The 144,179-nt window shown below is 42.7% G+C and overlaps 5 protein-coding genes across 6 annotated transcripts; 2 read left to right on the top strand and 3 right to left on the bottom strand.

Moving 5' to 3' along the window:
• Window positions 1-6,742: 6,742 nt before the first annotated feature.
• LOC308298131 (cerebellin-1-like) lies at window positions 6,743-12,321 on the top strand (the record flags this gene model as incomplete). The annotated part of the gene is made up of 3 exons (XM_080741688.1): window positions 6,743-7,069; window positions 9,150-9,269; window positions 12,124-12,321. 3 exons carry the CDS (start codon window positions 6,743-6,745, stop codon window positions 12,319-12,321), a joined length of 645 nt encoding a protein of 214 aa, XP_080597814.1.
• Window positions 12,322-26,595: 14,274 nt separating this feature from the next.
• ripk3 (receptor-interacting serine-threonine kinase 3) lies at window positions 26,596-50,113 on the bottom strand (the record flags this gene model as incomplete). The annotated part of the gene is made up of 13 exons (XM_080741687.1): window positions 50,043-50,113; window positions 49,278-49,455; window positions 47,939-48,113; window positions 46,303-46,458; window positions 41,629-41,777; window positions 40,739-40,788; window positions 39,799-39,957; window positions 38,385-38,467; window positions 37,951-38,014; window positions 37,661-37,719; window positions 36,079-36,130; window positions 33,710-33,888; window positions 26,596-26,814 (listed from the first exon to the last, which is right to left on the bottom strand). Exons 2-13 carry the CDS (start codon window positions 49,445-49,447, stop codon window positions 26,596-26,598), a joined length of 1,515 nt encoding a protein of 504 aa, XP_080597813.1. The 5' UTR covers window positions 49,448-49,455; window positions 50,043-50,113.
• Window positions 50,114-53,110: 2,997 nt separating this feature from the next.
• On the bottom strand, window positions 53,111-108,862 carry LOC308298129 (uncharacterized protein). Its single transcript, XM_080741686.1, has 27 exons — window positions 108,705-108,862; window positions 105,573-105,680; window positions 103,274-103,381; window positions 102,802-102,957; window positions 102,199-102,346; window positions 100,971-101,143; window positions 100,108-100,236; window positions 99,018-99,206; window positions 98,142-98,386; window positions 97,073-97,215; window positions 96,268-96,356; window positions 94,745-94,838; window positions 93,957-94,096; window positions 74,879-74,950; window positions 74,433-74,512; window positions 69,337-69,466; window positions 68,430-68,537; window positions 67,943-68,098; window positions 67,533-67,680; window positions 66,676-66,848; window positions 65,846-65,974; window positions 64,050-64,238; window positions 63,124-63,368; window positions 62,703-62,845; window positions 62,217-62,308; window positions 54,021-54,153; window positions 53,111-53,431 (listed from the first exon to the last, which is right to left on the bottom strand). The coding sequence occupies exons 1-27, from the start codon at window positions 108,792-108,794 to the stop codon at window positions 53,229-53,231; spliced, it is 3,813 nt and encodes a 1,270-aa protein (XP_080597812.1). The 5' UTR covers window positions 108,795-108,862; the 3' UTR covers window positions 53,111-53,228.
• Window positions 73,243-79,118, bottom strand: LOC308298750 (striatin-interacting protein 1 homolog). The gene is made up of 6 exons (XM_080742411.1): window positions 78,824-79,118; window positions 78,644-78,718; window positions 78,411-78,545; window positions 77,926-78,117; window positions 74,879-75,005; window positions 73,243-74,512 (listed from the first exon to the last, which is right to left on the bottom strand). Exons 1-5 carry the CDS (start codon window positions 78,927-78,929, stop codon window positions 74,983-74,985), a joined length of 531 nt encoding a protein of 176 aa, XP_080598537.1. The 5' UTR covers window positions 78,930-79,118; the 3' UTR covers window positions 73,243-74,512; window positions 74,879-74,982.
• A 3,612-nt stretch (window positions 108,863-112,474) lies between the features above and the next one.
• On the top strand, window positions 112,475-137,967 carry khnyn (KH and NYN domain containing). Of its 2 annotated transcripts, none has more exons than XM_080741845.1 (9): window positions 112,475-112,701; window positions 114,114-114,437; window positions 115,663-115,797; window positions 118,062-120,127; window positions 121,710-121,810; window positions 129,740-129,836; window positions 131,984-132,091; window positions 132,709-132,810; window positions 134,646-137,967. In XM_080741845.1, exons 2-9 carry the CDS (start codon window positions 114,129-114,131, stop codon window positions 135,112-135,114), a joined length of 3,387 nt encoding a protein of 1,128 aa, XP_080597971.1. In that variant the 5' UTR covers window positions 112,475-112,701; window positions 114,114-114,128; the 3' UTR covers window positions 135,115-137,967. The 2 variants fall into 2 exon arrangements, with proteins under 2 accessions (XP_080597971.1, XP_080597970.1); XM_080741844.1 differs by having other exon boundaries at window positions 121,680-121,810.
• Window positions 137,968-144,179: the final 6,212 nt, after the last annotated feature.

Below are 144,179 nucleotides of genomic sequence, written 5' to 3'. Positions count from 1 at the left end.
TTGGAAATGTGTTTTTGGGATGAAGTGCAGCTGGGATCTCAATGCATTATATTAGCCTATTCATTATTGCCGCCCGCACCCGTTTTTAACCATTAAAAAAATCCTAATTATTTACAGTAAAAAAAAAGAAAGAAAGAAAAAAATCTCTGTTCTGTTCTCGCCACTGGTTAGGAATATAATAATATAGGTTTTATAGGCATAATTTTACTGTGGTAAACGCCATGTTGTAGGGTCAATCTTTTTTATTTTAATGCTTGGGGAGGGTCACTGATTTTTTCCCCAATTGAGAGGGAGGGTCATGGCATTTTATAAAAGGGCTTATACATTTTCTCCAGTAACACCCCTCAATAAAAAACGACCCCTCCCTTACCAGATATAAATTATAATATTACAAAACACACATTAAGCACTTTATAGATCTGTTATTTTCAAACATTCTGTAGGCCTACAGTAATTTTACTTTTGGTACTCTAAGCACACTTTGATACCCATACTGTCACGCGTTTACTCAAGTACATTTTGAATTCCAGACTTTTACTTGTAACAGAGTATTTCCTACATTGCGGTATTTGTACTTTTTACTTACTGTAAGCAAGACATTTGAGTACTTTTCCCACCGTTGGGTGTACAGGGCAGGAGGGAGGGAAAGGGAAGGGAGGAAAAGTGAGCGAGGGAGCAGGGACGTGCAGAGAATGTTAGAGAGGCAGGGGCTGACATTTCTAAAAGGGCTCTTTTGGTGAAAATATCGAAAATAGCAGACCTCTAAGCTCACAACGCGTCGCGGCGCGTTGTGAGCTTGGAGGTCGTCTATTTTCGGTGTGTGATATCACACTGAACTAAGGATTATCAAGTCAAGTCAATACGGGAGATGTGGCATACAAACGGCATGCATGGTTTTCTACACAGAGAGGGCAATTATTTCAACATAAGATGTGCATTCAAGTTCAGGAGAGTTAAACAAAGCGATTCTCTTGAATGCTGCCTTCAGGTATGGCATGGAAAGAGGGCATTTGCATTTCTTTCACCATAAGTAAAAACTGCATTCATGGTCTGCAGAGGGCATTTATTACAGACAAAGAAAAGGGCAGGGGCTGAAGCCCCCTTTGATGTCTATGTGTGCACATGCCTGCGAGGGAGTGATGATGGGAGAGGGACAGCAGGAGAGGAGGACAACAAGACAGATAGAGAGAAAAACTGGCACGGGGAGAGAGAGAGAGAGAGAGAGAGAGAGAGAGAGAGAGAGAGAGAGAAAGGAAAGGAGCAATAACGATGAGGCGTTAGCGGAAAGGGAACTTGGATTTTTTGGGATGCGTTTACTATCACCGAGGCCAGCTAAACACTGATGTCAGCGAGCTTATATACACACCTACTGTTAGGTAAGATTTATTTCACTTGTCTGTAGCATACTGTATTTCTAGAATATAGTATATTTTGTGTGAAATTAATTTTTTATTGTGTTGCAAGTTTAGTTATATAATTAGACTCCACAATGTGCCATAATGAGGATGTTAATCAACAGTGTAAAGTGCTTTGAAATATTTTGCACCTTTCATTAGTTCCAGAGTGTCTTCAGTGCTGTAAAGTGACATATTTGACATAATTGCCAGCTGTGTGTTTTTTCTTTTTTCATCTGAAATCACCTAGAAACTTTTGTATGTTAAAATGTGACCATTGTTGAATGAAGATCCACCCCTTTATAATGAGAGAGAGAGAGAGAGTTGGTTTATTGATTGATTGATTGAGTGATTAATTGATTGACTGACTGACTGACTGACTGACTGACTGACTGACTGATTTAAGATTTTATTGATAGAAAAAGCATATACATGACCATATATTCTACATACAGTATCTCGCAAAAAAGATAAAACACAAAAAAATGCTTATGGAGCTTATTGTCTCCACCAGCCGAAGGCTGAGGGGAGAGTATGTTTTCCCCTCCGTCCGTGTGTCCGTGCGTCCGTCCGTCCGTCCGTGCGTCCGTCCGTGCGTCCTCGCAGTTTGTGAGCGCCTAATCTCAGTCGCCGTTGGCCCGGATGCTGCCAAAGTGAGCACACACACTCCCTGGATGCCAATCTAGAACCTCTGCCCTAAATTTTTCAAATGGGCCTTTTCTAGCGCCACCTAGTGGCCGATGTTTCGCGTTCGTGCGTCCTTGCAGTTTGTGAGCAGCTAATCTCAGTCGCCGTTGGCCCGGTCGCTGCCAAAGTGAGCACACACATTCCCTGGATGCCAATCTAGAACCTCTGCCCTAAATTTTTCAAATGAGCCTTTTCTAGCGCCACCTAGTGGCCGATGTTTGCAAAACACATTTCTGTGCCCTATTCTTACAGATTTTGTCCAAAAATCCTACAAATCGGTAGGCAGTATCTCGACAGTCATGTAATCGACACGGATCTGTCCGATTTTGCATATTCCATCCTGATTGGCTAAGATTGGCTTCCAAAGTTTGTAGGATTGCGTGCGTCCTCGCAGTTTGTGAGCAGCTAATCTCAGTCGCCGTTGGCCCGGTCGCTGCCAAAGTGAGCACACACATTCCCTGGATGCCAATCTAGAACCTCTGCCCTAAATTTTTCAAATGGGCCTTTTCTAGCGCCACCTAGTGGCCGATGTTTGCAAAACACATTTCTGTGCACTATTCTTACAGATTTTGTCCAAAAATCCTACAAATCGGTAGGCAGTATCTCGACAGTCATGTGATCGACACGGATCTGTCCGATTTGGCATATTCCATCCTGATTGGCTAAGATTGGCTTCCAAAGTTTGTAGGATTGAGCCGTTTTGAACAAAATGCCTCAAATCACAAACGCAAAGTGCAATTATCATGAAATCGCGCACACACGTTCCCACTAGGCCGAGGAAGAAATGCCACGTATTTTTTTTTTAAATCAGCCTCATGGTGGCGCTATAACAGGCTGATTTGTGGTTTTACCTATAACTCCACCGATCAGTTCACCAGGACGCACGGTCTGGTGGAGACCTGTGCTCGGAAGAGCACTGCTTCTAGTTTCCATTGTGGTCCTTTGAGAGAGAGAGAGAGAGAGAGAGAGAGAGAGAGAGAGCATTCAAATGTTTGTAATCCATGTGAATGTCTGCTTTTGCATGCATGCATCAAATCGTGCAAAATGTGAAGGCATGTAAAATCAGGCAGTCACCTTCATGCGCATGGCAATACTGTGTGCGTGCATGTGTGTGTGTGTGTGTGTGTGTGCGTGCGTGCGTGCGTGCGTGTGTGCGTGCGTGCCTGCGTGCGTGTGTGTGTGTGTGTGCGTGTGAAGGAATGCTAGCCTAGCAGGGACTCAGGTATAAGCCTGGAAAGGAGAGGAGGGGGAGGGTGGGGGAGTGTTGGGAGAGTGTTTACCCACAGATGGTGTCTCAGTGGTGGGACCGCCACAGTCCTCTGTCCCCCTCCTGAGTCCAGCTGGCAGCCTCTTCCTGGCCAAGGCATTAGCTCACACCGTTCCTTCATCGCCATCATCATCATCATCTTCATCTTCTACTTCTTTGTCTTTGAACTCGTAACCAGCGGCGTCAGTTGAGCAAAAGATAAGGTATGGCAACATGACTGGTGTCTTGCGCGCGCGCCTTCGCGCGCGTGCAAGACACCAGTCATGTTGCCATACCTTAGCAACAGGCATGATGAATTTATTTTTAAGAAGTACATTTTATTAGGTATGGCAGCTGCCATACCTTACCATACCCAATTGACGTCTCTGCTCGTCACTACCTCCTCTTCGTCATTCATTTATGCTCAAGCATCGTGATTATTTCAAACTCTTGCCTCGATTACGATTAGTGAAACTAGCAGATCTATACAGGCTCACAACCCATCTCAATGTGACGTGTTTGTAAATTTGGTTTAGATTCATATTTGGGTAATTGCCCAGCCCAGTCGCCTGGTCATTTTTGTTCTCTTTTTTTTTCTTTTTTTTCGTTTCTTTTTTGTTTCATCTTCTGTCCAAATCCCATCTTGGCGTTCTCCTTCCGCTTTCTCCTTTTGTTCCCTTTACTTCCTCTCTATATTCTGTGTCTTCTCCGTGTGTGCGTGTGTGCGTGCGTGCGTGCGTGCGTGCGTGTTGTCCATTTTTGGAGGGCACAAAGGCCAAATGCCAGGGCAGGAAGGCCATCAAATAAAACAAGGTTTTAGTCCATTAAAATAATGTGTTGAATTTAAGGGTTAGGGATTATAATCTGCAGTGAAATAGATAAATGATGGTATTTACAATCTGATCCATGCTCAGCCCTGCACCAATCAAAGTCACTGGATTGGTTTACTCGGGGGGTTAAGATTTCAGAATCTCAACAAAAGACACTGGCGTCTACATGACAAGAAAGAGACACTGCTGTCTACTGTCTACATATTGACAAGAAAGAGACAGAGGAGAAAGTGATACAGTCAGCTGGGGCATTAAGGCCACTGTGGCCTCAGGTCATGCCATTGGTTTGAGGCGCACAAGGCCAAACTAAGGGGCAACGGCGGCCATGGCCTTCATGGCCTCCCTGAAATTCCTACCCTGGTGATATGCATCAGGCCACATGCCTCAGTGTTAATTTAACTCTGAGAGAGTACAAATGGTTCCATTCTCTATGCTCTCAGAGTTACTGACCTGTAATGGTCCCCTAGTGTTTATGTCTGTTGCTCTGTTATGGACACAAAAACACTATTACAGTGTATGTGTGTTAATGAATGAATGAATGAATGAATGAATGAATGAATGAATGAATGAATGAATGAGTGAGTGAGTGAGTGAGTGAGTGAGTGAGTGAGTGAATACATGAACAAACAAATAAACAAACAAACCAACACACTATTGTCCAAAATGACGTTCAATCCTCAATGACCATATATAAGTGCCTTTACATGTACACCTCCCTCATTGGCTGCTCTGCTCCTGTCTGTCTCCACATGTGTTGATACAGGTCAGGAGTCTTTGCCAAAGGTGTAGGCGAGACAGCTCTTAAGCCTTTGCCACGGCGCAGTGAGACGGCTCTGGCTCGGTGCCGGAACCGCTGCATCCTGATGGGATAGCGTGGACCGCTGCCCCCTGCTGGTCTGAAGAATTGGACGGCCTCTCCAAACCCCCAAGGTGTCCACATAAGAACTCCATATAAGGACGGCCTTCGTGTGTCCTCATAGATAGACGTTTCGCCCCGTGTCCACTTGAGGACGTCCTGTCGGTGTAATCTATGGCCGGCGGCCATCTTGCTGCAATCCCCTTCCAGGACAACACGTTGTCAACCCTGCGTCTTGGCACGATCGACACCCAAGGATTACTGACGTCATTTCCTGTCTTCAATTAGCGTGAGTTACTCACCATCATCGTCACCCAAGGAGATTATTGATATAGTTTCTCCCGCGGGGAGGACTTGAGGAGGCCATACAGTCACTGCAGGGTTTCTCGTCGTCAAGCGCTGCACGTTTTCTGCTCGAGGAATCAAGTCAAGTTTTACCTGAGTCCAGTGGTGTAAAGTAACATCTACTTAAGTACTGTACTTAAGTATAATTTTGAGGTATTTGTGCTTTACTTGAGTATTTCCAATTTCCAGTACTTTAACTTCTGCTCCACTACATCTCGGATCCAAATATTGTACTTTTACTCCACTACATTTATTTGAAAGCTTTAGTTACTAGTTACTGTACTTTTGTATTATTATAAAACATACATTGATCTACTTTAGCCATATTGCATACCATGGCTATTTGAAAATAGCCGATCTACAAGCTCACAGCGCGTCACAGCGTGGCACTTTGTGAGCTTGTATCTGCTATTTTCAAACATTTTGTACTTTTACTTTTGGTACTTAAAACACCTTGCAAGCCACGGCAGAACCCTCTGAACAGAGGTAGCGCCGAAGAAATAAGCCATTTATTTACAAACATGTTTTAAAAAAACAAAGCCCACATGATAACAACACGTAATGGAGTGCTCGATACAGCGTACATATTCATCCTGCAGAGGTCGGCGATCTTACTTTGGCGAGGCGGAGGGGAGATCAATTCCATTTGTTTACGTGCGGCGAAGCAGGGAAAGGAGCGATAGAGAAGCGGCGCCCGAACATGATTGAGACCGCGATCCACGAACAGAGACAAAGAGCAGCCATGTTGTGTGCCCTTCTTGTCGAGTTTCAACAACGTGGAGAGTAGGAGGCCACTCCTAGCCACCCATCCATCCAGAATGTGAGTCAACGGCGCGGCCTGCTGGATACTACGAGCATCACACCCAGTCCCAGAAAATGACTGAGAGAGGATATTAACCGTTTCAGATGGCTCCAAAATGACACAGAGAAGAATGGCCGATGTTTTTTTTTTGGATTATTATCATTTATATCAAAAGTCCGGGAATAGACGTGTGGCTGATTGGACCAAGTAGGAAGTCCGAGGGAGTACGACCAGGCTTAGAAGGTGTTAAAGGGGAAGACCACCCATTTTCAATATTGAACTATGTCATTAATATACCTTATAGGAGTTGTGTGTAAATGAATAAAAAGTCCCTCCCCCCCCCCCCCCCCCCTTCTGTGTTGCCTAACTAGATAATTGATTTTGGGTTTGTATTGTAAATCACATATTGAATTCCAGACTTATTCCAGAAGTATTTCTACATTGCAGTATTGCTGCTTTTACGTAGTAAAACATATGTGAGTACTTTTTTTCCACCACTGCCCTAATCCCTCTATCTTTCGTCTTCCACCAAAAGTGCATCTGGGAGAGAAGGCACCAGCTGACGCCGCACACTAATAAACCATGTCGTTAAGAAGAAGTACGTCCACCTGCCGTCCGCCCTGCCCGGGCCTCGGCTCCGGCCTGCTCCTGGGAACACTCCTCCTCTTCCTCCTCCATTCGGGGCCCAAATCGGGGGTCCGGGGCCAGAACAACGAGACGGAGCCCATCGTGCTGGAGGGCAAGTGTCTGGTGGTGTGCGACTCCACGCCCTCGGCCGAGCCCTCGGGCAACGCCCTGGGTATGTCGGTGAGGTCGGGCACGGGCCGCGTGGCCTTCTCCGCCGTCCGCAACACCAACCACGAGCCGTCGGAGATGAGCAACCGCACCATGACCATCTACTTTGACCAGGTCAGTCTTGTTCATGGGCACGTGCACACAGGGGCGTCACAAGGGGGGGACTGAGTTACTAGGGCCCAAGGTGGAGGAGGCCTTAAGCCCTTATCAGAGTCTGCGTTGAAGAGCCTATCACCGCTAATTTTAGGTGTAAAGCTATCCACCTAAAGTGAGAAAACAAGTGGAGGCCATCATAGTCAGTCACGGTGAAGTCCTGTCACTGTGACTGACTGGTCTAGATCGACCAATCAGTGAACGGGGTGATGGGCCGATCTGTCTGAAAGTAAAAACAGAGAGATGTGTCGGGGTTCGCGGTGGATAGCTCTTCACCGTGAGTAATGACGTAATGTTGTAGTTGTATGTCTTAAAAAGACTTAAAAAGACTACACCGCGGTGGATAGCTTACCACCACGGTGCCACTTTAGCTGTTGAAAAATAGCAGATATACAAGCTCACAGCGCGGCACCGAGGTGCCGTTTTTTCCAAAAAACCTTTAGAAGGATTTGATATATTCAAAGAATTGCATTTTCATATATCATATATATTTTCAGATATATTCAAAGAATAACATTTTCAAGATGTTTTCAAAAATAGCAGATCTACAAGCTCGCAGCATGGCACTCGGTGCTGCGCTGTGAGCTTGTATCTGCTATTTTTCAATAGTTAAAGCACAAAATAATTGTGCGGAGGCCCGCAGTGAATCCTTGTACCCAGAGCTGAGAATTTTGGTGCGACACCCCTGGACGCGCACACTATAGCCCCTTTTCCACTAAGAGGCGGAACCAGAACTTTCCAGAACCTGAACCAATTTTTTTGGTTCTGGTTTTGTTTCCATAGCGCACGGCCTGGTTTCAGACAAAGTTCTAGGAACCTCCTTTAGGCCCTGCTCTTGATGTAGTACTAAACTTGATGTAGTACTAAACTTGATGTAGTACTAAACTTGATGTAGTACTAAACTTGGGTTCTGGGAACCTATGGGCGGGGCCAGCAGCGCTGCTGCTCTTTTTTGGGACCTTCCTGGTTAGTTCTGCAGGTTATATGGAAACGTAAGCAGAACTTGGTCCCGGAACTTCACAGGTTCTTGAAAGTTCTTGGTTCTGGAAAGTTCTGGTTCTAGTTCTGGTTCGGCCCTGTTTTGGAAAGGGGGCTATAGACATCAAAAGGGGCTTGAGCCCCTGCCCTTTTATCCGTCTGTAAAAAGTGCCCTCTCCAGACCATGAGTGCAGTTTTTACTATGGTGAAAGAAATGCAAATGCCCCCCTTTCCATGCCATATGCGTGAAGGCAGCATTCAAGAGAATTAATTGCCTTGTCCAAACTCTCCTGAACTTGACTGCAGCATCTTATGTTGAAAGAATTATGCCCTCTCTGTGTAGAAATCAAGCATTGAAAATAGCCGAGCTCCAAGCTCACAACGCGATGCAGCGAGATGCGTTGTGACCTTGGAGGTTGGCTATTTTTTATATTTTCACCAAAAGGCCCTTTTAGAAATTTCAGCTAACATTCTCTGCCTGCAAATCAAGGCAGGGACGTGCTGGCCATTAGGAAAAGCGGGACAACTCCCGAACGGCCGGTTCATTCCTGGCCGGTCCAGGCTGGCCGGTCCAGGCTGGCCATTAGGAAAAAATTAAAAATAAAATGTCGGCCTTCGTTCCATTTTGGGGGCTGGGCAGCCAACAAATTAAATCATCACTGTCGGGCAGAAACCTTGTATCTCCAAGTTTCAAATTTGTAATTTTTTTTGCAAAGCAAAGCCCTGCTTCATCATACAAGGCCGCCGCACAAAAGTAGTGAAAACAGCAGATCTACAAGCACACAACGCCTTGCGGTTTTGAGCAGCAGCGCTATAGAGAGAGATCTCTCTCTCTCGCAATGAGGGCCTCTCCAACTCATTTTCCCGGGCTGAATCAGGGGCCCAGCATGTCCCTGTTTGCAGGAATGCAGCATCAGTGTTCACTTAACTCCAAAGGCCACAGGTCCATTTGGTGCCATTTCTACAGTCTTTCGAGAGCTAAACAAACACTAAGGAATGACTTTGTTTTCTAATACTCTCACTCACCCTATGCACCTGTCTCATTCTCTCCCTTTGCCATTAGATTCTAGTAAATGTTGGTGGCCATTTTGACCCAGCCAGAAGCATCTTTGTGGCTCCAAGAAAAGGGGTGTACAGTTTCAGCTTCCATGTGGTCAAAGTTTACAACAGGCAAACAATACAGGTAAGATAACCTAGTAAGTACCAGTAAAACTCCCTAATCGGGAGATAAGCGACCGTCAGGTCGCATACACAAACTTTAGAAGGCAATGGTAGGCAATCAGGAGGGAATATGGGAAATGGGACAGATCCATGTTGATGTGATTTCGGGGCAAAATCTGTAGGAGCAGTGTCCAAAAATGTGTTTCGCAAGAATCGGCCTCATGGTGGCGCTAGAAGAGGCCATGTGAGAAATGAGGGGTGGAGGTTGTGGTTTGGCATGGATACGGGCAACGGTGGCGGAGATATGAGTGGGGCAAAAGTTTGACGTGTGACTGACAGACTGACAGCCGGTGGAGGTTTTGATAGTAACTGCGACCTGATGGTCGCAATTAAATGGGTAACACATTTTATGAAGCACATGGCTAATGCATTATTGCAACCGTACGTCGCAGTTTAGTGTGCGAACGGTCACATCTTGTCCGTATCTCTGTCTATAACCGCTGACACTGTGGTACCCCTGACACATCACTGTGACATCATCATGCTCTGACATCACTGTGATGTCAGCGGAACGGAATGGGGTTTCTGCTCTGACATCACGCTCTGGATTCACTGTGATGTCACACTAACAGAATCCCTTTTATGCCCAGTTCCCTGATGTCATCAACATTAAGCCCACATATCTAACAGGACTTCATATGGGAATGCCCATATATGGAGGCCACATCGGCCACATACCACATCTCCATGTATCGGCATAAAAGGGTATGATGTCAGATGTCATAGACATCATAGGACTTCATATATCGAATAACTGAGTAAGCTCTTGGGCTCTTACAGCTTATCTCCATATAAGTACATGGATCTGGGTACCAGGGGTCTCCATATATGGGTAACTGGTCCGACATAGATCACTGGCCAGATGGCCAAGAATTGGCGTGACCTGTCGCATGTCGCCCTGAGGCGTCTTACTAGTAAGCTTAGTTATAATGCATTATAATCTGCTAATAACACACTTATAAGCACTCATGAATATTTATAATGCTTTATAACAATAATTGCGTCCGTCAGGGAGCATTTAGTTTCGAAACGTCCAACTCATGTCCGTCAGTGCGTCCGTCAGTGAGTCACGCTAACATCACAACATTTTGAGCGACGCGTTGAGAACTTGTAGATCAACTATTTTCACTATTTGTGTGGTGGGGCGAAAAGAGAAAACGTTTGAAAGTGTTCACCTATAATGATGACATTCCCCAAATAGGGATGCCCCGTTGAAAACGGTAAATAAATTAATGGTAAAAAATAACAAAACTCTTATCTAAATTGTGACACGTGTCACATGTAGATGGACGGGCATAGATTGCGATGAAATCAGATTGACGAGTTTTGTGTTTTGATACTGGATGGCGCTCTTTGATAGCCTATGGCTCACCAAATCATTTCCAATTCTACTAGACGTCACCTGACCGGAACAAAAAAAAAGGTTTCCCTTTTTTAGGAATTAAAAGGAAAAAAATGCCATAATGAATGGGCAGGGCCCAAGGTTGACACGGAAGCCTACAGTATATCTTTGGATATGGATCGGCGCGAGTGGATAGGGATTATTTTCTGATTCTAGAAGACCCATGGCCATGGGCGTCTTTTGAATGCTCCTGTGCGCAAGCGATTTTTCAAAGATACGTGAAAAGGCCGTAAAAGGTCTTATTTGGGATGTTCCTTTTAGGCAGGACTATACTTGAACTGTACTACATTTTTGTCTAAATAATATAAAATAATCAATCAATCATTCAATCAAAGTAGTTCACCCCCAAAATGATCTTTTTTCTATTGATTAGTCACACCATGGAGACTTGTGTTCAATAATATGTTTTGTATTTGTCGCATTCCTAAGACAAAAATCACACCCGTGTGAACTGAGCGGTGGTCGTGGAGGCTGCGCAACAGCAAAACAAATATATATATATTGTGTGTGTGTGTGTGTGTGTGTGTGTGTGTGTGTGTGTGTGTGTGTGGGTGGGTGGGTGTCTGGCCTGGCCTGGCCTGAACAACAGCGCCCCTCCCTTAACATGTGTGGTCACAAAAGGTACTACATACAGGCTACATACACCATACAGACAGACACGCATACAGACAGACAGACAGACAGACAGACCCACACACACGGCCACGTATAGGAGCGTTGTGACCACCGCTCAAAAATGTATTATAGTAAATTTCCCCCCATTGATTCTGGATGGGGACCCAAATGCATTTGTGTGAGAATCAATGGGGGTACATTTACTTGACTCTTGACCCTAAATTTACCCCCATTGATTCTGACCCAAATTTATTTGGGTCCCCATCCAGGCCCATGCATTTGGGTCCCCATCCAGAATCAATGGGGGTAAATTTACTATGATCATTTATTTATTTTTTTGTCTTAGGAATGCGACAAATACAAAAATAATAATAATATTATTTAACTCAAGTCTCCATGGTGTGGCTAATCAATAGAAGATTTTGGGTGTGAACTACCCCTTTAAAGGGGGCATGTCACCTAAAGGGTTACTGTCACTTTAGGAATCATCTTAAAAAACAAGTTAATATTTTTATGATGTCATTGTGGGGATGCGCAATTATAAGCCAATCAAATTAATTGTCTGTATAGCCTGACTGTATGACTACTTACTGTACCGGTCAGCTGTTGTTGGGCAGATTACACTGAGACAGTTTCAGACTGTTTGAGGATCCACACGGGAGAGAGACCACATGACCTACTGTATCATACTATTATAATTTCGGGGCGTCACAGCGGGCCTTTAAGGTTAAATGTGAACACTAAAATTGCCACCCCTTAGTGTTGCCCCAAATAACTCCCCTGTGTCATCCACCGCCAGGTGAGCTTGGTCCTTAACGGCTGGCCGGTGATCTCGGCCTTCGCCGGGGACCAGGACGTGACCCGCGAGGCGGCCACCAACGCCGGGCTGATCAGCATGGAGCGGGGCGACAAGGCCTACCTCAAGCTGGAGAGAGGCAACCTGATGGGGGGCTGGAAGTACTCCACCTTCTCTGGCTTCTTGGTGTTCCCCTTGTAAAGGGCGGAGGCAGGGGCGTCACAAGGGGGGGAAAAGTGGGACTGAGTTACTAGGGCCCAAGGTGGAGGGGCAGATCTACAAGCAGATCTACAAGCTCAGATCTACAAGCTCGCTGCGCGGCACTCGGAGCTTGTATATCTGCTATTTTTCAAGAGTTAAAGCACAAAATAATGTGTTCCCAGTCTAAATGGGTTAAACCCCCTCCCCCTATGAAGAACATCCATGGGGGGCCCGCAGTGAATCCTTGTACCCAGGGCCCAGAATGTGGTGCGACGCCCCAGGGTGGAGGGTTCAGGTTAATGACCAAAGTGGTGGTGGGCTGGGGGGAGGCTATTGAAATAGCCTCGCGTATTATAGCCAGACAACTGTTCCACGATTTCTGAATGCTGTAGAGCAGTGGTCCCCAAACTTTTCAGGTCGAGGCGCGAAAGAGAGATTTATTAGACGTTTGGTCCCGGGACCCAAACTAGTGAAAATAGCAGCACGCAACGCAATGGGCCGCTTCGCGCCGCGTTGCTAGCTTGTAGTTGGCTATTTTCACTACTTCTTAATTATTATAATTTTTTTATGTATGGCATTTCTTAGATTTTTTTTGTTTTTTTTTGTTTTTAAATGTATACAATTATTTAAAAGAACAATTATATATAAAAGAAATGAAATGTATACGTAATATTTCTTTAAATGTAGGAAAAGAAAATGTGATTTTTACTCGAGGTGGCCCATAAAAATGTGTCCGTAACCCACAAATGTGTCCCGACCCATTGTTTGGGAAACAGTGCTGTATAGAGTCTGGAATGACACGTTCCCGAAAGCCGAGAACGGAAGCTGTCATCTGTCGCTCCGTTCCCGAAAATATGATATTAAATGTCTTCAAAACATCTTTTTGAATTCCCATTTCTGCTAAGCAGCAAGCCATATATATATATATATATATATATATATATGGGGTGCATTGGGCAACATATCGAACCGAATATCGAAAATCTAATCGAACCGAGAAATATTGAACCGAATGACCCTGTACCGAACAATACAATACAATACCACTCCACATCCACATTCCCCTGGAACCCCCTCAAGGACCCCTAGGGGTCCGCAGAGCCCACTTAGAGAACCACTACCCTATAGGTTGGGTACTGTATTGTTCAAAGTTAAAACTTAAAAAAGACATAGTTATAAAAATACATTTATAAATCAAGGACATTTCTGTTTATTTTTTGTATCGAAAAAGTATCGAACCGTGACACCAAAATATCGAACCGAACCGAGATATATATATATATATATATATATATATATATATATATATATATTGACTAATTTGATTTATAGTAAAACAATTGTACGTAGACAAAAGACTATATGATGGAAGCATTCCAAAATCCTGGGAGGAAACATTCTGGCTCGCGAGGCTAGACTCTCGAAATGGAGGTCGATGGGGATTGAAGGATGAGACTGAGGGATGGGCGTGGGCATTCAAGTACAGTACTTCACCCTTCGTGGATTTCGAGTCTTCCAGGTGTGGCACGTTGAGGGTGTTTGGGATGGTGTTAGGGTGGGGGTGCAAGTCGGCGAGATGAGGTATGGAGGGACAGGAGAAGTCATAGCAGGAAAGAAAGTAAGTGAAAATCTGTCCGGGAGAGGATATTGCATAAATACATTTCCTCTTGGTTCATTGTTTTCTCTCCGTATAATGAAGGGGACGGACAGATGGAGATGCATTTTTTTTTAAAGATGGGGTGCCATGATTTATTTTTCCCCTATAAAGATGATTATCAGCTATTATGATTATACTTGGAGGAAGATTTCTTCCAAAAAAAGTGTACAGAAGAGTTAAAATTGGGTTTTTATGTGGGCACACCCACCAGTTCATTATTATGCCTGGTTGTCATGGTGGGTGGTGACCCAGCTGAAGTTATCCACACCCACAGTGTTGGGTGAATGGTAATTAATTGATTCTATGATGTAATTGTATCTGTGTTTTTGGACCGGCACTTTTGCAGCCTCCAGGTAGAAACCTCAAATACAGAGAGAATACATAATTGCTCATAACAACCACACCAGGGGGTCTAATGAAGTACTGTCAACCTCATAGACACATGAAAAAGTACAAAACTATGGCACTGCCTCTTTAAGAGAAATAAAAGATGGAATGGAAGGGAAAGGAAAAATTAAGTGATGAGGGAGCAATAGAATGGAACATCGTGGTTGTCTGTAGGTTTCTGAATGATAAAGGTCTTTCACACGACTTGGGGACAAAGAGAACAATTCTAATGTCGGTTACAACGAAGCCTACTCATTTCGACACAAAGAGTACAAGGGACAACCGGGACGCTTGACCCCAAAACACACTCGGCCCCATTCTTTTCACGGGACTCGTATTTGTTTAACCGAGGTTAGGAATACGTTTAGTGTTAGGCATTTTTTACGGGGGTTACGTTAAGGAATACCTGTAATGTTTGGGGCGAGCGTTCTTGGATTCAAGGGACATGGTGCAGAGCATTGGTGAACCACACACAAGAAATATGACTGTCTTTGTATGTATATCCGATAGATGGGTAGGGATGGTACGATATGAAAATGTCATATCACGATTATTGTGAGAAAAGAAATTGCGATTTACGATATTAGATCTACAAGCTCACAACGCGTCGCGTTGCTACGTGTTGTGAGCTTGTAGATCGGCTATTTTTTGGCAAAGACATTTGATAGAGAGTGAAAAAAAGACTATTAAGTACATATAAGTACCTTTTACCAATTATAGAGGGTATAAATGGTACAGGATATGCAGCTCGGCAAATAAACGGTGAATTGATCCCAGTAAATGACGGAGGATGATGATATCACGATAAATTAAATGTCCACAATATGATTATCGATTATCGCTTTTATCACGATAAACGATGATATCACTTATCATCCCATCCCTATAGATAGGTGACTTTAAAATGTTTATTTACAACCAATAATCTTGAATGTATTTCCGGAAGCACTTTAGTTCATAAAGTCCTCAACCACTTACACCCTACATTATAGGCCTATTTAGTTGAGCTTGTAGATTGGCTTATTTGGTTAATTCAGCGATTATGTTGTGTAATAACTTTTGGAAATTGCAAGCGCATAATAATAGTAGCTTTTAAGCACATCCCTATTCTCAGGCAAAATCCTGTGAAAATAGCCGATCTACATGCTTACACCTCGTCGCAATGTGACGTGTTGTGAGATTACAGATCGGTTATTTTCGGTAATGAGATAGGTGAAAAAGGAGCTGGCTTAGTACAAAGCCTTGAGGGACTCCGGTCACCTACGTACAATCGCACATAGGGTTTAAGTGGTTAATAGTAGCTACATAATGGTTATCTCCCTAAAGGGCCTTTTCCACCGGCAAAGAACCGGTTCCAGAACCAGTGCCGGTTCAACTTCCTTGGAATCTTGGTTCGTTCTTGTGAACCGGCTTGCGTTTCCACCAGATTGAACCATGATTGAACCAGAGGAACCAAGGATTTGGTTCCCGGTGGAAAAGCTCACCTCTGGTTCATCCCATAGCTGGGAGAAAGAACCAGAACCGGTTCTTTGCCGGTGGAAAAGGCCCTGAGTATTTAAGAGTCTAAAGCAGGGTTCCCCAATAGGCGGCCCGCAGAGGATTCTGTCCGGCCCCCACCAACCCCAGTGAAGGTGTGTGTGTCTGTGTCCAGCTGATGCCAGCAAGTAGTTGACGGCCCCTCGTTAATGGATCAAAGGAAGACAATTATGTCTGCACCGTCAACTAGCTGCTGTCATACAGATGCATACTTTTCAAGCAGACTGGTTAATTGGTTCTTAACTTATTTTGTTTCAACTTTAAGGAGTGCATTTCTCATAATAATTAATAATAATGGTGGTATAAAAGCAGCCAGACATTAGTATATCTGAACTGTCACTGGAGAAGCGGGAACACCGCCGTTGCCCCCCGCAATGTTGTGGCCCTGGCTTGGTACCCTAGACATAATTCGGCCCTTGGGGAAAACTAATTGGGGAACCCTGGTCTAAAGTATGAAATGTAAATTCAAAGTGAGCATTAATTACATTATGGAGAAGTACTAAGTCATTTGAATACTTGCATGGTGGTTGTATGCATCCACCATGGATTATAATAAGGCTTAAGTGTTAGCATTTCAACTGCACTTTTATGGCCCACTGTCTATGACTCCAAGTAGACTGTAATGTGTTTTGTGTGCTTGCTTGCACCATGTGTTGGTCTGTCCAACGTGTATGTTTTATTTTTCTTGTTTTGATGCATGAACCGCTAAATAGGAAATTATATTATATCATGGAAATAAAGAGTATGATGTCTATCACCCAGCTGACTCTTGATATGCCAAGAAGGGCTCCACGAATCAGGAATGAAGCAGCTCTTCTAAACAGGCTAGAGTAGGCCTATACATGATCCTGTTATTGCACATTTGTAATTGATGCCTAATAGACAGTGCGGTTTATTTGCCATTTAAAACCATTAAGACCTGGAATTATTTTATGCTCAAGCTCACAGTGCTGCACTGAGTGCCCGCGCTGCGAGCTTGTAGATCTGCTATTTGAATATATATATTTTTTAAAGCGAACATTTGTAGCTCAAATATTTGCTTTTGGGGGTCCCTGATAACATTATTTCGAGATGGGGGTCGGCGGCCAATTACATATAATTCTAGAAGTCCTTGACATGAAAATGTTTGAGAATCACTGACATAAAAACTTGTTTTTCTAAGACCTTTAGAAGATCTTCAAGGTTGAATATCTGCTATTTTTTAAGGGTTAACGCAAACCACATTCTGGGCTCTATTTTGATTGTCTTAAGTACCAGCTCTTATGCCTTAAAGGGGTTATGCCACCTTAAGGGTTACTGTCACCTTAAGAAATTATATTAAAAACAAGTTAATATTAGTTTGATGTCATTGTGGGAATGCACGATAAGCCAATCAAATTAATTAATTGACTGTTACTTACTGTATGTCTGCACAATGTACATTTTCTTCCCATCGCCCGCAGGCTCGCTCTCACAGTCACAGCCCTCACAACTTCTCTGCTCCCACAGGGCTAGCTAGCTGGGCTAGCACTAAAGCTAACCAGCTAAAGACACACATTTATATATGAATCTGTGGCTATACAAATTATATTTCCGGTGGTTACTGGTTGTTACTTCCCCATTGTTCATGGGAATATGCTTGTTTATGTTTATTCATTGAAATGGAAAACACGATGTTTTCTCTGAGTTGGGCAGCTGCGCTCGAACTCATCCTCGAACTGCGTGCGGCTGGCCAGTATAGATGTGACGTTCGCGAACGAATCAAGTCTTTTGAACGGCTCTTTGAAATGAACGATATGATTCGGTTCACAGTAGGGAGCCGTTCCTTTCTAATGAACAGTGGTGGGAAAAGTACTCAATTTCAGAGATCCAGCTCACTTCAAATAGCCATAAATCCCATATCTGCTGGCCAGGCTGTCTGTCTGTCTCTCTACTCCTCCGAGTGGAGGGGGCTGCGCTACGGGGGATGGGATCATTTGATTCAGAGATTTCAGACCGTTTTAAAAAAGACCACGTGACCTACTGTATCCTACTGTATCATACTATTATAATTTCGGGGCGTGGCAGGACCCCTTTAACTTAAAGTCCTGTCCATACACCAAACTTTTCGTCTGAAAGGTCCGGTTCAACTACAAAATGACCTCACTCAAATCTTCCGAAAAGCATTACCCCGAATTAGAGTTCGGAAAGCACGTCGGAAAGTCGGAACTCTCTGACGAAATGTTTGGTGGTCGGAGACAGTATGGACTAGTGATGCGCGGATAGGCTTTTGAAGTCATCCGAATCCATCCGCGCAAATTAATTATCCGCCCATTATCCAACCGCATTAATTATATCATCCAATTTATAAATCCGCATCCATCCTCATCCGCAACTTAAAAAGTATTATTATTATTATTACCCTTATTATTAGGCTAATATTATTTTCTGGTAGGCTATTCCCTGTTAGTTTTCTTAGTTGTGCGATCACAGAAATGCATTGATCTAGCCTACGGAATGTCTCCGTTCGTCTTTTTTCTTTCTGCGTCGATGCAGACAGACATGCAGGCAGACAGAGTCAGACACACGAGAGAGAGAGAGAGTGAGGGAGAGAGCGAAAGAGAGAGGAACAAATACAACTTAGTGGGAAGTTTAACTTACCTACTGTACAGTACTTTACAATATGGACTTGGAGCTGAGAGAGATTCACTTTTTAGCGCAGCGCGACCAGAGGTAATGAGTGCGACGATGCATGCCGTGATGCCGTTGCCTTTAAGTGGACACAGCTGTTTAGTTTTATCGTGGACTGCACATTGCCTCATGAAAAATGATGGTTACTTTACAAATTATACAAAATAACACACACTAACACAGACACAAGCATACCTAGATTTAGCTTTTTATTGATAGATATATTAGGCCATAATTTATTTCCTGCATTATTTCATCCGCGGATATCCGAAATTAATTAATAATTATATTTGATTGATCCAAATCCGACTGCACCGCGGATCACCGCGGTCCACCGCGGCTAAAACCGCTATCCGCGCATCTCTAGTATGGACAGTCCTTTAAGTTAAGGCATAAGAGCTGGTACTTAAGAAAATCAAAATACAGCCCTCTAACTGTCTTTCAGACTGACAAATAGACACACGCCAGAGGAAAGTATAAATAGGAACAACAGCACGACCCATATTGAAAATGCCAGCCCACTGGTGTTTGCCAGCCACGCTTCCTGGAGCCGGTTCATTGAGGCAGATGCTCTGGGAAACTGGGGGTCAAATCTGTGACCTTCTGGTTTTCCAGGAGGACTGTCCCTTTTTACCTGACGACGCCACCTTGCCTCCTACCCCGCTGCTTTACTTGTGGGCACCGTGCCCGGGCCATTGCTTCTGATAAGTGACCATTGGAGAGGAGCATACGCCGCTAGGCACGGGTCCCAGAGAGCTAGCGCACGCCCTCGCGTCATGCTGGCATTTAATGTGGCCTCCAAACCACCTCTACTACGGCGTACTATATATAAACCTGGGAGAGCGGCCTAACGTCGACGTCAGTCCCCGCCCCGCTCTTTGAGGACAGCTGTTTGTTCTGTAATATTGTGGAGGGAAACCCTGCGGTGCGTCCCCGCGGAGTTGCTTTATGAAGAATCGTGGCCGTGCATTTTCATTTAGCCTCACCATACGCTCACACAGACACAGACACAAGTTGCATTTCCATAAAGCTTATTCGGAAATAGGAAGCGAATTATCAGAAATTCGCAAAAAGACAAAGCAAATTTAGCCTGTTTCCATCCGCGGGTGTCATTTGAATTAGTGTAGTTAGTTTGTCTAGAAAAGCAGTAGGTGGCGCACCATTTCAGCCCTATGACATTATATAATTGCAGAAGAAGAACGTGCAATTAAGTGAGGAAAAAACTGGAGGAATTTACATACAGAGTTCATAGGCGGTTTGTTTTGTGGGCTAACACTAATACAATGGACGTTAGGGGAAAGTGTTAACTTAGAGGACAATGGACAAGAACATCATCATTTCTTCGCTTTTATTGGCTGACCCGTTTCCATTGCACTGATGCGCATGCATTTAGTTTTTTCGATAAAGCCTCAAAATCCACCTCCTCCAAGCGCATAAATGTTTTTGCGAATAATGAGAGTTTATTCGAATTTTGAAGTGTTTCCATTAAAAGATTTATGCGCAAAAGCCTTAATGCGCAAAAAACGGCTTAATGGAAATGCAACAACAGACACACACACACACACACACACACACACACACACACACACACACACACACACACACACACACACACACACACAGGCCTACTGTACATACACACACATTTAGGAAATCAGAAATCATTCTCCATCCAAACCCAAAGTTTGAATGCTTTTTGTGTCCTGCTATCTCTCCCATGCCAATGTCAGTATGTTGTGAATGTGAATAAACAAGAAAGGTCCAGTGCTTTTTATGAGATTAGCCACACAGACAGCCATCTACTAGATCAGTGGTTCTCAGTTTAGTTGGCCTATGCATCAATAACTCTGAGTGTACAGCAGGAACGTGCAGAGAATTTTAGAGAGGTAGGGGATTTCTAAAATGGCCTTTTGGTGAAAACATTGAAAATAGCAGACCTCAGCTCACCAGAGCTTGGAGGTCTGCTATTTTCAGTGCTTGATACCACACTGAACTAAGCATAAACAAGTCAATACTGGAGATGTGGCGTAACGGCATTTCAACATTTCAACATTGGCAATTATTTCAAAATAAAATGCTGCATTCAAGTTCACAAGAGTTTGGACAAGGCAATTCTCTTGAATGCTGCCTTCAGGTATGGCATAGAAAGAGGGCATCTGCAGTGAAAACTGCATTCATGGTCTGGAGAGGGCACTTTTTACAGACAGATTAAAGGGCAGGGGCTCAAGCCCCCTTTGATGTCTATGTGTGCACGTGCCTGGTGTACAGATGGAACCAAATGAGCCCTTACCGGTCCATTTGGTTCCATCTGTTCAGGTTTGTCTCAAAACATTTGGATATTTGATCTATCATCCTAAATCATCACTGACAGGGGAAATTTCACACTGGACCTCAAGCAACTCAGAAGGTCTATTAGGCCTTGTTTTGAGTGTAATATTGTAACATTTAGAGATATGGATTTTAGATTTTCCTGAGTAGGCCATAAACATCTAAATTAAAACAAAAAAAGTCTTGAATATTTCACTGCATGCGCAATGTATGTAGGATATATGAAAGTAAAGAAAATATATATGGAAAATCATCTTTTTTTAAGACAAACCTATACACTCTCACAGACAAGGATCTGTAAGGGCCCATTTGGCTCCTACTGTAACTACCAGTTTGTGCTAGTATTCAATTCATCAACACAGCATACAAAAAATAAAGTAGCCAGTAACTCAGCTGGGGACCCCCTGGTACCCCCTTCGAGGACTCCTGGTGTCCCCGCGGTCCCTGCCATCTTTGAGAACCACCGTTCTAGACGGCTCTATCGCGCCACCAGGCTGTAATTCAGTCAACAAAGCACAGAGTCACATGAAGTGTCCCCCCCCCCTAAAGTGTACCTCGGGTGACGCGAACCAGCGTTGAGTCTCTGGGCGCCGCGGTGGATTCCGGTGACAGATGGAGGCGTTGGCGACGGCAGCGGGGGACCCGGTGCCAGGACCCCGCCGCGATCACACCGGACTGTCACATCCGATTAGTCTCAACGGCCCAGTGCACAGCAGAGGACCGTGTTAGCACTTTGTAGAGACTTCATAAACAAGAGGTAGGGGGGAGGGGGAAAAAAACAGTCAACCTGTTTCATTCTAAAATGTTAGGTATCGGGGTGGTGACCTGTTGTTTTAGCTATGGCGTCATGCCTTAATTAGTACGGACGAACAGGGGAATATCGTGGCACACTCGCGTTCAAACAAAGGTGCCTCTTACATGGATTTGTCTCCTTTTTGTGGCTCGAGAGCATGAAAAACCTACATTTTCTGTCTTTATTGAGCGGTCCTCAGAGGGACTATTTATCCATGTTACTTTGTAGCCTGAGCAGCAATACCGCTGGTGATCATGTGGCAATGTTGAGTCACACACACACGCACACGCATGCGTGCACAGAGCACTGCTGTACAGTATGTGAGTCTCAAACAATAAGGTGAGGGACATCAGGTAAACCCAAATCAAAGAGATATCCAAAATATTTCAAAATTAAAGCAATTGGCATGCTTTGGAAAATGGTCAGGAATGTAAAGTGTCCCCGAGTTATGTGTACCAGACTAAACTTGTAAACACATCAGTATGATATGATAGTGATGGTTACAAAAAGTTAACAAAGCTCAGAATGTAGTTTTGGGTTTATTTATTTATTTATTTCTAAACAACAAAAGTCCTGTGCAGTATTCATAGTGCAGGCCTAGGCAAAATTCATACTGGCAGGTTAATACAAAAAATTAAATAAAAAATCACATCCAGTGTGAAGTGAGTGGTGCTATTTAGCATCCCGCTGTGAAGCTTGGCAAAGACAAACAGACAAAGCCGGATGAAGGAGCGGCTAGCACCGCTCAAAAACAAAATTGAAGGCTTGACAAAATGTATAACTGCAGACAAAAAGACAACTCAACAACAAAACAACTTCTAACTAAGGCCCTGCAGCTCTCTCCCTGGCTGGTGTCTGTTGCCAGCCGAACACCAACTAAACTTGGCACTTCCCAAACCTGCCCTTTATACCAGGTGGATCCTACCAAGACAATGACCTGTAATTGGTATATCAGTGAACTCAAACAGAGCTACATTATGGCTCACGAGTTACAGCTAGTCAAATACATTTCTCAGGTGCCCATCAATTCACAAACTTAAATCAGAGACTACAGTGGTTCTCAACCTGTGGGTCAGGCCCCCCAGGTTGATAAACCTAAAGTGCACCTTTTAGGCTAAGTGTGTAGAGGGTATATGGCTATAGGCCTATAGTATGCAAATTTCTAAAGTGACAATTTAAGGACTTTTTAATACCTCTAAAAGGACAAATTAAACATTAGCCAAATTGTCAAATATTAGAGACAGAAATTGTGCGAGGCGTTGTGAGCATGTAGATTGGCTATTTTCACAATAGAACCATGTTATACAAAATGTAATGCCTCAACTCTTAGTGCTCGTAGGGTGTCAGTTAAAATATGATTATTTTGGGGGTCGCGGCCTGAAAAGGTTGAGAACCACTGCTCTATAGGGCATAGGTCGCCCTGTAACAACGATCCTGTATTTACTTAAATTGTATATAATGACTTTGATCGGTGTCTCTCTGGGCCAATTTACAAGCCCAATGTGTTGCGTCGCGACACGTTGAGCTTGCAGATTGGCTCATTTTAGCTGAATGTTGGTCTGTTATGGAAGGCCCAGAATAGGGATCCTATGTGGTCATGCCCAAAGTGCACAAAAGGTCACATGCACACCTTCAGCTAGCCTTGAAAAACATCAAACTCATTTTGAATTTATTGGAAGCTTTTTTCTCATGATGACAATAAAACAATAAGTTGCAAAAAAGAAAAAACACCAAACTACACATCATGCCAAGGCACATTTATTGATTGATTTATATCTAAATAAATGTATATTAATTAGATTTTCACAAGTTATGTATAAAAATAAAATAAAAAAATCAAACCTCTGTTCGAAGTGGAGCTGTGTGTGTGTGTGTGTGTGTGTGTGTGTGTGTGTGTGTGTGTATTGCAGTTGATGCTCAGGGCAGGCTAGACTCAACAGCACCTCTCTGGTCACCCAGGATCATGTGTACCGATTTTTGTGACATTTGAAGAAAATATGTAGGAAAAGGAGCAAAAAGTGTGTTTTGGAGAAAATTCAAGATGGCGGAAAATCTATCCTGGCGCAAATGGGCGTGGCCTATATGGGGAGATGCGTCTTGACCCAAGGAATCCAGGGAAAAAAGAATTTTAATTTTCCGATCTACGGTTCAAGAGTTACGGGGCAAAACGTAAAGTGGGCCGTTATAGCGCCACCATGAGGCCGAGTGATGTAATTATTTTTCGATTCATTCTTAAAATCATTATGAATCTCCTCTCCGAGGTTTGAAACTGTAGCTCCTATGGTTTACGAGAGAAAAATACTTGAAAGTGATTTCTTGCATTGTCCCATTATAAGTCAATGGGGACAATTAAGCGTCGTTTTTTGCCGATTACGTCGGCATGGTAAGGCGGATCGGAACGAAAGGTAATAGAACACCATTCCCGGCCGAGCCGCACATTTTGATGTAAATTTTGCACGAGTGGCGTAAATGGTGCGGCACTAGTTACGCGCCGAAGTTTAGGCTACATACAGACACGGACGGAGACAGACAGAGAGACAGACAGACCCACACACACGGCCACGTATAGGGAGCTTGTGTTCCACACAGCTCCAAAAACACTCTCCCTTTCAAAACAACTAGCCTACATATATTTAGGCATATTCTTGCTAAGCACTGTTGGCAACAATTATATTTAGAATACAATTTGGCCACTTAAAACAATATTTCCTCCAACTGTTATGTCTCCATGAACCTTTTCACATCAACCGTTGTTTTATTCAGACAGGATAGTGAGGGACTTCCCAAACCTTTCCTTGGCAAGGACCCAATGCGACCCGACGCGATGGGACACATTGTGAGCTTGTAGATCTGTTATTTTCAAACATTTTGTACCTTTACTTTTGGTACTTAAAGTACATCTTGGTGCCAATACTTTAGTACTTTTACTCAAGTACATTTTGAATTCCAGATTTCCGCAGACCGTGCGCTCATGCTCGAAGAGGATGCTTTTCCCACTCTGTCCAATCGGGAGAGTCGAAGGCAGACCATCCCAAGACTCAGGAAGTAGCAAATGGTTGCAGCTGTGTGTTGTTGGTATGATATACATTATTGTGTGATTAACACGCTGACATGCATGGTCCTGTTGGTGCTATATGCATAATCACTAGAGGGCGATGCAAGCAAAGGCATCTGAGTTGTGTAACTTGGTTACAGACCAACACACACATGCTCCCATGAGGAGGGTCCTGATAGAGAGTGACAGGTCCCACTGCTTATTGGGACAGAATGCACTCTCTGCGTCTTTAGTCAGCTGCTCACAAAAAGAGTTTATCAGCTGGCAGCATTACTTTGGAGTGACTGTACCCTAACACAGTGGTTATCAACCTTTTCAGGCCGCGACCCCCAAAATAATCATATTTTTTAACTGGGACCCCCCACCCTGCAGATCAGCTATTCTCATAATTTCTCCAATATTTGACAATTTGGCCAATATGTTTAATTTGTCACTTTAGAGGTATTAAAAAGTACCTAAATTGTCACTTTAGAAATGTGCAGATACCCTCCATACACTTAAACTTTATGTTGGCTACGGTTTTACTGTTGAGTGAGAAAACAATGTTGCACATTAAGTTAATCATGTGGGGGCCCCCCGAAAATAATTTGGGGACCTCTTTTGGGGTCCCCAAATTGGTTGAGACACAGGTTGAGAACCACTGCCCTAACAGACTCAGAGTATTTCTATATTGCAGACAGTATTGATACTTTTACTACATTTGGGTGCTTTTTTCCACCACTGTGGCATTCAACCAGTTGCAAACTTCACAACAGTGTCATTCATTCGGTTTCCTGTGGTTATGAGTTCTGGTATGTCTACTCGTGTGTTCTGCTCTCGCCTTTGCATAAAGGGCTCGAGGTTTCTCACCAAATATCATGTTAGGACATGCCCAGAATAGGGATGCTAGAGCTCATGTGGATAATCCTCGAATTAGCATTATTTGTGGCCAAATATGAGCTGGCACTACGGCTTTGAATGTGTTTCAACCGCAGATGGTGAAGAGGGAAAAAACCTACACGGCAACATTGGTGTCATGCCAGAGTGAAACAGAAACTGACTTTATGTTGCAAGGCTTGGGCAATGCCAAATGCAATGCGTTATTGAATTAACCCATGTTTATAGGTGAAACGCATTATTACTTTAACTTAACTATTATTTTATATAAAAAATAGCATATAGCATATATATATGACACTGAGGAAGACTAAACGTTGAAACGTCAGTCACCCTGTCGCTCTACAATAAATGAACGTGCAGACCAGTTGAGTGCTCCATCTTTTATTTGGGTAGTCATTTTTGAAGTGCCCAGGTAATATGTCTTTTTGATATAGTTTGTCCTTGTTGAACACCAACGAGTCCTTCTACCAATAACTGCTGGCTGAAGCGCGTAGACATCTCCTACTAGCATATATACAAGCTCAGCTTTGAATAAGTATTTGAATATTTTTGACACGATTCTATAAAGGTTTTCGAAAAACGCATGTTTTTATGTCAATGGTTCTCAAACTTTTTCATGTCAAGGACCCCTAGAATTATATGTATTTGACCACACAGACCCCCATCTCAAAAATATATTGTTCCAGGGACCCCCAGAAGCAGAGATTTGAGTTGCAAATGTTTGCTTTGAAAAATATATATTCAAAGATTTGCACAAATGTTCATGATTTTTCTAAAATAGCAGATCTACAAGCTCATATTTAGCTATGAGCTTGAAACAGATACAAAAATAAGATGGTTGAGGAAAATTAAAATAATGCCATAAAAAAGATTATGCCAACATCTGGCAAATCATGACTTCATGAAAAAGAGGAACACGGTCAAAGAAAAAAACAATCATGAGAAACATGGCAAGTCTCTGTGAATCGTTCACACACGCGTCCTGATTTCTTAAGTCTTTTTAGGTTTAGGTTTTTGCGTGGGACTTGCTGGCTGCGGCGGCGTTGGGACGTTGGCGCTAGGTGGCGCTGTGGGGTGCCGCCGCCTCTCGCTGACGTACATGTGGTTGTTGTTGCCGATCTGCAGGCCCATCACGCTGCTCATCACGATGGACATTCCACCGGCGGAGTGGGAGCGATGGCCGGACGTCTCCGGGTTCGAGAACTGACGCTGCAATTTAGGAGCACAGCGGATCATGAGACTTTTAACGCATTAGACTTTAATCGCTTTAACCATATGCTTTAGCTATTGAAAAATAGCAAAGCTCACAGCGCTGCGAGCGTGTAGATCTGCTATTTTAGAAAAATCGTGGAAGTTTGTGCAAGTCTTTGAATACTTCTGACCTGATTCTATAATGTCTTCCTTCTTCTAAATCCGTGGTACTCAAACGTTTTCATGTCAAGCAGCCCCGGAATTACATGTAATTGGCCGCGGGCCCCCATCTAAAAATAGCTTGTTCCAGGGACCACCTGGAGATTTGAGTATGCTTTGAAAAATATACATTCAAAGATTTGCACAAACTTTCAAAACTTTAAAAAAATAGCAGATCTATAAGCTCGCAGCCTGACACTCCGCACTGTGTATTATATGCTATTTTTGAATATCTAAAGTATATAATAATTCCATGTTTTAATGGGTTAAGAATGGCCCTGACAGCACGACATGTTGTGAGCTTATCTCTCTGCTATTTTCACTGTTCTCTTATTTTTCCCTTTATTTTTGAAAAAATGGAAAAGATATTGAAAATGAAAGTCCCAAAACAGGGAGATGCCTAACAATATAAGTATTTTATTTGAATTGTATGGTATGGTATGGTATGGTATGGTATGGTATGGTATGGTATGGTATGGTATGGGTTTATTGCTTAGTCCCCGAAGGGAAACATGTTTTGCCACCAGAGCGAATACAAATACACAAAATCAATGACAACATATAACAAACATACAAATACACAACAAGTAACAATAACAGACTCTACAAATGACATGACACCCTCTCAAAAAAAAATTGGTCCTCATTCGCTTGGCTATAGTGATATCCAAAGTATCCTGAGGGAGGCCAATCACTGAGCCAGCCTTTTTAATCAATTTATTGATTCGGTTTTTATCATCAGCCGTGATGCTGCCCCCCCAGCAGAGCACAGCATAAAAGAGGACACTAGCAAGGATACCTTGGTAGAATACATGAAGGAGTGGCCTACTGATCTCAAAGGATCTGAGCTTTCTCAAGTGGAAAGGTCTAGACTGAGCTTTCTTGAACACAGAATCTGTGTTCATCTTCCAGTCCAGCTTCCTGTCCAAGTGGACACCAAGATACTTGTAGGACTGAACTATTTCTACCTCCTGCCCTTTGATGATGACTGTGAGATAGGTACCTTCTTTTTACAAAAGTTAACAACAAGCTCTTTGGTCTTTTCTACATTAAGCAGTAGAAAGTTATCATCGCACCAGCGAACAAATAGGTCGATTTCCTTTTTATAGGCCCGATCGTCATCCTTGTTGATGAGACCGATTAGAACAGTGTCATCAGAGAATTTCTGCATGTGACACTTTGCCTCACTATGCCTACAATCTGCAGTATAGAGGACAAATAAAAAAGGAGCTAAAACGGTTCCCTGAGGGACTCCAGTTTTGGTCCAGATGACATCTGATACAGCATCATCTAGCTTAACAAACTGAGGTCAAGGCACTAGATATTTCATGCACCAGGTAATGGTTGAATTATGCCGTTTATACTGCCTCAATTTATTAGCTAGGATATGTGGCTGTATAGTGTTGAAGGCACTAGAAAAATCAAAAAACATGACCCTAACAGAACTGGCAGTTGATTGAAGGTGAGTGTACATGTAAGTAAGTAAGTAAGTAAGTAAATGTTATTTATATAGCACCTTTTACAGAGAGATCTCACAAAGTGCTGTACAGGCATTGAGAGAAAAAACACAATAAAAAACAAAATAAAAACAAGGCAAGTAGGAAACAGGCTATACAGTTAGTTACTAAGACATATACATTAGAATCAAATCCCATTTACAAATGCCTGTTCAAATAATAATGTTTTGAGGTTCTTTTTAAAAATATCGACAGAGGCTGCAAATCTCAAGGCTTGTGGAAGAGCGTTCCAAAGTTTGGGGGCAACAGCTTGAAAAGCCTTATCACCTTTTGTTTTTAAATGAGTCCTTGGAATTATTAATAGACCCTGCTCAGCAGACCTTAGGGCCCTTTCAGGCTCATAGCGATTGACCAGATCTTTTAGGTAGCTCGGAGCCTGATCATGCAGAGCTCTGTAAGCGAGCACTAGGACTTTGAACTGGACCCTGAAATTAATGGGGAGCCAGTGCAGGGAGGCCAGGACAGGGGTGATGTGGCACCTTCTACTGGACCTGGTGAGAAGTCTGGCGGCAGTATTTTGGATTAGTTGTAGGCGGTCCATGGAGGCTTTGCTGAGGCAGGTGAAAAGTGAGTTACAGTAGTCAAGCCGAGATGAAACAAAAGCATGAATGATCATTTCCAGTTCGGGGTACGTGACAATTGATCTAAGTTTAGCAATGTTCCTAAGGTGGAAAAAACATGACCGGGTTATTGAACAGATATGGGTATCGAGGTGCATGGATTGATTAAAATTGACACCAAGGTTTCTGAGGTTAGGGCGGACATTGTCTTTTAGGGGGCCGATACAGTCAATTACCTTTGGAATAATGCTTTCTGGAGCAACAATAAGCACCTCTGTCTTGGCCTCATTTAACTGGAGGAAGTTTTCCGATAACCAGGCCTTTATGGCTGACAAGCATTCATGTAAGATATTAAAATTAAAATCATCCGGGCTCTTAGAATTAAAAGAATAATAAAGTTGTATGTCGTCTGCATAAAAGTGATAAGACATTCCGTTAAAAGTGCTGATAAGGTGACCTAGCGGTAACATATAAAGTGCAAATAGGGTTGGGCCTAGGACTGAGCCCTGGGGGACCCCAAATGAAAGGGGAGAGGAGGTTGACACATGTGTGCCTACAGCCACTGAAAAACTCCTATCTTCGAGATAAGAAGAAAACCAATCTAGGGCCCTCCCTGTGATTCCCACCTGGTTTCTAAGCCTATTTATTAAAACATTGTGGTCCAGCGTGTCAAAAGCGGCACTCATATCCAGAAGCACCAGAATTGTGCCTTTACCTACATCCGAGGCCATCATTAAATCACTAGATACTCTTAAAAGGGCTGTCTCAGTTGAGTGCATTTGTCTAAAACCTGACTGGAATTTATCTAAAATGCTGTGGTCATTTAAAACTGTTAAAAGTTGATTGGCAACGATTTTCTCTAAAATTTTTGAAATAAAAGGGAGCTTAGAAATCGGCCGATAATTGCTGGGAGATTCAGGATCTAAGCCAGGTTTTTTTAAAAGTGGATGTACAGTGGCGGTTTTAAAATAGGAGGGGACCTGTCCAGAGACTAAAGAGAGGTTTAAAATGTTGAGCAGAGATGGGCCTATGGTGGTAAAAACATCCTTTAAAAAAGTCTTTGGAATGACATCTAGTGGACTAGAGGAGGTTTTCATGCTAGTCACAAGCTCTGTTAATTGACTGATTGAAACCGGAACAAAGGAGTCCAGAATGGACTGATGGTCAGGAACTAGATGAGGAGTGGGAGGGGAGGGGATGATGCTTGCCCTGATGCTGACAACTTTGTTCACAAAGAACATGAGAAAGTTATTACAATCATTTACTGAAAAAACAGGGGGGTCAGGTGTTTGTGGACATACAATGTTATTGATTGTGTCAAATAGTACTTTAGGGTTTCGCCTGCTGGAGGTGATTAATTTGGCGAAATAAGCAGCTCTAGCCTCCTTGACCATGGAGTTAAAATCATTAAAAAGAGTTTTGAGATGTAAACGGTGGACCTCAAGATTAGAGGACTTCCACCGGCGCTCAACGCTTCTACACTTCCTGCGTAGACAGCGAATGTCGTCATTTAACCACGGAGCTTTATTTAAAGTGCGGACAGTGCAAGATTTAAAAGGAGCGACTACATCTAAAATATCTAAGCAGTGGGAGTTAAAACTATGGACTAAAATATCAATATCTCTGTTGTCGTTGGGAGGCAGTGTCAGACTGTTAAAAGCAGCTGAGAATTTTTGGGCTGACCGTTCATTTATCAGGCGTGAGTTTTTAACTCGCGTCCCGGCCATACAGTCCGGATTAAAAGATATATTAAAAACTAGGGATTTATGGTCAGTCGTGGTCATGTCGTTTGCAACAATGTTGTCCACATCTAAACCAAAGCTAAAAACAAGATCCAGAGTGTTGCCCTTATTGTGTGTGGGACCTGAGACATGTTGTACAAGATTAAAAGATTCTGTAAGACTGATAAAATTCACTGCAGCGATATCTGTGCTCTTATTAATATGAAAATTAAAATCACCAAGTAAAATAAATCTCTCAAACTTAATAATGGTGGTTAAAAGGTCGCTAAAATCAGATAAAAAAGAGCTGCTAAAACCAGGGGGCCGGTAAATTAAAATACAATAAAATGGATTTTTGCGCCCTACCTTAGTGATTAAAAGTTCAAAGGAGCTATAAGAACCAGCATTTACCAACCTAGAAGGGAAACAGTCTCTGTATACAAGTGCCAGGCCGCCCCCTGTATTTGACCCGGCTGGCCTGGAGACACAAGTGAAAGAACATTTCGGTGGGCATAATTCTATTAGTGACATGTATTCGTCTGACATTTGCCATGTTTCAGTGATACAGAATATGTCCAGGTTATTAGCAGTAAAAAAGTCATTTAGGAGGAATGTTGATTGGGTGATAGAGCGTGCATTTAACAAGGCCATTTTGATGGTTTTGGGACTCAGGGGGTCTGGGAGAGAGTGTGGCTGGTGGGATGGATTGAGCGGAGTGATATTTCCAAGATTTGCTCTTCTGGTGTTGGGCGGGGGTCCAGTAGTGGCTGATGGTCTATGAGAAATGAGTACAGGAATTTGTGAGTAATCTTGGTAACTAGCTAAAGGGGGATTACGTATTGGCTGGCGTCATTCCGTTGCAAGATAGTGGGAAATGTTGCTTGCCAGGACTTTTTTGCCACTCTGGTTGGGGTGTACTAGGTCACGGTAGAGTGATGGAGTTTTCCAAAAATTGTCAAAATTGCTAATATAACCATAGCCGCAGGCTTGGCAGAAAATTTGCAGCCAGTTGTCAGCGCAATAAATGCGACTGAAAATTTCAGGGCCACGGTGGAGGGAGGGGATTAGGCCCAGAAAAATAACAGATTTATTTAAATTTTCAATTGTATTTGCCAGGACCTCATAGTCTGACCTCATTTTTGATGCTTGTTTGCACCTAATGTCATTGAAGCCTACATTTAAAATCATTGTGTGGGCAGAGGGGTGACTTTGGAGAATGATTGGAATGTGGGGAATTAGGTCAACAATTTTGGCACCAGAAAATGAATAGGTGATACTGTTAGGAATTGTAACTTCGCGGATTATAGAATCTCCTAAAATGATGTAATCTGGTGAAGAAGTGAAGGGGAGGTCCGTGTTGATTGAGATCGATGCAGCCGATCTCGTGTGGAGTGACAGGGTGTTGGACACAGCTGGAACTGATGAGGGAGGGGGAGGGTCAGCCCGACCAGGAGCAGTGGACACAATACCTGGCGTTGTTGGGTGGATGACCGAGAGGGAGACGTTTGGCGTGGGCAGACTTGGTGGGAGAAGACGGGGCCGTTTTCCTTCGCGGCCGCCGCGTCCAGGTATGGGGGTCGTTGTGAGGGAGCGAGTTGAGGAGCCAGAAGAGGAGTCGGGACCGGAACGTTTCCCTGGACGGGACAGCAAGCTGGGGTGCGTTGGTGGATTCCCTGGAGAGTTGGCCGTAGCCGCTGAATCCTGGAGCGGAGCGTAGAAATTCGAGCACGGGAATATATCGGCCATGCTGCAAGCCTCTGATCCAGACGGATCGAAGAAGGACAACCTCCGATGCTGACTCTTTACCACAGAGACCCAGGAGGCAGCACGTACGGGCCCCGGTTTGAGCTTGCCGGTACCCGAGGCACTACCTCCCGGCCTGTGGACAGCCGCGGCGGGCACCCGGTGTACAGCGCTGGCACTCGGGGCTTCTAGAGTCTTAAGGCGGTCCTGGAGGAGCGATTTTCGGGTGAGTAGGTCTGTGACCAGGCTCGTGATGGAACGGAGCTCATTTCTGATGTCACCCATTTCCTTCGTCCTTGGAGGCATGTTGAAGATGTAGTAGCTAGCTTCTAGGCTAAAAACAAACCACAGCTAGCACGCCCCTAGCTAAACTGGCGTCTAGGCTAAAAACGAGCCACAGCCAGCCAGCCAGGGTGGGTACAGTCCATAGATAAAATAAAATCTATAGTCCTGATCACTGAGATCGCATAGGAGGTAGGAGAGAATATTCCACCAAGTTAGGATCCAGGAGTTGGTAAAAAGGCTGATAGCATAAAACTGGTTTAAATGCTGTTAAAATGTTACTGTTAGACGGAGCGTCTGGCGAAGCGACCGTCTGTCTTTGGCACAGATTTTGTGTGATGTAACATAACAATCAGTGCATCATCAACACCTACCCGCTTCCTGTATGCAAATTGCAAGGGATCTAAATAAGGAGCCACCTGCTCTCTAAGGTGGCCCAACACAACCCTTTCAAAACACTTCATGATGTGGCATGTTATAGCAATAGGTCTCATGTTAGTGAGGCTATTACGTACATTGTTCTTTTTAGGAATAGGAACAAGACATGGCGTTAACCACATAGCAGGAAGAGCTGGTAAAGACAGTGAACAGTGAATGAAAAGACCTGACACAACTGATCAGCACAGACCTTAAAGGTACGAGGGTCGATACCATCAGGCCCAGGTCCCTTGTTCACCTTAATGCTCTTAAACACCTTGCGAACTTCATCGATAGTTATAACAATAGGGGGACAGCTGTCCTCAGAACTAGGCTGAGCTAGGGAGGAGAGGATATTCGCCTGCTCAGAAGAGAAATCAAATGTATCAAACCCTCCATTCCAACTGACCTCATGGCCCCCACAATCACTGGCCTTCCAATAGAATGCACCCACCTGGTAGTGTCCAGAAGCGGGGCTTGGCCTAAGCCGGAACGGTGGATGAGGAGTCCTGTTCTCGGCCACGGGAGAAGATGCTGACCTCTGCTTTTGATCGGCGGTGGTCACTTTGGGATTGGGCGATGAGTGTGCGGGAACGGCATGAAGGCCTCTGATTGGCTGACATGAGGTCTGGCCTGCCAACGACAAAAGCAGAACCATTTGATCTCTAGGCGCCGTACAGACATTTGCGTGAAACATCTTCTCAGTATCGTCTGAGAATGGCCACTGGGGGCGCCGTACTAATGCATTGTCTATATATGCCTTAATGGTCCACGTCACATTGATATAAACCAGTATGCGCACGCCGGTCGGCACCAAATGAACCCCACCGTTCATAGGATGCAATGGATGGCACTCGTGTTTAAAAATGCATTCCATCAAACTTTCAGATGCCGTTTTTCTCCCAGTGTGGAGGAAGAATGCTTAGGATTTTTACTGTAAATTCTCACTCTTGAAATATATAATCCTTAGTTTCTGTTGATTGTAAACAATAATAGCGATTCAAAACAGTTGTCCTTCAAACCCCACCTCTATTCACCGTCATCAGAACAGAGGGAGCGCTCCTCTTGATCACCCACCCGATCCACTGGATCACCAGAGCGTCTACTGCTCGCCCAGCTGCAGTCCATGAAGCCTAATTATGCTCCGTCCTGCGACGGTGTCGCGCGCAGAGCCGCAGACCTCCAAGCTCAGAAGGGTTGCATTGGTGACGCTATGTGAGTTTGTATATCAGCTACTCGGTTGACGTGGAACACTGTTGCACAATGAAGTATGTCTCGATAAGGGCGCACCCATGGGAGCACCTCACTAGCACACAAGAGGAGGTTGAATAACCAGTGCTCCCCAAAACAACAGGTCTGGGGATCTGTTGGGAATTGATTACATGATACAGTCAGCTGTGCATTCAGTCTCAATGTTTGTAAACAAATAATTGGCCTATGGAAGGTTGTTTGGTGTTTTGTCGTTGCCGTGTCTCTTGGCCAAAAGACAGGCTGTGGTTGAGCTAGAGACAAAAAACCAAACAACCTTCCATTGACAATGCATTAGTACGGCGCCCCCAGTGGCCATTCTCAGACGATACGGAGAAGATGTTTCACGCATATGTGTAAGTCCAGCCTGAAAAGTCAATGGACGACATCATCTAAAACCAGAACCAAACACCAAAATATCGTCGTTGTCGGGTGGAAACCTTGTATGTCCAAAACCGTTTGTTTTGTATTTATCATTTTAAAAATGATTTGAACTAGTGAAAACAGACGATCTACAAGCACATTGTGTGCTTGTAGATCTGCCGTTTTCACTACTTTTGTGCGACGGCCTTGTATGGTGAAGCAGGGCTTTACTTTGCGAAAAAATGCACAAATTTGAAACTTGGAGATACGAGGTTTCGGCCCGACAGTGACGATATACATTGTAACAACCTCACTACCTTTTAATGGGTGAAATGGATGAAACGTGTCGTCTCTGTCGGGTGGAAACCACCAAAACTGTCCAAAACTGTTCAGGATTCATCAAAAACATGAAAAGTAGCCGATCGACAAATCGCACCGCATTTCGAGCTTGCAGATGTGTTGCTTTTAATGCGTTTGTGTGACGCTGTGCATGGGGTGTCCAAACTATTTTCAAAGGGGGCCACATTAGAAAATATTAAAAACACCGACTACAAGTACCGACTACATCTCCTGACATAATTACGTTGGGACCATTACAAAGTCACAACATATGCATCGCATTTGAACACTTTTATTTAACAATCATCATCAATATTTAATATCAATGGTCTTTTGTCAGGTGTGTGCTTTGAACAAAACACAAACAACTTAGCAAGGTTACATTTGACAAGGTAAAAATACAATAAAATAGCCTTTCAGAATGAGACAACAGGGAACAGGGAATCCTGACAAATTATACTCCGGGAAAATATTCTTGTTTGACAGAGCTGACGGGCCATTTCTAATCCAATTTAGGAATTAATCCGCGGGCCCTATAAAACACCCCTGCTGTAGTACGATCAAGTGAGGTATTAATTTACGAAAAAAACAAAACAATAACAAAACATAAGATAAGAGGTTTTTGCCCGACAGCAAAGATATGAGACAAGGGTGACAACATTTCTCATACACTTTAATTTGGTCCAAGAATCTTGAAATTGGGATATTTATTTAACGATTTAACAGTATTTCAACACTCAGTACAAAATTGAGTGTGAACGAATAGTGTTTTTCTTGCAGAGTATGAGAACTTTCCCCTTTCTACCGTAGAATTTGGTGGTTTCGACTCGTGGTTTGACAGTAAAGCAAGCCCTACTTCGACTTCCTTTTCACCTTTTATGATGTGTTTGTCTCGTTGAGTCACGGTCGAACCAGCAGCCGTTTCCTGCAACGAAAAAGGAAGTGGAGATGTAACGTTGCATGGCAACGCCTTTTGAGTGCATTTTGCACAGTGCTTTTGTCATAATGTGCTCTATTGTGTATTGTCACATTGTGGTCAGAGGCGTCAATTGGGTATGGCAGGGGTATGCAGCTGCCATACCCTGGGTCCAGGGGGGGAAAATAAAAGCTTTGAATGCATTTTACAGAGGGTCACTACTACGATTGTTGGTCATTAGTAGTTAATACATGCATCAATTTACAATATGTATAGCACACCGACATGTATGTAGTACTAGTTACATCAATATATCTTAAAAAGAAATGCAACATTTGCTCATATTTAAGTGTGAACAACTAATGTTGTATTGTGTCCTATACACTGTATATTTAACATTTTAAGCCAAAGTTACTGTGCTATCTTTATTAAGGTAACACTTAATTATTTAAATGTTTCGCCTTTTAAAAGTGCACCACGTGATCTGTTCTACTGTCTGCAACATAGTGCTATTTTTAGCACTAACTTAGGGGAACTGAAAATAAGCAACATGATTCAGAAATTGAGTGGTCAGTGTCACAGTCACCACTCTCTCTGTACTGGTGTAAAGAGAAGAGAGTGGCACCTATGGGTGTTCCTGTGAACCTGTACTGCAGGGACGTGCAGAGAATGTTAGAGAGGCAGAGGCTGAAATTCCTAAAATGGCCTTTTGGTGAAAATACAGAAAATAGCAGACCTCCGGCTCCAAGCTCACAACGCGTCGCGGGAGAGTGTTTTTTGCAGGTTGTTCAGTCCGAGTGTATCAAAAAGGCAACTGGGTTAAGGCAGACCGAAGCTTGTGATTGGCTGCGCAGAGGTGACGAAAGTCTGGGGGACGGAGATACACCTAAACCTAACCTTAACCCTAACCGTAACCTCAGTAAAACTAACGCTGGTGAATGCTAACCTGGTGAAATGCTAACCTGCCAACGCTGGTAAATGCTAACCTGGTGAAATGCTAACCTGCCAACGCTGGTAAATGCTAACCTGGTGAAATGCTAACCTGCCGACGCTGGTGAATGCTAATCTGGTGAATGTTATACTGGTCGGACCAACAGGTGCTTAACCCAGTTGCTTTTTTGATACACTCAGACTCAAAGACCTGCAAAAACACTCTCCCAACGTGTCGCACTGCGACGCGTTGTGAGCTTGGAGGTCGGCTATTTTCGGAATTATTACCACACTGAACTAAGCATAATGAATCAAGTCAATGCTGGAGATGTGTTGTAATGTCATGAATTTCTACACAGAGAGGACAATTCTGTCAACATAAGATGCTGCATTCAAGTTAAGTTGAGTTTACTTTTGACTAGGGCATTTGCATTACTTCCACCACAGTAAAAACTGCATTCAAGGTCTGGAAAGGGCACTTTTTACAGACAGATAAAAGGGCAGGGGCTCAAGCCCCCTTTCATGTCTATGTGTGCACGTGCCTGCTGTAGTGTGTACCTCTCCGACCACACCAGACTGGGATGTTCCACTGTGGAAAATAACTCTTACCTGCTTTGGTGGAGGTCCTGTCAACACATGGTTGGACATGTTCATGCCATTGGGACTCGCTAAAAAGATGAAGTATAAGAAAAGGCAAATTAATGTAAGTATGAAGACAGGACAAACGCAACAATTAAATGAGAAATGGGAGAATAAATAAACCTATACTGTGACAACAAAACAATCAATAGGTTAAGCATTCCTACTGTACCTAAACCATAGATATTCAGGGAGAGCGGAATAGAATTTAGAAGGGACATCACGTTACTTCTAGAAAGTATTTTCAAAGACGCACAAACCTAATGCTTGAGTGGTGTGACTTGTTGTAGTGCGCTCTGTAATTCTTTCTTCCCGCTTTTGGTCCTGGGAAAGAAAGAAAGAAAGAAAGAAAGAAAGAAAGAAAGAAATAACGTTTTTGTACGGTGTGGTATGTATGGTGTACGTGCACTCAGTGGTGTAAAGTAACTAAGTACATTTACTTTAAGTACACTTTTGAAGTATTTTGTACTTTTCCAATTTCCAATACTTTAACTTATACGTCTCGGATCCAAATATTGTACTTTTACTCCACTATAATTATTTGAAAACTTTAGTTACTAGTTACTTTGCAGACATAAATTATAGTAATATAAAACATACATAAACCACTTTATAGCCCTATTTCATATAGGCTGTAACAACATCAATTTAAAAGTGAACAAGGGAGTGTTGTCAGTGTGTACTTATGTATTACCAGTTTCACCAGCACTTGGTGTACGGCGTCGTTAATCGCAGGCCTGTGCCTCTCATACAGGCCTTCTGTCGCAGCAGTGCATTCTGGGAACAACATATAGACAGAAGGTTGATACAGCTCGTCAGACAGACTGAGACTGCAGTCGATTCCTCAGACCAGTGTTTCCCAAATGTTTTATGGGTCGCGATTCAATACCCCTTCATTTTCCCCACAATTTGTTTTTAATTATCATTTCAAAAGATGTTCAAATAAATCCACAAAAAATCACCATTTTGTCATAATTCCGTAAAAATCGAAATCCATTATATAGAGGGAATAACATTGTAGATTGGCTATTTTCACTAGTTTGGGCCCTGGGGGAGACATAGAATTTCTCGTTTCGAGCTCTGCTATACCTAAATTATTCTATTCTATTCTAATCTCTCAAGACAGATTCTCTGACGCTACGGAATAAAATAGAGAGGGCGCTGTTCTTCATTTGACGATGGGTTCCCAGATTGATTCTACCGTAACATTCTATAGTGCAGTGCTTCTTAACTTGTGGGTCGGGATCCCCAGGGGGGTCCCCAAATTATTTTGGAGGGTCCCCAGATGATTTACTTAATGTACAATATTGTTTTCTCACTCAACAGTAAAGAAACCAACATAAAGTGTATAGAGGGTATCTGCACATTTCTAAAGGTCTTTTTAATACCTCTAAAATGACAAATTAAACATAGTCAAATACTAGAGGCATTTGTGAAAATAGACGATCTACATGCTCACAACACCTCGCAAGGCGAACCGTGTTATACAAAATGTAATGGCTCAACTCTTATTGCTCGTCAGGGTGGGGGTCCCCAGTTAAAATATGATTTTTTTGGGGGGTCGCGGCCGGAAAAGGTTGAGAACCACTGCTATAGCCTACTGTTTAGTGCTATTTCCCACTTTATAGGTCAGAGGTCTATAACTATGAATGAAAGGACAAACTCAACAATTAAATGAGAAATGGAAGAATAAATAAACCTATACTGCGACAACAAAACAATCAATAGGAGGACTTTGCCACTTTTCAACCCATCTTCATATAATAGGTCCTCACTAATGTTCATAATAAAATAGCAAAAAAAAATCTACTCTGTCCAAGTCTCTTAGGAGAGCTGTGGGAAGTTCAGAAATCCATCGATTTTTATTATCGCGAGAACAATGGCTTCCACTTTAACATTGCAACTTTTCTGGAGTAGAAAGCCTGCATTTTCTATTAGCTTGGATTCCCAATCGATGATGTCACAAGACGATCGGTTTCTGACCTGCCCACAACCATCAAATGAGGGAAAAAAAAGAAAGAAAAGAAAAGCTATTTTTTAGTGAGGACCAAGTATATGAAGATAGGTTGAAAAGTGGTTGGGTGGCTCTTGCAGGGTGGAATTCTCACCTCCGAACGGGGGTCTCTGGGCGGGTTCAGGGAGCCAGCACCTCTCCATGAGTTTCACCAGGTCCTCCATTCCTGCATGGGCCTGCGCTCGGTTGATCTCTATCGGGGAAGGCCTGTCTCCCTTGGGGATACGTAGCCTTACGATGCTGGGGATGGCATCTGAGAGAGGGGAGGGGAAAGGTTGTTGATAGGGCTGTCACGATTATGACGATTACAAATTGTCACTCAAACAATTGCGATTAACGATTTAATTGTGTTTTTGTTGTTGACAATTACATTTCTGTTTGGCTTGTAGGCTTTGAAGTTGCACATGGCAGACATGACACATAACCTAAATATACCAAGAAATGACACGTTTGACAACTTTATACTTAGAAAATAGCATTGATAGTGGAAATAGCCGATAAACAAGCTCACAATGCGTCGCATTGTGATGCATTGTGATCTTGTAGTCTGCTATTTCACTGTTTTTGAAAACGGAAACAATTATGATGATTATGACAAAACAATTGCCGTTATGTCAAATAATTGTCATTAGACGATTATGTAATAATTGTGACAGGCCTAGTTGTTGTCGAGAGAAGAGAAGAGAAGAGAAGAGAAGAGAAGAGGAGAGGAGAGGAGAGAAGAGGAGAGGAGAGGAGAGGAGAGGAGAGGAGAGAAGAGAAGAGAAGAGAAGAGAAGAGAAGAGAAGAGAAGAGAAACATTAGTAGCGGAAAACGTACTTGCAAATAATGCTGTTTCTATTTTATTTATAGGTAACATTAGTCACATAATAGTGGCACCTGTGAGGCTGAGACAGTTATGATGATTTGAGGAGGGGGAGATGGGAGGAGAGAGTACATTAAGACAAGAAATGAGAGAGCATGAAAAAAGAAAGGAGACATAGACGGACGGACGGACGGACGGACGGACGGACGGATGTGAGAGAATCACTCACTGGCGTATGGTTGTTCCCCCGTCGCGATGGACCACAAAAGAATGCCATAACTAACGTGAAAAAAGAGAGACATCCAACAATTACCTTACATACAAACAAAACCCTGTCATCGTCACACACTTTCTGTGGGTGGTGGGTGGTGCATAATTATTTATGTCAACAGGAACGCAATAAGAACACACAAGCAGGGGTGTCACAAGGGGGGGGGGGGGGGAGTGGGACTGGGTTACTAGGGCCCAAGGTGGAGGGGCCTTCATTATTTTATACTTTAGCTATTGAACTAGACCAGGTCAACCTGGTTGTGCCAGACCCCCTGTCTGTCATCATCATTTATGACATCATGCCTTTTATAGGTATGTCATCATCATGTCATCATCATATATACCCTTTATATAGAAAACCCGGACAGACATTTGCTTATGTAGGCCTACCCATTTCATGGGTCTGGCAAAAATAGCAGATATACAAGCTCACAGCGCAGCACTCGGTGCCGCGCTGCAAGCTTGTAGATCTGCTATTTTTGAAAAGTCATGAAAATGTGTGCATGCAAATCTTTGAATATATGTCTTTTTTAAGTGAACATTTGTAACTCAAATTTTGCTTCTGGGAGGTCCCTGGAACTAAATATTTTGAGAAGGTGGTCCGTGGCCAAATACATATCATTTTGGGGGTCCTTCACATGAAAAAGTTTGAGCACCACTCACATAGAAACATGGGTTTTTCAAAGATCTTTTCACGATTTTCAAAAAATAGCAGATCTACAAGCTTGCAGCGCGGCACTTGTCTATCTGCTATTTTTCAATAGTTAAAGCACAAAATGTGAGTGAATCCTTGTACCCGGGGCCCAGAATTTGATGCGACGCCCCTGCACACAAGGAATATGTGAATACCTATAGACGTCAGAGGCGCGGGTGGGTCTGTATGATAAGTCGAAGGCCTCCGGAGGCATGTAGTTGATGGTCCCCCCCTCCTCACCACCATCCCTATTGGACGCCCGCGTCACGCTGCTGTAAAACTTGGCCAGGCCAAAGTCTGTGAGCTGGAGGAATAAAGAGAGGGGAATAGAGAGATAATAATAAATAATAATAATAAAAAGAAAGAGAGTAAAAGCCAATATCGTCACTGCATGACAGAAACCTTGTTTCTACCACTTTTTGTGGTCACATGTTTAGATACTGGATTCTGATTGGCTTAAAACAGTGGTAAATCAGTCAACAATCTTGTGTTGGCTCATGTACCCCGCCCACTGTTGTATTGCAGCTGATTGTAACTAAATAACCTTGCAAGTTACAACTGTGTTTTCTTTCATTTATATGGTAGAAGTGGTAGAAAAGCAATATACCATTTGAGGGTCGTGGGTTGTTGGCTGATTTACCACTGTTTCAGGGAAATCAGCCAACAACCCACTCCCTCTCATGGTAAATTGCTTTTCTACCACTTACATCTCCAAGTTTCAAATGTGTACTTTTTTTTTCGTAAAGTAACTCCCTGCTTCATCATTCAAGACCGTCGCACAAAACTAGTGAAAATAGACGATCTACAAGCACACAACGCTTGTAGATCAGCTATTTTCACTGTCGTTTTTAGAATAATAACGAAAAAGGAAGGTTTTGGAAATTGAATGCCACTGTTTTAGGAGTCGATAGGTGTCATTCATGCGTGTTGCTGTTTTCACAAGTTCAGGTAACAACAACTCAAAAGGCATATATAGGTAGGTGACCTATATAGCTGCTTAGCAGCAGATGGAAATTCAAAAATATATTTGAACAATGTCCAAAAGTACATTTTCATGAACGGAAAGGACGAACAGGTGACAGATTCCTGTGTGGGGCCTGTAATGATAGCCAGTCAGCAGGCATGTGCACACATAGACATCAAATGGGGCTTGAGCCCTTGCCCTTTACCTGTCTGTAAAAAGTGCCCTCTCCAGACCATGAATGCAGTTTTTACTATGGTGAAATAAATGCAAATGCCCTCTTTCCAAGCCATACCTGAAAGAAGCATTCGAGAGAATTGCCTTGCCTTGTCAAAACTCTCCAGAATTTAAATACAGCATCTTATGTTGAAATAATTGCCCTCACTGTGTCTCCAGTATTGCATTTTTTATCCTTAGTTTAGTGTGGTATCAAGTACGGAAAATAGCCGACCTCCAACCTCCAACGCGTCGCGCTATTTTCAATATATTCACCAAAAGGCCCTTTTAGAAATGTCAACCCCTGCCTCTCTAAAATTCTCTGCACACCCCTGCCAGTCAGACACGGATTGGGAAGAAGTTGCCAGGCTTGAGAGACCTGAGCAGCTGGCATCGCATCACAGGTCTAGCAAGTCCCTGATTAGATGGCTTGGATTGACAGCATGAGGGGAATCAGCTAGGTGGCCTCGTGCCTGCTTCAGTGAAAGGGTGGAGAGACCAGGGGCGTCAATTGGGTATGGCAGGGGTATGCAGCTGCCATACCCTGGGTCCAGGGGGGAACATAAAAGTTACTTTTAAATATAAATCCATGAATGTCTCTTTGTCTATCTGTTCTGGTTATTATGTTGTTAAATTACAGTAAAATAACTACTTAATGCAACATTTTACTAAATGGTCACTTTAACAAGGTATTATAATGATATTCTCCACACTTGTATTCTCCCCATCTTGACAAAATGGTACAGGGTACAGGTGCAATTCGTTATTGTTAATTGTGGCACGTTTACTATAGCCTATGCTATGCCAAGTTTAGCTGCACTTGAACAACCGTTCCAGGCTGCCATATTCAGCCCAAGAAACCGTAGAAACGGGGGGAAAAAATGTAATGTATTCTTAAAATAAATGTATCATGCCTGTTGCTACGGTGTGGCAACATGACTGGTGTCTTGCACGCGCGCGAAGGCACCAGTCATGTTGCCACACCTTAGCTTTTTCTGAACTGACGCCACTGGGAGAGACACCAATTCCAGGCCAGCAGGTGTGCAGGTAGATGAGGCTTCAGAGCATCTTAACCACATGAATCCTAGGGGGTCTTTATACCAGGACGATTGGAAACGCTGCCGGTCTCGTTTTGGATTTATTACCCAAAAAACGTCGCGTTTACACCTTGTTGTTGGTTCGTTTTTCTGTGTTTATAGACTACTACAAGTTGACAACGCATGAATTCAAGCAAAATGTGTCATGTTCCCAGCCTACATAGGCCTATACTGTGTATTTACCCTTCAACTATAAAATATATATTGTTTTTAATGAGACATGCTTTGTAATTAGGCTATGCTCCCAAATCCATATTATTATCGTCTGTTCGCATATTCAATGAGTCCCGCAAAAGGAGGTTTTTAGCGAGGTGAAGTGAAACACCAACAAAAGTCACCTGGAAGATGAAGGTCGGAACATTTATAGCCTATGGAGCATATTTCTGGACATTATCTATGGGGATGGGCTATATTAAGTGAGTTCTGTCTTCTATCTGCAACAAAGTATAACGCACCAGCTAACGGAGTAGCCTACAGAGGCACATATGGGTATGGTAGTCTACCATACCTTGATTACAAGGGAAAATAATAAAATGTACTTCTTAAAATAAATTCATCATGCCTGTTGCTAAGTATTGGCAACATGACTGTCTTGCATGCGTGCCTTGCACGTGCAAGACCAGACAACAGTCATGTTGCCATACCTTAGCTCTTACTGAACTGACGCACTGCACTGGGATGCGGCGCAATGGAGGATGATGTGCCGTCTCCGTCGCAAAATAAACTAACGGAATAAATTAATGAACTGACGCCATACGCCACTGGCAGTCTGTTATTTCACTGGAAGTCACAATCATAGCCTTCCGTTATGGCTTTAAGTAAATTGCCTACTTTGGAAGCAACATGCGTGCCTTAAGAGGAGGCTAGAAGCACTGGAGAGAAAAAGCGACATGATTTCTTTGACTGGAGGAGAGGGAGCGAGGATATGGAGGAAGTTTTTGTGATGGTCTCTGACTGACTGGACAGTTATGTTTATTCTGTCTGTCTGTCTGTCTGTCTGTCTGTCTGTCTGTCTGTCTGTCTGTCTGTCTGTCTGTCTGTCTGCAAGACTCAGCATATTACAATAACTCACTAATTACCTGAAGTCCGCTGCGTCTGTGATGTGGCGCGGTGCATGAAGAATTAATCCAGTATTTTTTGGTGAGAAGTTGAAAAAGGGGAACGCAAAATAGTCATTAATCATTGGTTTGCTTTGCTTAGAATGGAATACCATAGCCTAATGGTTTAATTTAACTTTGCGGAGAGGAGAGCTGTTGCAACTCCGACAGGCCAGCTAGGGTACCAGCCCAGGTGCGACGACTTGTGCGTAATTAGAAATTTTTAAAAGGCTTTCATATAGACTACTCCTGACATTTTTCAAATGAGGTTTGTGCTTATAGATCACTGGGCTATTTTCTGGGTTTTAATTAGGCCTAGAACAACACAAATAATAATAATACATTTTCGGTTAGTCTGACAGACTGACACTTATATGCAGCAGGGGAAGGGGAGCAGAGGAGGGGGTGCTATGACATCATCGCACTCTCCCTCACGGCCGAATTCCGATATTACACCGTTGCGAAACTGATGCGAAACCGCAGAAATGCACTTTCAGAGCCGAATTCCGAAAAGTATCGGTTAGGGTCATGAAACCGCGTCTCCGTGTGTCAAAATGGCCGAATCAATAGTAAAAACTATCGTCTACAAAAAAATCGACCTCATGTAATGACCCCCCTAGTGTCACTATTTTGGGGGCCAACATTCAGCAAAAAATAGCACATCCAGGGACGGACTGGTACTACAATTTTAATACCACAACTTTTTACAGACAACATAAAGGATAACTACACAACTATCCATAAATTGTTAGCGTACAGTTTTCACCACCAACAAGCGGAGTATGAACATGATTAGTGCCAAAATGTGTCAGAACTTTGGCTAATTCTGACCGATATTTTTTTACAGATATTTTTACAGTTTTTTTATTCTATTTTTTTTGGGACACCAGCCCCCCCGGCCCCCTAGCCTAGCGGCCCACCGGGCAAATGCCCTGTATGCCAGAAGGCCAGCCCCCCACTGAGCACATCTACAAGCTCCACCAAGCTACACGCACAATGAGCTTGTAGATTGGCTATTTTTGCCCAATCGTTTTGGGAATTTCAGGCCACGTTTACTCGACAACGGTCTGTAGAGAAAATGGTAACATTTTGTTGCGTTCCCACATTTTATCCTGCGTTTAGGCGGACACGCAACAATGATTAAAACGATGTAGTGTGCATGCCATGTTGCTAGGTGGCAAAATGTCACTATTTTACTCCAATGGACTCCAATGCATGAGGGACGAGAGTAGCTGATATACAAGCTCACGTCACGGTCGCGGATGCAACCGATATGTGAGCTTGGAGGTCTGCTATTCTTGGCCGTTCTCTGTGCGCGACACCGTCATGGGACGGAGCATAAATTAGGCTTCATGGACTGCAGCTGAGCGAGCAATATAGCAGCACCTTGATCATGAGCAATGCTCCCTCTATTCTCATGACAGCGAATGGAGGTGGGGTTGAGTGACTGGGTCTCACCTTGACATTGATGTATGTGTCCAGCAGCACGTTGCTGGGCTTCAGGTCCAGGTGGAGGATGGGAGGGGTGAGGCTGTGGAGGTAGTTCATGCCCATGGCCACTTGGTGAGCCAGTCGAAACACCAGGGCACATGGCAGGGGGCTGTGTAGAGTGTCCTGGCGAGGGAGAGGGCACAACGGGATTTTTTAAGGCCTGTCCACACTGTGTCCGACCACCAAACTTGTCCGGTCCGGTTCAACTACAACATGACGTCACTTGCAACTTCTGAAAAACGTTTGGAAAACTGCACTTCGGAAAGTCGGAACTTTTTCAGACGAAAGGTTCGTAGCCGGGGAGCCACTGTGCCAAAATGAGAGAAGACCTGTGATGTCATGACATACTCCAAATTTTAGTTTTTCCTATTAATTTGGTCAATAAGGTGCATAGAATGAGAGGCCTGCTCTGCCGGAAACATTGCGAAAAAAAAGTTTCCCATTGACTTCACTATACTGGAAAAAACACACCAAAAAATATGCTTGAAGTAGCATGTGAGGGGTCAAACTAAGGGTTCTTCATGATTCTGAATCCATTGCAAGCATTTGTTTTGCATGAAAAACATTCCTTGGGCTAGATTTCAGCCTCTCAAACCTGTGAAAAGTGATGAGTCATCACTTTTCACCGTTATTTTGGTCCGTTTTCTAGCCCAAGGAATGTTTTTCATGCAAAACAAATGCTTGCAATGGATTCAGAATCATCAAGAACCCCTAGTTTGACCCCTCACATGCTACTTAAAGCATATTTATGTTGGTGTGTTTCTTTCCTGTATAGTGAAGTCGATGGGACAGTGATACAAATGGACATAACTTTTTTTTCGCAATGTTTCCGACAGAGCAGGCCTCTCATTCTGTGTACCTTAATGACCAAATTAATAGAAAAAACAAAAATAAAAAGTATGTCATGACGTCACAGGTAAAACCCTATTCTTTGAGCTTTTGGGCCTGTGGCTCCCCGTCTATCGGTGGTCGGAGACAGTATGGACAGGCCTTAAGTCAAGTCAATTTAAACTCAATTTAAAGAAGCCCATGCATGGCCAAAAGCTTTCTTGTGGTGTTTATCCTTTTGACCTTGTACCAGTGAACTGCACTGTCCTGTACCTATGCAAACTTCTAAATAAAGTCTTCTTCTTCATTTTCAATCAGTCACTACTCAACTCACTGTACTGCATGTGTGATGTCCACATAAAAATGAATGAATAACAATGAAATAATGGAGGGACAAAATGACCTGCAAGTAGTCACAATTATTACATAATAACCATCTAATCGCAATTATTTGACATAATCTCAATTATTTTGTCATAATCGTCATAATCATTTACATGTTGGAAAATGTTCATATATTTTCAAACATTTTCAAAAATAGTGGAAATAACAGATCTACAAGCTCACAGTGCATTGCGATGCGCAGATCTGCGATTTCCACTATCTTCTTTTTAAGTATAAAGTTGTCAATTATGTCAGTCATTTCTTTGTATATTCAGGTTATGTGTCATATCTGCCATGTGCAACTTCAAAGCTTACAATCCAAACATAAACGCAATTATTTGAGTGACAATTAATCGTCATGTAAAATGCTATAATGGTGACAGCCCTCTACCTGCAAGGAGGAGAGGGATCCTCTCTCCATGAACTCCATGACCAGGCCCAGCTGGATGGAGGAGACGGAGAAGGGCAGGCGGCCGCGGAACACCCCCAGCACCCGGATGACGTAGGGGCTCCCTCCCTGCCGCATCAGTTCAGCCTCATGGAGCAGGAGCTGGTCTGACCTGCATCTGAATGGCAGAAAGGCAAAATATCTCCTTCAGGACATGTGTGTGTGTGTGTGCGTGTGTGCGTGCGTGCGTGCGTGCGTGCGTGCGTGCATGTGCATGTGCATGTGCAGTAGGCTACATGTGGAGGAAATAAAGGCATATATTTTGTGCAGCTAAAATATAGAAACAAACTAGAACTGCACACTGTCGAGGTGCCAACTTGCGCCTTGTGCACAGCTGGTCCCTGATTGGCTACGGGCTTAAACACACACAGTTACCTACCTACACAGCCGAACGCAGTACTTGCACGCTCTGCTGGTGCAAGTAATAATGCATTGTGGAATCAAAACATTTATGAAAGAATCAAGATTCAAGAATCAATATGTTTCATTTTCAGTTAACTTATACAAGTAAGAAGCAATGTTTTGGGACTAATTCCACAAATAAAAATGAAGTGAATTGTGAAGTGAAGCTCACTTCACACTAGAACATACTTTTCCTGAAACAGTGTGGGTTCAAGGGGATGTTTCTAAGTGGGGGTATTTCTGAATGGAGGTCTGCCCCCAGGTGGGAGAGTGTTTTCAGTGTTTCAGTCTGAGTGTATCAAAGGGTGCGTTCAGAAATGCGCACCGGGTGTGGTTAGGGTTAGGGGTTTGGGTTAGGTTTAGGCATAGTTTTACTGAGGTTAAGGTTAGGGTTAGGGTTGAGTTTAGGCATAGTTTTACTGAGGTTAGGGTTAGGATTAGGGTTGGGTTTAGGCACTCACTACACTGAGCACACACCCGGTGCGCATTTCCGAACGCACCGTTTGATACACTCGGACTGAAACACCAGCAGAAAACACTCTCCCGCCCCCAGGTAGCACGCAACAGTACAATACAGTATGATGATGATGTATAGACACATGATGTCACAGGGGGCATATTGTCCAATCAGAAAAGGGACATATGGGTTGGGACATACAACCATACACACAAAGTCATGTATTGGAGCTGCTAGCACGGCTCAGAAACATTGAAACGGTCCAAATATAAGTCAGGTATTTCACTTTTCACTACAGACACTCAAATGAGCATTAACACACAATTGTTATGAGTGTGTGTATGTGCAAGAAGTGTCCAAGAACAAAGGCAGTGATATGATTTGAAGTACATGTGTCCTTTTAAATCCTCATCATGGACTTACCCGTCATCATGGTGTAATAATTTAATGGCCACGTCCCATCCCCACTGAAGATGTCTGGCCTTAAAGATTTGACCAAATCCGCCCGAGCCGATCACCCTCCAGTTCTGCAGACTGGACTCACCAATCAGCCCTGGATCTGCTGGGGAGCTGGACAGCAACGACATTGCCATATTGATCACTGAAGAGAGTGGAAAGAGATACAATCAATCAATCAATCAATCAATCAATCAATCAATCATTCAATACTGTGGACTGTGCTTTAATTTCCAATTGCATATTAATTCCATATTGTGGAGATAAATAATTATAGGCTTATAATCATAACACTGATTATAATGTTGATTTTTAATAGAATGTGAAAATGTGCCTTTGGCTTCACTGTGGGGCGAATTATAAAAAGACAGGATATCCTACCATAAATAGTAGCCTACACAATCCAGGCCTACATCATCAGACACACAGACAGATCCAGTAGGCCTACTACTAGGCTAGACTGTTTATTTATTTATTTGTTCATTTATATATTGTAATTTTTGTAGGGGGTTATAGGCCTACATGCACATGGTGATTTGTTATAGGCCTACGTATCCTACAGTGAATAAAAACACACACGCACTTTGTCATTTCATCATCTCTGATTACATGTTGTCTTTCCCCATAACTTATTCCAAATGTCCACATGTGATCAGGCCTAAATCTTATTTCTCAACCACAGACAGGCTACTGGGTGAAATACATACACTTATAGTGCAAAAGATTACTCACCCGCAGAAATATATGCATCGTCTTCCTCAAGAACATTATAAGAAAATCCCGTCAGCTCATCTTTTCAGAAGTTTCCACACAGAATAGGACAGAAAATCCATTCCAATAAAGTTCAGATAAGGAAGCAGAAGTGAAATTGATGGATCCGTTTTTGTTGTGTTAGGAGCCTGTACCAGCCTACTTCTGCTTCTCTCCTCTGCAAGCGACACGGAAATAAAATGTCCCTGTCAGATTTACTACACCAAGTACCACCCATGTCTTCAACAGGGAGTCCCCTTTCTATCAAAACTTCTACTTGACAGAACAGTGATTCAACTCAAGAGCATGCCAAAAAACATGACCACAAGGGAAGTAGGCCTAGAATGTAAATTCCCACCGCAATGAGGTGTCATTCACTGCCAGTTTTTCAAATTTTTCCCTTGAATTCGTTGATGACATGTATTATTGTGTTTTTATGTTGTTGATTAATATAGGACCACCAAGTCCCCAGGACTTTTTGTTATCCTTTTTGCCTAAATGTCTGACTGTAACACATGCTGTTTACATTTCTGACTAATACATTATTGAAACAATCAATACATCAATCAATCAAAATTGCAGCTTTTAAAGCAAACTCTTGTGTACAGTACAGGCTGATCATAGTATTTGAACCTTGAACAAGGCATTCTAGACTAGTAAATTGATCCACAGTACCCTCTGGTGGACAAATCAGGGAGCGACATATACATACATTCAGTTGTCACTCTACTAGAGTATAGGCAATCAAGTTTTTGATTTAATGACCATTGAAATATTAAATGTGTAGAATAATAATCACCCAGACCTCTTTTTACTTGTACCGTTGACTCAACGCACCCCAAACTGTGTTGTAAACAACAGCTGTAAACAAAATCTAAATAATAATACTAGGCCTACTAATTGTCGTCTATTAGTCAGGGATTATTATCAGAATAATGTCAAATCTGGGAATACATTCCTTACCAATACATTTCTTCACCAATGTGTTTGTAAAGGGCTAATACATCTCACAATGATTGAAATTCAGTTTTCCAAGGGGTATCATTAACTTTACTAGGCCTACAGGAAAAGAAGAATGTGCTTTGGCATGTTAGGGGTCAAACTAGGTATTTTTCATGATCCATTGCAAACATTTGTTTTGCTCGAAAATACTCCTTGAGCTAAAAACGGACTACAAAAAATGGTTTGTGATGACATGGAAAAGTGGCTATGGCGTTTTTAGCCCAAGGAATTTTCTTTTTCTTTTTACCCCAACTTTCAGCAGCTGTCACAGATTTCTCTGTAGGGAAACTAAATTTCAATTTTCGTGAGATGTGCTTCCAGACACACACACACACACACACACACACACACACACACACACACACACACACACACACACACACACACACACACACACACACACACACACACACACACACACACACAATGGGCCTGGTGTACAAGATACACTACTCCACTATGATACCCATGTACCTGTCAAAATACTTTATAAACGTATAAGGACGTCTACAATTACAACACCAGAGGCTATATTGCCACAGATCACGTTTAACCCAGAGTCAACTCAAACAAAGGGTCAAACTTGTTCTTCTGCTATACCACCAAAATGTGGAACGCCTTACCGAAGGCCTTAAAGGAGTATGGTTCCCTAGCATCCTTTAAAATCGCCCTTAAAAAACACTTACAGGCAGCAGCCGTTTGCAACTGGCAATAACAAAACCTAGCCCAGCCTTACCCTCCTGACCCTTCTTTGTATTTACCTACTGTATATATTTTTTGCACAGTTTTTTTTTTTTTGGTCTCTTGTTTACTTTATTTTCTCCTGACTATATCTACTGCATAGTACTGTGTTCTATCCGTCTACGGTCTGTTATATGAGATACTTCAGTGGTTTCCTGTGTAAATAAGCCAAGTGCTTTTCTAGGATCTCCTTTTAGTTGACCTTGTACCAGTGAACTGTGCCATCATGAAACTGTACTTTTTTCTATGCAAACTTATAATAAAGTCTTCAATCAATCAATCACACACACACACACACACACACACATTACTACGATTTTACGACCATTTTTTTATACCGTAAGCCTAAAACTGAAAAAAAAGCTCACTATACATTTTGTCCTCATCCCCTACTACTGTCATCATATGCATCATTGAGATCTGTATACTAGTAACAACTTCCGTGTAGGCCACCAAAGATAATGATAATGATAATGATAATGATAATGATAAATCCCGCGGGGGAAATTCAGATATCGCAGCCCAACCCAGCTGCTTTTTTTTAGAGCTGTGAGAGCTGTGCGAGACATTGCGGGACACTTCCGGTTAACAGCAGACATACAAGCTCACGTCGCGTCGCAGATGCAACCGTTGTGAGCTTGTAGATCACTCTCGGCTGCGGCGCCGGAAGCTGCCTGCACATTCTGCGCAATGCACGATGGGATGTTGGAAAGTTGTGGATAGTGCAGTGCGATATGTGGGAACAAAAAAACATTTGTTCGTAAACCTTTTTGTCACTCAGTTAGTCCACATTAGTCCTTAGGTTTTTAGTATGGCTTCTCCCACTTGCCTGGTTGAATAAGTGAATTTGAATTAGAACGAAGATCTGGTCTGGATCTATGGATCCAGATACAGATCTGAAACTAGTTGAATCAACAGGAAGTCGAACAGGAAATGTTATACATAGGAAGAATCTGTTTGCGTTTGTGTATGTGCTAAAAGAGCAACTTGGATTGATTACTGATTACTAGTATTGATTACAAAGTGAGAGTACATACTTTCATGGGAATCATCAAATGGATTGAATTTGTGATGGCACACTTTGGATTCAGAAACTTTTGTGCTGTGTGTTTGATAATGTACATTTGTATGAATTTTCTCTTTATCTCCTTTGTGTAAAATGTAATCCTTAATAAACGCTGAGTCATAAAAAATGGACATTTGTATGCATGATACCGGTGCCACTTTAAAGATTTCAGGGTCATCTAGTCCAGTGCTTCTCAAATGGGGGTATGTGTACCCAGAGGTACTACAGGGGGTGCTTGAAAGAAAATGGAAAATGGAAACATTTATTTTACGGTTATGTTTAATGATAAAACATTGACAAATGTATGTGATCGTGCTGCTCGGTAAAGCTTTAAACCAAATTAAGCAAGAACTTTACTGTTACTGAATACATATTGACGTAAAAACAGACTTTTGACAGCGCCATTGTTGGCGTTGGCACTCCACATCAACCCCTGTGCAGTCGCACACAGTAGCCTGCAGGGTGCTGTCCTGCATCTTGCCCTCGGTGTCTGAAACGGTCAGCACCACACTATATTCTCCTGGGCTCAGCTCCTGGGCTAGCGTGAGGATGATGCCTGTCTCTGAAGGAGGGAGAAGGAAGAGGAGACCACTCACTTATTAGATACATCTTTTACATAAAATGGTTATGAGTGTGATTTTGTGGGGGTTTAACTTAAATCACAAAAGGTAACCAATATATTTTTTTCAGAGACAGAAGACGTAGGACTTAAATAATCATTGCTATAGTAGTCTCCCCCATCATCTCTCCAGCTCTTAATAAACAGAAAATGTTCAGATTGCGATAACAATTTTATGAAATCAGAAGAGAACCCCCGAAGATTATTTATCAAAAGTGTTCCAATTTTGTCTTGTAATTTTTGTTTCACCACATTTAATTTCACTTCATTCTTAATATCTTTATCCTGTTTGGATAAGAATTGATATCCTACCTGAACATATATTTAATATATACCAAACGAGCTGGTGAGACAGAGAGACCCTGTTACTGAACAAGCACTGTGTAACCATGATTATTATTGGAATTGTATTATTTTTTATAAGTTAATAGCATTTAGACCACCTTTTCCAGCACCTTGGCAAAAGCCAGGTAGCCTCTTTCCATCAAAATCCATCAAAAACTAAAAAAACAAACATTTAGATAGAACATACTGGTGTCATTCATCCGTGCAGTCCAGTATAGTCTGGACAGTCCTATCAGTGCAACACTGAATGGTGCAGCATGACCCTCTCCATCTTTGTCCGTCACTGACAGCATTTGGGGAACTGACTCTCTGTTGCACATCTGAAGAAACACAGTTGTTTTTTGATAAAAATCTAAGAAATACCATCATTTCTAAAACAAATGTTTAAACAAGAATTGACACAGTCAATATAAAATCTGTGTGCTCGTTTTAGTGTTAAAAAAGTTTGAAAAAAAATGTTTTTGAAAAAAAAAAAAGTTTGAAAAAAAAAATTTAGAAAAAAAAAGTTTAGGTCCAAAAATGTGTTAAAAAATCGACCTGATGGTGGCGCTATATGGGACAGATCCATGTCGATGAGATAAGTGTAGACATACTGTGTAGCGATTTGTGTGATTTTAGGGCAAAAACTGCAGGAGCAGTATTCAAAAATGTGTTTTAAAAAATTTGGCGGGGGTCCCTGGAGCTACGGGGGTCCCTGGAAGGGTGGAGGTTGTGGATTGGCAGACAAGGATTGTGTGTGGAAAATTTCACATGGATAGGGGCAAAAAAGTGTGATGTGACGTGACAGACAGACTGACGGACAGACAGGCGGTGGAGGTTTGCATAGTAACTGCGACCTGACGGTCGCAATTATAATCATTAGTATTGTTTATTTTAATTATTATTATTAAGGGTTAGGGTTAGGGTTAGGGTTAGGGTTATCTAGAAATCTCAGTTGGAACTGTTACCCCAGTGACCCGATGCTGGATAAGCGGTTGAAGATGGATGGATGGATGGATGGATTATTTTAGAGTAAGCTACTTTATTTACCATTATTGTGTACTCCGCCACATGGGGAGCAATCTTCAATTCAATCTTCAATTCAAAGAAGCTTTATTGGCATGAGAACACAAACGTTTACACAGTGGTGGAAAAAGTACCTACATTTTTATAATTAAGTAAAAGTATCAATTCTGCAATGTAGAATCACTCTGTTACAAGTAAAAGTCCAGAATTACAAATGTACTTGAGTAAAAGTACAAAAGTATTGGTATCCAAATGTACTTAAAGTACCAAAAGTAAAAGTACAAAATGTTTGAAAATAGCAGATCTACAAGCTCACAACGTGTCGCACTGCAATGCGTTGTGAGCTTGTAGATCGGCTATTTTCAAATAGCCTTGGTATAATTTGGGTCCCCATTTTATTTATTTTTTGCATTGTGAGCTTTTAGATTGGCTATTTATAAAATGTTTGCCTCTATCTTATATTATTTTACAATTAGGCTAATGTTTGGACATTTTCGATAGTATAGTTTTAGCTTTTTGATTACTTTGGTGCAATAATGGTATTTTTTTTTTCTTTTCTTGGGGTAATAAAAAGGTAATTTTCTCAAGTACTGTACTTATAAGTACAATTTAAGGTACTTTTACTTTACTGGAGTATTTCCAATTTTCATTACTTTTACTTCTACTCCACTACATCTCAGAGGCAAATATTGTACTTATTCCACTACAATTATTTGAAAACTTTACTAGTTACTTTGAAAAGTATAGCCTACATAACCACTTCAGCCATGGCTATTTTCAAAGGATATTATTTGGTAACATGTGATACAGAATAATTGTGCATAATGAGTACTTTTACTTTTAGTCCTAAGTGTAGCCTATACTTTTACTCAAGTACATTTTGAATTCCGGACTTTTACTTGCAGTATAGATACTTTTACTTAAGTAAAACATTTGAGTATACTTTTCTCACCACTGTGTAATGTGTATGGAGAGACCACTCTGTGGGAGAGACGTAATACTATGAGAACGTGGAGCGCTCGGGAAAACGGCTGTTGTAAATCACAGATAATTAGTTTCTCCGCTTTGAAAATCAGACGTCTTTTTATGACTTAATGAGTTTATGACCCTCTGCCAGCCTCACTCTGCCTCAGAAGAGCAGCCAGAAACGGCAGTAGCTTTAGCATGTAGCTAAACGTAGCAGCTGCAGTGTAAAGACGTCACTATTCTGCGCCTGTGGGGGAACACGTTCTGTGGGGGAACCCTTTTTGGTGTATCACCTGACACGCTGTGCCACTATGGTCAGAGAGCGGCCCGGTGCTACGCTAAAACTCAGGCACCCATTGAATTCTGTGACCATGTACGGTCGCACAAAATGGATTCAAAACACACACTGTTAGTTCTATCGTCTGTTTTAAGACTTTCTACGCGGATTTCATTTGTGTTAACGCAGGGTAAAGTAGCATGCCTTCACCCATGAACAATGGTGGCGTCTGTGGACTTTTTAAAATATATATTTTTTCGAGACGTGGTAAATTATTTTAACGTGGACTCCAGGACAATGACGTGAATGCGTCTCTAGGCCAGGCCCGGATTGACAGTAGGGAGTAGGGGGACGATTCCCCCTGGCCTGGTGCCTCCTGAAAAAAATAAAAAGATCCCCTTTGCGCAGGCCACATATCCAGCAGCAGCAGGGCTTCATACAGCAGCCCTGCCTGTGTAACTTGACACCACAGCTGGCCTGTGCTGACAGCTACTCGCCCCCTCCCCTCTCTAAACAGAAGAGCAACGTGTGTTTTCTCCCCAAGGGATTGGTCAAAAAGGACAGCAATCAACTTTTTTTTTGGAAGAATCAATGCGTGATTGGTTAGTTTGGCTTTCTGGCCAGGCCCTACCACAAGCGTGCTCACAGACAGACCGACCGGCTAAGGAAGGCAGCACACAAACACACGTCTGACTGAGGATAGTGGCCAGACAGCAGAGAGAAGAAGGCGACAAAATAAATAAATAAATGGTTAAATTATGGACCCCAACCCCAGCCGCATAGCCCCACAAAGAAAAAGAGAAAACATGGCGCTGAAGGGTGAGAAGGATGGGGGGAAATGTTATACTGACTGAAATGTTCAAAGCTTCAGCATGCAGTCTTCTAGTAAGAATGATGCAGCAACAAGTAAGTTGTTTCAATATAAACACTGATTCTTCTCAAGTTTCTCAACATGCATGTGGATCCCTAGGGGAGCATTAGGCCAGATAAATTCATTGACGTTATTAGGATTATTAAGAACACAATTTGTTCCATTTTGTACCCTAACAAAGTTAGACCATTTTAATAGCATGAACACAAATTGCTGTCTGTAATGACTCTCAAGTTACACTTGAGGGTTTGGAGGAAACATTTGGTGGATACTAGTATGCACAACTCTAAAATAACTGGTGCAATTTTGTGTTGGAGCGCCTCTGTGCGGCTGCAGAGTTAAGGTGCTATCTATCCCTGAGACCATAGCTGGGCAGGTAAATGCATTTTTGCACTAAAATACTTCACAAGTGGAAAGAAACCTAAAACTTTTCACAAGTACTCCTTAGGGGTTGTTCCTATGATAAAACACGTTAGACACTGAAAAATCAAAATGGCTGCCATGTTTCCAAGATGGCTGCCTCTGAACAGTACGCCAGCCAGTTAATGTCCGATTTTCATAATATTAGAGTTGTTTTGTAGGTTTTAAAACATCGTGAGTTCATTTATTACTCTTTTAAAGCAGCCAGAATAACTTTTCTGACTTTTGGTTGGGGTCTTTCCTCACCTGGGACCCCCCAAACAGACCCCTGAGCTTATCTGAGTAGTCGCTTTGCTCCTGCTCCAGAGCAATGTTAAATTAGATCATAACTGAAGCATTAAAATTGTTGTAACTGGGCTCTGAAAGCAAAAATGAGTAGTAGCAAATACCCAGGGGTCTTCCACAGGGGTCCCGGACCCCTAGGGGGTCCTCAGAGTTACTACAGGAGGCCTGCCGAATCTTGATGGGGAAGTTCCTTTTTTTTATATGTATATATATTTTTACATTTGAAACTGTTTTTATTAGTATTCTCAGTATTATTTATAACATGTGTGTGTTAGACAGACAGGTTCACAGGTATTGCAAGAATTAAGGTATTGCAACTTCTCACTTTGGGCGCACAGTCTAACATGTCCATTTATTGCATTGCACTAACACTGACAACACAACACACACACCTCTTTGTTATCGTCACCCCAAAACCCGCACCCTATCCTCTTAAAGAGCTCACGGTCAATTGTACCCAAAGAAATTCACTACTATACATGTCCTCCCTAATAATGTTGACAGTTTCCACTATATCATTTGCAGGGAGGAGAGTGCAAGGCAGGTTATTGTTTGAGCAGCTGCACCGTCCCTTGTAACCTGCTTTGCAAACACATTTGATGAGCTTTGCCTTTGCAGCAGGGATGGCAAGAAACCTGACTGGAACATACCCTCCACTCTCTGAATTCCATCTATTTTTTCAATTGATGGAAGCTCAGGGCAATTTGTCAGGTATGACGAAGTAGGCATCATAATACGATACCTTCATCAAGGGACATGATTTTGAGGAAGTGCAAACACATGAAGAGGCTGATACCCCGATTCCTTATCAAGTCCTTGCCTCCGGTACAAAAAAAGGAAATTGATATATTCGAGTGAGTTCAAGTTGATGTTACAAATGTCAAGGGTTCCTTTGCGTTTTTCAGGTGTTGACTGGGGAAGAACATTTGTTGGAATCACCAAAAAGACATGGGTCAATGCCTACTTGATGATGATGATGATGATGATGACCAAGCCACTAACCGCTTCAAGGACCTTGGCAAGGTCATTGGCCATTCCTCCTGAGCTTATAAATTGTGAGCTTCCATCAACATTGCAGTCCGAACATTTTGCATGCCATGTTTACAGTTCAAAAGGTCCAACAACCCTGGGATTACTCAGATGGGAACTATTTCTGTCAAATAACTTGGAGGGTGAGATGCTACCTCCAACTCGTGCTGCACTGCTACCACATTACCTCCGTGCCAACTCCGTCACAATGCAGGATAAATCATACCTGACAAATTTCCCTGTGCTTCCACCAATCGAAGAAAATAGATGGAATTCAGAGAGTGGAGGGTATATTCCAGGTTTCAGTTTTCTTGCTCTCCCTGCTCCAAAGGCAGTACTTGAGCCCATCAAATGTGTCTGCAAAGCAGGTTGTAAGGGACGGTGCAGCTGCTCAAATAACCTGCCTTTCACTCTATGCTATGGTGGAGACTGTGTCAACACTATTAGGTTGGACATTGAAGATGATGATGATGATGAAGACGAATATATCCTGCATGTCTGAAATTACTGTAGTGTAGTGAATCTCTTTGGGCGTAATTAACCATGGGCTCTATAAGAGGATAAGGTGAGGGTTTTGGGGTGACAATAACAAAGAGGTGTGTGTGTGTGTGTGTGTGTGTGTGTGTGTGTGTGTGTGTGTGTGTGTGTGTGTGTGTGTGTGTGTGTGTGTGTGTGTGTGTGTGTGTGTGTGTACAAACATTCCCGTGTCATTCCATCCATGTTTCATCTCTGTGATAACTTGGAAATGTTTGCATCTTTGACAGCTAATACACCAGATGTTGTTGTGGTTGATGAAGAGTCCAGGGAAGTGTCTGTATTGGAGATGGCCTGCACCTTTGACCCTAGCCTAGAGGAAGCTTTCATGACCAAGGTCATTAAATACCAACCTCTCCTAAATACGATCTCAGAGCTGGGGTACAGGTGCAGACTATTTGTTTTCATATTTGGCAGCCTAGGACATACCCACAGGCTGGTTGTTAGAGGGTTTCAACAACTTGGAGTGCCTAAAAAAGAGGCAAAAAGGCTGGCAAAGTATTGTTCCGTCTCCGCTATAATCGGCAGCCGCCACATATGGCGGAGACGCTGTTACTTATACCCGTAGAGTACCAAGTGCCTTGCTATTGTATCATGAAGACATAATGCCATGATTTTGTAAATGTTACTCTACTGCACCTATACTATTTGTGTCCTTGTATGCATCTCCTTTGTGTGGACATAAATAAATGGTTAAAATGTGTGTGTGTGTGTGTGTGTGTGTGTGTGTGTGTGTGTGTGTGTGTGTGTGTGTGTGTGTGTGTGTGTGTGTGTGTGTGTGTGTATGTGTGTATGTGTTGTCAGTGTGAGTGCAGTGCAATAAATGGAAATGTTGTTCTGCACCCAAAGTGAAAAGTTGCAATACCTTCATTATTGCAATCCCTGCAGTAACAGCTGTCAACCATAACTGTTTTAACACAAAAAACATTATAAATAATACTGAGAATACTAATAAACCATCAAAGTACAATACATAAAACCAGGATACATAAAAACATTCAAAGTTTCAAATGTAAAAAAAAAAAGAAAAAAAAAAGATCTCATCGAGATTTGGCAGGCCCCCTGTAATAGCTCTGAGGACCCCCCCAGGGGTCCCGGACCCCCCGTGGAAGACCTCTGTTATTTGCTACTAGTCATTTTTTATTTCAGAGCATATTTCAGATCTAATTTAACATTGTTCTGGTGCAGGAGCAGAGCGATTACTGAAATAGGCTCAGGGGTCTGTCTGGGGGGTCCCAGGTGAGGAAAGACCCCAACCAAAAGTCAGAAAGGTTATTCTGGCTGCTTTAAAAGTGTAATAAATGAACTCAGGATGTTTTAAAACCTACAAAACAACTCTAATATTATGAAAATTCGATATTAACTGGCTGGCGTACTGTAAAACATATCCGAAAAGGCGGCCATCTTTAAAACTGGCGGACATTTTGAAAATTAAGTGTCTAATGTGATTTTTCTAAAGAATGACCCAAGAGGTACACTCTGTAAAATTGTGGTGCTTCTTTCCAGAACTGAAGTATTGTTCTCCTTAACAGCCCCGCTACACTACTAAGTGATTATGCTAATGTATGGACAGAAGTTAAGAAATGGGAAACATTGTACTGAGTTGGAGTTTCATACACCATCTTCAGGCATATTCTACACTATTGTTGTCATTTTATATATAATTTGAGCTTGACTGTGATACATGTGGCTACCTGATTGATTGATGTTTTTGTGGGATAGAGAAACATGTGAAGCTGCTGTGCTGTTGAAACAGACAATCTGTAAGCTAGCTATGTGGTATGTTGTTTGTAGGGTGGAGGCCAGTGCTTGTTAGTTCCAGTAATTATTCCACAATGTCTTCCTAACTGAATAGGAGGTTCCATAGCACTACTAGCAGAATGGAACTACTAGCAGGTAGTGATGATTCTAACTGAATATAAGATTATTCCGGGGGAGAGGTGCATGCAGAGCTCTACTCAGTGATAATACAGTACAGTACTAGATTGTACAGTTTTACATTGAACATTGGCGTTTGCATATAATATTGATATAGTAAGCTGACATCTAAATGCTTTGCTGACAAAATAATACTATATTTTTATTTAATTGCATACCATATAAATAATATGGACTGGATATAGAACACTTTCTAGTGTGACTGTTGGTATATATGGAATAATGATTTTCAGTGATTACTTAGCCCATGTGGAAAGGAAAAATACTGTAACTGTTGTCTTCATATGATTGCTCCTATGACATACTGCACTGTCTGCACAGAAGCGAGTGTTGTAGTGACTACTTCTGTAGGCCTATACAGTGGGTGGTATGTATTAGTATATTAGTTTTTTAAGTGTTTTGTTTTACAAGAAACATCTCAGCCAAACAGAACTGAAACTGTAAGGCTGTCACATGTGTGTGAGTGCGGGTGGCAGGCGCGTTCATGTATTTTCATGTTGCCTAGTGTTTGGGTAGAGTGGCCTGGAAGGGTGTATGGGTCCCTATGGCCCAGACAGGCCCACTCCGGCCCTGCTCTAGGCAACGTGAACGCGTCTAAGACGTGGGATGCGCACGTAATGACGTCACTGACCATGTGACACCGAGACAGCCAATGGGCAAAAAGTCGTGTAAAGGTAGTGCACTCACACACAGGAAAGTAAGTAATCTGTTTCACAGATTTAAAAATAGTGAAAATAGACAATGTACAAGCTCACAACGTGGCACGAAGCGATGCATTGTGAGCTTGTAGATCTGCAGTTTTCACTAGTTTGGGTCGAGGGCAAACGTCTAATTTATCTTTTGGGTCTCGAGTTAAAAGGTTCGGGAACCACTGTTGTATACCATGTGGGTACAACTAAAAGTACAGATTCAATCAGATCAAATTTACACGTCAAGCATGGCAACCTCAACAAGAATCTGTCTTGAAATGTTTGCAGGATTGCCGAATGAGTCGTTCTCTGTCCATCAGGTAAAACACAATGGGTAATGTACAGTAATGGATTTAATTCTTCACCCACCGTGATGAAACGTTCATCGATGGTGGGGTAGTTGTCATTGATATCTTGTAGCTGAATGATCAGGGTGCCAGTTCCTGTGGCTGGGATCTCATCTGGAACACACACACACACACACACACACACACACACACACACACACACACACACACACACACACACACACACACACACACACACACACACACACAGGCCGTGTTTCCACACAGTAATGAATGATTCAGTCATACTCCGATTGTGCAATATGCTGACTGATAATAAAAATCTTTTTTAATGTATACACAGCTCATTTTAACACCTACCATCTTCACTAACAAGATCAGCGTATGTAACACCTAACGTCGTCATATGTTTTAATAAAATCTGTGTATGTAACACCTTACGCCATCGTGTTCTAATGAGATGTGTGTATGTGTAAGGCATGTTTATTTAAATAGCACACTTAAGAACAACAGACCCAAAGTGCTTTCCAATCACTGCAACACCTACCATCATCATATGCACCAATGAGAGCTGTGTATTTGTCACCCTTGACGAAACTGGACTCCCTGTCCATTTCAGACTTCACTGTGATCCTACCTGACTGTTTGTTTACATTCAACCAGCCAGCCCTGTCCTGCAGTTTTCTATACCTGCACACAGAAACACAGACATTTAAAACTATTTTGCTTTTCCTTTATAAACCACAACTTAAGTAGGCTAATTTGTGACAGTTGTCTTGAATTATTATTATTTAAGTTAAGGGAGAATAAAAGCACACATAACTGGGGAAGATACAGTTTCAATGGAGGCAACCATTTGTTAGCCCACTACTACTGGATGAAAAGTGCTTTGTTGTGGAAATACTATACGTATCGTATAAAGTTGAGGGACATTCCTTTTTTAAACAACTAATGAAAGGTGAACTTACTTGACTTTCTGTTTCTTTGCAGTGTCAGGGTCAGTAGCAGTGTACGCCACAACTACCGAGCCAACGGCCAAGTCCTCTCGCTTCACCACCAACTTCTTCACTGGGTTGAAGAAGGGAGCCTCGTTGACGTCCCCCACATTCACTGTCACCGTGGCAGTGGCCGTTGGCAGCCTTGTGGTGAAGGGTACCTCATTCTCAACAGCAACCATCAGTGTGTACTTGCCATTCAACTCAAAGTCCAAGGCCTTAATGGATATGTGGAGAAAAGCACAACAATGCCACAGACATGTTTATTACCAGCAACCAAACGCTAACCCACTGGTTAACACCCTAGATATTATCTAGGAGTTCAAATCCACTGTGGTGCATCCGGTTTGCCTAACCCTAACCCTAACCCTTTGGCTGAATCTATTTTATACGAACACAACTGTGTGTTCGTGGGAACAAAAGCCGATATTTGTCGCTGCGCATATTCCATTGATCCATTATGGTAAAACAGCAGTCACAACAATGAAATGTGTGGGGAGGCATTTAATAGGCATAATGACAAAATTGGGGAGAAATAAAAAATTGTGTAAAAAATAATTGGCAACTCTAAATTAAAGAAAATAAATTACAGAAATGCGAGTTAAGGCTTTAACCAAATTATCCCTGCAGTCTTGATCATAACAAAAGGACATAGGCTACCACAAAACTGAAATGTCTGTAGTGTACCATCAATGTTATGCCAAAAATAACGCTGCAAACATCACAAGCCGAGTTTCGTTCAGTTCCTCGCGGCCACAGTGAGAGATAGGAATATGTGCTACAGTATAAATGTGCATGAATGTTAATTAACTCTTTATTCAGGTAGGCCTAAGTGTTGAATTTTTTTAACAACTAGGACTTCAAAGTAAAACATCTGAACTAAGTGGTTAGCTTTCTACCTTAGCCGTCCTAATGATTCCTTCTTGTTTATTAACGGGGGATGTTTCCACAGAGAACAGTCCAGTGGGGTCACCGTCAACAATCGTGAACTTTGCGTTCCCGGCTGGGGTATGGGGCTCGTCGGCATCTGTCACAGTCATATTAACAACCACAGCTCCCACTTGGTTTTCTGGGACAGTCGCCTCATACTAGGAGAGAACACAGGCACATGTCGAGTGAGAGTGTGAGTGAGTGTACATACAAATAGTCATCACTTCCATACAGTAGGCAATACACATGTCAAGCAATGTTATCAAACAGTTGCTATTTCATCAACCACTTTTCTGTTGATAGTGTGCTTGTGTGTTGCTGAATGGTGTTCCTAGACAGATTGAAATGACATCAGGTATCTTCTCATGTCAGCCTATCTTGTCCATTTGCGGCATTTCATATTTGATGTCCTTATTACACACCAAGTAAATGTTGTGTTTGGTTTGAGAATAAAGTGAAGTTGTACAGATTTAGCTAGAAAACGTCCAACAGCAAGTATACATGTACAGTTACCTTTACCACATGGGTTAGGGTATGTAACTTTGTAACAGATCGTCGTGGACTCACTCTTGTGCACAAACACAAAACTGGAGCAGGGGTGGAGTGTCATAGGCGTGCGTCTGGAGGTTTAGTGGTGTCTAAGTGCTGGGCGATGCCTACCTTCCTACAGAGGAGGTGACTGTTTGTCTGTGTTAGTATACAGTATACATGCTTTCTTTTATTTCTGTGCATCTGGGGTGGCGGGGGGAGGGGGGGTGGGAGGGAGGTGAGGGGGGGTTGGGTTGGGGGGTTTGGAGGGGAGGGGGTAAGGGTGAGGTGAGGGGGGTTGGAGGGTGGAGGGGTGGAAGGGGTTAGGGGGTGATTGTGTATTTGTGTTTGTACACATGATTCCTTGCATTTCTGTGCATCAGGGGGGGGGGGTTTAAGTGTGGGGAGGGGGGGGTGCGGAAGGGGGGGAGGGTACGGAATGGGGCTTCGGAAGGGCGGTGTTAGAAGTGGGGGTGACTGTGTGTCTGTGTTTTGGCATAATACTGTGTATTTCTGTGCATCTGTGCTTCTGGGTCAAAATGACCCGAACAGCACTTAAGGTTCAAAAAATATGAGGGGGGTGTAGCATGGGTGTAGTGCAAAAATATTTTTTTTTGCATGTTCATCTCAGAAAAATCTTTAAGGCCAGTGAGTTTCAGGTGGAAACGATTTAAACTTCTACCTTTTTTTTCCAAATGAAAATGTAAAACGGGTCAAAATGACCCGAACAGCACTTAAGGGTTAATCAGGATAATGTGGCTCCCTACAGAAATCCTATACCTCAAAGCATGTACAGCAGGGGTCTTCAACGTTTTGAGGCCAGGGACCCCCAAACTGATGGGGAGATGGAGCAGGGACCCCCTACCTTGTAGGGTGGGGGTGGGGCTACAACATATAGTGTATCTTTATGCATACAATTGTGTTTCATATGTATAAACAATAGATTAATATATTCATGCTTTTATGTACAAGTGGCCTGCCACTGCCATTTACAAACACACCTTATTAACTGAGAACCAATATCAATACTATCAATCTATTACTAACAATCTGTCAATTGCACAATAATCATGTATACAAGATATTCAAAAGAGACAGAATCATGTATGTTTTTATTTTCGGGGACCCCCTGCAGTATCCCTGCAGACCCCATAGGGGTCGCGGACCCCCTGTTGAAGACCCCTGATGTACAGTATTTATGCCTCCTTTACATCAACCATATTTGCATTATACTTACTGTTGCTTTCTGAAAAGCGGGAGCATTGTTGTTGCTGTCTGTGACTGTAAGGATAACTTTCGTGTTTCCGCTCAACCCATGTCCCCTCAAATCTGCTGCTCGTATGTCCAGAGTGTACTTTGGGAATTGCTGTTGGCGCACGCACGCACGCACGCACACACACACACACACACACACACACACGCACACGCACACGCACACGCACACGCACACACACACACACACACACACACACACACACACACACACACACACATCTAGACATTTTGCAGAAGTAGGCCTACACATTTCTTCTTGAAACATATGTATATACACAGTTCAAGAGTTGAAGGTATTATTACAACACACAACTGTGACGGCTCTCCCCCTATGCCTGTTCGCCAATCTCTTCCCTCACCTATTGATTGAGAGGAAGTCTTCAGGAAGTCTCACACACTCAGTCTCTGACTAACCTGATTTCATACTCTCTCTACTGCTCAACAGAGTAGAGGGTCTCAGGGTTCCTACCTTTACATTTTATTTATGCATTCACTCAATCAACCACACACTCCACTTCAGTCATCCATACACTGCTGACATGACTGATACCTACATTTATAGGGTACATCTGATTGTTCTTTTGGTTCACTGGTTTATTTTGTGCTGTGTACATTTTAATACATTTACTTATTTACTTAGAGAAATGGACAATAGGCATCCATTTTTCATCTCGCCTGCTTACCAATTTTAATATTAAGAGATGGAGAAAACTATCAATATTGTTTGGGGCATTTATTTAACTGAAGGACTGATGGCCCAAATGTTCAATCAATGGAATCATGGCTTATTACCTCCTGGTCCAAACCACCTGCATTGACTATGATGGCTCCACTGTATGGGTTGATCGCAAACAGGTTATCAGCAGGAGCCTTTGGCTCCTGATTCAGAATGCTGTAGCGGACATCTGAATTGTCATTGCCTGGCGCATCTGCATCTGTAGCATTGACTGTACATACCACAGTGCCTGAAGAAATAGACAAGGAGAGACAGATTTTACAATGACCCTCACACTACAGCGTCAGCGTGACAGACACACTAATGAAGCAAAGAGCTTACTAGTAAGACGCCTCAGGGCGCCTCAGGGCGACTGAATTGGCCATCTGGCCAGTGATGTATATCGGACCAGTTACCCATATATGGAGACCCCTGGTACCCATATATGGAGATCCATATGGAGATATGCTGTGAGAGCCCACACATGATTACTTATTCATTATGTGAAAGTCGCATGATGTCTATGACATCTGACATCACACCCTTTTATGCCCATACATGGAGATCCCTGTCTTGTAGAACCAGCTAGCTGTCAGTGTGGTATGTGGCCGATGTGGCCTCCATATATGGGCATTCCCTTATGAAGTCCTGTTAGATATGGGCTTAATATTGATGACATCAGGGAACTCCACATAAGGGCATGAAAGGGATTCTGTTAGTGTGACATCACAGTGAAGCCAGAGCATGATGTCAGAGCGGCAAACACATTCAGTGGTTCCCCTGACATCATAGTGACGTCAGAGCATGATGTCAGAGCGACAAACCCATAGAACCACAGTGTCAGGCGATATAGACAGACAGAGATACGGAAGGATGTGCTGGTTTTCATAGTTAACTGCGACCTACGGTCGCAATGAATTGCATTTGATCTTACCAAGAGGTGAGGCCTCAGGGACCTCTCCCAGATAGGTGTCTTGGGTGAAAAGTGGTTTGTTATCATTCTGGTCGATGACAATCACATTGATGTCCATTGGTTCCTCACTAAGCTTTCCTGATTGTGCATACACCGCATGAACTTGGAGCTGTATAAACAAACATATTTGGAATATTAAGACTTAAGTTAACTTATAAATATATTATATCCTAATTGTAATCAGACAGCAAAGTGGGAAATTAACCTTTATCATGAACCCTTATCGCTCTAAGAAATAAGTTAGACCATAATGATGCATGTAGTCCATGTACACACAAATCCAAATTGGCACAGCATTTAAAAACACTTAATCCCATGATGAGATTAGAGAGTGTGTGATCCTCATCAGTCATCATGCACACAGTGCCTACCGTGTAAAAGGGCTTTTTCTCTCTGTCCAAGGACTGAGTAACAAACAACCAGCCAGTATTTCTATCTATAGTGAAAAGGCCAACAGGGGGCATGTCTGCTCCTGGTCCAGTAATGCTGTACAACACTGGCATCTCGTCACCCAAATCTGAACGAATCTGCAAAGAACAAAATAGAATATAAACTTTAACATGTACCAGTACACACAGGCTATTTTGTTTAATGGATGAACATTCCATGCTTATGTTATGTCCAGGTTTGCACCATCTGATTTCATTTCACAGTATTTTACAGCTGTATGGCACCGTGCCTCAGCTATGTGAGCTCAACAGTGGAAGAATTGACAGGGATGTCATCTTCATCCCTGATTGACTGAGTGAATGATTGACTGAAATAGCAAATAACCATGTTCATCCAGTAATTACAAAGGAAACAATGTAGTTCTTACAATTTACAAGTTTAGGCATTTACACTAAGTCCTCACTCAACCTGGATCATAGGTTTGGGGAAGGGTCCACGGTCGTTCTCAGGATAATTGATAGTAGGGATAACCCAAGCTCTTTTCTGTCTCCTCAACCCTCTAGTGGACTTTGGAGCCTGGGGAAATGACAGTGTAAAGTGCTGCTGTTTTAGAGGCATATCGTTCTTAAAAAAAAGCAACTCTCATCCGTTGTCAATCTGGTCACAAAATTAATAAATAACTAATAATTAACGAATAATTACAGTTCATAGTGATAAATAATATTGACAAATTCGGCTTTTAATGTTTATAAACGTAATTAATGTGGGGACTGAGCATTGGTTAGTCCTTCCGTTGGTCTGACCAGCAGGCACACATAGACATCAAAGGGGGCTTGAGCCCCTGCCCTTTTATCTGTCTGTAAAAAGTGCCCTCTCCAGTCCAGGAATGTAGTTTTTACAATGGGTAAAGAAATGGAAATGCCCTCTTTCCATGCCGTACCTGAAGGCAGCATTCAAGAGAATTGCCTTGTCCAAACTCTCCTGAACTTGAATGCGGTGTCTTATGTTGAAAGAATTGTCCTCTCTCTTGATTATGCTTATAGTTCATCAGTGTGGTATCACACACCGAAAATAGCCGACCTCCAAGCTCACAACGCGTGTTGCGACGTGTTGTGAGCTTGGAGGTCTGCTATTTTCGATATTTCCACCAAAAGGCCCTTTTAGAAATGTCAGCCCCTGCCTCTCTAACATCCTCTGCACGTCCCTGTCGACCAGGTTAACATTCACCAGGTTAGCATTCACCACCGTTGGCTAATTGGAAAAAGGCGCTCTGTTGAACTCATGTCTCTGCCAGCTGCATGGGTTGTCTAGCCAGGGTTGGTGTGCCCCAGCTGCCAGAACGGGAGTGGGGCCTATAGCTCTTCTTTCTACTCACACTCACCCTGTTGTCATAGTCATCATTTTCCAGGTTGCCGTGGGCCCATCCTGTTAACGTGCACACACACAAGCACAGCAGTAATAGCACCCTCATCTTCCACTGTTGAACGATAATCCTCTTTTCACAAACGTATCAATGCTCCCTCAGTTGGATCACAGAACAGAGAGATGTTATTTATGGCTGTAATAGGATCCTCCCTCTCTGGGGTTTCTTCTATGTGGCAATTAAAGATCAATAGGTTTGTTGGTGTAAACCGCATTACATTTCGTAATCCCTGAATTTAGTTTTTTTGTATCTGTGGACTTTGTATCTATGGACTTTTTGTATATCTGTGTGTGTGTGTGTGTGTGTGTGTGTGTGTGTGTGTGTGTGTGTGTGTGTGTGTGTGTGTGTGTGTGTGTGTGTGTGTGTGTGTGTGTGTGTGTGTGTGTCAGGGTGCCAACCTTCCTGGATCCAGCTGGCAGTCTCCTGGATTTCTCCTTACCTGGACTTATCAAACTCTAAAGATTCACCAGGACACAGACAACTAGAAAGAATGCAATTCTGGGGAAATTGCAAGTGTGGTTGCCTATTTATTGTCTGGATAGCCAAATTGTCATGTGACGCTTGACCAACCAATCCTCAGGCCAGCGCCACTCCCCCATTGAACTCAATGGGGGAAGTTTATCTAGAAATAAATAAATACATAAATAAAGTAGCACTATTACTATAGTGTTGCCCTGGTGGGCAACCGCACTAATTACATCTACTGTGTTAACATTTTTGGGGGACCCCACTAGGGGAGTTCCAGCCAACTCTATTTTAACCCTGATAGATTCATCATTAACACCCATTATTTTTTCTGGTGACTCATAATACACTCCTAATATATGAGCAGGCCGTGTTCTTTTGATAACTTTTTTCATTCTTTTTTTATAATTCTTTGTGGAAATGGAAAGCATTAATAAAATAAATGATTATTAAAAATAAATGAAAAGCACAGCCTGCTCACATATTAGGAGGGTATTATGAGTCACCAGAAAAAATAATGGATGTTTTTTGATGAATTTATCATGGTTAAATAAAAAGTTACAATGGGTGTGTATGGGGAAGCGTCCTGCAGGAGGAGGGCCTGATAACATTTACTGTATTTCATCAAATATCTAAATATTTAATCAATCAAATTAAAATCTGTCCAGGGTGTTCTTAAAAGCCTGATTAGATGATAAAACAATTTTTTGAAAGTGAAATATTCCCTTTAAGTACATTTGGAAAACTGCTACTTGCTATATACTTCCTTATAGGTCCTTACCAGCTCAGTGGCCTTGTGGTTAGAGTGTCCGCCCTGAGACTGGGAGGTCGGGGGTTCGATTCCCCGGCCGGGTCATACCAAAGACTGTAAAAATGGGACCCAATGCCTACCTGCTTGGCACTCAGCATCAAGGGTTGGATTGGGGCGGCTGATCACCATTACTGATTCCCGAGCGTGGCACGGCTGCAGCTCACCGCTCCAAGAGATGGGTCAAAGGCGGAGAACAAATTTCAAAATCACAGCATGTGTCTGACTAATAAATACATTATTATATTTCATTATTACCCGTTCCTTGCGGTCCTTTCCCGGTCCTTACTCGTGCAACCCACTCATCCATCCTTCCCCCTATAGTGTGGGGGCCAAAGCTGATATTGAGACATAATTATGCAGCTATCTCTGGGTAGAAGCTGCCAACCAGTACTAATCTTTAACCCCTCGTCATGTTTTCTATCCTGGATGGCATTTCTGAAAATGATTTTAGGTATTTTTATCACTCTATAGGCCTACTTAAAAATTGTAAAATCGTATTTTGCTGCTATAATGTTGAGCAAATTTCCAAATTACTGCTAATGTGGTAATGTAATGAACATGCAAGTAGCAAAGCTAATATTTCCATATTGTTATTTTAACTAGCCTATTTCCATTAATATATTGTAACGCGGGAACAAAATGCCAGCCTATTACCTGTCCCTGTATTACAACAGCCTATTGTGTGGGGGGTTACTCAGAGTAATGCGTCCTCATTGGCTCTCAGGTAGAGCGGGCTGTATTGTGTGTGTGTTCTCCCTCCATGAGTTCAGTTGTCTTCCGGATCCCAAAGTGTATGGACGTTTGAGTGAGTCTTCCTCCGTTTGTGCCAGGGACCACGGACTGACAGCCACCAAGTGCCTACAGACAGTTTGTGCGTTGTTGAAAGCCTACCTGCAAGCTGTATGTTATTGCTGCCTGTGTTATTGCCGCCTGTTGAACTGTAATCCTGACGTTGTTGCAAGTAAACAGAGTTCTTCACTTCCTTGTTGTGGCATCATTGACCCGCCGTGCCTCCACCATAAACACTACAGAACGTAAGTCCACGAAGTCCACAACATATATCATACAAAAAATATGCATTTAAAAGTAAAGAATTAAGCAAATGCATGATGTTTAATTGGATTATTTGACTATATGGGCATTCAAATATTGAAGGGCTTCTAAAAGTCACCAGGAAATACATTCAAAATGCCAACCACCTTAAAACTTCTTAGAGGTAAAAACAAAAAAAAGGGAAAAAAAGAAGAAAAAAAAAGTTGTGAAACATAGCCGCAATTCTGCAAAAGTCATTTCTGAAGCACTTTTCAGTTTTGGCCCCCTAATCTCCAATAGGAACGAGGGTATAAATAAGTCATTTATACGTTTTTTGAAATATCCCCTATTTGGGGATAGGCTACTCAAAATGTGCACAGTCACACAACCATGTGACAGTCTGTACAGTCACAACAATAAAACATTTCGTGGTGTGACTCTTTGGCAGTGGTGTTGGTGGTAACGGCTCATGACGTCATTGGAATTCCCCTTATCGTAGTGTTTGCTCTCAGTTGAACCAGCGGTGTTTTTAGACTGTTATACAGAGGCGTCAATTGGGTATGGCAAGCTATGGCAGCTGCCATACCTTAAGCTACAGGGGGAAATAATAAAATGTACTTTTCATCGTGCCTGTTGCTAAGGTATGGTAACATGACTGGTGTCTTGCCCGCGCGCGCGCGCGTGCAAGACACCAGTCATGTTGCCATACCTTAGCTTTTTCTGAACTGACGCCACTGCTGTTATAGGTTTATAACCCGGGTTATAACCCTGTCCATAGGGGCTGTTAGACCATATAGGTATATTATAGCGGGGTTTGTCCCATAGCTCTGCCTGTCGCAGGTAGGCAGTGGTGTAAAGTAAATAAGTACATTTACTCAAGTATAGGCTACTGTACACCCCAGACAGCACAGCGACGTTGCGCCTATTTAGCTTCGAGGCACAATTCGTTCTAGCGCGATTTGAACGCAATGGACCTCGCGACGTCCGCGATCTAACCGCGGTGCAGCATTGAGAGCGTTTGCACATTGGGAAGATGCATTTGCGACGTCGTTGGCGATGCGGCGCCGACATATCTACGCTCTCTGCGCGATATTAATCCCTACGGTTCGACGCTTATTCTCCCTCCCCCTCTCTTCTCCCTCCCGTCACCCCTTCTCCCCTCCCCTCACACTCCCCTCATCCTCTTCTCACCCCATCCATTCTACACTTGCAAATGATGTTACTATGGTTTGTATTCTTACCTGCTAACTGCTGTCCTTACTGGCTGCTGCACCTGGTAATGGAAGACTTTCCTATGTTCAGTTAAAACGCAACCATAAAAACCCTAATAAAAAGGGGCATTGTTGTGTTTGTGAAAAATCAGACCATCACGTACTTCCTAATAAACTTTACTTAACTCCAAGTGCAGAGCAGCACCAACAACAGCAGTGTGAAAACGTACATCAATCAATCCCAGAGCATCACAACAGGGCAGGCAAAGCTAGTCAACAGATGCACACATCGAACTGAGGATCTAAACATAACAGTGAGACATGATGCAGTATTAAATATTTCATATTTATTTAACTGTTATTGTATATGCAGCAATAAACCTTCAAGCAATTAATAGAAAACACATAGGCCTACATTTAAAATTGCCCTATTAAAGTTCCTATCACACAAAAATTTGAAGGACCCCCGGTAGTAAATCTGAGGACCCCCTGTTGAAGACCCCTGATACAAATTAAAAACTCAGTATTCAAACATTTATGTACCAGAACAAATGTAGGCTAGGCCTATATACCATAATTATATATAATGCACTTGACCATTTACAACCAAATTTGAATGGACCAAGAACTCTTCACTGAGAGTAAAAACATTCACTGAAAAAGTAGGCCTTATGTTGGTGAAATGATCAGGCCATCACAGTTTCCCAATGAACTTTACTTAGCAAGCAGCAGCAACATGAGAACGATATGACTGACTAATCGATCCCCCAAAAAACCCACAGAGCAGAATAGAACATCAGTCAGTAAGACATAACAGGCCTAGTAGTTGTAACATTATTAAATTAACTGAAAAATTATGCATATATTGTGTAGCAGTAGCTCATTAGGTGTTTAAAATGTTTGTTTAAACAGTTCCTCATTTTGCTGTGGGCCGCTTGACAACCCCTCCAGGACCACTGCATGTCACCGGACCACCAGCCACATTTTGAGAACCACCTCCTTACGATATTCACACAAAGAATACAGCCTGTTCTAAATGAAATGATCAAATATATATAATGTCTATAATAGACACACAAATTACCTTCGGTATTCTGTCCTCCCTTATTTAAATTATTTATTTACCCAAGCACTGCCTGGGTTCAGTTGCTGGTTAATTACAACATATAGCCTTCTGTGAGCCCATCATTATGAGGGTCAATTCTTGACTGTCATTTGTGGATTTAAATAATGTTCCTGGGTCAGTAGCTACGATGGTGGGGCCATCAGAGATCTTGAAAAGGCACCAGCCTTAATGTCTACCCCTGATGTATTATCCTCATATCTCCATATTTCAAGAAAATATTTCAGTAAAAGAATGACCTGCTAAATCATATACAACTATATACGGTATACACAAAGCCAGCACAGTCTGTGTCTCCGGTCATACACAGCTTGAGCTCGGCCCTGGAAGACTGCAGGGGGGCTTGCAGCACTGCATGCTGCGGTAGTCGTCCATGTGTTGATGGGGCGCACAAGCTGGATCTTACCGAGAACGCGAGCCGTCACAGAACCAGGGGCTGAGGGCCAGCTGCACACGTGTGCAGACCGTGTGCAGGCTGATGAAGGTCTGGGGGAACGCACACGCCACACACGCACACACACACACTCACTCACCCACAGATGCACACACACAGAGAGAACAGCGATATTTAATTATCTGGATAAAATAAAGAGTTAAATGGCTCTATATTGTGATAGTGATAGGCATTAATACAGAGAGCATTGATGGTCTTAGCAGCATGTATTGATCATTACTCCAAAGGACAAAGAGATAGAGATGGAGTATTTCTTTAAGGTTTGTAGCACAGTATTCAAGATCAAGTGTGTGTGTGTGTGTGTGTGTGTGTGTGTGTGTGTGTGTGTGTGTGTGTGTGTGTGTGTGTGTGTGTGTGTGTGTGTGTGTGTGTGTGTGTGTGTGTGTGTGTGTGTGTACCTGATAGATGTGGTTGAGTTTGAAGTATTTGAGAAGCAGCAGCAGGATGGCAGAGATGGCCTTCACGATGATCTCTTTGTGGCGATTGACATCAACACAGAGTTTCATGCTCTGCAACATTGTGGTTCTGCAGCCACAAATACATGTTCCCATAAGTTCTACAGTTTCACTGGGATTGTGAGTGCATCACATTATCAACAGACACATTAACAACCATTTAGGCTTGAGGCTGATTCTAAAACACCTTCTAAAGCCTGACCTAAGTTCAAATAGTATTAAAAATTACAAAAACAAATGTTGGTACATACTGGACAGTACATGTACTACACAACAATGTGTTGCCATCCATGGGTTAAATCCATAAAAGACTGTGTCACCACTTTAACCATTATTTTTTGGCTACTGGTATTCAAAAATAGCAGATCTACAAGCTCATATCTGGGGGTCCCTGGAACAACATATTTTGAGATGGGGGTCAGCGGCAAAATACATATAATTTTGGGGATCCTTGACATGAAAAGGTTAAAACTACATTAGGCATTTAGCAGAAATTAAAAGAACGGTCCAGCCAAGTTTGTGTTTACATATTCAGATCTTTGAGCAATGGAGGATTTAAGTTATAACAATAATTTGTTGAATTACTACTAACCCTAGGATGCATGAGTGGGGTCAAAAACGACCCCAGGGGTTGTTATTCTTCAATATCTTTAAAATTAAAAGTTTAAATATTTTCATATTCCAGGTATTCCTCATAAAACATGTTTGTGACATGAGGCCATTTGCATTTTTATTATTCCTTTCATTAATTTTAAGAAATTGCAGTTTTTGTATCACTACCCCACTCTTCCATGAGTGGGGTCAAAAATGACCCCAATTAAAATCAATGCATTTTTGCAATAAACGACTTTGCTCTCACACATAACTCTGCCATACTTTTGCCTAGCAACGTGATTTCAACTTTAAAACGCTCACACGACTTGGGTCTTTTATCCGTCAAAAGGGAGGAGCTGTAATTGCTGAAGCCCCGCCCCCTCTGTCTACTAAACGTGTGCAGCAGCTGTCACACTTTGCTCTCACACTTAACTCTGGCATACTTTTGCGTAGCAACATGATTTCAACTTTAAAACGCTCGCATGACTTGGCACTTTTTCCGGCCAATAGGGACGAGCTGTAATTGTTGAAGCCCCGCCCCCTGTCTTCCTATTGGCTGGGCTTTAAATATCCATAACTCCAGTTCGCAGCATGGTACCTTCTCGAAATTTGGTGTCTGGACTTAGACCGCCATAGGGATGAGTTGCAATTGTTGAAGCCACACCCCCTCTTCCCTCCTATTGGCTGGGCTTTAAACAGCCATAACTCCAGTTTGCAGCATTGTACAGTCTCGGAACTTGGTGTCTGGACTTAGACGGCCAATATGGACGAGTAGTAATTGTTGAAGCCCCGCCCCTCTTACAAGTCTGTTGTTTCCACCCGCCCTGACGGTCGCTTCTCGCCCTTAGGGTGTCTTACTGTTAATAGTAGTAGTAATAGTAGTAATACAAGTAGTAATAGTAGTAGTAATAGTGTAATAGTAGTAGTAATAGTAGTAATAATAGTTGCGACCGTAGATCGCAAGTTTAGTACTGTATGTGAACGGTCACAGCTTGTATGTATGTATGTATGTATGTATGTATCTCTGTCACACCTGACACTGTGGGTCTATGGGTTTGTCGCTCTGACATCATGCTCTGATGTCACTGTGATGTCAGGGGAACCACGAACAGAATGGGTTTGCCGCTCTGGCTTCACGCTCTGGCTTCACTATGATGTCACACTAACAGAATCCCTTTTATGCCCATACATGGAGTTCCTTGATGTAATTAATATTAAGCCCATATCTAACAGGACTTCATATGGGAATACCCATATATGGAGACCACATCGGCCACATACCACACAGTGACATCAGAGCATGATGTCAGAGCGACAAACCCATAGAATCACAGTGTCAGGTGTGACAGAGATACATACATACCTACAAGCTGTGAACGTTCACATACTAAACTTGCGACCTACGGTCGCAACTATTATTACTAATATTACTACTACTACTCCTATTACTACTATTACTACTACTATTAATACTATATTACTACTACTATTACCAGTAAGACACCCTAAGGGAGAGAAGCGACTGTCAGGGCGGGTGGAAACAACAGACTTGTAAGAGGGGACTGGGCTTCAACAATTACAGCTCGTCCATATTAGCTGTCTAAGTCCAGACACCAAGTTTTGAGACGGTACCATGCTGCAAAATGGAGTTATGGATGTTTAAAGCCCGGCCAATAGGAGGAAAGAGGGGGCGGGGCTTCAACAATTGCAACTCATCCCTATGGTGGTCTAAGTCCAGACACCAAGTTTCAAGACGGTACCATGCTGTGATCTGGAGTTATGGCTGTTTAAAGCCCAGCCAATAGGAAGACAGGGGGGCGGGGCTTCAACAATTACAGCTCGTCCCTATTGGCCGGAAAAAGTGCCAAGTCGTGTGAGCGTTTTAAAGTTGAAATCACGTTGCTACGCAAAAGTATGCCAGAGTTACGTGTGAGAGAAAAGTGTGATAGCAAAGTGTGACAGCTGCTGCATGCGTTTAGTAGACAGAGGGGGCGGGGCTTCAACAATTACAGCTTGTCCCTATTGGCAGAAAAAAAGGCCCAAGTCGTGTGAGTGTTTTAAAGTTGAAATCACTTTGCTAGGCAAAAGTATGGCAGAGTTACGTGTGAGAGCAAGTCGTTTATTGCAAAAACACATTGATTTTAATTGGGGTCATTTTTGACCCCACTCATGGAAGAGTGTAGGTATTGGTTGGTCATGCATCCAAGGGCTAAGGAGTACTTTGCTCGTGTCGTTTCAATCACACCCAAAACTATGTCTTGAATGCCATGGCCTCTTATATATTATTATTGCTTTAATTATTAAATTGCAAGGAGCTCTCTGCTGAAACAGCCTAGGTGCCCAGACGGCTACGCCAGCTGTCTGTGAATTTCCGTTTTCTTCCAGGACCTAATCACCTGACTTTAGGAGCCCAGGGCAGCCCCTTGGGGAAGGACACCCTCTCTGACAGACCTCGTCCCTCTCCAGGGGGAATGGCTCTGCCTCTATGGAGTTGTCATTGTTGTCATCTTCATCCTCGCGGGGGGGTCGTCGGCCTTGTAAGGGTCTTTCTCGTTGAACGCGTCCAGGTTGTCTTGCTTTATCAGGGACTGTAATTCCAGAGGACAAGGTGGCGATGAGCACTGAAAACAGCCTGACGACATGTCATCAAAGCATGCGAGGCAGGTGCACAAATTAACAGAGCAGTTCACCCCAAAACATGACTTGTTTTTTATCAATTACAACCCCATGAAGCCTTGAATTCATAGAGATTTTTGGCGCAATAATTTAATGACAGGATATTGGTCAAAAGGGAACTCAACTCCGTCAGTCATCAATTCTTCCAGTGAACCACTGCTTTAAGGATAAATCAAGCCTTAGTGAGTGGGAGATTTGGCTTTACCCTGAGCCATGTAGAGGATGGCCCTGGCCACCTTTAGCCTCCTCTCCCTGGCGATCACCTCCAGACCATCCAACAGCCGCATGGCATGGGCTCTGTGCTGCGCTGCATCCAGCTCCGTCCATTTCTTATCAGACACTGTGAGAGACAGCAGTGAAATAAAACAAGAGCGCCTTGAGTGGAACATGTCTTTGTGTATAATGATAATGATAATATAATTGTTTTTTGTTGCATACCATGGGTTCTGAAGTCCTCCTCAAAACACTTTCTGTTCAAAGCAAACTCTGGTCCTTCTGTATAACTGTATAGCTCTAGAAAACATAGGTAGAAAAGATATTTGATTGGAATGAACGAACAGCCTCTTAAAGAATGAATGCAAAAAGGAAGGGACTACATACAACAGGAGATGCACCCACCTGACAGTTCTGCTGTCCACTTGTCTGTATCTGAATATGCAAACTCATGGTCTGGACATTCAGAAAATCCCTGTGTAAAAATACATGGTTGTTTACATGCCATCATCAGCTTCTAGTCAAAGAGCAAATGTTCACGTATCAGCATGTGCTGCATTTGTCATAACCACTAGTGACCGATCTCTAAACATTCTGTGACAAGCCTTTGTTAATTTAGTCATACCAATTCATTCCTTCCCACGGTTGGCACTGCCGTTGTACTCTACTGGCTCACCTGCCAGTGAGGAGCCCAAATCAGAAGGACGTATTGTAACTGCCTCTGTGGTATTCTTCCAATTCAACAACCCCCCACAGACAGGTGTCACTGTAGCCCGTAAGAGTATTTGCAGTGACAAAGATCACCCTCCACACCCAGTTTTCCTCCCCTGAACACAGGCCAATTATGCTCAGCCGAGCCGGATTCTATTCCACACTTGCTAATGATTTTCTTACACACAAATTGCTTGTTTTACAAAGTAAATGCTTATCATATCCACCTAAGATATATATAAAATAATAATGGCAGGCATTGACACTATGGCCATGGCTACACAGAGCTGGATATTTCTGAATCTAGACATTTTTTTGTGCTGTTGGGGCTTGCAGCAACATGAAGCTGGATATTTTTGACGCGAAGCTGGATATTTTTTAAACCGGAAAAATAAGTGGAGAGATTGAAAAATATCCGATTCACTGGATCTGTGTGGACAGGGAACCCGGATATCTCTGAAGACTTTACTGTGTGTGTGCTTGTTAGTCCTAGATATCTTTGTCATGTGGACCTAGATATCTTTCTATGTGGATAACTGAAAAACCGGGATATATGAAATATCCAGCTCCGTGTGGACCTAGATATTTTTCTATGTGGATATCTGAAAAACCGGGATATATGAAATATCCAGCTCCGTGTAGCCATGGTATAAGGCTTGCCCATCTGCCCCCGGCAGGTAAATAAAACTTTCGGGCAGGTGAAGTTTGCTTTCAGGTTGCCCAACCGGGCAAGTGCTCGTTTTAGAGGGGACACAACTGTCTATAAACAAAAGAGGAGCTATCTGTCTAAACACCTGAACGTGGCCAGAGCACTATGTTTTCTGGCCCGTGGAATGTAAAATAAAAGCATTTTATTTTTTTCTTCTTCTTCACATTAGCCCCAAATAGTAAAAACAAAAGAAGTGTTAAATTGAACGGTAATTCAAATCTTACCTATCATTTTATAAAGGACGTTTTACTTTCCGGGCAGGTGGGCATGGGATATACAAGCTTCACGTTGTTGTCAGCCCTTGTAGACCTTAAAACAGTTGTGTGCATTAGCGGAAGATGACGATATAGGAAATCATTAAATGGAAAATATTAAATGAACTTCTGAAAAGCCTACACGGCTTTAAAAACATGGCAAAAACAGTTGCGTGCATTAGCGCAAGATTAGATGAGGATAAAGGAAATCATTAAATGGAGAACATTAAATTAACTTCTGAAAAGGCTTCTAAGCCTAGTGGAACCGCGATCTTGCCACACGTGAATAATTGGTTGTAAACAAGAACACAGACCATGTAAATCCTTAGTCTAGTTGTGGGAAGAAAGGGTTATCATCATGGCCCCAAATAACTTTTAAATATCTTGCAATTGGCGACGAGTCTCTTACTAAATCGGCAAGAGTGCCTCTCATCCTCAAATACATAAAGGCTAAGCTATATAACTTCTCCTTCAGCAGTCAGTGGTGCGTGTTCCCCACACTCCCAAGTCCCAAGCCCCCACCGTTGCGCACAGATTCACCGGGAAATACCCGGTCGCAGCTTGTGGACAGAATTTATGGTTTACAGTCAAACACCTGAGAAGGATTTATATCAATATAGACTGCACATATTACTGGAGAATTGTTATCTTTAAACGGCTTCACCGACCACTTGTATGATAGACCGTAAGCCACTGGGGTTGGTCGGTACCAACTGAGGGGAATAATGCTCATAGTGATTTTTGTCATGGTATACATGTCTAGAGTTAGAAAATATGTGATAGCCTTGCACCAGAGGTAGCTTTATGGGTGCTATCATGCATTTTATTTTATAACACTAGGCGAAAATTACTTGGGTCAATTTATGAAAACATACTACTTAACCCCCCTATATAAAAGGTTTTTCAACTAGTTATGTTACCTCTAGGCATGCTTAAGAACACACTAAAGATGTAGGAATTTATATGTCTTATAAAGCCATCATTTTCAAGATGGCGTCCAAAATGGCTGCCTGGAGCTTAAATAGCGTTATGATACTGTTCAACCTATAGAAAGGTGGTATTGGTTATCTAACCCAAGGTTTTAGGGTTCAATGAATGTGGCTGAATCAGTGAAATTACCATCAGTTAATAATTATGTATTGCAATGATCCAATGATTGTGATCATTTTGTTAAAAATAACAAATTGTATTTCAGTTGTGTGAGGGAATCTGTGAACTTATGGTGATTCATATGGGTACCTGGGGGGCATAGGTGTAGGGTTACAGTTATATATTCAATTGCCATTCAGTCTTAGGCCTATGTGCTAAAGGTCAGGTTAAGGTCTCTCACATCTTATCACTCCTTATCCAGGTATCCAAGCAGGCAGCAGCTATGGTCACTGGTTGACGTGTAGAGTGTTCACCTCACAATTGACATGTTATACAGTCATTCCTCAGCTGCATTGCAATACTGTTGCAAAGTTCAGCTCTGGAAATGCATATGGAGGGCTGACAGGCAAGTTCAGTGGTAATAGTCTTGAGTGTATCAGCTGCACTCTGAAGACATTTGAACAGATACAGCAGCAGTCTACTTGGACACTGTGCATCCGACTGGCTGACATTGGGTAGACAACTTAATTCTTCCTACTGTATACTTCCCATTCACCAGTTTGAACATGCAGGGAGACACCTTGTCAATAGGTTGTCACCTTTTCTCTCATGACACATGATGAAGTGTTTCTTCCGTGCTGGCCATGTGCAATATGCTTGATATATCACCCAGTGCCTGCTGAGATGCATGGTCTCCATGCCATAGAGGCTAAGCTAGAACTTGTCTGTCAGCACCATAATGGATTCTGGATCACTGTCTCTGCTCACCAGTCTGGGGAGCAGACTGAGAGAGCAGGAATGATGCTGTCATGACGCATGTGGGTAGAGTTGACTGACGCCTACCCAAAATGTGCAGTAACAGTAGTAGGGAGTCTAAGCACTGGTGTGTCTTGGTTGTAAAATATCGGGTGTATCCACACACAGAAAGATCACTGCCCTCATCTCTTCAATCCCATTATTGGTAAATGTCCCCAACAATGTGCATGGTAATATCCTTTAACCACATAAGATGTCATCCTGAAGAGCAAGAACAGAGCAGAAGCTGTTGAGCATGGTGGGCACCTTCAGTGCTGGTGATAGATAGGCTACTGCATTTAGTCATGATGAGGCAGACATCACAAAGACTTCCTAAATTCCTATGACCCTGCAGCCACCTCTGGAACCTCATCCTTACATCCTTACTGTGAGCCAGTCAGGAGGTTGAAGGCCAGGAGGATGCAGTGGGTGGACTTTCTGATCCTGATTATGAGTTGGAGAATACAGATGTAGTTGCAAAAGATACATATTGCCATGTTATTATATAATGTTATAATTATTATTATTATTATTATTATTACTACCCTTATTAATGCCAGTTCTGTGTCATACCAATGACAGTTTTCACAAACACTTTATTAAGTGAAAGATGAATATTCATCAAGTTGTTTCTATTTGTTGTTCTCCCAGAGGTCAAATGCTACCTTGACCTGACCTTTAACGTGTGAGGTATGGATTCTACACATATGAAAACCAAGAAATTAGAGTACCCAGGTTTTCTATACTAGGACAAGTGGATCAAATAGTGGGCATTTTGGATATTTTCTTACACACTTGCACTATATTTTGTTTAATGAATTTCACAATACATTTCCTTAGAATGGTTTAAGGAACTCTTTGTGTTACATCTTTCATGAAAACAAAAGTACATCTTATGTAATGTAGTCAATACACTACAGTACAGTATGTTGTCACTGCCTTTTCTAGAGATGCTACTTTTAACAACTTTTATGAAAAACATATAGTCTGAGCTTTATCCTTGCCATTTTTCAAAGACAGAGCATCAATAATAAGGGAGAATCATCGGTTTGAAGTAGAATGCTTAATTTGGATTTTGAAAACTGTGTTTTGGCATGTGATTATAGATGAAGTGATAGCACACAGAAAGCTACCCCAGATCCAAGGCTCTCACATATGTCCTAGTCCTAGGGATGTATACCGGTACCTTCCCAAAAGTCAATATGAGAATCATTCCCTCCCAGATGGTACCGATGGACCCCAAATATGGGGCCCTGGCGTATTATGTCATAATTAGTCACTATATGTCACTGCCTGTAATAAAGAACAATTCTAGATATGCTCATTTTAACCACCTTACTGGACAATATATATAGTCTGAACTTTATCCCAACCATTTTTCAAAGAGATGGGATGAATAATAAGAGAGAACCAACCATCAGTTTGAAGTAGAATGTTCCATTCGGATTTTGAAACGTTTTTTTTTTTTTGCATGTTATTATAAATGGAGTGATAACACACAGAAAGCTACCACAGATGCAAGGCTATCAAATTTTTCCTAATACTAGGGATGTATACCTTCCCAAAAATCACTATGAGAATCGTTCCCCCAGATGGTACCGATGACCAAATAATGTGGAGCCATGGTTCACAGAGGATTATGTCATAACTAGAAATACTGTTCCTTCGAAACAGTGTGGGCTCGATTCCAACCCAACAAATAGGATACTTTAAGGTACTGTAAGGTACAGTACCCTACAGTATTGTACTGTACCTTACTATACTGTACTGCACCTTACTGTACTGTACTGTACTGTACTGTAACTTACTGTACTTTACTGTACTCTACTGTAACTTACTGTACTTTACTGTACTCTACTGTACCTTACTGTACTGTACTTTACTGTACTCTACTGTACCTTACTGTACTGTACTGTACCTTACTGTACTGTACCTTACTGTACTGTACCTTACTGTACTCTACTGTACCTTACTGTACTATACTGTACTGTACTCTACTATGCCGTACTATAACTTACTGTACTGTACTCTACTGTACCTTACTATACTGTACTTTACTGTACTCTACTGTACCTTACTGTACTCTACTGTACTTTACTGTACTCTACTGTACCTTACTGTACTGTACTGTATTGTACTTTACTGTACTGTACTTTACTGTACACTACTGTATCTTGCTGTACCGTACTGTGCTGTACGTTACTGTACTTTACTGTACTTTACTGTACACTACTGTACTGTACTGTACCTTACAGTACTGTACTTTACTGTACTCTGCTGTACCTTACTGTACTTTACTGTACTCTACTGTAACTTACTGTACCTTACTGTACTGTACTTTACTCTACTCTACTGTACTGTACCTTACTGTACTTTACTGTACTCTACTGTACCTTACTGTACTGTACCTTACTGTACTGTACTTTACTGTACTCTACTGTACCTTACTGTACTATACTGTACTGTACTCTACTGTGCCGTACTGTACCTTACTGTACTGTACTCTACTGTACCTTACTATACTGTACTTTACTGTACTCTACTGTACCTTACTGTACTCTACTGTACTTTACTGTACTCTACTGTACCTTACTGTACTGTATTGTACTTTACTGTACCTTACTGTACTGTACTCTACTGTACCTTTCTGTACTGTACCTTTCTGTACCTTACTGTACTTTACTGTACTCTACTGAACCTTACTGTACTTTTACTGTACTCTACTGAACCTTACTGTACTGTACATATTCTATGTGTTCTAGATCTACATTTTTGATTCTGTGTTTGGGAACCAGCAACTGTCAAATGGACTCCAACTGTAGTGGAGTATATTGAGTGCATATACTGTAGGCTAACAATCCCAGATCACATCTGTCCTCCACTATGTCTATAACCAAGGCGTTCTTCTATGTGGCCACTCCAGACTGAGGAGTGGAGCATGGCTTTTATTGTGTTTGTGGATCTGACTTGGAAATGCATTGGTTTTGATATCTCCCTGACAACCAACAACAACCACTAATATGGCTGACTGTCCCTGCGGGCTCTAGGATATATGGCTATGGGATTTACATCCCATCGCCCGGACTTGATTCTTGATCACAGCTGTGTAATCAGTAGAGTGGAGAGGGACATTTATTTATAGTTTTAACTATAACTATAGTTTTATACATCACACAGCTTAGACATTTGGATCAAATCAGAGAGCAGACCTGTGTGAACGCAATGATATAGATAGCATATCTGAAGTGTGAACACTGCAGCCACAGCGCCTTAACATAAACATGGGTCTATTATCCTTCTCTCCACTCTACTAAACCCATTGGAAATGCATTGGGTGCTTAAAGTTAAACATTTTTATTTTTTTATATTTATACTACAAAACATTTCAAAAAGAAAAATACACGCACACTTGTCCTCAGTAAGCTGAACACATAAAAATTTGAATGGTGTTGAAAGGTGTAAGCGTTTAAGAGATGAAGCGCGCCAAAGTTTTAGGATACTGACTAGTATAGAAATAAATAATGAAGATAACATACGTGTGCTCGCCTTTAGGCGAGCCCACAATTATAGTCACTATGTTGTCACTGCCTGTAATAAAAAACTATTATAGATATGCAAATGTTAACAACATTAGTGAAGAATATATAGTCTGAGCTTTATCCCAACCATTTTTCAAAGAGATAGGGTCAATATTAAGAGAGAACCATCAGTTTGAAGTAGAATGTTCCATTCGGATTTTGAAAACTGTGTTTTGGCATGTGGTTATAAAAGGAGTGATAACACACAATAAGCTACCTCCACTGCAAGGCTATCACATTTTTCCTAGTACTAGGGGTGTATACCTTCCCAAAAATCACTATGAGAATTATTCCCCCCAGTTGGTACCGATGACCCCATATGACCCCATATAGCTCACCGGCTATGACACAGACACTACACGAATAAAGACGGAACCTATCCAACTGTCTCTTTACCCGTAGGGGCATAAGCCTGCTTCCTGGGAAGGTACAAGCCAAAATATCACCCTCCGCGTCTCTTTATCAAGCTTGCTTTACTAGCATTGGAATGATACAGTACAATTTCAGCCATTAAAATGCTAAAAGTAGGCGCAATGTCAGACCCATCTATATTTAATAATAACCATCCATTACTTGTATTACAATTATAAGTGAATATCTCTGTATGATTGCATGCACTGACCACACCACCTAAGCGGGGGTCTGGAGGTCCCAGGAGGGTTGGCAAGAGAAATGCAGTCACTTTGAATATAACACCTTTACACATACTTTTTCAACCTGGATCCCTCATGCCCTGAAGTCACCTGTTGCTGACCGTGGTCTTGTCTGGTCTGGTCATGACTCTTGTTTGTAGTTCATGGGTCACAGAATCAGTCCACAGCCATCAGCCAAAAATCTAAGGCACAATGCATGACACCCAATAACAGTTTTAACAGATTAAATGAACAGGGAGTACTACAGCAACAATCTCCAATATGTCATGTTAGTACACACACACACACACACACACACACACACACACACACACACACACACACACACACACACACACACACACACACACACACACACACACCCCTCTGTTCAATTAACAGGAAAATATTATGTGTACAGTACACTCTCTCATTAACTAAAGGGTGAAAAACATGTGTGGCCATAAAGCAGTTACCTCTCTGTTTACATGTTTTCATTTACTGATGCTGCTAGACCAGGGGTTTTCAAAGTGGGTGACGGGGCACCCGCGACGGCAGTCAAGGGGTGCCGTGAGATGATTTGATAATATTTGGAATTTATTTGGACACTTGAAAAAAGATTTAGTATCATTTTAAACTTGAAGTACAAAGTTATTTTTGTTCTAACCAAAATGGCTATTATATCAACGTTTTCCTCGCAACATAATCATCATAATTCATATACAAGACTGTCGCACAAAACTAGTGAAAACAGCCGATCTACAAGCAAGGCGTTGTGTGCTTGTAGATCTGCTTTTTTCACTAGTTTAGTACATTTTATAGATAAAATGGATCTCCTTTTAGTAGACCTTTTAGTAGACCTTTAGTAGAATGGAGGTCTGCCCCCGGGTAGCACGCAACAGTACAATACAGTATGATGATGATGTATGATGATGTATAGACCCACATGATGTCACAGGGGGCATATTGTCCAATCAGAAAAGGGACATACGGATTGGGACACATATACACACATGGACATACACACAAAGTCATGTATTGGAGCGGCTACCACGGCTCAAACACATTGAAATGGTCCGAATATATTTCCAAATATAAAGTCAGGTATTTCACTTTTCACTAAATGAGGCTTAACACACAATTGTTATGAGTGTGTGTATGTGCAAGAAGTGTCCAAGAACAAAGGCAGTGATATCATTTGAAGTACTTGTATCCTATAAATTAAATCCTCATCATGGACTTACCCGTCATCATGGTGCAATAATTTAACGGCCACGTCCCATTAGCCGGTGAGCTATATGGGGTCATATGGGGTCATCGGTACCAACTGGGGGGAATAATTCTCATAGTGATTTTTGGGAAGGTATACACCCCTAGTACTAGGAAAAATGTGATAGCCTTGCAGTGGAGGTAGCTTATTGTGTGTTATCACTCCTTTTATAACCACATGCCAAAACACAGTTTTCAAAATCCGAATGGAACATTCTACTTCAAACTGATGGTTCTCTCTTAATATTGACCCTATCTCTTTGAAAAATGGTTGGGATAAAGCTCAGACTATATATTCTTCACTAATGTTGTTAACATTTGCATATCTATAATAGTTTTTTATTACAGGCAGTGACAACATAGTGACTATAATTATGACATAATCCTCTGTGAACCATGGCTCCACATTATTTGGTCATCGGTACCATCTGGGGGAACGATTCTCATAGTGATTTTTGGGAAGGTATACATCCCTAGTATTAGGAAAAATTTGATAGCCTTGCATCTGTGGTAGCTTTCTGTGTGTTATCACTCCATTTATAATAACATGCAAAAAAAAAAAAAACGTTTCAAAATCCGAATGGAACATTCTACTTCAAACTGATGGTTGGTTCTCTCTTATTATTCATCCCATCTCTTTGAAAAATGGTTGGGATAAAGTTCAGACTATATATATTGTCCAGTAAGGTGGTTAAAATGAGCATATCTAGAATTGTTCTTTATTACAGGCAGTGACATATAGTGACTAATTATGACATAATACGCCAGGGCCCCATATTTGGGGTCCATCGGTACCATCTGGGAGGGAATGATTCTCATATTGACTTTTGGGAAGGTACCGGTATACATCCCTAGGACTAGGACATATGTGAGAGCCTTGGATCTGGGGTAGCTTTCTGTGTGCTATCACTTCATCTATAATCACATGCCAAAACACAGTTTTCAAAATCCAAATTAAGCATTCTACTTCAAACCGATGATTCTCCCTTATTATTGATGCTCTGTCTTTGAAAAATGGCAAGGATAAAGCTCAGACTATATGTTTTTCATAAAAGTTGTTAAAAGTAGCATCTCTAGAAAAGGCAGTGACAACATACTGTACTGTAGTGTATTGACTACATTACATAAGATGTACTTTTGTTTTCATGAAAGATGTAACACAAAGAGTTCCTTAAACCATTCTAAGGAAATGTATTGTGAAATTCATTAAACAAAATATAGTGCAAGTGTGTAAGAAAATATCCAAAATGCCCACTATTTGATCCACTTGTCCTAGTATAGAAAACCTGGGTACTCTAATTTCTTGGTTTTCATATGTGTAGAATCCATACCTCACACGTTAAAGGTCAGGTCAAGGTAGCATTTGACCTCTGGGAGAACAACAAATAGAAACAACTTGATGAATATTCATCTTTCACTTAATAAAGTGTTTGTGAAAACTGTCATTGGTATGACACAGAACTGGCATTAATAAGGGTAGTAATAATAATAATAATAATAATAATTATAACATTATATAATAACATGGCAATATGTATCTTTTGCAACTACATCTGTATTCTCCAACTCATAATCAGGATCAGAAAGTCCACCCACTGCATCCTCCTGGCCTTCAACCTCCTGACTGGCTCACAGTAAGGATGTAAGGATGAGGTTCCAGAGGTGGCTGCAGGGTCATAGGAATTTAGGAAGTCTTTGTGATGTCTGCCTCATCATGACTAAATGCAGTAGCCTATCTATCACCAGCACTGAAGGTGCCCACCATGCTCAACAGCTTCTGCTCTGTTCTTGCTCTTCAGGATGACATCTTATGTGGTTAAAGGATATTACCATGCACATTGTTGGGGACATTTACCAATAATGGGATTGAAGAGATGAGGGCAGTGATCTTTCTGTGTGTGGATACACCCGATATTTTACAACCAAGACACACCAGTGCTTAGACTCCCTACTACTGTTACTGCACATTTTGGGTAGGCGTCAGTCAACTCTACCCACATGCGTCATGACAGCATCATTCCTGCTCTCTCAGTCTGCTCCCCAGACTGGTGAGCAGAGACAGTGATCCAGAATCCATTATGGTGCTGACAGACAAGTTCTAGCTTAGCCTCTATGGCATGGAGACCATGCATCTCAGCAGGCACTGGGTGATATATCAAGCATATTGCACATGGCCAGCACGGAAGAAACACTTCATCATGTGTCATGAGAGAAAAGGTGACAACCTATTGACAAGGTGTCTCCCTGCATGTTCAAACTGGTGAATGGGAAGTATACAGTAGGAAGAATTAAGTTGTCTACCCAATGTCAGCCAGTCGGATGCACAGTGTCCAAGTAGACTGCTGCTGTATCTGTTCAAATGTCTTCAGAGTGCAGCTGATACACTCAAGACTATTACCACTGAACTTGCCTGTCAGCCCTCCATATGCATTTCCAGAGCTGAACTTTGCAACAGTATTGCAATGCAGCTGAGGAATGACTGTATAACATGTCAATTGTGAGGTGAACACTCTACACGTCAACCAGTGACCATAGCTGCTGCCTGCTTGGATACCTGGATAAGGAGTGATAAGATGTGAGAGACCTTAACCTGACCTTTAGCACATAGGCCTAAGACTGAATGGCAATTGAATATATAACTGTAACCCTACACCTATGCCCCCCAGGTACCCATATGAATCATCATAAGTTCACAGATTCCCTCACACAACTGAAATACAATTTGTTATTTTTAACAAAATGATCACAATCATTGGATCATTGCAATACATAATTATTAACTGATGGTAATTTCACTGATTCAGCCACATTCATTGAACCCTAAAACCTTGGGTTAGATAACCAATACCACCTTTCTATAGGTTGAACAGTATCATAACGCTATTTAAGCTCCAGGCAGCCATTTTGGACGCCATCTTGAAAATGATGGCTTTATAAGACATATAAATTCCTACATCTTTAGTGTGTTCTTAAGCATGCCTAGAGGTAACATAACTAGTTGAAAAACCTTTTATATAGGGGGGTTAAGTAGTATGTTTTCATAAATTGACCCAAGTAATTTTCGCCTAGTGTTATAAAATAAAATGCATGATAGCACCCATAAAGCTACCTCTGGTGCAAGGCTATCACATATTTTCTAACTCTAGACATGTATACCATGACAAAAATCACTATGAGCATTATTCCCCTCAGTTGGTACCGACCAACCCCAGTGGCTTACGGTCTACATCCCCACTGAAGATGTCTGGCCTTAAAGATTTGACCACCTAACCCTGCCATATTGATCACTGAAGAGAGTGGAAAGGGATACAAACAATCAATCAATCAATCAATCAATCAATCAATCAATTAATCCTGTAGACTGTGCTTTAATTTCCAATTGCATATTAATTCCATATTTTGGAGATAAATAAGTATAGGCTTATAATCATAACACTGATTATGATGTTGATATTGAATAGAATGTGAAAATGTGCCTTTGGCTTCACTGAGGGGCAAATTATAAAAAGACAGGATAGCCTACCATAAATAGTAGCTTATCCAGGCCTACATCATCTGACACACACACACAGACAGATCCAGTAGGCTTGGTAGGCCTACTACTAGGCTACACTCAAACCTAGCTGTTCTGTTTATGTATTCGTTCGTTTATTTATTGTCATTTTTGTAGGGGGTTATAGGCCTACAGTACATGGACTTAGTGATTCTTTATAGGCCTACATATCCTACAGTGTATAAAAACACACACACACACACACTTTGTCGCGTCATCATCTCTGATTATGTAAAAGGGCAGACATGTTGTCTTTCCCCATAACTTATTCCAAATGTCCACATGTGATCAGGCCCAAATCTTATTTCTCTACCACAGATACTGGGTGGAATACATAATAATGCAAAGATTACTCACCCGCAAAAATATATGCATCGTCTTCCTCAAGAACATTGTAAGAAAATCCCGTCAGCTCATCTTTTCAGAAGTTTCCACACAGAATAAGACAGAATATCCATTCCAATAAAGTTCAGATAAGGAAGCAGAAGTGAAATAGATGGATCCGTTTTTGTTGTGTTAGGAGCCTGTACCAGCCTACTTCTGCTTCTCTCCTCTGCAAGCGACACGTGGGAAATAAAATGTCCCTGTCAAATTTACTACACCAAGTACCACCCATGTCTTCAACAGGGAGTCCCCCTTCTATCAACACTTCTACTTGACAGAACACTGATTCAACTCAAGAGCATGCCAAAAAACATGACCACAAGGGAAGTGGGCCTAGAATGTAAATTCCCACCGAAATGAGGTGTCATTCACCGCCAGTTTTTCATAGTTTTCCCTTGAATTTGTTGATGACATGTATTATTGTGTTTTTATGTTGTTGATTAATATAGGACCACCAAGTCCCCAGGACTTTTTGTTATCCTTTTAGCCTAATTGTCTGACTGTAACACATGCTGTTTACATTTCTGACTAATACATTATTGAAACAATCAATAAACCAATCAATCAATCAATCAAAATTGCAGCTTTTAAAGCAAACTCTTATGTACAGTACAGGCTGATCATGGTATTTGAACCTTGAACAAGGCATTCTAGACTAGTAAATTGATCCACAGTACCCTCTGGTGGACAAATCAGGGAGCGACATATACATACATTCAGTTGTCACTATAGTAGAGTATAGTCAATCAAGTTTTTGATTTAATGGATGACCATTGGAATATTAAATGTGTAGAATAATAAGCACACAGACCTCTTTTTACTTGTATCGTTGACTCAACGCACAAACTGTGTTGTGCGCTAACAACAACAGCTGTAAACAAAATCTAAATAATAATACTAGGCCTACTAATTGTCGTCTATTAGTCAGGGATTATTATCATAATAATGTCAAATCTGGGAATACATTTGTTACCAATACATGTATTCACCAATGTGTTTGTAAAGGGCTAATACATCTCACAAAGATTGAAATTCAGTTTTCCAAGAGATATCTGTGACAGCTGCTGAAAGTTGGGGTACCATTAACTTTACTAGGCCTACAGGAAGAAGAAGGGAAAAAAAGAATGTGCTTTAGCATGTTAGGGGTCAAACTATGGATTTTTCATGATCCATTGTAAGCATTTGTTTTGCACGAAAATACTCCTTGACAAAAAAATGGTTTGTGATGACATGGAAAAGTGACTATGGCATTTTTAGCCTTCTTTTTACCCCAACTTTCAGCAGCTGTCACAGATTTCCTATAGGGAAACTGAATTTCAATCTTTGGGAGATGTGCTTCCAGACACATTTTTTTATACGGTAGGCCTAAAACTGAAAAAATAAGCCCGCTATGCATGTGGGGGACATTTTGTCCTCCATCACTTCTACTGTCATCATATGCATCATTGAGAGCTATATAATAGTAACAGCTTTCGTGTAGGCCACAAATGAGAGCTGTGTGTTTGGAATTGTCATGCAAGACGATTACTTTCTCTCCATGCCATGGAGAACACTATAGTGCAGTGTGATACTATATGGGAACAAAAACATTTGTTTGTATACTTTTTTATGTCATTCTGTTGGTTCACATTCATTTTTAGGTTTTTAGCATGGCTTCTCCCACTTGCTTGGTTGAATAAGTGAATTTGAATTAGAAAGAAGATCTGGACTGGATCTATGGATCCAGATACAGATCTGAAACTAGTTAAATCAACAAGTCGAACAGGAAATGTTATACATATACTGTAGGAAGAATCTGCTTTGTTTGCTTTGTGTATGTGCTAAAAGATCAACTTGGATTGATTACTGATTTCTCAATGGAGCAAGTATTGATTACAAAGTGAGAGTACATACTTTCATGGGAATCATCAAATGGATTGAATTTGTGATGGCACACTTTGGATTCAGAAACTTTTTTTTGCTGTTATCTCCTACTTTGTGTAAAATTTAAACCCTAATAAACCCTGAGTCATAAAAAAAGGACATTTGTTTGCATGATCCCGGTGCAACTTTAAACAAGATTTCATGGTCTTCTAGTCCAGTGGTTCTCAAATGGGGGTACGTGTACCCCTAGGGGTACACAGAGGTACTACAGGGGATACTTGAAAGAAAATGGAAAATGGAAACATTTATTTTACGGTTATGCTTAATGATAAAACATTGACAAATGTGTGTGAACATGCTGCTCGGTAAAGCTTTAAACCAAATTAAACAAGAACTTTACTGTTATTGAATAGAAAACAGGCTACTCACCTTTATTTTCAACATATTGACATAAAAACGGGACTTTTGACAGTATTTTCTAGTCAATATGTTGTTGTCGATTAAAGGGGGTACTTGGATTCAGCAATCAGGAAAAGGGGGTACTGAAGCCCAAAAGGTTTGAGAACCACTGATCTATAGTCCAGTTGTTCTCAAAGTGGGGTCTGGGGACCTCCCGGGTTCTTTGAGGGGAGGATGGCTCTCAGGATTCCCAGGATGACGGGCAGGCCCATGCCAGCCGCTCTGGTCAGCGGCTAGCACACCACATCAACCCCTGTGCAGTCGCACACAGTAGCCTGCAGGGTGCTGTCCTCCATCAAGCCCTCGGTGTCTGAAACCCTCAGCACCACCCTGTAGTCTCCTGGGCGCAGCTCCTGGGCTAGAGTGAGGATGATGCCCGTCTCTGAAGGAGAAGAAGAGGAGACCACTCACTTATTAGATATTAGATAACATGGTTACGAGTGCAATTTTCAACAAGCTGAATTGAAACAGCCAAAATGGGAAACTGAAAACTGTTTTGTGGGGGCACAATAGTTAACCAATATATTTTTTCAGAGACATATGACTTAAAGGTGATGTGATATTTTAAAAAGTGAAATAATCATTGCTATAGTAGTCTCCCCCATCATCTCTCCAGCTCTTAATAAACAGAAAATAAATGTTCAGATTACGATAACAATTTTATGAAATCAGAAGAGAACGCCCCGAAGATTATTTATCAGACGTTTGTTAAAGTGTTCCAATGTTGTCTTGTCATTTTCGTTTCACCACATTTAATTTCACTTTCTATTTCTATAATATCTTTATCCTGTTTGGATAAGAATTGCTATCCTACCTGAACGTTTATGTAATATTTACCAAATGAGCTGGTGAGACAGAGAGACCCACTGAACAAGCACAATGTAACAATGATTATTATTGGAATATTTGTAATTGTATTATTTGTATAAATTAATAGCATTTAGACCACCTTTCCAGCACCTTAGCAAAAACCAGGTAGTCTCTTTCCATCAAATTGCACATTATCAAAAAACATTTAGATAGAACATACTGGTGTTATTCATCCGTGCAGTCCTGGACAGTCCTTGGACAACCCTGAATGATGCCACCGACAGTATTTGGGGAGCTGACTCTTTGTTGCACACCTGAAGAGAAGAAACACAGTTGCTTTTTGATAATAGTCTCACTGTATACCACTGGTTCCTGGGTCAAACAATAAATAAAATAGAAATCTAAGAAATTTCGAAAAACAAATGTTTAAAGATGGGGTGCCATGATTTTTTCCCCCTCTAAAACATGATTATCAGGTATTATGATTATACTAGGAGGAAGATTTTTCCCAAAAAAGTGTACAGAAAGAGTTAAAATTAGGTTTTTATGTGGCCACACCCACCGGTTCATTAATGCCTGGTTGTCATGGTGGGTGGTGACCCAGCTGAAGTTAGCCACACCCATGTGTGTTGGGTGAATGGTAATTAGGGAAGGGGTTGATTCTATGATGTAATTGTATCTGTGTTTTTGGACCGGCAATTTTGACCCACAAGGTGGCAGCCTCCAGGGAAAAACCCAAATAGAAAGGGAATACATAATTGCTCATAACAACCACACCAGGGGGTCTAATGAAGTACCGTCAATCTCCTTGACACTTGAAAAACAGAAAAAGTACAAAACTATGGCACCACCTCTTTAACCCTTAAGTTCCACCTTAAACTCACTGGCCTTAAAGATTCTTCTAAGATGAACATGTAAAAAAAAAATGTTTGCACTACACCCATGCTACACCCCCCTCATATTTTTTGAACCTTAAGTGCTGTTCGGGTCATTTTGACCCGGAAGCACAGATATACACAGTATTAATCCAAAACACAGACACACAGTCACCCCCACGTCTAACACCCCCCTTCCGAAGCCCCATTCTGATTTTAATTTTTTCCTATAAGCATGAGCAATATTGCCCAGTATTAAATTAAGTAGTTGGTTTTTTTTTTTACATGAATTTTAGCTAAATCAGTAAAAAACGCCTAGCTCTTTCAGTGTTTAATGTGATATAGCAAAGCAGAAATGCAAACATTTACCATATATATCATATGAATTGTTTGGTATTGAGTCAAAGTCAATGTATCATGATGATTTGTTAAGTTAAAATTTATATTAGTGTTGTTTTTTTTAAACCAAATATCCCCCGGGTCAAAATGACCCGAACAGAACGAAGGTGTAGTGAATCTGAACAGAACTTAAGGGTTAAGAAGTAGTGAAAATAGACAAGCTCACAACGTGGCACGAAGCGATGCATTGTGAGCTTGTAGATCTGCGTTTTTCACTAGTTTGGGTCGAGGGCAAACGTCCAATTTCTCTTTTGGGTCTCGAGTTAAAAGGTTTGGGAACCGCTGCTGTATACCATGTGGGTACAACTAAAAGTAAAGATTCAATCAGATCAAATTTACACATCAAGCATGGCAACCTCAACAAGAATCTGTCTTGACATTTTTGCAGGATTGCCGAATGAGTCTTTCTCTGTCCATCAGGTAAAAGACAATGGGTAATGTACAGCAATGGATTTAATTCTACACCCACCATGATGACACGTTCATCGATGGTGGGGTAGTTGTCGACATCTATTAGCTGAATGATCAGGGTGCCTGTTCCTGTGGCTGGGATCTCATCTGGAACACACACACGCACGCACGCACGCACGCACGCACGCACGCACGCACGCACACACGCACACACAACAATCACTGACTGAATGATTCAGTCATACAATTTTTTTATGTATACATAGCTCATGTTAATGCCTACCATCTTCACTAACAAGATCAGCGTATGTAAAAGTGCGGGTGCCATGATTTTTTCCCCCTCTAAAACATGATTATCTACTATGATTATACTAGGAGGAAGATTTTTTCCAAAAAAGTGTACAGAAAGAGTTAAAATTATGTTTTTATCTGGCCACACCCACCAGTTCATTCGTATGCGTGGTTGTCATGGTGGGTGGTGACCCAGCTGAAGTTAGCCACACCCACGTATGTTGGGTGAATGGTAATTAGGGGAGGGGTTGATTCTGTGATGTAATAAGTATCTGTGTTTTTGGACCGGCACGTTTGACCCCACAAGGTGGCAGCCTCCAGCTAAAACCCAAATAGAAAAGCAATACATAATTGCTCATAACAACCACACCAGGGGGTCTAATGAAGTACTGTCAACCTCCTAGACACATGAAAACCAGAAAAAGTACAAAACTATGGCACCGCCTCTTTAACGTCGTCATATGTTTTAATGAGATCTGTGTATATGTAACACCTTATGTCATCATGTTCTAATGAGATGTGTGTTTGTGCAAGGCAGACCCAAAGTGCTTTCCAATCCCTGCAACACCTACCATCATCATATGCACCAATGAGAGCTGTGTATTTGCCGCCCCTGACGAAATGGGACTCCGTGTCCATTTCAGACTTCACTGTGATCAGACCAGACTGTTTGTTTATCTTCAGCCAGCCAGCCCTGTCCTGCAGTATTCTATACCTGCACACAGAAATACAGAAATGTCAAATGATTTTAGCTTTTCCTTAATAAACCACAACTTCAAGGAGTAGTTCACCCCCAAAATGCCTTTTTTTCTATTGATTACTCACACCATGGAGACTTGAGTTCAATAATATGTTTTGTTCTTTGTCGCATTCCTAAGACAACATTTGATTCTAGTCAATTTATCCTGATGGTTTCCCCATCCAGTGCCATGCATTTGGGTCCCCATCCAGGGCCATGCATTTGGGTCCCCATCCGGAATCAATGGGGATACATTTTGTATAATCACATTTTTGTCTTAGGAATGAGACAAATACAAAAAAGATATTATTGAATTCAAGTCTCTATGGCATGAGTAATCAATAGAAGAAAGAAACATTTGGGGGGTGAACTACTCCTTTAAGTACTTTGTGACAGTTTTGAATTATTATTATTTAAGTTAAGGGAGAATAAAAGCACACATAACTGGGGAAGATCCAAAAATAGCAAGCTGTTTAACTGAAGCCAGTTACGGTATATGAAATGCAAGAACAGAAATGTTTGACAGCACAACTCAAAAGCAAAGCTCAAGTAATCAGGATTTAAAGGAGATTTCCGCCACACCTCAAGCAGAAATCAGGCTGATCCGGTGCGTCTCAGGAGCAGACACATAGTGGATGCTATGCTGGAACAACACATGACCTGACAAAGATGTTATCTGACATCGAAGCGTTTGCTTTGGACCCTGTTTTATATTACATTAAAGAGCTCAAGTAATGTTTCTGGAGGTCATGGATGAGATCAAACACATTTTTGGGGGGTTACAGTTTCAATGGAGGCAACTATTTGTCAGCCCACTGGATGAAAAGTGCTTTGTTGTGGAAATACTACATATAAAGTTGAGGGACATTCCTTTTTAAATAACTAATGAAGGGTGAACTTACGAGATGTTCTGTTTCCGTGCAGTGTCAGGGTCAGTAGCTGTGTACGCCACAACTACCGAGCCAACGGCCAAGTCCTCTGGCTTCACCACCAACTTCTCCACTGGGTTGAAGATGGGAGCCTCGTTGACATCGCCCACATTCACTGTCACAGTGGCAGTGGCCGTTTGCAGCCTTGTGGCGAAGGGTACCTCATTCTCAACAGCAACCATCAGTGTGTACTTGCTATTCAACTCATAGTCCAAGGCCTTGATGGATAGGTGGACAAAAGCACAACAATGCCACAGACATGTTTATTACCAGCAACCAATGCTCACTCACTGGTTAACACCCTAGATATTATCTAGGAGTTCAAATCCACTGTGGTGCATCCGATTTGGCTGAACGTCTATCTATTTTATACGAACACAACTGTGTGCTTGTGGGAACGAAAGCCGATATTTGTCGCTGCGCATATTCCTTTGATCCATTATGGTAAAACAGCAGTCACAACAAAGAAATGTGTGGCATTTAATAGGCATAATGACAAAAATGGGGAGAAAAGAAAAATTGGGTAAAAAAGAATTGGCAACTCTAAATTAGAGAAAATAAATTATGGAAATGCGAGTTAAGGCTTTAAACAAATTATCCCTGCAGTCTTGATCATAACATACCACAAAACTGAAATGTCTGTAGTGTACCATCAATGTTATGCCAAAAATAACGCTGCAAAACATCACAAGCCGAGTTTCATTCAGTTCCTCGTGGCCACAGTGGGAGATAGGAACACGTGCTACAGTATAAATGTGCATACATGTTAATTAATCCTTTATTCAGTTACGTTTTTTAACAACTAGGACTTCAAAGTAAAACATCTGAACTAAGTGGTTAGCTTTCTACCTTAGCCGTCCTAATGACTCCTTCCTGTTTGTTAACGGGGGATGTTTCCACAGAGAACAGTCCAGTGGGGTCACCGTCAACAATCGTGAACTTTGCGTTCCAGGCTGGGGTATGGGGCTCGTTGCCATCTGTCACAGTCATCTTAACAACCACAGCTCCCGCTTGGTTTTCTGGGACAGTCGCCTCATACTAGGAGAGAACACAGGCACATGTCGAATGAGAGTGTAAGTGAGTGTACATACAAATAGTCATCCACGTGCATACAGTACCACACATGTCAAGCAATGTTATCAAACTATTTCATCAACCACTTTTCTGTTGATAGTGTGCTTGTGTGTTGCTGAATTGTGTTCCTAGACAGCAGATTTAAATGACATCAGGTTATCTCTAATGTCAGCCTATCTTGTCCACTTGTCCAGCATTTCATATCTGATGTCCTTATTACACACCAAGTATATTGTATGTCGTCCAACGTCCAACAGCAAGTATGTACAGTTACCTTTACCACATGCCTACATTCTTGATTTTCAGGATAATGTGTCTCCCTACAGAAATCCTATACCTCAAAACATGTACAGCAGGGGTCTTCAACGTTTTGAGGCCAGGGACCCCCAAACTGATGGGGAGATGGAGCAGGGACCTTGTAGGGTGGGGGTGGGGCTACAACATATATTGTATATTTATGTTACGTATAAAATTGTGTTAAAACATACCATGTTATTGTGCATTCAATACTATGCTATTGAAATAATAGATTAATATATTCATGCTTTTATTTTAAACATGTACAAGTGGCCTACCACTGCCATTTACAAACACACCTTATTAACTGAGAACCAATGTCAATACTATCAATCTATCACTAACAATCTGTCAATTGCACAATAATCATGTATAGCCTACGTATAAGTTATTCAAAAGAGACAGAATCATGTTTTCTTTCTTTAAATATATATATTTCTCCAACAATTTCGGGGACCCCCTGCAGTATCTCCGCAGAACCCCTAGGAGTCGCGGACCCCCTATTGAAGACCCCTGATGTACAGTATTTATGCCTCCTTTACATCAACCTTATTTGCACTATACTCACCATTACTTTCTGAAAAGCGGGAGCATTGTCGTTGCTGTCTGTGACTGTAAGGATAACTTTCGTTCTTCCGCTCAACCCATCTCCCCTCAAATCTGCTGCTTGTATGTCCAGAGTGTACTTTCGGAATCTCTGTTGGCGCGCACACACACACACGCACGCACGCACGCACGCACGCACGCACGTACGCACGCACGCACGCACGCACGCACGCACGCACGCACGCACACACACACACACACACACACACACACACACACACACACACACACACACACACACACACACACACACACACAATGAAGGATCTAGACTTTTGCAGAAGTTCTTCTTGAAACATATGTATACATACACAGTTCAAGAGTTGAAGGTATTATTACAACACACAACTGTGACGGCTCTCGATCCCCCTATGCCTGTTCGCCGATCTCTTCCCTCACCTATTATTGATTGAGAGGAAGTCTATAGGAAGTCTCACTCACTCTGACCAACCTGATTTCATACTCTAATCTACTCTACTCCTCAACCGAGTAGAGGGTCTCAGTCAGGGTTCCTACCTTTACATTTTATTTATGCATTCACTCAATTACCCACACTTCAGTCATCCATACACTGCTGACATGACTGATACCTGCATTTATAGGGTACATCTGATTGATCTTTTCACTGGTTTATGTTGTGCTGTGTACATTTTAATATATTTACTTATTTACTTACAACAATGGACAACAGGCATCCTATTTTCATCTCGCCTGCTTACCAATTTTGATATTAAGAGATGGAGAAAACTATCAATATAGTTTGGGGCATTTATTTAACTGAAGGAGTGATGGCCCAAATGTTTAATCAATGGAATCATGGCTTACCGTCCGGTCCAAACCACCTGCATTGACTCTGATGGCTCCACTGACTGGGCTGATCGCAAACAGGTTATCAGCAGGAGCCTTTGGCTCCTGATTCAGAATGCTGTAGCGGACATCTGAATTGTCATTGCCTGGCGCATCTGCATCTGTAGCAGTCACTGTACATACCACAGTGCCTGCAGAAATAGACAAGGAGAGACAGACTTTACAATGACCCTCACACTACAGCGCAAACTAATGAAGCTACAGACAAACTAATGAAGCAAAGAGCTTAAGACGCCATCTGGCCAGTGATGTATATCGGACCCCCTGGTACCCATATATGGAGATCCATATGGAGATATGCTGTGAGAGCCCAAACATGATTACTCAGTTATTCATTATGTGAAAGTCCTATGATGTCTATGACATCTGAGATCATACCCTTTTATGCCCATACATGGAGATCCCTGTCTGTAGAACCAGCTAGCCGTCAGTGTGGTATGTGGCCGATGTGGCCTCCATATATGGGCATTCCCAAATGAAGTCCTGTTAGATATGGGCTTAATAATGATGACATCAGGGAACTCCCTAAATGGTAAATGGTGCATTTATATAGCGCTTTTATCCAAAGCGCTTTACATAGATTGTGCATTACATTCACCCATTCACGCACACATTCACCGGTGGCGGAGGAAACCATGCAAGGCACCAACCTGCTCACCGGGAGCAATTAGGGGTTCAGAGTCTTGCTCAAGGACCCTTCGACATTAACTCAGGGGGAGCCCGGATTCGAACTGTGAACCCTTCGGGAACCCTTCGTGCTCTAATAACGGTTTCTCTACCCCTGAGCTATGCCGCCCCTGAGTATATGGGCATAAAGGGGATTCCGTTAGTGTAACATCACAGTGAAGCCAGAGCATGATGTCAGAGCGGCAAACACATTCAGTTGTTCCCCTGACATCACAGTGACGTCAGAGCATGATGTCTGACGGACAAACCCATAGAACCCATAGAACCCATAGAAAGTGTCAGTCAGCAAGGGGGAGAAGATGACAGCCAGCCCCATGGCCTCCCCTAAGTAACAAGAAATCTTGTGAAATAAAATGTCGCCAACCAATCATCAAGGACGATGATACACGAAAGAAGAAGAAGAAGGCGTGATAGACAGACAGACTGAGATACGGAAAGATGTGCCGGTTTTCATTGTTAACTGCGACCTGCGGTCGCAATGAATTGTATTTGATCTTACCAAGAGGTGAGGCCTCAAGGACCTCTCCCAGATAGGAGTCTTGGGTGAAAACAGGTTTGTTATCATTCTGGTCAATGACAATCACATTGATGTCCATTGGATACTCACTAAGCTTTCCTGATTGCTCAAACACCGCATGAGCTTGGAGCTGTATAAACAAACATATTTGGAATATTAAGACTTAAGTTAACATATTAATGTATATTCTAATTGTAACCAGACAGCAAAGTGGAAAATGATCTTTTATCACTCTAAGAAATAAGACCATAATGATGCATGTACAGTACACACAACTCCAAATTGGCACAGCATTTAAAAATCACACCCAATGTGAAGTGAGCGGTGGTCGTGCTTGCATAACGTCTTCAGACTAAGATATAAGTCTAGGATGTATTGTACAGGCTACAGACACACACACACATTGCACACACACACACACACACACACACACACACACACACACACACACACACACACACACACACACACACACACACACACACACAGCCATGCTATGGAGCGGTTTACCACCGCTCAAAACCACTTAATTCCATGATGAGATTAGAGAGTGTGCGATCCTCATCACACGCACACAGTGCCTACCGGGTAAAAGGGTTTTTCCTCTCTGTCCAAGGGCTGAGTAACAAACAACCAGCCACTATTTCTATCTATAGTGAAAAGGCCAACAGGGGGCATGTCTGCTCCTGGTCCAGTAATGCTGTACAACATTGGCATCTCATCACTGCCATCTGAACGAATCTGCAAAGAACAAAATAGAATATAAACTTTAACATGTACCAGTACACAGTTATGTCCAGGTTTGCACCGTCTGATTTCATTTCACAGTATTTTACAGCTGTATGGCACAGTGCCTCAGCTATGTGAGCTCAACAGTGGAAGAATTGGCAGGAATGTCATCTTCATCCCTGATTGACTGAGTGAATGACTGACCGAAATAGCAAATAACCATGTTCATCCTTCAGTAATTGCAAAGGAAACAATGTAGTTCTTACAATTTACAATTTCAGGCATTTACACTAAGTCCTCAACCATGCGAAGCATAACCTGATCTCACCTGGACCATAGGTTTGGGGAAGGGTCCACGGTCGTTCTCAGGATAATTGATAGGAGGGATGACCCAGTCTCTTTTCTGTCTCCTCAGCCCTCTAGTGGACTTTGCAGCCTGGGGAAATGTGTAAAGTGCTGCTGTTTTAGAGGCATGTCGTTCTTAAAAAAAGCAACTCTCATCCGTTGTCAATCTGGTCACAAAGTTAATAATTAACTAATAATTAAAGTTATACCATGTAACTTTTTTTATAAAACAAATCTTAAAATTGTCCTAACTGTTAAATCGCTAAGGTTTTAGAACACCCACTCCGTTATTTTCAGCTTCTAAAGTCTTCTCTTTATATGTTTTCTATGATCCTGGCCGGGGTCCGGTTTTTGTGGAAAAATAACGTCAACTGCGTCATCTGTATACGTTGTGTATACGTTGGCCAATCACATCGCGGATCATACACACATGATACACTACCGGCCAATCACAGCTTATCTGCCGTGTCTTCAGGAAGTAGCCTCGCTCAGCTACAGTGTTTACCATGGTGAAGGATTCTTAACCTCTTAATCCCCAAATCCTGGCCAGAAAATTACGTTCTACCATGCGTTCTACCCCTCCACGGATTTGTATCGGTCGCGGTGGTTTGCGGCGCGGCTCCGGTGGTCCGCGGCGGTGGTCCGCGACGACTCCGGGCGAAAAAAGCAATACCGCTACTGACCACTAGTTTAGCAACTTACACAGTATAGCTTTAACTAATAATTACATTGATAAATAATATTGACAAATTCGGCTTTTAAAGTTATACTATGTAACTTTTTTAATAAAACAAATTAAAATTAAAATTGTCCTAATTATTAAATCGCTAAAGTTTTAGAACACCCACTCTGTTAATTTCAGCCCCCAAAGCCTTTTCTTTATATGTGTTCTACTGAGCCCTGGTGGCCGTGACCGGGGCTGTTTTTCCCGGCAAAATTACGTCATCTGCATCATTCTGTACACGTGTCTCCCTACCGGCCAATCACAGCCCAGATCATACACTGCCGAGCTCTTCAGGAAGTACACTGCAGTGTTTACACTGGTCTAGGAGTCTAGCAAGTAACTGCCCAACCGCTGCTTGTAGAGGGACACGAGAGACCTCGATGGATGCGTCTCGGCGAGGCGGATGCGGTGGTCTGAAGGCCCGGTCCGCGGCGAAAAACGGACGAAAAAAGCAGACGCGACCGCGGTTTGCTATACCGCTACTGACCACTAGTTGAGCAACTTACACAGTATAGCTTTAATGTTTATAAACGTAATTAATGTGGGGACTGAGCATTGGTTAGTTCCTCCGTTGGTCCGACCTGCAGTCACGTGCACACATAGACATCAAAGGGGGCTTGAGCCCCTGCCCTTTTATCTGTCTGTAAAAAGTGCCCTGCAGACCAGGAGTTTTTACAATGGTGAAAGAAATGAAAATGCCCTCTTTCCATGCCGTACCTGAAGGCAGCATTCAAGAGAATTGCCTTGTCCAAACTCTCCTGAACTTGAATGCGGTGTCTTATGTTGAAAGAATTGTCCTCTCTATCACCAACCCAGTCTCCACAGAAAATCGTAGCACATGCAGTCACGTTTTTGCATTACACAAGAACGTGACTGGGACACGATTTTTCTTAAAAAATCGTTGTTCAGACACAATCTCAGAACGTGTCTGGGCCACGTTGTTATAATGGCCGGTACTGCGCAACCCTATCACGCACCGAAAATAGCCTACCTCCAAGCTCACAACGCGTCGTCTGCTATTTTCGATATTTCCACCAAAAGGCCCTTTTAGAAATGTCAGACCCTGCCTCTCTAACATCCTCTGCAAGTCCCTGCCGACCAGGTTAACATTCACCAGGTTAGCATTCAGCTGCCAGAACGGGAGCGGGGGATAGCTTTTCTTGCTATACTCACACTCACCCTGTTGTCATAGTCATTATTTTCCAGGTAGGGTGGAGGTTGTGGATTGGCAGACAAGGATTGTGTGTGGAAAATGTCACAGGGGCAACAATGTCATTTTGTTGTTTTTTAGCTTTTTGGCAGGGGTCCCTGGGGGTCCCTGGAGCTGCGTGGGTCCCTGGAAGGGTGGAGGTTGTGGATTGGCAGACAAGGAGTGTGTGTGGTAAATTTCACATGGATAGGGGAAACGATGGCAGAGATATGAGTAGGGCAAAAGTGTGACGTGACGTGACAGACAGACAGACTGACTGACAGACAGGCGGTGGAGGTTTTGACGGTCGCTACAATTTTAGGCATTTACGCTAAGTCCTCAACCATGCGAAACATAACCTGATCTCACCTGGACCATAGATTTGGGGAAGGGTCCACGGTCGTTCTCAGGATAACTGATAGGAGGGATGACCCAGTCTCTTTTCTGTCTCCTCAGCCCTCTAGTGGACTTTGCAGCCTGGGGAAATGACAGAGTAAAGTGCAGCTGTTTTAGAGGCATATCGTTCTTAAAAAAAGTAACTCTCATCCGTTGTCAATCTGGTCAAAAAATGAATAATTAACTAATAATTAACTAATAATGACATGGTCTAGTGATAAATAATATTGACAAATATAGGCTTTTGTAATTAATGTGGGGATTGAGCATTGGTTTTGACCGTAGGTCGCATTTACTACCAAAACCTCCACTGGCTGTCCGTCTGTCAGTCACACTTTTGCCCTGCTCATATCTCCACAACCGTTGCCCCCATCCATGCCAAATTTTGCACACACACTCCTTACCTGCCAAACTACAACCTCCAAGGACCCCCGGAGCTCCAGGGACCCCCAGGTCCCTGGGGGACCCCCAGGTCCGTCCTCCACCGGCTGTCCGTCTGTCAGTCACACTTTTGCCCTGCTCATATCTCCACAACCGTTGCCCCCATCCATGCCAAATTTTGCACACACACTCCTTACCTGCCAAACTACAACCTCCAAGGACCCCCGGAGCTCCAGGGATCCCCAGGTCCCTGGGGGACCCCCAGGTCCGTCCGTGAGGCACACGTCACACGTCACACTTTTGCCCTGCTCATATCTCCACAACCGTTGCCCCCATCCATGCCACATTTTGCACACACACTCCTTACCTGCCAAACTACAACCTCCAAGGACCCCCGGAGCTTCAGGGACCCCCAGGTCCCTGGGGGACCCCCAGGTGTAAAAAATGACCAAATGTGCAAAAATGACCAAATGACCACCCCAACGGGGCTGCTCACGGGGAATTCCTGGGGACCACCCACTCCTGCTGCTCCAGAACGGATGCAAAAGTGGTGATGCCCCCAGTGGAGGACCCCCTCCACTGCAGCTCACATAAAATGCCGTAACTCGGCCTAGGAGCGTCCGGGAGAGCCGGGGCCGGTACCTATTCGTCCGCCAAGGCAACGCGGAGACCCCACCCCTCATTTCTCACATGGCCCTCTTCTAGCGCCACCTTCAGGCCGATTTTTAAAACACATTTTTGGCCACTGCTCCTACAGTTTTGGCCCTAAAATCACGCAAATTGCTACACAGTATGTCTACACTCATCCCATCAACATGAATCTGTCCCATACAGCGCCACCTTCAGGCCGATTTTTAAAAACACATTTTTGGACACTGCTCCTACAGATTTTGCCCTAAAATCACGAAAATCACTTTTGTACACACATCCACATGTATGTACACACATCCACATGTATGGATGTGTGTGTGTGCATGCGTGTAAGTCTGGGATTCATGTTTGTGTTAGCGTTAGAAGTGTAGAAGCTTCCAGATAGCAGCTAGGTCAAAATGTCTTTTCGCTGGTGCTGGTGTTATCGCTGGAGAGCGATAACACAGCAAAGCCGTGCAGACGTCCTTGGCCCGGCCCCAACCCGAAAGTCAAAACACCAGGTGTCCGTGAGGGAATAGGCATGAGGGGGGTGGGGGGTGGGAAAGGCTTCCTTTCACAGTGTCTTCTTCTTTGGGGGAAAGCAGTGGGGGGGGGGGGGTGGTCCAATCCGTTGAATTCAGCTTGATTTAGAGCGAGTGAATACAATAGAATATTCCCTCTAGTATCTGTTTCCTGGTCCTTCAAATAGGGCAGAGAATCTCTCCATCAGAATGTTGAGTTTCCGATCAATCTCCATGTTGTTGTCTCCGTAACGCCTCAGTTCAGCGATCCACGTAGTGAGTCTGTCCAAGATCATATCCAGCCGTTGATCCATCTCCAGAATCTTTTCCCCATTACGTTTCACTTCAGTGTTCGCATCAGCCTGGGAGCTCACGGCCTTCTCTAGGATGGTCTCTGTATCACGTTTCAGTTCATTGATCGCCCCGGTCAGAGACCCCACTGCCCTACCAAGGTCAATTAGCATGGCAGGCAGCTTGTTGGCTCCTTGAAGTGCTGCCGTCTTGCGAATCTCACGATAAACCAGGGTAATGCCCGTGCCAATCAGCAAAAAACCTGTTATCAAAAGTCCGAAAATGTACAAGTCTTCAATATCTTCAACGGTCAAAACCACCAGACACAGGACTTTGAAATTGTTCAGATAATCTTGAGTGTACCCCGCGGCGTATGTCCCGTCCGGGCATGTGGGCTCCCCCGAGCCAGATTTTCTTGATGAGAATAAATAATCGAAAGCATTCAGGGACCAGGTAATCATATCCATATTTAGTTGTTTGGTAGTTTCGAAGACAGTGTAAAAGAAAAACTCTCCGTAAAGCAGCGGGTAGACACACAAGGGAGGGAGAGAGATAGAGAGAGAGAGAGCAAAGAGGTGCGACCGCCTTGTTTGAGAGCTGGAGCAAGGTCTACACTTATGTCATCAACATGGATCAGGAAGATTTTGGAAAAACACATTTTTGCCCTATTTGTGGAGATAAGTGACCTACGGTCGCTTATCTCCCGATTAGGGAGTCTTACTGGTTATTCCTTCCGTTGGTCCGACCAGCAGGCACGTGCACACATACCATAGACATCAAAGGGGGCTTGAGCCCCTGCCCTTTTATCTGTCTGTAAAAAAGTGCCCTCTGCAGACCAGAAATGTAGTTTTTATAATGGTGAAAGAAATGAAAATGCCATCTTTTCATGCCGTACCTGAAGGCAGCATTCAAGAGAATTGCCTTGTCCAAACTCTCCCGAACTTGGATGCAGCATCTTATGTTATCTTACTGAAAATAGCCATCCTCCAAGCTCACAACACGTTGTGTTGCGACGCGTTGTGAGCTTGGAGGTCAGCTATTTTCGATATTTCCACCAAAAGGCCCTTTTAGAAATGTCAGCCCCTGCCTCTCTAACATCCTCTGCATATCCCTGCCGACCAGGTTAACATTCACCAGGTTAGCATTCACCAGCGTCGGCTAATTGGAAAAAGGCGCTCTGTTGAACTCATATCTCTGCCAGCTGGGTTGCCTATATAGCCAGGGTTGGTGCGCTCCAGCTGCCAGAACGGGAGCAGGGTATAGCTTTTCTTTCTATACTCACACTCACCCTGTTGTCATAGTCATCATTTTCCAGGTTGCCGTGGGCCCATCCTGTTAACGTGCACACACACAAGCACAGCAGTAATAGCATCTTCCACTGTTGAATGATAATCCTCTTTTCACAAACGTATCATTGCTCCCTCAGTTGGATCACAGAACAGAGAGATGTTATTTATGGCTGTAATAGGATCCTCCCTCTCTGGGGTTTCTTCTATGTGGCAATTAAAGATCAATAGGTTTGTTGGTTTAAACCGCATTTACATTTCGTAATCCCTGAATTTAGTTTTTTTGTATCTGTGGACTTTGTATCTATGGACTTTTTGTGTGTCATGGTGCCAACCTTCCTGGATCCAGCTGGCAGTCTTCTCCTTACCTGACTTATCAAACTCTCAAAATTCACCAGGACACAGACAACTAGAAAGAATGCAATTCTGGGGAAATTGCGAGTGTGGTTGCCTTATTGTCTGGATAGCCAAATTGTCATCCTCAAATTGCCAATCCTCAAGCTAGCGCCACTCCCCCAAGTAGCACTAGTACTATAGGTGTTGCCCTGGTGGGCAACCACACTAATTACATCTTCTGTGTTAACAGGGGAGTTCCAGCCAACTCTTTTTTCATTAATTTTTTAATAATTCTTTGTGGAAATGGAAAGAATTAATAAAATAAATGATTATTAAAAATAAATGAAAAGCACAGCTAGCACTCACGTATTAGGAGGTTATTATGAGTCACCAGAAAAAAATAATGGATGTTGATGTTGATGTTTGATGAATTTATTATGGTTAAAATAGAGTTTGAAGTTACAATACCCCCTATAGTGTGGGGGCCAAAGCTGATATTGAGACATGCAACTATCTCTGGGTAGAAGCTGCCAACCAGTACTAATCTTTAACCCCTCGTCATGTTTTCTAGCCTGGTTGGCATATCTGAAAATGATTTTAGGTATTTCTATCACTCTAAAGTGGTAAAATCGGATTTTGCTGCTATAATGTTGAGCAATTTTCCAAATGTATTACTGCTAATGTGGTATAATGTAATGAAAATGCAAGTAGCAAAGCTAATGTTAGTTGATGCTGGCTAAAGTGATGATTCTGTGTCTGCAGTCACACTCACCTGGTAGGGCAAAGCTGACTTGACTTGACCTAAGATAACACCTTTGGGTAAAAGCAGACAGCCTATCCAGTATCAATGTTTAAACCCTTGTCTTCTATAGCCTGGTTGTAATCTGACCGTAATCTCACAAATCACGAAATCAGTAGTTTTACATTTTCATTTGAAAAAATAAAAAGGGTAGAAGTTAACAGATGTGCTGGTGTTAATTCGTGTTTGCATACCAACTGAGACTAGAAATTTGGATACATGAAAAAGTTCAAGAAATGTCAAGTGAGATACTAAATGGTCTGTTAGCATTTAATGCTTTCACTGCCAGTTCACTATAGGACAAAAGTAAGCCTGGAAATTGTTCCAGCCCTCAACTTCTCCACAACTTTGGTGAGGATGAGGTAGGCTACAGTACCAAGTACAGCTACTATCTCATTGGCAGCCAGTTTGTATGCACACTCTATGACCTCAAATCAACCAGCAAATCAATTCATGCAGTTTTGTGTGGCCTGTTTTGAAAACTGAAAGCCAATATTGATACATTGCCGCCAACAAGTGATGCCTTAACTCTGCACATCATGAGGACCCACTATCAACGAGGGTATCCAAAGCTACCCTCACCTCATCAATCAATTGTGGCTGGCGCAGAAGACAGGTTGGTCCCCCAGCTTTAAATTTAAGAAGCTCTTCAGGCCAGATTTTGTACCAAGCTGCCTGTGCAGCTTGGTACAAAAACTAATTTGACAATGAAGAAACTGACAATGAAGAAATAGACCTTGATCAGGAGTAGTGCCTCACTAGTGAAACTCAAGATTTAAGTTCACCAAAAGTGTATGTTATTACATACATTGTAGTATTTGTTTTCAAATGATTTGACCATATTACCAGAGTGCTTCTTGTTTAGCCTACTGATTACACATAATATTTCTATTACTAGATAATACCCAGAACGGTACAGTTTGCCATCAGCATTGAGTGTTGTCATGTTATATTCAATTGTATTGTAATGTTGTCTATTTAGCATTACACATTTTCAATGTTGTAAATGTTCTTATTCTTAGTGTTGCTGTTATTCTTTGACCTGCTATGTTATCCATTTTGTTGTGATGTGTGTTTTGAATGTAATTTCTTGTAGCCTATACTCAAAATGGACAAAAACGCCACTATAAAGAAGTTGCCTTTTACCATAATATTTACAAATCTATTGCAATAACATTAAAATAAAATGTCCATATTGTTCTTTTATCTAGCCTATTTCCATCAATATATCATACAAAAAATATACATTTAAAAGTAAAGAATTAAGCAAATGCATGACGTTTAATATTGGATTATTTGACTATGGGCATTCAAATATTGAAGGGCTTCTAAAAGTCACCAGGAAATAAATTCAAAATGCCACCCACCTTAAAACTTCTTAGGGGTAAAAAAAAAAAAGGGAAAAAAAGAAGGGGAAAAAAAGGTTGTCAAACATAGCCGCAAAAGTCTTTTCTGAAGCACTTTTCAGTTTTGGCCCCCTAACAACTAATCTCCTCAGGAACGACTGTATAAATAAGTCATTTATACGTTTTTGGAAATATCCCCTATGTGGGGATAGGCTACTCAAAATGTGCACAGTCACACAGCCATGACAGTCTGTACAGTCACAATAATAAAACATTTCGTGGTGTGACTCTTTGGCAGTGGTTGTGGTGGGGAAGAAGTATTACGAAACGGCTCATGACGTCATTGGAATTCCCCTTATCGCAGTCTTTGCTCTCAGTTGAACCAGCGGTGTTTTTAGACTGTTATACAGAGGCGTCAATTGGGTATGGCAAGCTATGGCAGCTGCCATACCTTAAGCTACAGGGGGAAATAATAAAATGTACTTTTCATCGTGCCTGTTGCTAAGGTATGGCAACATGACTGGTGTCTTGCACGTGCGCGAGGGCGCGCGTGCAAGACACCAGTCATGTTGCCATACCTTAGCTTTTTCTGAACTGACGCCACTGCTGTTATAGGTTTATAACCCGGGTTATAACCCTGTCCATAGGGGCTATAGCGGTGTTTGTCCCATATCTGCCTGTCGCAGGTTAGGTAGGCAGTGGTGTCAAGTAAATAAACGTACATTTACTCAAGTACTGTACATCATATGTGCAATTTTGAGGTTGTACTTTACTGGAGTATTTCCAATTTCCAATACTTTTACGTCTTCTAGGCTACTCCACTATCTCGTATCCACAGACAGACAAATTGTATTTTTACTCCTCTACAATTATTTGACATAGCCTAGTTATTACTTATTAGTTAATCTGTAGATTATTACAAAACATACATTAACCTCTTCCTAAAGCGACACATTGTGAGCTTGTAGAGCTGCCATTTTCAAAAGATTGTTACACATTATGCTATGGTAACTTGAAAAGTAGGTCTACTTTTACTTAGTATTAAATTGGTATACAAGTGCATTTTTGACGTCCTCAACACTTTCTACTTTTTACTCGAGTACATTTTGAATTCCACACTTTTATACTTGTAACAGAGTAATTCATTCAATCTAAATTGCGTAGATAAGGGGGATACTTGAGTAAAACGTGTGAGTACTTTCCCCAGCACTGTGGGTAGGCGGGTCGCCTCAGAATAATAAACTGCGTTTGGTTTCGTTTTGCAGCAGCAGCGACCGTCTGAGTAGTGGCGACACTTCCTCCCCAACGTGCCTCTGTTTATTACACGTTCTTCGGCGCAAAACGGCGTTTTTCAACGCAGTTCTTTTTATAAAGTCGTTTTATTTGTATATATTTATGATTCTCGCTAGAAGTCTCGGAACTTCGGACATGATATAAATCCCTGAGCCGCGGGAGAAAGAAGGCAAACTTCACAACTAGCACGGAGGAGGGCAGACGGATGAGTCGCAGCACGTAAGTAAACAAAGTGTCCACATTGGCTTGATTTAGGCGTTAGTTTAGCATTTAAACGTCTTTAAGGCTTCAGTACAGCCCCTTGTTGACGTGAAATGACCAGCAAATGACCCCATGGACGACGCCGTTTAAGTTTCGTCGTCCAAATGATAAGAAAACACAGTATAGAATAGTAGGCCTGTGTTGTTGTTGGTAACAGTCACTCTACAAAATCTCCCTTCTCTCTCTCTCGTCTCCAACTCTCCACCCCCTTTCATTCTCTCTCTCTCTGCCCCCCTCTCTTCACCTTTTAAGACATCTTTCTCCCTTTCACCCTCCTCTCTCTTCTCTACCTTATCTATATTATCTCCTTTTCACTCTCTTTTATTACCCCTCCCCCTGCGACCCCCTCTGTCTCTCTATCTACCCCTATACACTTTCTATACCTCTCTTTCTGCCCCCCCTCTCTATTACATTTTTAAAGGGCTGTATTGGGATGAGAAAACATACTTTTAAGTGGAACAGTAGTCAAAAATAAACAATGTTGTTGTACAATTAATCTCTATCCCTCTCTCTAAAGTAAATAAGTAAGGGGCTCAGGGGTAGAGTTGCCGTCTTAGAACCCAGGGGGTTCGACCCCGGGCTCCCCCATAGTTAATGTCGAAGAGTCCCTTGAGCAAGACTCTGAACCCCTAGTTGCTCCCGGTGAGCAGGTTGGTGCCTTGCATGGTTTCCTCCGCCATCGGTGTATGAATGTGTGTGTGAATGGGTGAATGTAATGTACAATCTCTGTAAAGCGCCTTGGATAAAGACGCTATATAAATTCACCATTTACCATTTAAGATGAATGGTAAATGAGGCCCATAGGGCAGGAGAAATGGTAAATGTCAATGAGGCACATAGGGCAGGAGCCTATCCCCTGTTTCTGTAGCGTGAGGCAGCTTGATGTAGGCTACAAGTACTCCCCCTGTACATGACGTTAGTATGTCACAGGGACTTATCCACCTGTTTCCGCGGGAGTTTACTGGAGATTATTTGGACCACACTTCCGGTTTAACAGCAGACATACAAGCTCACGTCGCGTCGCAGATGCAGCCCGTTGTGAGCTTGTAAATCACACTCGGCTGCGGCGCCGGAAGCTCCGGTACAACGTCTGCGCAATGCACTATGGGCCGTTGGAAACCCGTGGATACCCCAATCCAACCCTTGACGCTGCGTGCCAAGCAGGGAGGCACTGGGTCCTATTTTTCAGAGTCTTTGGTATGACCCGGGGCCGGGAGGGGATCGAACCCCGAATCACTCCAGTCTCAGGATGGACACTCTAACCACAAGGCCACTGAGCTGATCCCTCTCTTTTCTCCCCCCACCCTGTCCTCTCTCTCTCTCTCTCTCTCTCTCTCTCTCTCTCTCTCTCTCTCTCTCTCTCGTCTCAGGACATCCAGGGCATCATGGCCTGTGGTACAGTGACGCTCCTGCCGGGGCTCTCCAAGCAAGGCAGAGCAGGAGACGGGAGAAGCAGTAACGGCGATGGAGAAGGAGGAGGAGGAGAACGTGAGGAGGAGGTGGAGGATGACTTTGCGTGCGCCGGGATGCTGCGTGGGTCCCTGATGTCCCTCCACGGCGCCGTGGAGAGGATCTTCGGGGTGTCCTTCGGCGTCGGAGCGGACGGCGGCGACGCAGAGGGCCTGCCCCACAGCGACAACGGGCAGATGTGGCTGAAGCTGAGTGGACCCAGCAGCAATGTGACGCAGGCCAAAGTAAGAGCTCTCTATTATACCAGAGATGTGTGCAAGTCTTTGAATATTTCAACCCGATTCGATATACGACGTCTTTGAAAAACGCATGTTTCTTTGTCAGTGGTTCTCAAACCTTTTCATGTCAAGAACCCCCAAAATGATCTCAAAACCCATCTAAAAAAAATATGTATCAGGGACCCCCCAGAAGCAAATATTTGAGTTACAGATATTCGCTTTGAAAAATATATATTCAAAGGTTTGCCAGGGACCTCCAACAGAAGATTTATGTTTAAACTAAATCTGAACATATTTTGATATTTTTCAAAGAATTTCAAAAATAGCAGTTGGACAAGCTTGCAGCGTGGCACGGAGTGGCACGTTGTGAACTTGTAGATCTGCTATTTTTGAATAGCCAACATATAAATGGATAATGGATACATGGACCCCCAGGACCCCACTTTAAGAACCACTGCTTTACCCACTGTGAGATCAACTGGGGACAAGTATCAGCTACACTTGGGTGGTGTGTATTTGTTGTTATTCAACTCTGCTCTACTTATGCTGCTGATTATGGACACTATCAAGAACACACACACATACACACACACACACACACACACACACACACACACGCGCACACACACACACTCTGAAATTGTAGACAAAGGTCATGAGCTACCTCATATAAACTATACTGTAGGCTACTACCGTGCTATAAAAATAGCTATGTGCACTATTGCATTCACAAATATTGATTTTTAGTATTCGAATTATTCAACCTCAAAGTATTCGAATAGTCGAATATTCAACAAGACTGGCCAAACTGACCAAACTGTCAAATATTAAGTAAGCAAGAGGCGAACATTGTGAAAATAGACGATCTACATGCTCACAACGCCTCGCAGCACGAGGCGTTGTGAGCATGTAGATCTGCTATTTTCACAATATTTATTTGCGGAACCGAGTCACATTAAATGTAATACCTACAATTCCAAGTGCTTGTCAGGGTTCTTATGACTTCCTATCAAGCCAAGCTTTATACACCATGAAGACATATATATTTTTTTAAAGACAACAATAAAAAAAAAAAGAAATAAGAGAATATTCGACTTCGGTGAACAACGTTGAATAGTGACTTTGATATTCGAATAGTCGAATATTTGGTGAATGCCCTAACGTGCACAGCATGTTTATTAACAAGTCAAATCAAATCAAAGCCTCACATTTCATCCTATATTTGTGACAGTTGTTTGTGAAAGGAGTGGTGAACCAGGAACAGCAGCAGGAGGTGTCCTACCCGGGGCTCCTTCATTGTGTCTTCTGTGGGGCCAGAGGGCTGTTCATGGACTGCCTGATGAAAACCACCGCAGCACATATAGTGGTAAGCATGGGAAGCGGTATAGTGCACCATCAATTATACCAGGGGTGGGCAACTTTGATGATGGCGAGGGCCACTATATTTCCACCTTCACTCCAGAGGGCCACGTTGCATGTCCTACTTTGTCATATCTCATACAAAAGAAGCAAAAATAGCAGATCTACAAGCTCAAAACGCATCGCAGCGCGATGCGTTTTGAGCTTGTAGATTGGCTATTTTTGCCTCTTTTGAATTGGAATCCTGATTTTTTATTTATTTTTTTGATGTTATTTAATTGGAATCCTGAAATGTAACATTTCGATTCAATTTCAAATGCATTTAGTTATATACTCATGGACATAAAAAAAATACATTTAATACTACTATACTAGTCATCATTAAGCTACTAATATAGACTGACGGAATTAAGGCAGGTCATGTTTGGAATTACAGCTGAAATCAATAATATATTCATTATTCTGGTATTAACCTGAGGGCCGCATTAAGTGAAGGTGGGGGCCGCATGTGGCCCATGTATGATGTATGAATACAAAGAAATAACTGACATATTTGACAACTTTATACTTAAAAAAAGGACATTGATAGTGGAAATAGCCGATCTACAAGCTCACAGCGCGTCGCATCGCAGCACTATTTGAAAATATATGATAATTTTTCAACATGGAAAGATTGACGATTATGTCAAATAATTGGGATTAGACGATTATGTAATAATTGTGACAGGCCTAATCACGACACGGTACTAACAGGAAAAATAATTGTGTACGTTTTAGATGTGCATTCATTAAAGTCTGATTGAGATTCTTGATAGAAGGTTTGAACAGGTCTTATGATTATATGTTTAGGATTCAAAAAGGAGGGGAAAAAATCCTGTGATTTATTTGATTGATGTTTCCGCCTGTTCGTCCTCCTCAAAATCAACGAGGGCAGTTGATTCTGAGGAAGGCCAACATGCCGAAACATTCCTTTTCTTCTCCTTTTTACGATTGTTCCCAATCGCAATGCACCAAACCCTTTGTGTGCATTACCGTCCCTGCTGATTAGGACTGACGTTTATCTGCTTGACCAGTAAATAAATAGGAGATTCACTCTCATCTGGTTAAGCACATACTGATACACTTGTTGCCGTGGCCATAAAAGTGTATCAGTATGTGCTTAACCAGATGAGAGGGAATCAACACATGTATTTACTGGTAAAGCAGATGCTAGTCAGTTCTCTTAACTCATTGACTGCTCTATCACGAGTTTCCCGAGTTATTTCCGTTGTCTGACGCCGCCACGCCCAAGTTTCACGAGTTTCTGGTCATTTCAGATTTTTAAGTTATTTTTGGACTCCTTCTATCTACTAGGCATGATCGCGATCGCGAAATTGCATGTTTGACCCCCCATACCAACCCCATCTTTCAAACATGGCAGCCATATTCGTTAACATTTGAAGACAACATAAATGCTGCTATCTCAATCATGAATGCCTGAACGGATTTCCAAGCAGACGTTTTTGTTTGAAAGCTGTGAACGGCATGCACACACGTGGCACTTGATCTGTGCATGGGCGTGCATGATCCGTGCACTATGGATTACATGGCAGCAGTATATTGAGACTGGGGGAAGTTGAGCCTGAAAATGCCCATTTTAAAGGGCAGCGTATGTGTACCCATTTAGGCCTAGGGTTATTGACTGCTTTAACTATTGAAAAATAGCAGATATACAAGCTCACAGCGCGGCACCGAGTGCCGCGCTGCGAGCTTGTAGATCTGCTATTTTTGAAAAATCGTGAAAATTTGAATTTTTACCCGATTCTATAAGTGTCTTTTGAATCCTTCTATGATTTTTTTGAAAAACCTATGTTTCTATGTCAGCAATCTGGCCAGCCATCGTCAAAGAAAAGGTCCTTTTCACTTGAACTGGAGCTCAGTTAGTCTGTTCTTGAGAGACTACTATGTCAGTGGTTCTCAAACCTTTTCATGTGAAGGACCCCCAAAATGATATGTATTTGGCCACGGACCCCCATCTCAAAATATCTAGTTCCAGGGACCACCCAGAAGCTAAATTTGATTTACAAACATTCGCTTTGAAAATACATATATTCAAAGATTTGCACACATTTTCACAACTTTTTCAAAAATAGCAGATCTACAAGCTCGCAGCGCTGTGAGCTTGTATATCTGCTATTTTTCACTGGTTAAAGCATTCAATAATTCTAGGCCTAAATCATATCATCATGACGTCAGCTACAGTTTCTTCATTTATCTCTTTCCACAACTCAGATCGGCTCTCCGGGCTTCCTGCTGATCTCGGGCCTGACGGAGCCCGTGGTGCAGGCCTACTCTCTCATCACGGACCTGGTGGAGCGGTACAGGGGCATCCAGGACAGAACGCCCGAGGTCGGGGACAGGGCTCTGGGCGAGTTCCTGGACTCGCGGCGGGCCTTCAAGTCCCTGGTGGAGCGGTGGGACGACAGGCACACGCTGGACCTTCTGGTGCTGCCGGGGTCCGTGAAGGAGACCCTGCTGGACCTGGTGAGGGACTCTGGGCTCGGGTCGGTCCCCAGCCCCGAGGACTCTGCCGCAGGGAGAGAGAACCACACAGACGTCCGAAGCGCGCAGGGCGCCTTGCAGCAGCTAACGCTTAGAGACAGGACTGTGGCCGATAGATTAGGCGGAGAGCCGAGCGAAAGGCGGGATGTTGGTGAGCGGGACTTTAACAACGGGGAACCTTTTCGCGGGGTTCCCCGGCAGGTGCCATCTTCCTCCCCGCTTCATTCGGGCACTGATACGCGGGGAGGCGGAAAGGCCGACGGGCTGCCTCTAACGGCGGCATCGGCGACGGGCGCCCCTCATCCTTTACACGCCTCCGCCGGTGTCCGAGGGAGGGCGGGCGCCGGCGCCGAGGACCGCCGGGTGCGTTCCCCGCAAGAGGTGGGTGAGGAGGGTCAACCGGAGGACGGGGGGAGGTCGGACGTCGCGGAAGACCGGGGAGAGGAGGACGAGGGGGAGCTGCAGCTGTCCGTGGGGAGCAGGAAGGAGTTCGGGCTGCTGCTGAAGTTCTTCACGGCCATGGGCTACACGGAGGCCGTGGTGAACCGCGTGCTGGCCCGGACGGGGCCCAAGGAGGCCTCGCAGATCCTGGACCTGGTCCAGCAGGAGCAGGACCGCAGCGACCGGGACGAAAGCGACCCGGGTGCGGCGCCCGGGTTAAATAACGGGAACGCCGTCCGAAAGCGCCGCGGCGACACGAACCTGCCCAGCGAGACGGAGCACAGAGAGCCGGGAGACAGGGGAGGGATGAGTCGCGGCGGGAACCCGACGACGATCAACAGAGCGGGAGAGGAACCTGGAGGGAAGGACGGCTCTCCAGAAGACAGCAAGAGGGAGGAGGGCGACGGGGACAGCAAGAAGGAAGGGGAGGAGGAGGATTTTGTCCTGGGGGTGTTGAAGCGAGCGGCGGCCAGCTGCGGGTACACCGAGGAGAGGGTCATCGAGGTCTACAGCACGCGGCCAGACCTCTCCACTCACGAGCTGCTGATGGAGCTGCAGAGAGACGGCGTCAAAGAGACGGAGAGGGAGCCCATGGAGGTGGACGAGGGGGTGCTGGAAAGAGAAGGAAGAAGAGCCGAAAGAGAAAGAGCAAACGAGCTGTCTACTCGCCCTTTGGCGTCGGGAGGAAATCAGGTGGAAAGAAAGGTCCTGGAAGATGGGAATGAAAAGAAAAAGGATCAGAGGGGGCGGTCGGAGGCGCTCGGCGGAGGCTTACCCGGCGTGGAGCCACATTTCCTTCCATGGAATGCTGACGCTCCCCCGCGGCATTCCGGCGAGCGTGCGTCGGCGAATGTGTCGGCCCTGCCGACCGGCCACCACCAGCATTCAAATTCCCATCCTCCTGAGACGCCACCTGAGATCAGGGGACCTCCCCAGCCCACCTATCCCACCGCCGCCGCAGATTCCCATTTCAACAGTCACCCCAAACCGAGACCCAAAGCCACCAGCTCCCCCAAAGCGGTCCCCCGCCTCGCCCACAACCCGGTCTCCGGCTTCCCCTCGAACCCCCAGACACCCGCCGCCCACCCCCAGAAGCAACAATCACCCCAGGCGACCCAATACATCCACCCAGTGTCTCATCCTGTCCAACCCCCGGCCCTCGCCGGGAGCCACTCGCCCCCCGGCAGGTCGAGAGACGTTCGGGGTTTCCCTGCCGTCTCGTCGGGGTCCGTGGTGACGGGCGAACAGCGCTTCCTGGAGGGCCTGCAGTTGCCCTTTGACCTCCAGCTTACCGACGAGCCTGGGGACCCGGCTCTGAGGATGATCATCATTGATGGGAGCAACGTAGCCATGAGGTAAGGCAGTGGTCCTCAACCTTTGGGTCGGGAGGGATCCCCAAATTATTTTGGGGGGTCCGCAGATGATTAACTTAATGTGCAACATTATTTTCTCACTCAACAGTAAACAAACCAACATAAAGTTCAAGTGTATAGAACTATCTGCACATTTCTAAAGTGACTTTTTAATACCTCTAAAATGATAAATTAAACATTGGACAAATTGTCAAATATTAGAGGCAGAAATTTGGAAAATAGCAGATCTACATGCTCACAACGCCTCGCAAATAGAACCGCGTTATCTTAGTGCTCGTCAGGGTGGGGGTCCCCAGTTAAAATATTTTTTTTTCTTTCTGTCATTGCCTGAAAAGGTTGTGATTCTGTGAACCACTGAGGTAAGGGAGCTCATACACGGTACATCAGGGGTCTTCAACGGACCCCTTTAGCTGCATGTTACATAAATTGTCTTGCAGTTGAAATGTTTTCATGGATTTCATTGATAGCGTCATTTGCTTGTGCTGGATTCATAGTAATGTGTATTTTCAGACAGTTAAGCCCTCCTCAACATTTAGAAAGTGTGTACTTGATCTGCTCTTTTTTTCCCTCCTCTACACCAAACCTCTTTGCCGAAAATAGCAGACCTACAAGCTCACAACGCTTCGCTGCGAGAGGCCTTGTGAGCTTGTAGATCTGCTATTTTTGGCTAATGTTCCCCCCCAGAATAGGGATGCTAGGGTTAGGTGGTTAATGTAAATTGGGGGGAAAATCACACCCAGTCAGTGTGAAGTGAGCAGTCCCTTTTATGAGTTAATTTCATGGGGGGTGATTAGCACTGCTCAAAAAACAGTCCTATCACAGAAAGTACTGGTGTAACTGAGGACTCGGACCCCTGCAATACATGATACGAAATAGCAAAGCATAGCACCTCTTCATGTGTCATTTCCAAAAAATAATTAATTACACAACTCAACAAGGCACTGCGGAACTGTGTTTCACGTGCCTTAAAGTTTAACGATACAGTGTTTTTCTGTGCTAAGAGGAGTATGACAGCCTGCACAAAATGTTCACACAGGCATTTCTGTATGCACCTGTAACATTTGATTACACACACATTTCTATCAGTAGTTATACCACACACATCTTTATGAACTTTCACACAAGTTATTATTGTTTATAAGGTGGTTTGCTAGCCATAGTGTGTTCTGGTCATCTAATGGCTTAGAAAAGAAATGGACAGATGTTAAACTTACTTGCCGACGCCAGCCTTGATACTGTACTGTATATGACTCATGTACTTTGTTGTATGACAAATGACTTATTTAATTTTATTGTATTTTATTTTGGCCTATAATGGCATGCCCATAATAGAGTCGCCAAGTTCAAGTGGTTAAATGTAAAGCAGCAACCAACAAAATAGATATTATTTTGGTGAAAAGAAAGATTGAAAGCCACAACTTTTCGGAAGCATTATTCCAATTTTGTATATCACTGACTATTGTTTTATACGGTATACTACAGTATATTGCCCAGCCAACAGGATTGTTTCAAATACTTGTTCCCATCCTTCCAGCCATGGACTGGGTCATTTCTTCTCCTGCAGAGGGATCGCCCTGGCCGTGCAACACTTCTGGAACCAAGGCCACCGTCGCATCAGCACCTTCGTGCCTCAGTGGAGGCAAAAGAGAGACCCCAAGGTCAAAGGTAACTCTCCAGAGCCGTTCACATTTAGGACCGTCACTATTGTGACATTTTACATGATTAATTGTCACTCAAATCATTGCGATTAACGATTTAATTGTGTTTTTGTCGTTGAAAATTACATTTCTGTTTGGCTTGTAGGCTTTGAAGTTGCACACGGCAGATATGACACATAACCCAAATATACAAAGAAATGACCGACATATAACTTTATACTATAAAAACAACATTGATAGTGGAAATAGCCGATCTACAAGCTCACTATTTTTTTAAATGTTTGAAAATATATGAAAATTTTTCAAACGATTATGTAAATGATTATGTCAAAATAATTGTGATTATGTCAACTAATCGCGATTAGACGATTATGTAATAATTGCGACAGGCCTATTCACACTGAGCACTAGAACTATAAGGGGGAAAGATGGCAGAGCACAACAGATGGTAAAATATGATGAACGGTGAACAACATGGTGTCCTATACAGCAGGGATTCTCAACTTTTTTTTTTATTTCAAGGATCCTCAGTTTGATATGCCTTCGCCAGCGGTGCCCCATTTAACACGGTTTTCAATTCTGAGACCCCCGGTCCACACTGTAGAATCCACAGTGTTACAATAACTGTGTTAATTCACCTTAATTTATTAAACTTCCAATTCTCCAGTCTGCGACCATTTTCAAACTAAACTATATATTTTTCCTAAGTCTACTTTAAGCGCTGATATCGGATATATGGATCACTTATGTACTTGCTTAACATTGTGTTCCGTTATTTGCTCTTTTCATCGTTGAGAGTCATAGCTAGCCACGTTATTTAATCCTTAATTCAACATCGATTACACTTTCATCACCTTCTTGACACCTGAAGGGGCCTTGACTAACAGTTTAAATGCAAAAAGTCACCACTTCTCTCACTATTCTCACTTTAAATTGACCATTACACTTTCACACTGAGGATTTTGCTGTGTCACAAGGGAACACATTGAGCTACAGTGAGAACTAACTGATAACAATCACCAGCAGCTTCCTCATAAAAGGTGATTTGCATGAGGTGTTGCTGGACTGACTCACCGTGGCTTTCCACCGGTGGTGAGGAGGAGGAGCTTCTTATAATAATCTTATGATAATAAAGAGATACTGCTGTTGCCTTTAAAGGACCACTTCACCTCTGGGACAACCAGATCTTATTTTATTGTTGTTTGGGACACGATCAACACAATCCTATTTAGAGTTATTTTTTGTGTTCAATCTGTGTTTTTAGATATTTTAGTATTTCAGCATGCTACAAAGCATCATATGATGCATTGGATGATGCAGTATCATGCTACAAAGCATCATATCGTCGTTGTCGGGTGGAAACCTTGTATGTCCAAAACCGTTCGTTTTGTGTTTATCATTTTAAAACGATTTAAACTAGTGAAAACAGCCGATCTACAAGCACACAACGCCTCGCGGTGCGAGGCGTTGTGTGCTTGTAGATCGGCTGTTTTCACTACTTTTGTGCGACGACCTTGGATGATGAAGCAGGGCTTTACTTTGCTGCGAAAGAGCGTACACATTTGAAACTTGGAGATACGAGGTTTCCACCCGACAACGACGATATGATGCTTTGTAGCATGCTGAAATACTAAAATATGTAAAAACACAGACTGAACACAAAAAATAACGCAGGATTGTGTTGATCGTGTCCCAAACAACAATAAAATAAGATCTGGTTGTCCCAGAGGTGAAGTGGTCCTTAAACTTTGGATAGGAAACTAACACACTTTAAAGGACGATTTAGCCACTTTTCAACCTATCTTCATGTAATAGGTCCTCATTAATGTTCATAATAAAATAGCACAATTTCTTTCTGCTCGGTCCAAGTCCCTTAGGAGAGCTGTGGGAAGTTCAGAAACCCATCATCTTGTGACATCATCATTTGACAGATTTTATTTTAAACAATATTTTTTACAAGAATATTTAGATTGTTATTATGTGGTTATTATAAAAAGAACAATGACTTCCACTTTTCAGGTAGTCAAAAAATTTCTCATTCACTTGTCCAGGCACAAAAGTCACTGGTTAATTTGCCAGTATTGAATTATTTGTAGATGTACAGTAATGTTAGATTAGCTCTTAATCTGTATCGTTATATTCAAATTGGCCTGTGGGTGGGTGAGTGGGTATGTGGGTGTTACAAATTAATGTATCCAGATTTGACTGGCCAACAAATGTCTCAAACGTAACATCTGGATTTGATTGGCCAAGCTAGTGCTCTGGTCAGTGGTACTAGATGTTCAGGCTGCACAGTGTAATGGTTCCAAAACCTTTTAGCTCAAGACTCAAAAGAGAAATTAGATGTTTGCCCAGGACCCAAACTAGTGAAAATAGCAGATTTGCAATGTAGATCTGCTATTTTCACTACTTCTTAAACATAATTTCTTTCATACATAGGTATTCATGGAAATTATTTATTATTTTATTCATGAAATACATTTGAATTATGTTGGAATTCATTTCATTGGGAAGTTGTGATATCATTTGTTTTGAGAGAGAGAGAGAGAGGTTTTTTTAATCAGAGATTCTTTTTAATGGAAGACCAAAAAAAGGGGGTTATTTAATCGTGACTCATCGAAATTGGTCCACGACCCAAACACGGAAACGCTGATCTATTCTAGCCCCACCATGGCTGTATAACGCGACGAGTGTCAACTAACAAGTATCCAGTAACGCTGAGGAAGGAAACTGATGCAGAGACTGTGGATGTTTCTTCCTTGTGTATTTTGTAAAGAATATATACTGTATGTACCCAGTTTAACCTCTAGAGCAGGGGTGGGCAACTTTGATGATGGCGAGGGCCACTATATTTCCACCTTCACTCCAGAGGGCCACATAGCATATTTCTATGTCCTACTTTGTCATTCTAGTATCTCATACAAAAGAAGCAAAAAATAGCCGATCTACAAGCTCAAAACGCATCGCGCTGTGATGCGTTTTGAGCTTGTAGATCGGCTATTTTTTGCTTCTTTTGAATTGAAATCCTGATTTTTTTTTTGTTATTTTTTAATTGGAATACTGTAATGTAACATTTTGATTTAATTTCAAACACATTTGATTATATACTCGTGTATCAACCTGCGGGCCGCATTAAGTGAAGATGGGGGCCGCATGTGGCCCCCGGGCCGCCAGTTGCCCACGTACTGTATGCTCTAGTCTAGACTGTCCTTTGAGTTTAGCGCACCTTTCACCTTGAAGCGAGTTACTAGGATCAGATAGCCAGATGGTTCCTTCAGGTCACTGTTTCCTCAACAGTGGGTCTCGGGATGCAATTGTGGGTTTTTTATTTAACATAATAAAAAATAAAAAAATAAATAGAGATTCCATGATTTATTTTATTTTTAAAGAAGAAAAATTAAGAAGTAGTAAAAATACCCAGCATTGCGAGCTTATATAGGTCAGCTATTTTCACTAGCGGTCCCGGGCAGAAATTACATTTCTCTTTTTGGTTCTCAAACTAAAAAGTTTTGGGAACCACAGCTCCAGATGATCCGGACTCCTTCCCCCACCAAAGACTATTTGAATATGTAAAAATCCCCAAACCTTGACTTTCAATTTTGTTGTACTTAACCCATTTAGGCCTAGAACTATTGAATGCTTTAACCAGTGAAAAATAGCAGATATACAAGCTCACAGCGCGGAACCGAGTGCCGCGCTGCGAGCTCGTAGATCTGCTATTTTTGGAAAAAATCGTGAAAATGTGTGCAAATCTTTGAATATATGTATTTTCAAAGCGATGTTTGTAACTCAAATTTTGCTTCTGGGTGGTCCCTGGAACTAGATATTTTGAAATGGGGGTCCGTGGCTAAATAAATATCATTTTGGGGGTCCTTCACATGAAAAGGTTTGAGCACCACTGACATAGTAGTCTCTCAAGAACAGACTAACTGAGCTCCAGTTAAGTGAAAAAGACCTTTTCTTTGACGATGGCTATAGCCAGATTGCTGACATAGAAACATAGGTTTTTTCCAAAAATCTTAGAAGGATTCAAAAGACACTTATAGAATCGGGTCAAAATTCAAATTTTCAAGATTTTTCAAAAATAGCAGATCTACAAGCTCGCAGCACGGCACTCGGTGCCGCGCTGTGAGCTTGTATATCTGCTATTTTTTCATATTTAAAGCATAAAATATTGCGTCACAATGTGTTCAGGCCTAAATGGGTTAAGCAATGAAGAGTTTCTGAATTCTGAGTCGAGAATAACCACTAGGTCTACAAGCCTTTTCCTTTTTTCCCCCCGAAACAATATTGATTAACGTTGGTCCGAGAGCTTGTTTCCTGGCTCTGTCAGGGTGGCTGAGTGCACGCTTGGCACTCCGTGACAGAGCTGGGAAACCTGCACTGTCAGCCGCTGTGTTGGTGGTGTCAGGTGAACCTAGCCAGGGGTGTGGCACCAAATTCTGGGCCCTGGGTACAAGGATTCACTGCGGGCCCCCCATGATTGTTCTTCCTAGGGGGAGGGGGTTTAACACGTTTAGACTGGGAACGCATTATTACGCATTCTTTTGTGCTTTAACTACTACAGCGTGCGGGTGTATTCCTTCTTTCGTTCATTCTACTACTTTGTGACCTACGCACCTGCTTGAGAGGAACCACTACACTGGGTGTGCTACAGTCTTCCCTTAACAAGTGCTTTAACTACTGAAGAATAGCAGATATACAAGCTCACAGTGCGTCTTTGAATATTTCAAATTCTTTTGGAATGTTTTTTGAAAAACCTGTTTCCTATCTACAAATATTTCGTTCCAGGGACCCCACAGAAGCAACATTTGAGTTACAAATTGTTCGCTTAAAAAATACATATATTCAAAGATTTGCACACATTTTTCACGACTTTTCAAAAATAGCAGATCTACAAGCTCACAGCTGCGCTGCGAGCTTGTATATCTGCTATTTTTCAATAGCTAAAGTATAAAATAATGAAGGCCCCTCCACCTTGGGCCCTAGTAACTCAGTCCCACTTTCCCCCCCTTGTGACGCCCCTAACCTTGCACCTAGCAGCCGACCCGGGGTCAAGTCCTGATTGGTCGTCTCGGGTGCTGCTGTGACAGGTTTAAATCAGACGGGAGGCGGCTTCCTCTCCAGAAAAGGGAGGAAAACCTCGTTTGACCTCTGGGAGTTCCTGTCAAGATTTCCTGCAGCAGAAGGACCCGAAACAATAGGCTAGACCAGGGGTTTTCAAAGTGGGTGACGGGGCACCCTGGGGTGCCGCGAGATAATTTGATAGTATTTGGAATTTATTTGGACAATTAAAAATATATTTAGTATAATTAAACTTGAAGTAAAAGTTATTTTCAGTCAGTTTTACCAAAATGGCTATTATCTCAACGTTTTCCTTGCAACATAATCACTAAAATATCGTCACTGTCGGGCAGAAACCTCGTATCTCCAAGTTTCAAATGTGTACGTCTTTTGGTAAAGCAATGCCCTGCTTCATCATACAAGACTGTCGCACAAAACTAGTGAAAACAGCCGATCTACAAGCACGCAACGTTGTGTGCTTGTGTGCTTTGTGTGCTTGTGTGCTTCTGAGGTGCTACTTGGGGTAAAAAGGTTGAGAACCACAGGGCTAGACCAATTGAGACTTGAGACAAAAATAGTCGCCGGAGAAAAGATTGGATTACAAAACAAATTTCAAACGTCCACGACTTCTTGACTTCGCAATGACATTGATTGACTCAATTATTCAAGACAATGGAGAAAACCAGAATATGAAATAAGAATTCCAGCATTTCGAGCTTGTAGATCTGATGCATTTGATGCTTTTTGTGACGCTATAGTATGAAGTAGGGCGTTTATTTATGGAAAACCACAAAAAGTTGGATTATGGAGATGGTTTCTGCCCTACAGCGACAACAATATTTTCTATAGGGCAGGGGTCTTCAATGTTTTCAGGCCAAGGACCCCTTAGTTCAGAGAGAGCTGAAGCAGGGACCCCCACAACCTTATCATGGATTCCATATAGTTTCATTGTTTGACAGCACAATCGTCTGTGTATTTTGTTTTCATGTCAATTTGTGTTTTCAGATACCTTTCACTCTGTACTGAGTCTGCTCTTTTTTCCCCCTCTACACCAAACCTCTTTGCCAAAAATAGCCGATCAACAAGCTCACAACGCCTCGCAGCGCGAGGCGTTGTGAGCTTGTAGATCTGCTATTTTTGGCTAAAGTTCTCAGAATATGGACACTAGGGTTCAAGTGGTTAATATAAAAAAGGAGGAAAAAAAACTTTATATTACTCAAAGATTTGGAGGACCCCCTGTAGTAACTCTGAGGACCCCCTAGGGGTCCCCAACCCCCTGTTGAAGACCCATGCTATAGGGTTTAACCCATTTAGGCCTATAATTATTGAATGCTTTAACCAGTGAAAAATAGCAGATCTACAAGCTCACAGCGCGGCACCGAGTGCCGCGCTGCGAGCTTGTAGATTTTTTTTTAAAAAGTCATGAAAATGTGTGCAAATCTTTGAATATATGTATTTTCAAAGCCAACGTTTGTAACTCAAATTTCCTTCACATGAAAAAGTTTGAGCACCACTGACACAGTAGTCTCTCAAGAACAGACTAACTGAGCTCAAGTTAAGTAAAAAAGGACCTTTTCTTTGACGATGGCTAAGCCAGATTGCTGACTCAGAAACATAGGTTTTTCAAAAAAAGTCTTAGAAGGATTCAAAAGAATCGGGTCAAAATTCTAATTTTCACGATTTTTCAAAAATAGCAGATCTACAAGCACTCGGTGCAGCGCTGCGAGCTTGTATATCTGCTATTTTTCAGTAGTTAAAGCATAAAATAATGATACACAATAGGGCTGTCCTCGACTCAGGATTTATGAAGTCGATTCGAGTCGCGGGGGTTAATCCGACGCGTCGACGAATCGTTTTATAGTCTACTTTGTATAAAAAAAAAAAAAAAATCAAAAAAAGTGTTGCTTTAAACCACGTCAACATAATACAATAATACATTAAGAGATTCATTGAATACACTGTGTTTTCGGTGATATCGGTGCGCGAGCACAAATGTTATCTGCATAGCAGTGTACAACCATAGAGTTATAACACACCGTTAAAACAAATAAAACATCTCCGCTGTTTCAACTCTGCCCCGTCTCTCGGCAGCGTGCAGTATAGATGAGACATTCGCGAACGATTCCGCTCTCTTGAACGGCTCTTTTAAATGAACGATGGGATCCAGTCCGCAGTCGCGGGACACAGAGCACTGACAGAGTAATGAGTCAGTGTCGAGAACGGATTCATTTCAGAAACGGATCATAAACAGGTGGAGGCATAGCTCCCGCTAGAGCCAGCAGTGTGGACATGTCATGGACGCAAACACAGCGAAACACAATCATTCATCATGGATTACAACACTGGAACAATTCAGAAGCACTTTAATTAGAAAATGTAACTTGTAGCCTACACTTGTGTATGTTAATTTGACTTTAGAAGATTGTTTACTTCGTGGACGTGCGTTTGTGCTGTGGCAGGAGGTTATTTAATATGGGATTTTGACAGCGTGCTTCCTCCTCTTAACGTAACACCGTCCCGGCTCCGAATGTTTTAACGAAGCGGCGGTTCTGAACCGTTCTGGCCGTTCTGTCTCCCTTTCACCCCTACGCTGGTGCGAGACAATAAATAACTGTTCGCCAATTGCTACTTCTCATTGGAAGTACATGACACCAGTCCAGCAGTGCACTGCTGTAGTAGGCTAACTGGTGATATAAAAAATATATATATTTTCGACTCAAACAATTGGCGTCGATTCGCGGGGCTTAAAACGACGCGTCGATTCGTCGATTTTTAGAGGACAGGCCTAATACACAATGTGTACCCGTTCTAAATGGGGTTTTAAGTGGTTACGGTGCACTTCAACCCTCTCTGTATTTGTTTTGCCCTCCAGAGCAGCACTTCCTGAGCGCTCTACAGGATCTGGGCCTGGTCTCCTACACCCCCTCCAGGGAGGTCCAGGGCAAGAAGATCAGCTCCTATGACGACCGGTAGGTTGGCTGCTTCACCTCAGAGCTGCAGGACAGTAGCCTCGCAACAGCCAGACTCTCCAAAAGGAGAGTCTGGGAGTTTAGACAATGCATTACGCAATGACGTAGTTACTTACTTTGACTGACAGGTCCATTCAGTAGTCATCAGCGCATCAAAACATCGTCGGGAGAACATCAAATACGTCTTTTCCAGACAGAAATTCCAAAGGTGCAAACTAGTGTTGCCCGATCCCGATCACGTGATCGGATCGGCCGCCGATATGGCCGTTTTTATAAGATCGGAGATCGGGGGAAAAAAATCGATTTTTTTTTTTTTTTTTTTTTCCAAAAAAATATTTTCTGTGAGTACTGAAAGTTACAGGTAAGGTGAATGCGATATGAAATGTAAGCTTACCATAATCACAGTAATCCTTAATCATTTTCAATCATATTCAAGGGCTTTTGGAGAAATGAGACAGACAGAGCACTGCAGAGGGAAGGTGATTGTGTCAGACTCTGTGTACAGCTGGCAGCTGATGCCAATAAGTAGTAATTGGCCCCTTGCTAATGGATCAAAGGAAGGCAATTATGTCTCTCTGCACAGTCAACTAGCTCAGTGGTTCTCAACCTGTGGGTCGGGACCCCCAGGGGGGTCCTCAAATTATTTTGGTGGGGTCCCCAGATGATTAACTTAATGTGCAACATTGTTTTCTCTCTCAACAGTAAACACATCAACATAAAGTTTAAGTGTATAGAGGGTATCTGCACATTTCGAAAGTGAAAAATTAAGGACTTTTTAATACCTCTAAAATGACAAATTAAACATTGGCCAAATTGTCAAATATTAAAGCCAGAAATTGTGAAAATAGCCGATCTACATGCTCACAACGCCTCGCGTTGCGAGGCGTTGTGAGCATGTAGATCTGCTATTTTCACAATAGAACCGTGTTATACAAAATATACTTCCTCAACTCTTCAGGGTCGGGGGTCCCCAGTTAAAATATGATTATTTTGGGGGTCACGGCCTGAAAAGGTTGAGAACCAAGTGATAGAATGAATAGAATTTTTTTTTCTTCATAATGCCTTGCCAAAAGATCGGATCGGGAAAGATCGGGATCGAATCGGAAGCAATAATATTTGATCGGTATCGGATCGGGAGCAAAAAAACCCTGATCGGGGCATCCCTAGTGCAAACTGTTGTTCGTTTTTAAGTTATGAGATGCCGTTTATTTCAGATAAAACTTCGCTTAATGCAGCTTTTATTTGCGATTTGTGAACTCGCATCGGACATGGGGTCCGCCATGTTTGTTGTCAAAATGCGAGAGCTGTAGCAGCCGCTCGACCAATCAGGAGCGGTGTGAGGCGGGCTCGCTCGAAATGCAGCCTTTTGATTGGCCATTAGAAAAAAATTGCTAATAAAGAGGCTCGATGGGAGCGACACCAGACCGAGAAAGGAAGCACATTGGTGATGACGTAACTCGGGATGGCTTGCGAGGCTAGCAGGACATCTCAAGCTTGCAGCTACTTTGTGATGACCTAACCTAATTGTTACACAGCGGTCATTTGGCTCTTGTGTCACAAAAATGGCAGCCGTGCTAATATGGTGAATTACTTCTAAAGTAAGCCATTGCATTTGATTTGAATATTTTCAGTTGCCAGTTGTGTGTCATTTCCGTAGCAATATTATAAAACAAGTGGAAAAGGTCAATGTAATGTTTGCTGTAATGTAAAATTACATTCCCAGATGCAACCCAAATTTCCTTCCCCTAAAAATTCTTCACCTCAAATACTTGACCCCCCCACACACACCCCCACGGCCCATCCACATCCCAAAAATACTGCAAATACAGTTAAAAAATAAAAAATAAGCATGTGCCAGTTGTATAGAGTTAGTCTTATCAAGAGTCAATCGAGTCTGCATCAGTGTGCCGACGGGCTGGTATTCCGACACTAACCCTAACCCTAAACTTAACCTCAGTAACCGCGACGAGTAACTAACCTGCCGACGCTAGTCGGAACAGCGACCCGTCGGGATTTTGACAGTAAATAGAATAAATATTTGTATTTTTCTGTTGGTGGGGCTACTCATTTATAGCCTGGAATCAGGTGAATCCGCCGGTGCAAAAGAAAGGCTAACTCATTTATAATTTGTCCACCTCTCCCGGCAGGTTCATGCTACAGTTGGCTCAGAAGACGGACGGAGTGATTGTAACAAACGACAACCTCAGAGACCTCCTGGACGAGTCCCCCGTATGGAGGGACATCATCAAGAAGAGGTAGAGAGACTTCATTAAATGGCAGTTATAAGCTTATATTAATCCACTGTCAGGCTCTAATGCTCTAAGAGCGAGTCGAGCGAGCCCGACGACCTTTGCAGCATGTCACTCCCTTGTCTCTCTCTCTCTACTGTGTACTATAAGACAGAAAAGCATAGATAGACAGATAGATAGATACCTTTATTATCCGATTAAGAAGTAGTATTTTAGAAAAATCATAAACATTTGTGCAAGTCTTTGAATATTTTGATCCGTTTCTATAAATGTCTTCTAAATCAGCGGTTCTCAAACATGTTCATGTCAAGGACCTCCAAAATTACATGTATTTGGCCGCGGACCCCCATCTCAAAATATGTTCGCTTTTAAAAAGTTCACGATTTTTCAAAGATAGCAGGTCTACAAGCTCACAGCGTGGCACTCGGTGCCGCGCTGTGAGCTTGTTTATCTGCTATTTTTTAATAGTTAAAGCATAACATAATAGTTAAAGTGTTAAAGGAACTAAATCAGGATATTAAAAAAAAGCTTTACAAATAATTGGCTACTAAGAATTTAGAATGGAAAAAATCAAATGGAAATAAAGGGCTTTTCTTCTTCTTCTGATGATGCTGTTCTACCAGGCTTCTCCAGTACACGTTTGTTGGTGACCACTTCATGGTGCCAGACGACCCCCTGGGGAGAGGAGGACCTCATCTGGACCACTTCCTACGCTCACAGCACAGGTGCTGGGAGCATGCATGCACATACACACACACATAGGGCTGCAGTGACGTCATTACGTGCGCGTCACGCGTCTCTGACGCATTCACGTTGCCTAGAGACGCATTCACGTCATTGTTCTGGGGTCCCACGGACGCATTGCCTCCATTGGAGTCCACGTTAAAATAATTTACCACGTCGCGAAAAAAATAAATATTTTAAAAAGTCCACAGACGCCACCATTGTTCATGGGTGAAGGCATGCTACTTTACCCTACGTTAACACAAATGAAATCCGCGTAGAAAGTCTTAAAACAGACGATAAAACTAACAACAGTCTGTGTTTTGAATCCACGACGCCATTTTGTGCGCCACTCGATGGTCACAGAATTCAATGGGTGCCTGAGTTTTAGCGTAGCACCGGGCCGCTCTCTGACCATAGTGGCACAGCGTGTTAGGTGACACACCAAAAAGGGGTCCCCCACAGAACGTGTAGCGCGGCGCAGAAACGTGACGTCACGTCTCTACACTGCAGCTCACTGCTCAGACAGCGACCCGCCTCCTTTCGGCAACGAAAGGATATACAGTACACGCGCTATTGTTTATAGATGTGGTGGTGGACATTGGACAACGTGTTAGAAGCCACACAGGTCTTCATTGCGTCTTTACAACAATAGCGATTATTAACGTCGTGGTGAACATGGTCAAATAACCTTTATTGGCTCAACTACAACACGGAGGAAGCAAGCTAGCCTAGCATGTATGCTATCTGAGACAGTATGTATGTAGCCTAACTGTTTGATTGATTATAGCGTTTTCGTGGCAGCGCCGTCCATTTGGTGGTCCGCCGGGGCAGCGGACCACCGCGGCCGCCTGTGCCTTGCCCTCCCGCATCCATAGAGGGGCGGCACGTCCCTCTAGGATCAACCGTTCAAAACAAAAGTAGCCGATCTACAAGCAACCCACCCAATCCACTGTTTTTGACCCAGTCCACTGGTTCTCTGTACAGCAAAGCAAACACAACACGCCAGAGAGCATTTCCCCCATTCCATAGAAGCAGTAACAGTACAAACAGGAGACATCATCTCACTGAGAAGAGAAGATCCATATATTATCGATGTATATAAAATAACAGGTGGCTGTTCATTATGAAGACTCGGTAAAAGCTTCTATCTGCGCCCCCAAGTGGTCAACATCCGATATTACCGGTTCGGTATAAAAAAATCAAACCGTCACATGACTATTTGGAAGTATTAAAATTGTAAGATTTGGAATTGTGGTTCATTTCTTTCAGACACATTTCTACGTAACATGAACATAACCATATAATAACCAATTCAAGTTAAATGCTGCACTTTGTCAAAAATGACATGACGCGTTGAATTTTTGTGGGACCCATAAAATATCCCTGGGACTCATCCGAAAGACCCTTCGTGGGTCCCGGGGACTCATTACATTAAAAACCTATTAACATCACTGGGACTGTCACAATTATTACATAATCGTCTAATCGCGATTATATTATTTTTCATAATCGTCATAATCGTTTCCATGAAAATGTTCATATATATATTTTTTGGGAAATGGCAGATCTATCGGTAACCCTGTAAGACCCGTAACCCTTAACCCAATCACACATCCATGACATGACATCCTTTTCCCCCTATCTGATTGGCTCCCCATTAGAGTCAATGGCAACCACACTTGCAATTTCCAATAGCATCTTCTAGTTTCTCATGCTCTCCATTTCCCCTATTTGTTTTTTGTCTTGTTTTTGTGAGCAATTTTCACACACATGAAACACAATACCAAAAAAAACGACTTTTAAAAACCAAATTCCATCTCATTCTCCCTCTCAGACCGCCCGATCCCGGCAGCCACTCGTTCGCCGGCACCGCCTCCCCCTTCCCGTTCTCCAGCGCCAGGACGCCGCGCTCGCAGACCGAGGTCCTGCACTTCCGCGACCGAACGCAAGGGGGCGGCGGCGGTGGTAGCGAGGGCGCGGCGGCAGAGGTCAGCGGCGGCGGCGGCGGCAGCAGGGGAGGAGGGCGACCGGGCAGCCGCGGGGGGAGGCCTTCCAGGCAGAGGGGGGGAGGCCTTCATCAGCCTCCCAGGCAGCAGCAGCAGCAGCAAGGGTCCGGGGGTTCAGGCCTTCAGGGGCCGGGCGGCGCCGACAGGAGCCCAGAGCAGACGGCCAGGCTCAGGGAGAGCCTCTGTCAGGTGTTCCCTGGCCAGGACAGTATGGTCACCCTGGTGCTGCAGAGTCACCCGTGGGAGACGGACATCAACTCGCTGTCCCACCTCATCTTGGAGCAACAGGAGGAGTAGATAATAGGGCTGCAGGGTTCCCCAATAGGCGGCCCACGGGGGGCTACTGTCTGGCCCACACCGACCCCAGTAATAATGGTGGTATAAGAGCAGCAACAACACTAGTATATCGTCGTCGTCGTCGGGTGGAAATCTCGTATCTCCAAATTTGTACGTTCTTTCGCAAATCATACAAGGCCGTCGCACAAAAGTAGTGAAAACAGCATATCTACAAGCACACAACGCGCGTTGTGTGCTTGTAGATTGGCAGTTTTTCACTAGTTTAAATAATTAAAAAAATTATAAATTCAAAACGAACGGTTTTGGACATACAAGATTTTCACCCGACAACGACGATATCTGAACTGTCGCTGGAGTAGCAGGAACGCCGCCGTCGCCCCCTGCAATGTTGTGGCCCTCAGCTTGGTACCCTAGACATAATTCGGCCCTTGGGGAAAACTAATTGGGGAACCCTGTAATAGGGACTTTAAGCTCCCGACGGCTACGGCAGACGGCTACAGCAACCGGACATGGATCAGTGCTCGATAGATAAACCTGCCTGCCGTCGCAGGCATCCTTACTCCAGCAGAAGCTACCTTTCCATGTAGTGTCCGCTGCATAGACGCGTCGCCATGGGAACCAAAGAGTTCAGTAAAAGGGGGGGGGCGGCAGTAATGTTGGGGGGCACGGGACTAGCCCAGTGTTTCTCAAACTTTTACATTTCAAGGTCTCCCCTTAACTCTGACTGTACCAAATGGACGCTACCATTTGTACACAGTCAGAGTTACAGACTTGTATATGGGTCAATTTAGACCTCCCTAAAGGAACCCATAGAGTCCCTGGAATCCACTTTGAGAACCACTGGTCTAACCAATGGCAACCAAAGATGATGTGGAAATCAAAGCCATGGCTTGTAAAAACCTAGTGGAAACGAATTTACTTTGTTTTACACCAGAGGAATTGTGTATATTTTGTATTGTGCCCTCTGGCAGTGGCTGTCTGACATTTTGCTTTGAATTCCTCCCAGCAGAAAGTAAATGGCTAGATCTGTTACTCGCAATGTAACACAACATTTAAAAGAAATTATGATTGCGTGGGAATCACAACCTGAAGCTAGGTTGATCGATCGACTACCAACACAGGGAGGTTATGATCATGACAGTTATGAAAATTGAATGTTCATGTTAGATTCCTATACTGAAGAGATTATTTAAATATGCTTCTGTTATGTTTGGAAGTATTTAAAAAAAAAAAAAAAAATCTAAAATAATACTATTAACTATGTTTTTTACCTTGTAAATATATTTTCCACAAAATATTTTTAGATGTATTTTGTTAAGTCAAAATCGTATTTTCTCATTTTCTCTGAAGAATATTTTCTGTGTTTTTAGCTTTCAGTGAATTATGTAACGCGATGGCCTTGTTCGTCGTTGACCGAGCTTCGGTTTTAAGAATCTTTGAAATATTTTGCCCCTAACCCTTAGCCCAGGGGTCTTCAGCAAGGGGTCCGGGACCCCTAGGGGGTCCTCAGAGTTACTACAGGGGGGCCTCCAAATCTTTGTGTGATTTAAACTTTTTTTTTCTCCTTTTTTTATATTAACCACTTGAACCCTAGTGTCCATATTCTGAGAACTTTAGCCAATAATAGCAGATCTACAAGCTCAGCGCGAGGCGTTGTGAGCTTGTAGATCGGCTATTTTGGGTTTGGTGTAGAGGGGAATAAAGCACACTAAAGCCCCTTTTCCGCTGGCCCAACACCACACCGCCCACTTGTGACAGGTTTTCCACTACAAAGACCTGGGTAGAGTGGTGTGAAAGTGGTACTAAACGTAGTACTAAAAAGTATCCAATCTAGAGTAGGTCTGAGCTAGGCCTAACAGGGCCAAACACTTAATAATGACTGATCACTCACTGACTTTTCATTTAGACCACCAGGATATTGTTGTAATACATGATAATATATTCTATTGTGTTACTTATAACCACTTTTATCATATATTATAGTGTATTATAATTATCATAGTAATACATTAATACCTTATAGTGTATTATAATCACAGTTCTAATCCATTATAGTGTATTATAGTATAATTTAGAATAGTTGTAATACAAATGTATATTGTATCATAATCACAGTTAAAAGGGTCAATTTGTTTCTTACCAGTTACCAGTAGGGGTACTTTTGTGTAATGGAAAATGAAGATATTTGTATGTGGTGCGGTGTGGTGTGGTGTGGTGTGGTGTGGTATGAAGCTGCAGTCGAAAAGGGGCTTAAGTACTAAGTGAAATGTCTAGTTTATTATGTATTGGCGGTCTAAGTGGTTAAATATCTGAAAACACGAATTGACATGAATCCAAAATACACTTGACAATTGTGCTGTCAAACGATTAAACTATATGGAATCTATGAAAAGGTTGTGGGGGTCCCTGCTTCATCTCTCTCTCAACTAAGGGGTCCTTGGCCTGAAAACGTTGAAGGCCCCTGCCTTTGCCCAATGTTGATGCTTGGCTGAAAACTGGGTCTCCCCAGGCTGTGTTTTTAACAGCCAGTCCATGGGGTACATTCAAGACTTAAATAAAGGCTTTGGCTCCCCCTTGTGGATTATCATGGTTTTGATACCAAAAACAATGTTGTATGTACAGTAACCTGTTTTTCTTTGTCTTGCCCAGAAATTTTGTCCTCGATGGGGCTGGGTGCAATAACCGCAATACCGTGGATGTGTAATGTATACCGCGGTGTTGAGTTCATAAACGCGATTAATATTATTATTTTTAAAATATCTTTTCATTCAAAACAACTTTTTGGGGAGATACTCCCATACCTTCGGTAAACAGTCATTTATTACTGCGATAACGATCCATACCGCCCCAGCCCTACGCCTCAAGAGTATCTTGATCTTTGTATTGAGGACCAGAACAATTTCTGTATCTTAATTTAGTTTTTATAAGATTTTAGTTTATTTTATTTCTGCAATAAATTCTTAATTCAGCAAAATACGGATATGATTTGTTTTTCTTGCGATAAAAAAAAACATATATGTATATACAATTGTAACACAGGATGAAAACTGAATGTACAATAATGTTTGACATGTGTGTGTGTGTGTGTGTCTGTCTGTCTGTCTGTCTGTCTGTCTCTCAGAACTCTGTCTTTCTCCTCTTCTCTTTCTCCTCCTGGAAGACTTTTCCACCAGGCTGCTTCTTCCATGTCAGCTTGACGTCTCCACTCACCCCGCTCTGCTTCAGTTTCTCTTTCATCTGAGAGAAGAAATAGCCTTGTTTTTATTCTCTTCAACAGACACCGCTCTGGTGCCTTGTTATTCTCCTCAACAGACATTAGTCCCTCTGGTCCAGCTGTGATGTTGGACTTGAACCTACAGCCTAGTGCATACATGGGCAACTGGCGGCCCCCACCTTCACTTAATGCGGCCCGCAGGTTGATACCGGAATACTAATATATTATTGATTTCTGCTTTAATTCTGTCCTATATTAGGGGGCACGGTGGTGCAGTGGTTAGCACTTCGCCTCACAGCTCGAAGGTCCTGGGTTCGATTCCCACCGGGGGAAGCTGTGGGCGCTGGGGGCGTGTTCCTCCACCCGCGTCATCAGCGCCCACACCCTAGGTGGGGTTGGCGATAGGGCCTTTCTGTGGTGAGTTTGCATGTTCTCCCCGTGTCTCCTTGGGCATAGACCCTCACACAAAAACATGCAGTAGTCCTGGTTTCTATACTACCTCCCCCTAGCCAGCCGGGTGCTCCCCAATGTCCCCTGGCGCGGCAGGGGGAGAGCGGAAACCAGGACTACAGGTTAGGTAGTCACCGGGTGAAAAAAAATGGGTTGCAAAACCGTGGGATAAAAAACATAAAAAAAAAAAAAAATCTGTCCTATATTAGTACCTTAATGACTAGTATAGCAGTATTAAAATGTATTTTTTTATGTCCAATGTATTTGTATTTACGTTCATAAAGTTAACTTAAGTATATAACTAAATGCGTTTGAAATTAAATCAACATGTTACATTTCAGGATTCCAATGAAAAAATAAAACATAATTCAGGATTCCAATTCAAAAGAAGCAAAAATAGCCGATCTACAAGCTCAAAACACATCGCAGCGCGATGACTTTGTCATTCTTACTAGAATGACAAAGTAGGACATAGCAATATGCAATGAGGCCCTCTGGAGTGAAGGTGGAAATATAGTGACACCAACCTGCTTCAAGATAGCCTCCATCACAGCAGGATCATTCAGGTCCACAGTGGGGTCGTCTGGGGTCAGCTTCAGTTTCAACACCTGCTTCGTCTCTCTGGGGACGAGGGGGGATTCTGTGGAAAGCAAAAACTGAATCCTTTCTGTTGAAATATGAATATTATAAATTCATAATTTCTGGTTTATGGAGTTTCAACTCTAATGAACTGTGAACGGCAACTCACCACTGTAACAGATGAAGTAATATTTTTCTGTACAGTCGTAGCTGAAGAACCTGTCGCGGTTCGGACCAGGGTACCCGTCTATCACTGTGCAGTCCGTGCCTGGCTTTGGCCACCCCGGCCACCAGTGTCTGAAGGAGGAGTTGCTCCCATCAGACCATCTCCAGGGGTCTCTGAACAGGCCGATCCAGACGGCAGATCCGTCGGTGAGATTCTGGATCTGCTGGTTCTCTTCCTGGTTCCTCACACTGGCCAGGTCTGTGTATCTGTCCCTGCAGTAGAGCTGAGCATTCTGCCACGTCTTGGAGGAACTGATCAGTAAGTAACGAGCTTTGCCTTCCACCATGCCTGTCAAATAAAATAACATAGGCCTACTGTATGTGTGTGAAATGTGAAACAATCATACTTTGTGAACATCCATAGTTGTCAGTAGTTTTTAGGAGTTGTTCCGATGGGAGAGTGTTTTCTGCTGGTGTTACAGTCCGAGTGTATCAAAGGGTGCGTTCGGAAATGCGCACCGGTTCTGGTTAGGGATAAGGGTTAGTTTTAGGCATAGTTTTACTGAGGTTAGGGTTAGGGTTGGGTTTAGGCATAGTTTTACTGAGGTTAGGGTTAGGATTAGGGTTGGGTTTAGGCATAGTTTTACTGAGGTTAGGATTGGGTTTAGGCACTCACTACACTGAGCAAACACCCGGTGCGCATATCCGAACGCACCCTTTGAATCCAAAGCGATTTACAATAAGCAGGTAATACACATCACTATAATAAGCAAGATAATATGTCAGTACATTAACAACAATATAAGAAATGCATAGGAATATCAATCTAGAAAAACATTAACACAGGTAGACCATGCGCCTAATCAGTAAAAAACTTCTAAAACCTAAAACAAATGCTATCTAGCTTCATGTATGATCATTGAGGGAATCGTATCGTAAAAGCTGACGATACTTGCCTAAAATGCGGGTATCACTCATTACTTTTTGATTATTATTATGAAACATGCATAAAGCACTTCAGCCATATCCATATATCAATGTTGTCCATTTGAAAATAGCCGATCTACAAGCTCCCAGAGCTCACCCGTAACTGAGACGGTACAAATGGAACCACATTTTTAGTGCACAATGTCATCAGATAAGTACTCAGTATCGACCAATATGCAAGTTATCGGTATAAAGGCCCATTCCCACTGGGCCAGATAAACAGATTAAAAAAGAGTTTCTCCATTCAAGTGGATGGTAAGATAAAGATTACAAATATATATCTGTCAGATATTTATCTGTATCTTACCATCCACTTGAATGGAGAAAGAGATTTTTTTTATCTGTTTATCTGGCCCAGTGGGAATGGGCCTTAAGGATGGAAAAAAACATCTCTAGTAGTAGTAATGCCCCGATACGGTCAAAACTCAGGTACAGTGTACATCCGAGTTTCTCCACAAATGAATTGTGATTATAGAATCATGGCTTTTATCTTAAGAAGAATACAATGCCAGTCACTCACCAGCATAGCAGATGAAGGGCATTTGATCTGTACATGCGTTGGAGGACCAGAGACCTTCACTGACACGAACCTTTCTGTGTGGAGTTTGCATGTTCTCCCTGTGTCTCCTAGGGTAGGTACCCTCACAGAAATGTAGTAATCCTGGTCTCTATAATGCCTCCCCCTGGCCAGTCTGCGCCTGATGGAGGGGAATGGAACTGGTTGGAATAATGTGTTCCTTCCACGTGCTACGTCCAACCGGGGAAGCTCCACCTGTCAGGTGATAAGACCTGCTCACTCCTCTTGCACTGAAGGAAGAAGCATGAGTTCAGTTTGGGGCTCTCCCCAGGTCGGCAGAGGGAGAGCATTGGATTACAGCTTAGGCAATTTTCACTGGGTGAAAAATGGGTTACAAAATCGTGGCATAAAAAAACGAATATAAATATACATACTTGAGGAGGATCCCTTTCGATGGAGGGGAAAGGAACTGGTTGGAATAACGCCTTCCTACCACGCGCTAAGTCCTACCGCCGAAACTCCCCCGTCAGGTGAAAAGAAGCGGCCTGCTCACTCTTCATGTACTGATTGTTAGGCCACCGGCCACTCCATAGTAAAGGTGGAATCAGAATGCAGAGACGGAACACAGGTGTAAAGGAACAAACCAAACTTGACTTAAAACGTACTCAAAAGTCAAACAGAGGTACGCCGCACAGGGCAATATAAAGCGAGACGCAGGGAACAGTCAGTGGAATCACACAAAACCCCAAGGAGCGTGTGGAGGAGGCAAGGGCAGCCAACATGATGTTAAACATACACAATGAACCAACAGGGAACACACCAACAGGGTTCAATAAAAACTCAGTCATTAGGGGAGAATAACATACAGCTGAGGGGCCTGGGTGGAGTTCAGTCAATCACAGTCAAACTCAACATCAGGAAAGGGTGAAAACTCAAGAGGGCGCCAACGTGCGGCACTGGCATAACACTGATGGAAGCATGAGCTCAGTTCGGGGCCCTCCCTAGGTTGGCAGAGGGAAGGAAGCGACCAGGATTACAGCTTAGGCAATTGGCACTGGGTGAAAAATGGGCTACAAAATCGTGGGATAACATTTTAAAACTAGAAAATATTGTTCCTTCGAAACAATTGTGGGCTCGCTTCAAGCCAGAAAACAATGTCTATAAAAGTACAAAATGTCAAGATCGCAGGCAGTGCTCTCTTTGACGTTACTGAAATTAGCTGCATGCATGATTTGAGGCATTTTGTTCCAAAAATGTGTTATGCAAAAGTTGACCCGCTGGTGGCGCTATAACAGGCCAATGTGAGAAGGGAGGCATCTGTTCCTTGACCTAGTGGGAATGTGCTTGCAAGATTTCACGCATATCGCAGGCTGTATTCATGAATTAATTAAAAAATAAAGTGTGCGTGCGTGCGTGCGTGCGTGCGTGAATGAATGAATAAATAATAAAGTGTGCGTGCGTGCACGTGCGTTCGTTCGTTCGCTCGTTCGTTTGCACTTTATTTATTTATTCATTCATTCATTGAATGAATGCGTTCGTGGAACGAATGCTCACTACGGTCGTCTGTATTTTTTAAGCCCTGGGAAACCCACCTTAACGCCCTCATTAGCATAATGTATGCGAGCATAATCTATGCAAACCACGCCCACACGCATTTCCAAACCATGCCCCGCCCCCAATTTGCATATGTCGACTAAGCTCCTCCCCTTCATTTACATACGGTCGTCTGCATTTTTTACGCGCTGGGGAACCTACCTTAACACCCTCATTAGCATAATGTATGCGAGCATAATGTATGCAAACCACGCCCACACGCATTTCCAAACCATGCCCCGCCCCCAATTTGCATATGTCGACTAAGCTCCTCCCCTTCATTTACATACGGTCGTCTGCATTTTTTACGCGCTGGGAAACGCCACTTAACAGCCTCATTAGCATAATGTATGCGAACCACACCCAAACGCATTTCCAAACCATGCCCCGCCCCCAATTTGCATACTTCGACTAAGCTCCTCCCCTTCATTTACATACGGTCGTCTGAATTTTTGACGCGCTGGGAAACCTACCTTAACACCCTCATTAGCATAATGTATGCGAGCATAATGTATGCAAACCACGCCCACACGCATTTCCAAACCATGCCCCGCCCCCAATTTGCATATGTCGACTAAGCTCCTCCCCTTCATTTACATACGGTCGTCTGAATTTTTGACGCGCTGGGAAACCTACCTTAACGCCCTCATTAGCATAATGTATGCGAGCATAATGTATGCAAACCACGCCCACACGCATTTCCAAACCATGCCCCGCCCCCAATTTGCATACGTCGACTAAGCTCCTCCCCTTCATTTACATACGGTCGTCTGCATTTTTTACGCGCTGGGAAACGCCACTTAACAGCCTCATTAGCATAATTTATGCGAACCACACCCACACACATTTCCAAACCATGCCCCGCCCCCAATTTGCATACTTCGACTAAGCTCCTCCCCTTCATTTACATACGGTCGTCTGAATTTTTTACGCGCTGGGAAACCTACCTTAACACCCTCATTAGCATAATGTATGCGAGCATAATGTATGCGAACCACACCCAAACGCATTTCCAAACCATGCCCGCCCCCAATTTGCATACTTCGACTAAGCTCCTCCCCTTCATTTACATACGGCCGTCTGCATTTTTTACGCGCTGGGAAACGCCACTTAACAGCCTCATTTACATAATTAATGCAGCCTCATTTACATAATAATATGTAAATGAGATGCGTGCGTCTCATTTACATAATTAATGCAGACCACCCAACCTCATTTGCATAATTAATGCAGACCACGCCCCATTTAAATAATTACGCTAATTAGCTCCGCCCCTGCATTCGCGTGTAATTAGCAACAAGACGCGAGCGTCAAATGCATGTTGTGCAGTCTCATTTACATAATTAATGCAGACCACGCCCCAACCTCATTTGCATAATTAATGCAGACCACGCCCCCCAATTTAAATAATTACGCTAATTAGCTCCGCCCCCTGCATTCGCGTGTAATTAGCAACAAGACGCGCGCGTCAAATGCATGTTGTGCAGTCTCATTTACATAATTAATAAAGACCACGCCCCAACCTCATTTGCATAATTAATGCAGACCACGCCCCCCACT

This window comes from Nannobrachium achirus (assembly GCF_963921795.1).
Source record: "Nannobrachium achirus genome assembly, chromosome: 14".
Taxonomy (NCBI): Eukaryota; Metazoa; Chordata; class Actinopteri; order Myctophiformes; family Myctophidae; genus Nannobrachium; species Nannobrachium achirus.
The sequence above is the reverse complement of the archived record's forward strand: the minus strand, read 5'-3'. Positions and strand labels throughout refer to the sequence as shown.

Bases quoted from the DNA above. Each gene is read 5' to 3' on its own strand.
- LOC308298750 (XM_080742411.1), bottom strand. From the start codon at position 78,929: ATGATGGCATGTAAACAACCATGTATTTTTACACAGGGATTTTCTGAA. The intron at 78,546-78,643 runs GTATGCAACAAA...TGTCTCTCACAG, and splicing joins GGAGGACTTCAGAACCCATG to TGTCTGATAAGAAATGGACG. The intron at 78,118-78,410 runs GTAAAGCCAAAT...CTGGAATTACAG, and splicing joins CATCCTCTACATGGCTCAGG to TCCCTGATAAAGCAAGACAA.
- LOC308298129 (XM_080741686.1), bottom strand. From the start codon at position 108,794: ATGCTATTACTGCTGTGCTTGTGTGTGTGCACGTTAACAGGATGGGCC. The intron at 103,382-105,572 runs GTGAGATCAGGT...ACATTTCCCCAG, and splicing joins TCCCCAAATCTATGGTCCAG to GCTGCAAAGTCCACTAGAGG. The intron at 68,538-69,336 runs GTGAGTAGAAAG...TCATTTCCCCAG, and splicing joins ACTATGACAACAGGGTGAGT to GCTCCAAAGTCCACTAGAGG.
- khnyn (XM_080741844.1), top strand. From the start codon at position 114,129: ATGGCCTGTGGTACAGTGACGCTCCTGCCGGGGCTCTCCAAGCAAGGC. The intron at 132,092-132,708 runs GTAGAGAGACTT...CTGTTCTACCAG, and splicing joins AGGGACATCATCAAGAAGAG to GCTTCTCCAGTACACGTTTG. The intron at 132,811-134,645 runs GTGCTGGGAGCA...TCTCCCTCTCAG, and splicing joins TTCCTACGCTCACAGCACAG to ACCGCCCGATCCCGGCAGCC.